Source organism: Zea mays, chromosome 8 (genome assembly GCF_902167145.1).
Source record: "Zea mays cultivar B73 chromosome 8, Zm-B73-REFERENCE-NAM-5.0, whole genome shotgun sequence".
In the NCBI taxonomy this organism is placed as follows: domain Eukaryota; kingdom Viridiplantae; phylum Streptophyta; class Magnoliopsida; order Poales; family Poaceae; genus Zea; species Zea mays.
The window spans coordinates 54,931,969-55,076,147 of record NC_050103.1 but is presented as its reverse complement, the minus strand read 5'-3'; positions in this window follow the sequence as shown (position 1 = coordinate 55,076,147).

The window sequence follows — 144,179 nt, the reverse complement described above, 5'->3', positions numbered from 1 at the left end:
GGGGCTGGCTCGACGACCCCTGGCCCAGCCTCAGATCTGGGCTAAGGCCATGGCGGGCCGCCATGTCGTCGTCCTCGTCATCATCGTCGTCATCGTCGTCGTCAGGCGTCTCCGGCGACGGCTCCCTCGGGAGCCTGCCTCTCTCCTGCCTCCGACGGCGCCTCTCCAAGGCGTCCCGAGCCCGCATCCGCTCGCGAGCCCGAGCCTTTTCCGCGTCCTTCTTCTCCTTCTTCTTCTCCGCAGTGACCCTCCGCGCGGCTCGGTCCACCGCGTCCTCCGGGACCAGTGGCAGGGCAGGCTTGTAACACCCCAACTCCTGCAGACGAACGGAAATCCCGGCTGTGAGAATCAAGGGCAACCTGACACAAGAAAGGAGAAGGAGCGGGCACTCACCGGGGACACGCACCCACGCTCAGGACGCATCAAGGGTTGGGTAAGGGCGCCGGCGTCCAGCCTCCCTACCGTGCCCGCTACCCACCTACGGAGGTCATCGGCAGAGAGGGAGACCGAGGACATCTGCAAACCCTCCAAGTCGACCCCCGACATCATCTCCGAAAGTGGCAACCGCCGCTCTGCCAAGGGAAGCACCCTCCGGTGATGGATGGCGGCAACCACCCCCGTGGTGGTGAGCCCCCGATCTCGTAACTCCTGCAAGGCCTCAAGAAGGGGCTGGAGTTTCTCCTGTTTCTCGCGCGTGGCCCCATAGCGCTAGTTGCTGCCGACGGCATTCACCACTCGTTGAGAAAATGACGGGAGCCTTCCATCGTTATTTCAGAGGTAAAACCACTGGCGCTGCCACCCGTTGTTCGAAGACACAAGGATGGCGGGGATGTACTGCTGCGCGCGCGCCTGCCTCAATTGGAGGGTGCAGCCATAGGCCTGCACCGCCATGCGGACCTTCTTTTCCCCTGTCGTCAAGGCAAAAAGCTCCACGGAGAAGAGATGGGTCCACAGATCCCAGTGGGGGTCAATCCCCAAAAAGCCTTCGCAAACCGCCGCGAAGATGGCCGCTTGCGCAATGGAGTTGCGGTTGAAGTTGTGCAGCTCCACCCCGTAGTAATGCAAGAGCGCCAGCATAAAACGGCTTGCTGGCACTCCGAACCCCCGCTCATGGAAGGAGACGAAACTCAGCACATACCCCAGCGGCGGGGTCGGGTCGGCCCCACTCGGAGGGACCATCCACTCCGGCTGCGGGTCACCGGAGAGGGGACGGAGCAAACCATCAACGACGAGGGCCTCCAGATCGTCCACTGTGACGATGGAGAATGACCACGGGTCGCGCAGCGGAACGACGGTCACCCGGTCGGCCATCGCCAAACGAAGAGGGTGGTGGCGAAGCGGACAAGGTGCGCGGTTTTCTTTCTCTGGCTATTCCCTTAGGTTGCGGAGACCAAAGCAGAAGGCGAGCAGCAGAGTAAAGAACCACCACCGGTCCCTCTTCCGGGTATATAAAGGCCCGGGCAAGACCCGTTCAACACTTCGCCCGAACCCGCCACGAAATTCAAACTCGAAGGCGAAACACCCGTTCCTCGAACGACTCGCGCACGCGCAACGGCTGCCCCGCGAACCACCCGTCCCGTCGCATTAACTTCGTGGCAGGGCAGGCGACACCTTTGGCAGGCGAAGCGGGCGACGTTTCACCTCCACCATGATGACCGTGTCAAAAAAGGTGCGCCACATCGTTTAAATTCGTATCCTTTTCTTCTTCCCCTTTCTCTCTCTTGCTACAAGGATCGGGAAAGGGGATATTTCGAAAGGGATCCTTCTCCGCGAAGGAAGCGGGCCCCGAGCCCTCCTACTGATCAGGGGTTCGAAGGCTGGCCCCTCGGAAGGGTTCGACAGCCGCCACAGAGCACTCGGGCTTCAGACTCATTACTGATCAGAGGTTCGAAGGCTGGCCCCTTGGAAGGGTTCGACAGCCGCCTCAGAGCACTCGGGCTCCACGCCCACTACTGATCAGGGGTTCGAAGCCTGGCCCCTCGAAGGGTTCGACAGCCACCCCAGAGCACGCAGAGCAAGGGATGACTCTGGGTACGTCTGATACATGGCCGACGCTCGGGCTACGCTCCCGAGGTACCCTAGGACATTTCCGAGACCAGCAGGAGCGATTTTGTAACGGAATCCCATCAGAGGGAGGCATCGAGCCCTCGGACCCTATCAAACGGGACCGGGTCCGGCAAATCACCTGCAGGTACTTTTGGAGTGCGCCTCTGGGCCACTAGCCGACCCTTATCGAACGGGGCACGGGCGTCCACTCGGATCACCCGTTAGCAACTCACTGGAGACACCATGTTCGGCGCCCTCCGAGGGCAACATGGCGCTTTCCCCCCTCCTCCTTGCGGAAAGGCGACGAAGGGGTGTATGATAAAAGCCGAGTCAGTCCTTGATCGTCCTCTCGCTCTGTGCAGAGGCTCGAGGGCTGCTCTCGCAAACCCGGCTCCGGCCAAACCGTTGATAGCATCAACAAACCAGCCTGAAAACTCGGAACCTGACCATGCACTCGGACTACGATCAGATCGCATGAGGGAGCAACCAGACCGGCCAAGGCATCACAAAAGGCATTAAGACCTCAGAGGAGTCAAACCACTCCTCCGAGGCCTCGGGGGCTACACCCGGCGGGTGCGCTCGCGCGCACCCACCGGAACAAAATATAACCGAGAAAGGCCGGTTCCCTTGCAAAAAAGTGCGACAAAGCCTCCAAGCGAGTACCAACACTCCCTTTGAGGCTCGGGGGCTACTGTCGGGTACCGTAATTAGGGGTACCCCCAACACTCCTAAACTCGGCTGGTAATCACCATCAGCGCAAACTACAGAGACTTATGGGCGCAATTCAGGTCAAGGCTTCGTCTGCTCAAGGGACGCGGTCTGGCCTCACCCGAGCCCAGCCTCGGGCGGGAACTGTAGTCCCAGGCGAATTCACGCCTCGCCCGAGGGCCTCCTCAGCAACGGGCGCACCCTCGACTCGCCCAAAGCCTAGCTCGGGCAGGCTTCGTAGTGAAGCAACCTTGGCCATATCACCTCACCAATCAACCGTATCGTAGGCGCATTCAATGCAAGGATCTCCTGGCGCCTTATCCTGACACGCGTGCCTCAGTCGGTAAGGTCGAAGTGACCGCAGTCACTTCGCCCTCCCACTGACTGACCTGACAGGAAAACAGCGCCACTCGCCCCTCTCCGACTACTGTGCCACCCGCCAGGGTGAGACTGACAGCAGCTAAGTCCAGCCTCAGGCGCCATAGGAAGCTCCGCCTCACCCGACCTTGGGCCTCGGCCTCATGAGAAGTCTCCGCCTCGCCCAACCCTAGGGCTTGGCCCCCGCCTCGGCCTCGGAAGGTGGTCTCTGCCTCGCCCGACCCTAGGGCTCGGCCTCGACCTCGACCTCGGAAGGTGGTCTCCGCCTCTCCCGAACCCAGGGCCCGGCCTCAACCTCGACCTCGGGAGGAATTGCGTCCTCGCCCGACCCTAGCCTCGGCCTCAGGAGGAGTCTCGCCTCGCCCGACCTCGGGCTCAGACTGACCGCACCGCAAGGGGTACATCATTACCCTACCCCTAGCTAGCTCAGGCTACGGGGGAACAAGACCGGCGTCCCATCCAGGCTCGCCCCGGTAACAAGTAATGATGGCTCCCCGCGTGCGTCCATAACGACGGCGGCTCTCAGCCCCTTACGGAAGCAAGGAGACGTCAGCAAGGTCCCGACAGCCCCAACAGTTGTGCTTCTACAGGGCTCAAACGCTCCTCCGACGGCCACGACACCATGTACACAGGGCCCTAGCACCTCTTCGGCAGCCACGTTGGCATGTACATAGGGCTCCGGCTCCTCTCTGCTGGACACGTTAGCATATTGCTACACACCCCATTGTACACCTGGACCCTCTCCTTGCATCTATAAAAGGAAGGGACAGGGCCCTCATACAGGGGGTGGTCGCGCGGGACTCTCTCTCTCTCCCTCGCGAACGCTTGTAACCCCTACTGCAAGCGCACCCACTCTGGCGCAGGATAACACGAGGCCGCAGTTTTCCCCCTTTGTGTTCCGTCTCGCGCCAACCCATCTGGGCTGGGGCGCGCAGCGACAATTTACTCGTCGGTCCAGGGACCCCCCGGGGTCGAAACGCCGACAACCCTTGATTCACTTGGGTAGTTATGCTATTGCATTATATGGTTTTGGGTTAATATTTCATTATATTCATGTTCCAATTATTCTGTTATGTTATTTATGTTCATGTAAAGATCATTATCTTTAATTGGAACATGGAGCTTAACTTGAAAAACACGTGCCACCACAACAGTGGAATGGGACGCCATTGGCTAACTAGTTAGGAAAGCTAGTGGAAGACTACCTTACCCGAAAGGGGCAAGGGCAGTAGTGAGTTGCATGCAAGGAAGTTCTCGGGTTGATTTTGCTGCGATGGCGGTCAGAGGGGGGATTCTTGCAAGTGCTCTTCTCATAAACTGTAGCGGGTTTTCGGAAGCTACTGGAACTTTGTAAAGGCCTCGTAGTGGATCCCTAGCCATTCACCTCGGTAGTGTCTAAGGGTCTAGCTAACCCTGGCGACATGGGATACATGACTTGTGGGTACAGGGTACAACCTCTGCATTGTGTAAAACTGGTACACTAGCCGAGCTCACGGTCATGAGCAGCTCAGGACTCTCGCATGATTAATTTATGGAACTTAAATTCAATTTGTCATTTGCATTGCATGGGATTATGTATTAATTTTGTTCTATTACTTTTATTAAGGTTTGGTATTTACTTATATTTAGTAACTACTAGTAAAATTTTGACCAACTAATTAAAAGCAATGCTCAGCTTTAACCCCTGTTGTTGATTAGCCTTACACATCACATGGACTCCCACCTTTGGTGAGTTCATGCCCACTGGTTTCCCCACAACTTGTTGAGCTATGATCATGTGTGAGCTCACCCTTGCTGTCTCACACCCCCCCCACAAGACAAGACAGGTGGTTCAGGAGGAGCCACACATCGAGGAGTTTGATCTAATCTAGGTGGCATTTCCCCAGTTGACTTTTGCGCCAAGGATGATCATTAGTTCGTTTTATATTTATCTTTTATTTTGTAATAAGACTTTCGCTATGTAATAAATACTCTGATGTTATTGTGACATTTATCTCTATACACTCTGTTATTATATATGTTGTCTTCTTGGCGCATGTATGAGATGCACCTGGCTTTGCTCCTTAAATATGGCTGTTAAAGTAAGCCCCTCCGCCCTTTCCTCCACCGCGGGTATTGTTTCAATAGGGGAAGGACTGCGGGTTTGATTTAGAGTCACCCCAGGCGGTTTCCTGCGCTGTCAATGACTCAGGTGAATAGTGCTTCAGGGGCATGATTTAAATAACTTAGATAGAAATAAGCCCAGGGACCCCAATGCAAAACCTATTTCCTTTAACCATTTCTGTTATTCTTTTTTAATGAGCAGAGAACCTAGGAAATTCATATCTTGAATATTATTCAACCAAATTTGGTCAAACCAATTTTGTTAGAACCTACATATTATAGACTATCAGACAAAAATAGTAAACCCCATGTTTCCGCAATACTTTTTAGAGTTTTGATTTAATTTAGGAAACTACCTAAAACCTAATAGTCTAGAAAAAATAGAAATACTTCTATACTAGGCTTGAGAAAACTTGTGGAGATACATACTCAACATACATACTGTTTAAAAATACTAAGCACCCCAGTATACAAGAATAACTAAAGATTTTATTTTAAAAACTATATTTGTCCAAAACTTAGAAAATTAAGAAGGGCAATGGAAAATAATAAACAGAGGATGAACATATTTTTCCTCGTATACTTAAGTGATAATGAACATAGGAAAAATACAGAGATCCCTAGTCCAGAGCTAATCCATGGTTAAATATTTATTAGGCACTAAGAAATCAAGAAAAGCCATAATTAAAATATAAGGACCATTGCAAAAATGGTAACAAAAATTCAGTAGACTCCTAAATGATAGAACATCACCACAAAAATGATAAACACCCCAACCCATCACAATAACTGAGTTGAACAATTAAAACATAAATTTGTCCCATGTTCAAATTAAATCATGAGGAAACCCAAAATTGTGCAGCAATGGGCAAACAAAGTTTTAACCTATTTCTGATGAAGTAAACCACCACCAGAGAAAAATATGACACCCAATTAAAAAGGTAAGGTAACATACTACCCCTACCCCATGACAAAGACCATATATTCCAAGAAATTCTACCACCCTCTCCCCTAAGGAAAAAGTTACCAAATTCTAGAATGATTGCTCTTACACAAAGAAAAAAATAGGAAAAATTAGAAATATGTTGTTTGACATTTTTCAAGTATAGTGGTAGTAGAAAGCACCCCTATGGCCAAGAACTTTAGAAAATCACAGAAAAATGACCAATATGTATTAGTGGCTAAAACTTGGTACAAAGTCATATTGTTACACTTAGATGTCAACAAAAATAAGCTTTAGGGATTAATCCACAGTTAGAAGAGAGTTGTAGTTCAAAGCACCCTCTCTACCCTAAAACTTAATATTTTTGTACAGCAAGAACCCTTAACATTTTAAGCCTAAATTTTTGAGACTGAGAGTTATACACCAGTGATAAGCTACTGTAATTTTTACAAAATTTTTGGGAAATTTATAAAGCCATGTTGTAGTTCAAACCCACCCTAAAAACATAAGAGAAAAAGAGAAGAAAGAAATTGTAAGGATAATAAATCTTACCCAATGAATTCAGCAAGGGTCATAATAAACTTTCACTAAGACACTAAAAGGAAAATCAGTGGGGAAATGAAATAATTTGACCATTTAACTTAACCATACTTGACCCTAATTTGGCTAAGTATACCACTTGAATTCCCGTAGTAAGAGTGAAACTTACTTCATCAATTTAATCATTTCTATTACTACCACATTGCATATCATGGCATACATATATCTCACTCATTGCATTCATTAGATTGCCAACTCGCTGACGGAGAGTACGTGCTCATTCCCGAGCAAGGAGCTGTCCACGAGGAAGACTAGGAGCCAGCTCCCGAGCCTGCCACAGAGGATCTTCCCACAGCCCCAGCATTTGAAGGCAAGCACCAGTTTTATGCATAACCAGTTTATATATGCTACTTTACTACACTTAATGTTTCTAGGCTTGAATGTGCACTTAAGTGTAGGAGTTGCTTGAAACCCATAGTTGCATGAACTCAGGATTCCTTTTTGAGATGGATACTAGTATGCTAGGTCGAGTAGCTACTTTGCTAATTAGGATCTCAGTAGAAGTCGAGTGATTTTTCTAGCACTCGCGTGAGTTCAGGAATTAATTGTATTCATCTTGGTAACAGTATCTATGATGATCTATGGACTTGGATCCAAGGTGGATGCCTTGTCCATGAGACGGAAATGGAATTAAGGATTAATGTGTGGATACCTGAGTCAAGCGTTTGAAAGTACTAAACACATGTCGGGAAATATGGTAACCGGTAAACCTAGTACCTGAGTGAAGCCGGGCGCGAACTTTCCCCCTCACTTGTCCTGAGACTGGGTCTCCCATGCTAGCTATGGTGGGTACAAGTGCGGTCACTACACGGCGGCAGCCGGGGTTAGTGGAGCATTGTATGCCAAGGCGGTGGGCCCTGGCCACGAAAGGGGAATCAATGGGGACGATTGACGTGTGTGGGGACGAAGTGCCCCTACATGTCGCGTGTCTAGGTTTACCTTGCAAGGTTTAAAAACTCGATTCGAATCGTCTGCTTCTCACAGCTAATGAGACTGCTTGACCCCTTGTACTGCATTGAGTAAAAAGTGAAAGGAGGTTTTACTTGATATAACATGTTGATTGTACTAAATGGTTGGTACCATGTATGCTTAGAAGAAGAAAACCTAGCTAAATTAATTATGCTAGAACTGGAAAAGCTAAAATTGATTTTAGACTCAGCTAGTGCTCTTGGCAAACCAAACCCCTCAGCCAAACAGCTGCATGGTCTAGAGTAGAGGAGTAGACTCCTCACACCGGGTAAGTTTAGCTGAGTATTAGTATACTCAGCCTTGCTTGTGGCACAATTTTTGCAGGTACGCTACAGGACATGGTTGATGGTGTGACTTGGCCTTCCACCCTGCCACCGGGTTGGACGATCGAGTGGGATGTTGCTCCAACAAGAGAGGAGCAGGAGGAGTAGTGGGCTAGGCCTTGCCCTATTCCTCATACTTCGATGTTATCGATTATCTGCTGTATTTTAAATTATGAACTTGCTTCCGTTTACTTAAAAACTCCGATTTATGTAATAACTCCAGTACTTAATTTGTGGTTGCAAGTTTTATTGTATCCTCTCTATGACTCACCTTCGAGTGAGCTAGTGGTATTTGATCCCGGGGAAGTGGCTTTATCAGACTAGATCTGAGGGACTGACGGATTATCCCTATTTAAGTGTGTTGCTGCCTCTAAGGCGTGACTTGGGCACTTAAGCTGGAATAATTCGGGCGGTTCGGCCACAGCTGGTATCGGAGCAAATACCACCACAGAGAAAGCAATAAATCGTGAATACCAAGTTTTCAAAAATAAAACTTGCTTAGAAACCAGTATTGGAATCGTCAGGACTAGAACGCTAGACCTTGGACAAAAGGCCTTAGGAATAGTGGGAAAAACAGGTGGCTAATTAAGTAGGCCATATGGGCCAGTTTTAGAATTGCAAGGATGCCCTAAAAGCAACCTTCTGATTGGTGAGGAGACGTTCTTTTTAGCATGCATGCATTATAAAACATGAAAGGGTTAGAAATTAAAGGAAAAATGCATCTAAGCACGAATATAGCAGATAAGGATAACAATAGGAAACATAAGGAGTAGAATCAAATCTAACCCACCTCCTTTTAACAACCCAGGCTCGCATGTTTTACCTTTCTACTACTGTAACCTTTACATCTGATCCTCTTCAACAGATGACTTCACCCACCCCCGCCAATGGAGGAGACACTTGTTTCATTTCCGATTTCCTTTCCCATGAAGGTTTCCCTTTCATCTTGTGGGAGGTGCTCAACTCCGTCGGTTACCCTACGCCCCCTTTGTACACAGTGCAGTTGTACGAGGAGCATGGGGTGCCATGTTGCCGAGTCTGGCTGACTCTGGAGGCTCACCCCCTTCAGCCAGGTTGGCGTTCCCTTGACTCCGAGACTATTGGATTCAGGTCGGACTGTGGCAGAACCACCCAAATTATTCCAGCTTAAGTGCCTAAGTCACGCCTCAGGGGCCGTAACACACTTAAATCGGAATAACCCGTCACTCCCTCAGATCTAGTCTGATAGAGCCACTTAACCAGGATCAAATTCCACAATCTCACTCGAAGGTGAGTCACAGAAGAAAATACAATAAAATAGGAAACCTCAAATTAAGTGCTGAATTATTACATAGATCGGAGTTTTTGAGTAGCAAATAAGAGTTCACAAAATAAAATGCAGCGGATAATCGATGTCGTCGGTAATGAGGAAATGGGCATGGCCTAGCCCACTACTCCTCGTGCTCCTCTCCTGCTGGAGCAACATCCCACTCGACCGTCCAACCCGGTGGCAGGGTGGTAGGCCAAGTCACACCATCAACCATATCCTGAATTGTACCTGCAAAAATTATGCCACAAGCAAGGCTGAGTATACTAATACTCAGCTAGACTTACCTGGTGTGAGGAGTCTACTCCTCTACCTCTAGACTATGCAGCTGTTTGGCTGAGGGGTTTGGTTTGCCAAAAGCACTAGCTGTTTCTAAAATTTATTTTTAGCTTTTCAAATTCTAACATCATTATCTTAGCTAGGTTTGTTCCTTCTAAGCATACATGGTGACAATCATTTAGTTCAACCAACAAATTGTCTCATGTAATCTCATTTCACTTCTTACTCGATGTAGTACAAGGGGTCAAGCAGTCTAATTAGCTACGAGAAGCAGACGATTCGAATCGAGTTTTATCCTTGCAAGGTAAACCTAAACACACGGCATGTCAGGGTACTCCAACCCCGCACATGACAACCGTCCCCATCGATTCCCCGTTCGCGTCCAAGCCTCACCGCCTTGGCATACAATGCTCCACTGACCCCGGCTGCCGCCGTGCAGTGACCGCACTTGTACCCACCATAGCTAGCATGGGAGACCCAGTCTCAGGTCGCATGAGGGATAAAGTCCGCGCCCGGCTTCACTCATGTACTAGGTTTATCGGTTACCATTTTTCCCGACATGTGCTTAGTACGTTCAAACGCTTGACTCAGGTATCCACACATTAATCCTTAATTCCTTTTTCCCGTCTCATGGTCAAGGCATCTGAAAGGATCACGATGCCCAAGAGGGGGGGTGAATTGGGCTTTTCTAAAAATCAACACTAATTAAAACCTAAGCAAGAGCTAAACAAGAGCCCAACTTCACCCCAACAACTAGCACTAAGAAAATAATACTAGAAATGTAACAAGGCTAAAACAATGCTTCAAATACTTGCTAAACAAATACACAAAGCAAATAGCTTGAATTAAGTGCGGAATGTAAAGCAAAGTTTAGAAGACTCCTCCAATTTTTCCCGAGGTATCGAAGAGTCGGCACTCTCCACTAGTCCTCGTTGGAGCACCCGCGCAAGGGTATCGCTCCCCCTTGGTCCTCGCAAGAACCAAGTGCTCACTACGAGATGATCCTTTGCCACTCCGGCGCGGTGGATCCCTCGAGACCGCTTACAAACTTGAGTCGGGTCACCAACAAGATCTTCACGGTGATCACCGAGCTCCCAACGCCACCAAGCCGTCTAGGTGATGCCGATCACCAAGAGTAACAAGCCATAGACTTTCGCTTGACCAAGAGAAGCCTAATGCAAGTGGTGTGTGCTCTAGGTGGCTCTCACTAGCGCTAATGAGGAACAAGCGCGGATTATGATTCTCTAATCTCCTCACTAGGCTTTTGGTGCTTGCAATACTCTACCAAGGTGCTGGAATAAATGTGGAGTGCAAGACATTGAATATGGTGGGTGGAAGGGGTATAAATAGCCCTCACCCACCAACTAGCCGTTACAGGAAACTTGCTGCGCGATGGCGCACCGGACAGTCCGGTGCGCCACCGGTGCGCCAACGGTCACTTCCAACGGCTAGTTCTGACACAGAGCCGTTGGACTCATGGCGCACCGGACAGTGAACAGTCCACTGTCCGGTGCACACCGGACAGTCCTGTGCGATGTCCGGTGTGCCACTAAAATTCATCTCCGAAGGCAGCGCTCTCGGGTTTCTGCGACTGGGAAGGCTCTGCTGTGAACCAGCCTGGTCCCACCTGGCAGAGGGTGCACCGGACAGTCCGGTGCACACCGGACAGTCCGGTGCCCCAAAGCCAGAAACCCTAAGTCTTGTTTTTCAGCTGATTTTCAAATCGGTTTTCGCTCTAACTTGTGTGTGAGTTCTAGAGTGACACCTAGCACTGTGTATGAGTGTGATTGTGCACCAACACTACACTAGAACTCTCTTGGTCAAACTACTCATCGACAACCCCTCTTTATAGTACGGCTAAAGAAGAATAAAAGACCTAACTAAATCGCGAGTGTCCACATCTCCTGACACTCGGACTCTTTAGACCTTCACCTTTTGTTTCGTCGTTTTAGCCGTCGCTTCGAGTTCTTATCTCCGGGATTGTTTTCACCGTTGTAGTACTTCTACCTGTCATGCGACCTAACTTACCATTTGTCTCTGCAAAACACACGTTAGTCACATATAATAATACGTTGTCATTAATCACTAAAACCAACCAGGGGCCTAGATGCTTTCAATCTCCCCCTTTTTGGTGATTGATGACAACCCTACAAGTTTTGTGAGAGTAGTTTGTTTTGAAGATTCTGTCAATAGAAAGAATGGTTAGTTATACTCAGTAATCTTTGACAGAAAGAATGTGTACCATAATAATAAGAGTGAGCGCATACACATCATAAGATTCTTGTTCATATAAAAAGAGAAAGTAAATTAATGAAACAAGAGCTGGAAGACTGGTGATATGATATAGGGTGAAAACATAGTACACACAGTCAAACATAAGCAACTAGAGTATATGACGAGTTTGTGAGCCAAAAACATAAAGCTAGTACAGAGAGTAGCAGGCACAAATATTACATCAAAAGAACACTGACTCTCTCTCTAACTCCCCCTAGCTCTCACAACTCATATCTCTCCCCCTTTGGCGTCAAACACCAAAAGGGACCTGAACCTAAACACCTGATGCAGGAGGAGGCGGCGGGGGCGCATCCGGTCGAGGTCGAGGTAGCAGAGCAAACGCCGATGGAGGGTCAGAGTCAGTCTCGGATCCAGGATCTGCGGTAGAAGCTGGAGCTGGTACTGACTCGGACGCAGGCAGCGCTGCAGGAGCTACCGGAACAGAAGCAGTCACAGATACTGCCACAGCGGTAGTGGTAACAGCAGATGCTGGTGGCACTAGCGGCTGTGGGCAGACAGAGCTGAGGACCGGAGACGTGAATGCCAAGGTGACCGGCCGGAGCGGAGAGGTAACAGTAGGGGGTGCAGACAAGATCGAAGGCACTACAGGAGCGTAAAGCGAAGAAGGCGGAGCCGACTGAACTGGAGGTGCTGAGATACCCGAATGCTGAAGCATGAGGGCCATGAATGCCCTATTCTCTGCCCTATCCTGAATAAGCTGCTGCTGAAGTGAATCCTGCCTGTCCTGCATAGTCTGAAACATTGAGAGCATCCTCTCGGACATACGGGCCTGCTCGGCTGCCAGCTGAGCCTGCTGCTGAGTGAGAGTCTGAAGAATCGAAGCTAGAGCAGGGTCCATAGCCTGAGGGGTAGCAGGGGTAGCACTAGAGCTCCCAGCCTCATGATCATGAGAGCGTGGAGGCATAGGAGGCGGAGGTGGAGGAGGAATCCCAAAATCATCATCATCATCATCATCATCATCTGCTGCACCCTGGGTGTCAAACTGTCGAAGTGCGGCATCCTCGGCCTGAGTGTCAAACATAGGAGCATAAGCTGGCACAGGAATCTCAGGAGCAGGACGGTAAGATCCAAACACAAGGCGTGAGGCCTCAAGGGTACTCTGAAAACGAGGTGGCTGGATCAGCTGCGCAAAGATGTGGCACAAGTAGTGAGCATAGGGCAGCTGTTGTCGAGCACGAATCCCATCCAGAACAGTGTCCTCAATCTCACAGATCAGAAAGTCCACAACATCAAACTCAGAGTGGGATACCAGGGCACCAAGGAGCCATAGCTGAATATGAGTAGTAGCCTCCCTGTATCCCATCCGAGGCAGGAGAGTCCGTCTGACGAGCTCATACAAGTACTTCGCTGCAGTAGTGAAGTCTGCTGGAGAACGTCGCGACCCATCTGAAAAAGGCGGTCGGAACAGAGCCGCGACGTGAGCTGTCCCTGGAGCCACACCGCCGTGAGGGCGACGTGGAGGATCTGAAGTGCCATAGCAGAGACTGTGCAGGCGAGTCGTCGACACAGGGAAGCCAAATAGCTGTCGGATCTGATCGGCAGTGATTGTGACATCCTCGCGCTCAAAGCGGAACCTCATCCAATGATGATCCGGGTCAATCCAAACAGAGGCATAGAAGACGCGGACCCACTCCTCAACATATCTGCCGCTGATAGTCAGAAAGGACAGAAGCCCTGGCAAATAGGTGAGATGTGCCTCAGACTCAGCACCGGCTGCAAGCAAGAAAGCTGGAAGATCCAATAGGCGGTGCACTCGTAGCGCAATCTGAGCTGACATCTGTGCCCTGAAGAAAGACTCCTGAATCCGAGTGCTGAAAAGAACTCCTGCTGCTGGGTCTCTCTGAGCTGGCAGCCAAGACTCCACGGGTACGTACCTGAACCGACGTACCCGGGCTGCAGTAGCACGCTGAAGATCAAATAGACGAGGATCCGAAGCCAGAGGACGGACCTCAGTCTCATCACGCTCCCGAAAGCGAGGAGGAGGGACAGGTGGAGCGGAAGTGGGAGCCTGAGCAGGGGTAGCAGTGGAAGCTGGCGTGGTGCTGGTAGTGGGTATGGCGGTGGAGGTGGATGGAGCAATAGGAGTGACTGGAGCAGGCAGAGTGGGTGGCGGAGTGGAAGCGGAGGTGTGAGTGGAGGAGCGAGACCGGGAGGCGAGACGACGAGCACGGAAAGCAATCTGATCTGATGGAACATCCGGCTGATCTCCAAGTGCTGCCTGTGCAGCGGCTGCTGCAGCTGCTGCTGCTGCACGAGCCTCTCTGTCTGAACGCCGCTTCTTGCGGCCTTCCTGCTGCTCCAGATACACAGTCTTGCCCTTCACCTGCCTGAAGGGGCGACGAGGGTCCTCATCGTCGCCACCCCCTGATGCCGACGCATTCTTTGTGCGCGGCATCCTGGACTAAAGTCTGTAAATGAGATAGAGAGACTAAGCACAGAGAAAAAAATGACCGATAGATTTAGCAAAGAGTGAGATGTCTACCTGGAAAGCTCACACTAGAGGTGACGATCCAGGCAGGACGGGAGACGGCACACGGTCACACAAGGTCACTGAAATGACAGAAGAGGTGAGCACGTATTAGTCACATAGTCATAAGCATATGAAATGTGAATAAATACATACACAAAAAGATATGGCACGAGACGGGACGATTGATAAGTCAAATGCCGTGAAAACGACGTTTGACAGACAAATAGAGACATAGGATGATTGAAATTCAAATTGAGGCACAAAACGATATGGGATTGAGCCGATACTTCACGAATAGGTTTATATAGGTCAATCTGAGTGAAGTGTGTGCTCGGTTTGAATTTAGGCGAAGAAATAGGGTTTTGGGCACTCGGCTCGGAAACGATCGTGCAAAACGAGAATTTTGGTTAAATTTAAGCCTGGGGTCTCGGATTGGCGTGAAATTTGGCAAGTAGGTTACTGGAAGTGTGGTGAAGGTGCCTGAAAAATTTGGGTTCAATTGGAGCAAGTTTGGCTGGTTTGGGCATTTCACCGAACACTTGGTGGGCGGGGATTTAGGGTTTTAGGAATATGGCCATTTGAGGTGGGAATGCCCTCCCGAAGGAGCTAAGAGTTAGCAGGGATACACAATGGAGATAATGCAATGCATTCCACCAGCAGGAGTCACAAAATTTCACAAAGATTTGAAGAGATTGCACGAATTGAAGAGGTGGGAGGCTCTGCTCACCAAAACAGAGGAGAACCGAGAAAGAAAGGAGGGAGAGCCGCTCACCGAGGAGGGGAGAGGAGGAGGACGAGGTCGCCGGAGATGGAGGCCGCCGGAGATGGAGGCCGCCGGAGTGAAGAGGTCGACGGCGGGCGCTGGGAACCGCCAGAGGGCTTGAGGACGCGGGTGCTGGCAGAGGAAAGAGACAGAGCCCCTGGCTCGGTCGGGCTGGGGGCGATTTTTTAAAACGCGAGATGGGCACACCGGACAGTCTACAGTGGCTGTCCGGTGCACACCGGACAGCGCACAGTAGCTGTCCGGTGAACCACCGGACAGCGCACAGGAAAAAGACTTTTAGCGCGCGGCTGCCGGTGCACCGGACATTGCACAGTGCAGTGTCCGGTGCACACCGGACTGTCCGGTGAGCCCAGACAGAGGGGAGTTTGGAAAATTTTGAATTTTTCTATCTAACTCCTAACCAAACCAAATCCCAACTTATAATCACACAAAAGAACACTTGTTGGGACAGGTATTGGCACCCTCATAAATTTTTTTAAAATATTTTGCCATAGGCTAGATAATTTTTAGAGAAAATAGGCAAATGGTGAAATTTGCATTTTGGTTTGCACTAGGGGTTTTTCATGAGTGATTTGAGTTTTGAATACTCCCCCTAAGTGCAGTACCTCATGCATATTTCAAGAATCAATAATTGCTTGAAAGTAAGAATTTAAGTGCTAAAAGCTTAAAACTAAGACTTGTCAAGTTTGACCCGAGTTAAGCTTTTTCACTCGCTTTATTGGCGGTTATCTCAACTAGGTTAGACAAGCCCTAGATGCAATACAAGGAATTTAAATATGCAATGCAAGTGACAACACCATTTGACATTTCACATAAAATTTCTGAGATCAAGGATATTTAGTTCATTCCTCAACATGCAAAAGCGGGTCTTATCAAGTGGCTTAGTGAAAATATCCGCTAATTGATCTTCCGACCTCACTCCTTCTAAAATAATATCTCCTTTAGCAACATGATCTCTAAGGAAGTGATGACGGATATCAATGTGCTTGGTGCGAGAGTGTTGTACAGGATTATTAGCAATTTTAACAGCACTCTCATTATCACACAACAAAGGTACTTTTTCTAGAACTACACCATAGTCTAGAAGAGTTTGTTTCATATATAAAATCTGTGTGCAACAAGCACCTGCGGCAATGTATTCCGCTTCGGCAGTTGACAAGGCAACACTATTTTGCTTTTTGGATGTCCATGAAACTAGTGATCTACCAAGCAGATGGCATCCCCCAGAAGTACTTTTCCTATCAATCTTGCAACCGGCATAATCCGAATCGGAATAGCCAATTAAATCAAAAGTAGCTCCTTTGGGATACCACAAACCAACGCTTGTGGTGTGCTTGAGATACCTAAGAATTCTCTTAACAGCGCGAAGATGAGCTTTCTTAGGATTCGATTGAAATCTAGCACACATGCAGACACTAAACATAATATCGGGCCTAGATGCGGTAAGGTATAATAAACTACCAATCATAGAACGGTAGAGAGTTTGATTAACCGGGTTACCTCCCTCATCTAAGTCGAGATGTCCATTTGTAGGCATGGGGGTCTTGATTGGTTTGCATTTCTCCATGTTGAATCTTTTCAACAAGTCTTTGGTATACTTCTCTTGAGAGAGAAAGTTACCATCTTTCATTTGCTTGACTTGAAAGCCGAGGAAGTATGTTAGCTCACCAATCATTGACATCTCGAACTCCTTCGACATCAACTCACCAAATTCCTTGCAATGACAGTCATTTGTCGAGCCAAAGATTATATCATCAACATATACTTGACAAATGAAAATATCACCGTTATGTTTCTTTGTGAAGAGAGTTGTGTCGACGGTCCCGATTTTGAAGCCCTTTTCGATGAGGAAGTCGCGAAGACGCTCATACCAAGCCCTTGGAGCTTGCTTTAGCCCATATAGCGCCTTGGACAACCTGTAAGCATGGTTAGGATATCTAGGGTCTTCAAATCCAGGCGGTTGCTCAACATATACAAGTTCATTTATGAAACCATTTAAAAATGCACTTTTTACATCCATTTGATAAAGTTTTATATCATAGCATGATGCATATGCAAGTAGGATACGGATGGCTTCCAGTCGAGCAACCGGTGCAAAGGTCTCTCCAAAATCTAAGCCTTCAACTTGAGAGAATCCCTTTGCGACAAGTCTTGCCTTGTTTCTTACGATCACACCTTGATCATCTTGTTTGTTTCTGAACACCCACTTTGTTCCAATGATTCTTGCATCTTGTGGGGGTTTCTCCAGGGTCCAAACTTCGTTACGGGTGAAGTTGTTAAGTTCTTCATGCATGGCATTCACCCAGTCCGGATCCTGTAGCGCCTCATCTATACAAGTAGGCTCAACACAAGAAACAAAAGAGTGATGTTCAATAAAATTAGCATGTCTATGTGATCGAGTAATAACCCCTTGTGAAGGACTCCCGATGATTTGGTTTTGAGGATGAGCTTGAAGTAGTGATGAGTTTCTCCTGTTAACCACTTGGGAAGAAGATCCTGGAGCATCAACATCTTCGGCTTGTACCCTTGCTTGTTCATGAGAGACAAATGTATCTTCATTTGCATGCCTCTCATCTTTTTCATCATCTTGTGGTACATTTGATGAAGAAGGCATGTCAATGATTCGCACCTCTTCTTCATCTTCTTTTGGTTTGATAGCTCCAATAGGCATGTTCTTCATTGCTTCCCTAAGTGGCTCATCACCTACATCATCAAGATTTTCAAGTGCTCCTTGGGAGCCATTAGTCTCATCAAATTCCACATCATATGTTTCTTCTACCACGCCAGTGGCATGGTTGAATACTCGATATGCTTTGGACTTTAATGAATAACCCAAAAGAAAACCAATATCACAACGTCTTTGAAACTTCCCTAAATGATGGCGTTTTTTGTAGATGTAGCATTTGCACCCAAACACCCGGAAGAAAGAGACGTCTGGCTTTTTCCCATTTAGCAGTTCATAAGGAGTCTTCGCAAGTAGCCGGTGAGGAAATAGCCTGTTTGATGCATAGCAAGCAGTGTTGACAGCTTCGGCCCAAAACCTCTCCGGTGTGTTATACTCATCAATCATTGTTCTTGCAAGAGTGATCAAGGTCCTATTTTTCCTTTCAACAACTCCATTTTGTTGAGGTGTATATGTGGCAGATACTTCATGCTTGATCCCAATTTCATCACAGTACTCATGAATGTTGGTGTTGTCAAATTCTTTGCCATTGTCACTTCTAATCTTCTTAATCTTGCAATCAAATTCATTTTGAGCTTTCTTGGCAAACTTCTTGAATATAGATGCAACTTCAGATTTGTCATGGAGAAAGAACACCCAAGTGTATCTTGAGAAGTCATCAACAATCACTAGACAGTAGAGGTTGCCACCGGCACTGACATAATTTGTAGGTCCAAATAAATCCATATGAAGTAGTTCCAGTGGCCTTGATGTTGACATGAAAGCTTTAGTGGGATGTGTATTAGCAACCTGCTTTCCAGCTTGACATGCACTGCATGGCTTGTCCTTTTCAAATACCACATCCTTTAATCCTCTAACCATATCTTTCTTTAATACCTTCTTGAGTGTGCTCATCCCAACATGTGCAAGCCTCCTATGCCAAAGCCATCCAAGAGAAGCTTTGGTGAAGAGGCAAGTTCTTAAGTCTGCATCTTCTGAAGTGAAATCCACTAAGTAGAGGTTGTTGTATCTAAAACCCTTGAATACCATTGATTCATCATCCATTTTTGTTACAATAACCTCTGATGGAGTGAATAAGCATTGAAGTCCAAGATCACAGAGTTGTCCCACTGATAATAAATTGAAGCTCAAAGGTGCAACTAAGAGAACATTTGATATTGATAAGTCATTTGAGATTGCCACCTTGCCAAGTCCTTGTACTTTTCCTTTTGAGTTGTCTCCAAATGTGATTTTATCTTGACCATCAACATTCTCATCTAATGAGGTGAACATCCGTGGGTTGCCTGTCATATGTTGTGTGCATCCACTGTCAATAACCCAATGGCTCCCACCGGTCTTGTAGTTCACCTACATTCACAGACAATTCAAGCTTGAGTTTTGAGAGCCCTATATTGCATAGGACCAGTGACTCTCTCAATTAAGGACTTTGCCACCCAGATTTGTCTAGGTCTACTCTTATTTGGTGGACCTAGGAATGTAACCTTAATCTTTCCATTTGCAACCTTTCTTAGAACATAGTGAGCATTGAAAGCAAATGGTCTTGAGTGCTTAGGCAAGGGAGTTGGTGGTTTAGCTTTGCAGTTGTGGGCAAAATGACCTTCATTTCCACACTCAAAGCATTTGATAGGCTTGTGAGTCTGCTTTGGCTTGTATTGAGTGATAGATTTCTTTTGCACAAAAGCATTGTATCCAATACCACTCTTGTTATTTTTCATAACAGTGTTCATAAGCAGCTCATTTTGGAGGTATTGACCCTTGTTGAACTTTTGCACACTTGTTGCAAGATGTTCATTTTCACTTTTTAGTTTCTTGACCTCATTCTTAAGCCTTTGATTATCCACTGCCAACTCATTGTTGAAATCATTGTTCTCAATAGCAACTTTTCCTCTAGTAGTTGCATCAGTCAAATAATTCTTCAATTTTTGGTTGTCTAAAGTCAGGACTTCAACTTTTTCAGTCAATTCAGCATGTAGACTAGTTTGCTCTTCTTGAATCAAATCATCACATGAGGTTGCTACATCAAGCTTAACAACAGGGTTAATAGCCTCATGTGTTTTGCAAGATAAAAGTTCATTTTCAACAAGAAGATTGTCATGATCAAATTTAATTTGAGTATAGTCTTCCTTGATCTTAACTAGTCTATTTTGCAACTCCCTATTAGCTTCATTTAATTTGTCATATTTTTCCTTAGCATCTTTTAGGGAGATTGTGAGCTCATTTACAGTTGATGACATAGTTTTATTTTCTTCTTTTATTTCATCACTAGCCTTTATAACTATGTCATACTTGGCATTTAAAGATTCATTTTCATTTTTCAACCTATCACATTTAGCTTTTGACTTTCTAATGATTTGAGTATATTCTTTAAGTAAGTCAGCTAACTCATCATATGAAGGTGAAGCAAATTCTTCATCACTATCACTATCACTATCATCATCAATATCATTTTGTACCTTTCGTTCACCCTTAGCCATAAGGCACAGGTGAGAAGTGGATGATGGCGATGGTGGTGGTGAAGAGAAGTCCCCGGCGATGGCCGCAACTTTTTCATCATCCTCTTCTTCACTTGAAGAAGATCCACTTGATGATTCGACGTCGGTGAGCCAGTCACCAACAATATAGGCCTTTCCATTCTTCTTCTTGTGGAACCTCTTTTGCTTCCCATCCTTCCTCTTGAAGAATTTCTTTTCCTTCTTTTCATCATCACTGTCATCTTCTTTCTTGCCCTTGAACTTGTTCTTCTTGGGCTTGTTGCATTGATGAGCAAGATGACCAAGCTCACCACAGTTGTAGCAGTCCATCTCAGAGATGGGCTTTCTTTTGTTGGAAAAGAACTTCTTCTTCCTTGAATCAAATTTGATGCCTTCTCTATTTAGCTTTTTCAACATCTTGGTGGTCTTCCTTACCATCAAGGCAATGTTTGCATCAAGGTCATCATCACTTGAGGATTCTTCCTCAACTTGTATTTTTGCTTTTCCTTTTCTTTCATGATTTGCTTTGAGGGCCAAATCCTTTCTTTTGGAAGATGATTCTTCTTTGTCGTTGATGTGCATGTACATTTCATGGGCATTGATCTTTCCCAAAATTTGTGTAGGTGTGGTAACCGAAAGATCCATTTGATGTAGCACAGTGACAATGTGTCCATATTTGTCTATTGGGAGGACACTGAGAATCTTCCTCACAACATCCGGTTGTGAGATTTGAGTAAGCCCCAATCCATTGACTTCCTCTACAAGAATATTAAGTCGTGAGTACATAGCGTTTGCATTTTCATTAGCAAGCATTTCAAAAGAATTTAACTTTCGCATAGCTATGTGATATCTTTCCTCGCGTTCACTTCTAGTTCCTTCGTGTAGAGCACAAATGTCCATCCACAAATCATGAGCATTTTTATGATTCCGAACTCTATTGAACACATCTTTGCAAAGGCCTCTAAAAAGGGTGTTTTTGGCCTTCGCATTCCATTTCTCATAATTGAACTCATCACCTACAAGATTTGTGGGATCTCTAGGTTGGGGAAACCCTTGTGTGGCGGCTTTATAGACACCAATGTCTATAGCCTCTAAGTATGCTTCCATACGAATTTTCCAATAAGGAAAATCGTCACCATCAAAAACGGGAGGAGGTCCATCCCCACCGGACATCGTAACTCTAGCGGTTAAGCTAATCTATGAGCAACAAGGCTCTGATACCAATTGAAAGGATCACGATGCCCAAGAGGGGGGGTGAATTGGGCTTTTCTAAAAATCAACACTAATTAAAACCTAAGCAAGAGCTAAACAAGAGCCCAACTTCACCCCAACAACTAGCACTAAGAAAATAATACTAGAAATGTAACAAGGCTAAAACAATGCTTCAAATACTTGCTAAACAAATACACAAAGCAAATAGCTTGAATTAAGTGCGGAATGTAAAGCAAAGTTTAGAAGACTCCTCCAATTTTTCCCGAGGTATCGAAGAGTCGGCACTCTCCACTAGTCCTCGTTGGAGCACCCGCGCAAGGGTATCGCTCCCCCTTGGTCCTCGCAAGAACCAAGTGCTCACTACGAGATGATCCTTTGCCACTCCGGCGCGGTGGATCCCTCGAGACCGCTTACAAACTTGAGTCGGGTCACCAACAAGATCTTCACGGTGATCACCGAGCTCCCAACGCCACCAAGCCGTCTAGGTGATGCCGATCACCAAGAGTAACAAGCCATAGACTTTCGCTTGACCAAGAGAAGCCTAATGCAAGTGGTGTGTGCTCTAGGTGGCTCTCACTAGCGCTAATGAGGAACAAGCGCGGATTATGATTCTCTAATCTCCTCACTAGGCTTTTGGTGCTTGCAATACTCTACCAAGGTGCTGGAATAAATGTGGAGTGCAAGACATTGAATATGGTGGGTGGAAGGGGTATAAATAGCCCTCACCCACCAACTAGCCGTTACAGGAAACTTGCTGCGCGATGGCGCACCGGACAGTCCGGTGCGCCACCGGTGCGCCAACGGTCACTTCCAACGGCTAGTTCTGACACAGAGCCGTTGGACTCATGGCGCACCGGACAGTGAACAGTCCACTGTCCGGTGCACACCGGACAGTCCTGTGCGATGTCCGGTGTGCCACTAAAATTCATCTCCGAAGGCAGCGCTCTCGGGTTTCTGCGACTGGGAAGGCTCTGCTGTGAACCAGCCTGGTCCCACCTGGCAGAGGGTGCACCGGACAGTCCGGTGCACACCGGACAGTCCGGTGCCCCAAAGCCAGAAACCCTAAGTCTTGTTTTTCAGCTGATTTTCAAATCGGTTTTCGCTCTAACTTGTGTGTGAGTTCTAGAGTGACACCTAGCACTGTGTATGAGTGTGATTGTGCACCAACACTACACTAGAACTCTCTTGGTCAAACTACTCATCGACAACCCCTCTTTATAGTACGGCTAAAGAAGAATAAAAGACCTAACTAAATCGCGAGTGTCCACATCTCCTGACACTCGGACTCTTTAGACCTTCACCTTTTGTTTCGTCGTTTTAGCCGTCGCTTCGAGTTCTTATCTCCGGGATTGTTTTCACCGTTGTAGTACTTCTACCTGTCATGCGACCTAACTTACCATTTGTCTCTGCAAAACACACGTTAGTCACATATAATAATACGTTGTCATTAATCACTAAAACCAACCAGGGGCCTAGATGCTTTCAGCATCCTCCCTGGATCCAAGTCCATAGACTAACATAGATCCCGTTATCAAGATGAATACAATCAATTCCTGACCTCGCGCGAGTGCTAGAAAAATCACTCGACTTCTACCGAGATCCTGATTAGCAAGCAGCTACTCGACCTAGCATACTAGTATTCATCTCAAAAAGGAATCCTAAGTTCATGCAACTAGAGGTTTCAAGCAACTCCTACACTTAAGTGCACATTACAATCCTACAAGCATTAAGTGTAGTAAAGTAGCATATAATAATACGGTTATGCATAAAACCTGGGCTAGCCTTCAATAGCTGGGGCTGCGGGAGATCCTCGATAGCAGCCTCGGAAGCTTGCTCCTGGTCCTCCTCTTGGACAGTTCCTTGCTCGGGGATGAGCACGTACTCTCCGTCGGCGAGATTACAATCTAATGAATGCAATGTGTAAGATATATGCATGATATGATATGTGCTTTAGTAACTTCAACTTTTGATGGTGTATGATCTACTCGAGTTAGATAGAGTTAAACCTTACTTATGTGAGACTTTTGGGTGGTATACTTGGTAAATTGGATCAAACTTAGCTAAGGTAAGTGGTAGGTTTATTTTTAGGGTTCCACTGAATTCTTTCTCAAGTCTTAGGGAGAATTGACAAGAATTCAAGTTGGACTTATTAGAGTGAGGTGTATATCTTCTTTCTTTTTCTTTATTCCCCTTAAGTTTTTGGAGTGGGTTTGAACTACAAGTTGCCGTAATAAAATTCCAAAACTTCTGCAAAAATTACAGTGGCTCATTAATGGTGTATAGTCCTCTGTCTCAAAATTTGGGGTTCAAAAAGTGAATAGTTCTCTCTGGACAAAATTACCAAATTTTAGGGCAGAAGGGGTGCTTTGAACTACAACTACCATTTAATAGTAGGTAATTCTCTAGAACTTATTTTTGTTGGCTTTTAGGTGCTATAACATGACTTGGCACAAAATTTTAGCCATTAGTTCTTAATAATTATTTTACTAGGATTTTCTAAAGTTTCTAGCCAAAGGGGTGCTTTCTACTACCACTATATTTGAAAAATATCAAACAACAGATTTCTAATTTTTCCTAGCTTTTATTTTGCGCAAGAGCAATCATTCTGAAGTTTGGCATCTTTTTGCTTAATAAAAAGGGGTGGTATGCATTAATTGGATTAAATGGCCTTTCTTGTAAAATATTAGCATTAGGTATTATTTTGCATCTTTTTAATGGGTTTGCATTTTTCTCTGGTGGCCTATCTCATCATTGACCTAGCAAAATTTTATTTGCCCATTATTGTATTATTATGGGTTATTCATGATTTATATGGAAAATGACTCATTATCATATTATATTTATTTATCCTATTTAAAATGATGGGCTGGGTGTTTATTATTTTTGCAGTGGTGTTCTTGTGGTTACAAGTTTACTGGATTTTTATTATCAATTTTAGGTCTGGTTTTGTAATTCTAATAATTGATTTTTAGTTGGAATAATGCTAAATAAAACATTTCACTTTAAAACTGATATGGACTAGAGGTCCCTTTATTTTTCCTAGGCTCTCTGTTACTTAAGCAAACTAGGAAATATAATTTCACTCACTGTTCATTAATTTCTAATGCCTTTCTGATTTTCTTAAGTTTTGGGCAGAAATGGCTTTTAATGGACATCTACACTTAATTTTTCAATACTGGGGTTCTTACTATTTTTAAACAGTGCTTAAATGAGGTTTGAACATCTACAATTTTTCTTCGGTTCAGCACAGAAGCAAAACTAATTTTCCTTAATTAAACAAGGTTCGGTCAGTTTCTTTTTTTAATTTTAAACTCTAAAAATTAGAACAGAAAGCATAGGGTTCATTATTTTTAAATGATAGCTCATATTATTCAGGATCTAGCAAAATTAGTTTGACAACTTTTGTCTAAGAATTCATCAAGTTATAAATTTTCTAAGTTCTCTGTTTATTAAAAAGATTAAACAGAATTGATTAAATGGAAAACTACTTTGCAACGGGGTCCCTGGCGGGTGTTTTAAGTTTTCCTTACAAACTAGTCCCTGGGCTACTATTCAAATGAGTCACTGACATCTCAGAAAACCCCCTGGGTTCTTCTAATCCTAACCCGAGGTCCTTCCCCCAAATTAAACAGTACCCGCGGCGAAAGAAAGGGCAGAGGGGCTTACCGGTGGCGAGATTGCTCCGGTGAGGTGGCCGAGGGTGTAGGGGAGGTCCTGACGGTCACGACAATGTGCGGGTCACCGTCGGGGATGGTCGGAGTTGGCCGGTCCGCGTGCGCAGGCGAGGGAGCTCGTCGGTGACGAGGAGTCCGGCCTATCCAGGGCGAAATTGACCAATCAAACGGGTCAGAGAGCTTCACCAGGGATCAAGGAAGGGGTGTGCGCGAGGAATTGAAGAATGGCTCACCGGAGAGCTCGGTCCACGCGCGGGGGCGGGCGACCGAAGTCCGGCGAGGGTGATCTTCGCCTTCTGGTGAAGTTCTGCCGGGTCCGAGGGCTTGGAAAGCTTCACGGGCCTATGGCGGAGCTAACCGAAGCGCTGGCGCGACTTGGGGGTGACTGGAGTGGGCTGGCCACGGTGGCCGAAGCTCTGGCGGCAATGGCGGGCGGAAAAGAGCTCGCCGGAGCTAAGGAGGGGTGTCTGGCCGGCGGTGGTGAGCGTGGGGTGAAGTGAGGCGCGCCGGGGAGGCTTTATAGGCGCGGGCGAGCACGGCCGAGGGCAAGGGCGCGCGGCGGACTTGACTGAACGCTAGGGTGAGCGTGCGCGCGGGTTGGGTGAGCGCCGGCGTGCCGACCAGGGTCGAACACGTGTGCCCGTTCGTTCTGCCCAAGTTCTGGCGCGTGTGGTCACTCATCCGAACCTGCTCTCGCCTTAGTCAGTGCACAAAACCTCTTCTCCTCCCTGCAAGCTACCGATCTTGTGTGGGGGTCATAGGATTTTGCCTACTGGTTGCAGAGATTTGGAGCCCGGAAATCCAGTCTGTCTCCTTGCTCAAACCCGAGGCAAATCCAGGGTTTTGTCGTGTCTAGGGCTCACGTCCCAATGCCATCTTCTGGCATGCGACAGAGGGGTTAGTTATGCACATTTTTGTTAATGGGGCCATTAGGATTTGAGTTAGGGATCAAGGTGAACACGCTTGATCTTTGGCTCAAGGTCTGAAATTCTGAATTCTGAAATTCAGAATTTCCTATTGAGTCCCCACATGAGAAGCTTGCTTGGGGTTTTATTTAAATTATTTTGGCCAAGCTTCCTGAATCTTTATTGTTGCTTATTAAATATACTTCAATGTTTATAATTGGCCCAAGCCATGATTCTAAATTTTTCATACTCTTTTCCCCATTTTCTTGAATTTTGTTCATAGGGCTCAATTAGGGTTTTTGTTGGGGTTTTACATTTTTCCTTTTTGAAAAACCCATTTGTTTTGATCATGATGCTTTTATGTATAAGCTTAGTGGGTTCTTTTATCCTTAAATCAACTTGATAATCATGCTCAATTTTGCTCACATAAAATGATGGTTCTTGGGTTAGTACTTGAGAGAAACCCTAGGTGACACTAGGGTGTCACAGCCTTCCCCCCTTAAAGGAATCTCGTCCCGAGATTCGGGCCAGAGTCCTCCCGGGGTGAAGCGAAGGGTGAGACTTATAGGAAGTGGGTGATTATTGTTATTATTAGAGCAAACTGCTCTTCGAATGTCATTCTCTTTGCAACTTCAGAAGGAAGTCCTTTTTAAATTTTGTTTCATGATTACTTCATTCTGATTTAAGATTATATTTCTGAATTTTAGATTCGAAGGGCAGGAGGAGGGGTTGGGTGTGATTACGTACCAGCTTCCTTAGGAAGGCAATCGAGGAAGTTGGATCTGAAGAATTCCTCGGTCTCCCAAGTAGCTTCTTCCTCTGAGTGATTACTCCACTGGACCTTGTACATCTTGATCGATTTAGCCCAAGTTGATCTTTCTTTGCAATCCAGAATCTTGGAAGGGTACTATTCGAACGATAGATCTGGTTCTATCTCCAATTCTGGCTCTGCTATGATCTCGGTCGGCAATCGAACACACTTCTTCAGCTGAGATACATGGAACACACTGTGAATGGCAGACATTTTTGAAGGTAACTTCAGCTTATATGCCACGGGTCCACATGCTTCGATGATCTCATAAGGTCCAATGTAACGAGGGGCTAGCTTGTCTTTGATCCCAAACCTCTGCACTCCCTTTGTGAGTGATACCTTGAGGTATACGAAATCTCCCACCTTGAACTGGAGAGGTTTCCTTCTTCTATCATGGTAACTCTTCTGCCTGGCCTGAGCAGCTTCTAGATTCTTCCTAATTAGTTTGACCTTCCTTTCGGCTTCAGTCACTAAGTCAGGTCCAAAAACTCCTCTTTCTCTAGGTTGAGACCAATTGAGTGGTGTCCTACACCTTCTTCCATAGAGGGCTTCGAAAGGTGCCATCCTTAGGCTGGATTGATAACTGTTGTTATAAGCAAACTCTGCCAAGGAGAGGTGCTTATCCTAGTTCTTGCCACAATCGATTGCACAAGCTCTCAGCATATCCTCCATAATTTGGTTTACCCTTTCCGTCTGACCATCAGTCTGTGGGTGGTAAGCTGAACTTCTGATTAGCTTGGTTCCCAAAGACTCCTGCAATTGTTCCCAAAATCTGGCAATAAATTGGGCTCCTCGGTCAGAAACAATGGTCCGAGGTAATCCGTGCAAACACACGATCCGGTCAATGTACAACTCTACATACTTTTGAGCCTTATCAGTGGTGTGCAGAGGGAGAAAATGTACCACTTTCGTCAGTCGGTCCACAATAACCCAAATCGAATCATGATGACGAGAGGTGTTGGGCAGACCCACGATGAAATCCATGCTGATGTCATCCCATTTCCACGAAGGTATAGATAGGGGTTGCAAAGCTCCAGCTGATTTCAAGTGGCTTGCCTTTACCCTCTGATAGGTGTCACATTCTGATACATACTGGGCTATCTCCCTCTTCATTCTGGTCCACCAATACAAAGGCTTCAGATCATGGGACATTTTGGTGCTTCCCGGATGCGTAGAGAATTTGGAGAGATTAGCCTCATCCAAGATTTTCCTCTTGAGGTCCAGGTTTTTAGGAATCACCAATCTGCTTTTGAACCAAAACACACCCTTTTCATCTTGGCGGAAACAATTATACTTTTCAACCTTCTGATGGACATTCTTCTTGATAATCCGCACTCCCTTGGCACTGAGCTGGGCCATGATGATCTGGTCTTGCAAAGCTGGCTCGATAGAAATGTGAGACAGAGCACCAGAAGGAATCACTTCTATTTGCATCTTGCTCAACTCATCACATAAGGTGTTGATGCGGGAATCCATCAGAATACAATTGCATTGCAACTTCCGACTCAAGGCATCTGCTACCACATTGGCTTTTCCTGGGTGATAATGTACCTCCAGGTCATAATCCTTGATCAGCTCTAGCCATCTTCTCTGCCTCATGTTGAGATCAGCCTGAGTAAAGATGTACTTAAGGATCTTATGATCAGTGAAGATGTTGCAGTGGGTTCCCATTAAATAGTGCCTCCACATTTTTAATGCATGAATCACTACTGCCAACTCGAGGTCATGAGTGGGATAATTCTGCTCATGAGGCCTGAGTGCTCTTGAGGCATAAGCAATGACTCGGTTATCCTGCATTAAGACACAACCTAGTCCAGTGCCAGAGGCTTCACAATATACATCAAAAGGCTTGCTGTTGTCGGGTTGCGCTAACACTGGTGTTGTGGTCAGATGCTGCCTTAATGCATGGAAGGCATCTTCGCACTTCTGACTCTAAACAAACTTGGCTTCTTTCTTCAGCAACTCAGTTATAGGCTTTGCAATTCGAGAGAAATCCGGAATAAACCTTCGGTAATAATCAGCTAATCCCAGAAAACTCTGAATCTGGTGGACAGTCGTTGGTGGCTTCAAGTTCATCACCTCTTGCACTTTATCAGGATCAACAACTATTCCTGCCTGGGAGATAGTGTGACCCAAGAATTTGATTTCCTTTAGCCAAAAATCACACTTGGACAACTTGGCATAAAGGTGGTGCTCTCGCAGACGTTGAAGCACTACATGCAAATGCCCGACATGTTCTTCTTCGTTCTTCGAGTACACCAAAATATCATCGATGAACACCACTACGAATTTATCCAATTCAGGCATGGAAACAGAATTCATCAGATACATGAAATATGCTGGTGCATTTGTCAGCCCGAATGACATCACCAAGAATTCATATAGCACATATCTGGTTGAGAATGCCGTCTTCGGAATATCGCTTGCTCGTATCTTGATCTGATGGTAGCCGGAGCGAAGGTCTATTTTGGAAAACACCTTGGCCCCGACCAACTGGTCAAAAAGAACATCAATACGAGGCAAAGGATACTTGTTCTTGATAGTTACCGCATTAAGAGGGTGGTAATCTATACACAGCCTCAAGCTTTCATCCTTCTTCTTCACAAACAGTGCTGGACATCCCCAAGGCGAAGTACTTGGGCGAATAAATCCCTTATCCAGCAACTCATGCAATTGCTTCTTCAATTCTGCCAATTCAGCTGGTGGCCTTTGGTAGGGCCTCTTGGAAATTGGTGCCGTTCCCGGTTGCAACTCGATGGCAAATTCAATATCCCGGTCAGGTGGCATTCCTGGCAATTCATCAGGAAAGACATCTGCATACTCGCAGACCACTGGGATCTTCTTCAGAGGTAACTCTGTCATAGAGAAAGCACATGACTGAGTAGAACCTTGACTGGGCAGAATTAAGGTGAAGTTCCCACAAAACGGAGAATTAATTTCCATGGTACGGCTGGCTACATCAAGCACATCTTGGTGCAAGGTCATCCAATTAGCTCCCAGAATAATGTCCACATTTTCCAAACCCAAAACAAGAAGGGTGGTTTTGACAATGTGGCTTCCCAGTTGAATAGGCACACTTTGGTTTATATGATTAGTTGAAATTTTACCCCCAGGTGTGACTATCATAAATGACCCTTTTGAGTGAGAGAATGGCAGTTCACATTTAGCACTGAACTTTTGGCTAATGAAACTATGAGATGCACCAGAATCAAACAGAATTAAAGCAGGTTGATTATAAACTGAAAAGATACCGGTCATGATAGGAGCTCCCTCAGGTACTTCCTCCATAGTAGTGAAGTTGAGCTTCCCTTGCCTGACTTGTACCTTCTGCTTTCTTCCCTTGTCTTGATTTGGTGCTGGCATCTGCTGGTTTCTGGGACAATTCTTGGCATAGTGGCCCACATTGCCACAAGTGGAACACTTGTTCCCATTGCCCTGGCGAAGCTGCTGCTGCTGCGGAGGCTGATTGTTCCTTAGAGCGGGAGCTGGAAAGCGGTTGGGTGCCGGCTGCTGCTGCTGAGGTGGCCTGATCACCCATCTGCCTACCTGCTGCTGGAAACCCCTGCTCTGATTGTGAGAAACAATCCAGAACCTCTGGGCCTGAGCGGATGGTGCTGCCATTGGTGCCTTTCTCTTCTTCTCTGCCCGGTGAGCTACAATGCAATCCTCCTGGGAGATGGCCAAGTTGACCAACTCATTGAAGCTATCAGCCCGGACAGTGTTGAGTCGTTCCCGCAGCTTGGTGTTAAGACCCCTGCGGAAGCGGTCTCTCTTCTTTTCATCAGAATCAGCATGGTACCCTGCATACTGGCATAGGTCGTTGAAGGCTTGCGCATACTGCAGTACCGTGCGGGTTCCTTGGTTGAGTGCCAGAAACTCATTCAGCTTGCGATCAAGAATGCCAGCTGGGATGTGGTGCCCTCTGAAAGCAGTCTTGAATTCCTCCCAAGACACTTCACGATCAGCGGGGAGCATGGCACGGAAGTGGTCCCACCATGTTCGAGCAGGGCCGCGAAGCTGCTGCGTGGCGAAGCGAGCCTTGGCTTCATCAGAGCAGTCTCCCGTGAGGAGGGGAAACTTGGACTCAACGACGCGGAGCCACACGTCGGCGTCCAACGGATCCTCTGCCTTGGTGAACAAGGGAGGCTGCGTACTCAGAAACTCCTGGTAGGTTGCCGCTGCCGGAGGTCGCTGATGCTGGCCTCCACCATGCTGCTGAGGGTGGGGCTGGCGCTACAAGAGCTGTCGCAGAATCTTGTTCTGCTGGGCCATCAGCTCCTGCACTGTGGGAGCTGGAGGAGGTGGCGAGGGAACCTGCTCATTATGCCCGCGACGCTGCCTAGCTGCCATCTGAAAACAGAGATTGCCGCCATTGTTATCTCAATTCACCATTCTAGACGACAAGGTATTATCTCATATGGAAGGAAAAAAGCCATAATCATAATATTAGGTTTGAAATGAAGATAACATGGTGACAAACATCCCACAGATTTCAAAAGTTCACAGGGTTACATTAGGGGAAAAGGTACCCATAAGCCTAGTCCAAAATCTGACATTAACTAAGCTCGCATAGGTTTCTATCCGCCTAAAAGTGTCGAAGTGACTGATTAACCCTGAGTGGTGGAAGCGACACTGGATACGGGTGAAGGAGGCATCGCGGAGGTAGTCCCATTGGCACCAGGGGCTGGTCCTAACTCCTTGGGAGCCTCTTCTCCCTCGCTTCCGGCTTCATTGGCCTCCATCTCCAAGTGGTGCATGTCCAGGTGGTCATTTGCTTCTTTGAGTTCCCTCTGCACATCGTGAAGATGGTTCTCCAAGACATCAATAGTGTTGTCTCGGATCTCCACCTGCTGCTCCAAGGTGGTAATGCGCTGGCTCAGCCTTTCCACCTGCAGATCCTTCTCTACAAACTCGGTGGATAAATCGACCACAAAATCTTCCCGACTGTCGAGAGTGAGCTTGGCGGTTTGAGCGATGTTAGCAAGGTGTGCCATAGCGTCGCTCTGAAGGGCCTGAAGGCGGTACAGCACACTCATGCACTGAACAGTGACCCTCCCAACCAAGTCAGGATACATTGCCCACACATCCTTCACATGGCTCACGCGGTTACACCACATGGGGTCATCCTACTTCTCAGCAGGGAAGAGTCCCAAGGGGCGCATCACCATTTCCAGGGGATGGTAGCCACAGAAGGTCGTCAGAGTCTTCATGGCTGCCGCTTCAACGGTGTCGTCCGTCCTGAGTCCAATTGTCTCAGAATCAAGAGAACGCCAACCCGGCTGAAGGGGATGATCTTCCAAAGTCAGCCAGACCCGACAATGAGGTACCCGATGCTCCTCATACAGCTGCACCATGTACAAAGGAGGCGTAGGGTAACTGGCGGAGTTAAGCACTTCCCACAAGATGGAAGGAAAGCCATCGCGAGAAAAGAAGTCAGAACTGAAACGAGTGTCTCCTCCACTGGCAGGGGTGGGTGAATTCATCTGTGGAAGGGAACCAAAGGTAAAGATTATGGTGGAAGGAAAAAGAAAAAGAGAGAGCCCGGATGGTTTTAAAGGAAGTGGGTTAGCTCAAGTTTTAATTCCTCTTTGTGTTTATAATGCATGCATGCTGAAAGTAACGTCTCCTCTCCAACCAATAGGGTGCTCTTAGGGCATCCCTAAAAAGTCTAAGTACTGGCCCATAAGGCCTAATTAATTAGCCACCTATTTCTCCCTCTACGCCTAAGGCCTTTCGTCCTAGGCCTAGCGGTCTAGTCCTGACGATCCGTAGCAGTTTCTAGGCAAGTTTTAATTTTTGAAAAGGGTATCCATGGTTTATTGTCCTTCTTTGTGGTGGAATTTGCTCCGATACCAGCTGTGGCAGAACCACTCGAATTATTGCAGCTTAAGTGCCTAAGTCATGCCTCAGGGGCCGTAACACACTTAAATCGGAATAACCCGTCAACCCCTCAGATCTAGTCTGATAGAGCCACTTAACCAGGATCAAATTCCACAATCTCACTCGAAGGTGAGTCACAGAAAAAAATACAATAAAACAGGAAACCTCAAATTAAGTGCTGAATTATTACATAGATCGGAGTTTTTGAGTAGCAAATAAGAGTTCACAAAATAAAATGCAGCGGATAATCGATGTCGTCGGTAATGAGGAAATGGGCAAGGCCTAGCCCACTACTCTTCGTGCTCCTCTCCTACCGGAGCAACATCCCACTCGACTGTCCAACCCGGTGGCAGGGTGGTAGGCCAAGTCACACCATCAACCATATCCTGAATTGTACCTGCAAAAATTATGCCACAAGCAAGGCTGAGTATACTAATATTCAGCTAGACTTACCCGGTGTGAGGAGTCTACTCCTCTACCTCTAGACTATGCAGTTGTTTGGCTGAGGAGTTTGGTTTGCCAAAAGCACTAGCTGTTTCTAAAATTTATTTTTAGCTTTTCAAATTCTAACATCATTATCTTAGCTAGGTTTCTTCCTTCTAAGCATACATGGTGACAAGCATTTAGTTCAACCAACAAATTGTCTCATGTAACCTCATTTCACTTCTTGCTCGATGTAGTACAAGGGGTCAAGCAGTCTCATTATGTCGGCGTTTCGAGACCGGGGGGTCCCTAGGCCGACGAGTGAAATGTCGCCGCGTGCCCCAGCCCAGATGGGTCGGCGCGAGGCCGAGCGCGAAGGGGGGAAGAAAGGCAGCCGGAGACAGGCGTGAGAGAGGTGGAAATCCCACGGCCTTCGTGTTCGTCCCGCGCCCAGGTCGGGTGCGCTTGCAGTAGGGGGTTACAAGCGTCCACGCGGGAGGGGGAGCGAGCGGCCTCACGCGAGCGCCTATCCCGTCCTCTTCCCCGCGTGGCCAACCCTCTGTAAGAGGGCCCTGGTCCTTCCTTTTATAGGCGTAAGGAGAGGATCCAGGTGTACAATGGGGGGTGTAGCAGAGTGCTACGTGTCTAGCGGAGGAGAGCTAGCGCCCTAAGTACATGTCGTCGTGGCAGCTGGAGAGGTTTGGCACCCGGTTCGTGTGGTGTCGTGGCCGTCGGAGGAGCGCTGGAGCCTGGCGGAAGGATAGCTGTCGGGGCTGTCGAGTCCTTGCTGACGTCCTCTTGCTTCCGTAAGGGGGCTGAGAGCTGCCATCGTCATAGAGCGTGCGGGGCGCCATCATTGCTTGTCTGGCGGAGCGAGCCAGATGGGACGCTGGTCTTGTTTCCCGTAGCCTGAGCCAGCTTGGGGTAGGGTAATGATGGCGCCTCCTGTTGACGTGGTTGGCTCGCGCCCTAGGTTGGGCGATGTGGAGGCTCCTCCGAGGCCGAGGTCGAGTCTGTCTTCCGTGGCCGAGGTTGAGTCCGAGCCCCTCGGTCGGGCGAGGCGGAGACCGTCGTCTGAAGCCATGGCTGAGTCCGAGCCCTAGGGTCGGGCGAAGCGGAGTTCGTCGTCTTCTGGGGCTGAGCCCAAGTCCCACCCCTGGGTCGGGCGGAGCGGAGTTCGTCGTCTTCTGGGGCTGAGCCCAAGTCCGAGCCCTGGGTCGGGCGGAGCGGAGTTTGCCATCTTTCGGGGCTGAGCCCAAGTCCGAGCCCTGGGTCGGGCGGAGCGGAGTTCGTCGTCTTCCGGGGCTGAGCCCAAGTCCGAGCCCTGGGTCGGGCGGAGCGGAGTTCGCCGTCTTCCGGGGCTGAGCCCGAGTCCGAGCCCTGGGTCGGGCGGAGCGGACTTCGCCGTCTTCCGGGGCTGAGCCCGAGTCCGAGCCCTAGGTCGAGCGAAGCGGAGCTTCCTATGGTGCCTGAGGCCGGGCCTGACTGCCTGTCAGCCTCACTTTGTCGAGCGGCACAGCAGTCGGAGCGGCGCAGGCGGTGCTGTCCTTCTGTCAGGCCGGTCAGTGGAGCGGCGAAGTGACTGTGGTCACTTCGGCTCTGTCGACTGGAGGACGCGCGTCAGGATAAAGGTGTCAGGCCACCTTTGCATTAAATGCTCCTGCGATCTGGTCGGTTGGCGCGGCGATTTGGTCAGGGTTGCTTCTTGGCGAAGACAGGGCCTCGGGCGAGCCGGAAGTATGTTCGTCGCTGGAGGGGGGCCTCGGGCGAGACAGAGATCCTTCGGGGTCGGCTGCCCTTGTCCGAGGCTAGGCTCGGGCGAGGCGTGATCGAGTCCCTCGAATGGATCGATCCCTGACTTAATCGCACCCATCAGGCCTTTGCAGCTTTATGCTGATGGGGGTTACCAGCTGAGAATTAGGAGACTTGAGGGTACCCCTAATTATGGTCCCCGACAGTAGCCCCCGAGCCTCGAAGGGAGTGTTAGCACTCGCTTGGAGGCTTTCGTCGCATTTTTTTTGCAAGGGGACCAGCCTTTCACGGTTGCGTTTTGTTCCGGTGGGTGCGCGCGAGCGCACCCGCCGAGTGTAGCCCCCGAGGTCTCGGAGGAGTGGTTTGACTCCTCCAAGGTCTTAATGCCTAGCGTAATGTTTCGGCTGGTCTGGTCGTTCCCTCATGCGAGCTGGCCGTAGCCCGGGTGCACGGTCGGGTTCCAAGTTCTCGGGCTGGTATGTTGACGCTGTCAACGGTTTGGCCGGAGCCGAGTTTGTGAGAGCAGCCCCCGAGCCTCTGCACAGGGCGAGAGGACGATCAGGGACAGACTCGACTTTTTTACATACGCCCCTGCATCGCCTTTCCGCAAGGAGGGGGGAAAGCGCCATGTTGCCCTCGGTGGGCGCCGAACATGGTGTCTCCGGTGAGCTGCTGGTGGGTAATCTGAGCGGACGTCCGTGCCCCATTTGTTAGGGGTCGGCTAGAGGCCCAGAGGCGCGCCCAAAAGTACTGCGGGTGATCTGCCGGACCCGGTCCCCTATCGACGGGGTCCGAGGGCTCGATGCCTCCCTCTGATGGGATTCCGTTACAAGATCATTCTCGCTGGTCTCGGAAATGTCCTAGGGTACCTCGGGAGCGCAGCCCGAGCCTTGGTTATGTATCGAACGTACCCATGGTCATCCCTCGCTCTATGTCTGAGGCGGCTGTGAACCCTTCGAGGGCCAGCCTTCGAACCCCTGATCAGTAGTGGGCGCGAAGCCCGAGTGGCCTGAGGCGGTCGTTGAACCCTTCCGAGGGGCCGGCCTTCGAACCTCTGACCAGTAGTGGGTGTGGAGCCCACGCGCTCTGAGGCGGCTATTGAACCCCTCCGAGGGGCTAGCCTTCGAACCTCTGATCAATAGGGAGGCTCGGAGCCTGGTTCCTTCACGGAGAAGGATCCTTTTCGGGGTATCCCCCTTTCTCGGTCCCTGTTGTAAGAGAGAGAAAGAGGAAAAGGAAAAGGATACGAAATCGAATGACGTGGCGTACCTTTTTTGACGCGGTCATTATGGCGAAGGCGAAGCGTCGATCGCTTCCCCTGCCAGAGGCGCCGCCTTTCCCGCCGCGGAGTTAATGCGACGGGGCGAGTGGTTCGCGGGGCGGCCGTTGCGCGTGCGCGAGCCGTTCGAGGAACGGAACACGGGCACGTCGTCTTCACGCCGTGAGAGAGGGCTCTCTCACTGCCCCAGGATGGGACGTAAGCTTGGCTGACGACGTGACCGCTGCTCCCGCCCGCCTGCCACCGCGATCACTGCCGGCCCATTTTTGGCCGCATTGACCGTCGCGCCTGGTTGGCACTGCTGGGTCGTACGCAGGGTTGCCTCGAGTCGCGGTACTGGTTCCGCAGTCGAGGAGGCGTGGCAGTGGTGCGAGTGGCGGTGCAGTTGCTTGCATGTAGCGACCAGCGCGCCGGTTGCATGACGCGTGGGCGTGGGCTTCCATGCTGGGCGCGTTGGAAGTCGGAGAGGTGCGCCCACTTGGCGCGGTTGCATGCCGCCTGCATGGCTGCCCGCCCTTTTCGCCCGCTGGTCTGGGCAAAAGTGGAGAACTGCTTGCAACCGCTGGGCGGTTGCATGCACCGCGCGCGGCGGTTTGGCTTCTTCCGCTCTGGGCCAGCTTGCGTGACGTGTGGGACCCAGCCCCCGCGCCGTAGGGGGAGGACCTTGGAGCGTGTTGGAGAAGACCCAGCCCACGACGGCTGGGGACGCAAGTAGGGAGAGTCGCCTTTTAAAAGGAGGGTGACCCCCTTGAAAGGCGACCATGTCTACGCGCTCCCGTATGCATCGTGTCTTTCCACCTTCTGAGCCCCCGGATGGGGGACGCCCGCAGTCCTTGCGCCTTGTCGTTGGAGGAACGCAACTCCGTGGGAGTTGGTACCTTTCAGCCATCGTTCGGCTTCAAGGATTTTCATCATGCAGCCCGGCTGCACCCCTCCACCGGCGGTCACCCAAGACGGTGACCACCAGCCCCTGGATGGGGAGAAGCAAGCCGGGCTATGATCTTGGTCCCGCCCTCAGCTTCAAGGATGTTCATCATTCTTGCTGGGGCGGAGAGCGAGGCGAGCCGGGGCTCTACCTCCCGCGCGGGTCGGCTGCCACCTCTTCTTCCAGCTTCTGGTGGTGGAAACCATCCTCCAGCTCTGCGGAGGAGACGTCCTCCAGCCATGCCGGGGAAGGCGAACTGTTGCTGCCCAGCTAGGATGCAACATTCCGCCCTCTTCCTCGCTTTCGTGGCGAGGGCGGGAGCGAGGACCTGCCGGTGCGCTTCGGAGCGGCCCGCTCTTTGGCTTTGATGGCTGGTTTGCATCCCTTGAGCGGGGGCGCGAATGAGAGCCTTCCGGTGGCCGCGTCCGTCCTGGGACCATGGCTGCTGCTGCTGAGGTCGCCGGCGAGTCACCCGGAACTTGTCGCCCCGCAGGCTCCCCGGTGTGGAGGTCGTTTATACCCGCGGGGATGGGACCAAAGTCTCGTTTGTGATGGCACCTTGAATGCTAGTGTTTTTATTCATTGTGGCTGTCGAGGCCTGAACATGTATGTATTTTTGGCACGGAGCCGTGTTTTTTCCTCATTTTCGAGCACTAAGACTCGCCTGTTGGTTGTCTGAACCGCTTCACCAAGCGTGAGTCGCCCCGTGCAAAGGTGACGAGTGAGGTATCCGTATCCCGGAGGCGTAGGAGTCCCTCGGCTCGGTCGGCCTTGCTGTCCGAGGCTTCTCTTGCTTAGTTAAAGGAACCCCTCGGCCGCTCTTCGATGAGCCGAAGCCAGGGGTAGCGGTGTCAGCACGGACAGAGGCAGAGTTGGCTCGAAAAGAAGACTTGGTCGGCCGGAGCCTGGCCGGGTCGTCCGTTAGCGGGGCCGACGCCGGAGTTGATCTGCCGAGGCCTCGGGCCGGGCTGATGTCTTCGGGGGACAGCTGGCTGAGGCCTCGGGGTGACCAGCCGAGCCGCCTGCTCGAGCCGGATTCTTGGAGGAGACCCAGGCGGCGATGGCCTGGGCGTGATGATGAAGTCATCCTTCAGAGTGGAGACCCTCAGACCGTGTCACCGTCAGAGGCTAGGTCGGACCTCACCGAAGGTGTAGTTGATGCCGAGGGTGCTGCTGCTCCCTTCAACCGTCAAGATCCGAGCCTGCAGGATCGGATTATCTTGTAGCGTGTGTTTTCTGCGGCCGCCGAGGCCCAAACACACCCTCGCCGTGTTGTAAAGCTGTGTTTCTTTTCCTCTTGTTTCGAGTATCTGGACTTTTTCGTCGGTAACAGAATTGTCTGTGCGAGCGAGAGTTGCTTCTCACGGAAGGTGATGAGTGAGGTATCCGTATCCCGGAGGCGTAGGAATCCCTCGGCTCGGTCGGCCTTGCTGCTTACGCACACTCTTACCCGTCCATAGGGTTCTGTCACCGACGCAGTCGAGAAGGCTCGAAGAATCGCTTCGGCAGAGGAGCTTTCGAACGTGAAGACTTGTTCGGTCCGCGGAATCACTTATCCGAACGTGAGTTACTTATCGTAGAAGGTGATGAGTGAGGTATCCGTATCCCGGAGGCGTAGGAGTCCCTCGGCTCGGTCAGCCTTGGCTGCTTACGTGTACTCCGTCGTTTTCAGGATCCACTTTCGAAGTAGTCGAAAAGCACGAAAGACATTCTGGCAGAAAGGATCTTTTTTTCGAGGAAAACTTTCGACGCAGAGGGGGTTCCCCCCTTTTAGCCCCCGAGGGAGGGTCGGGCTTTGCCGAGGCAAGGCTGACCCTTCCTTGATGACTAAACTTTGCGTGGAAGCGAGGTATATGAACAACTTGAAAACATCTTAAGGGTAGAAGCGACGTAGCTGTTGGATGTTCCAAGCGTTGCTGTAGACCTTGCCCTGACCGTTGGCCAGCTTGTTTGTTCCGGGCTTCAGAACTTTGGCGATGGCGAACAGCCCTTTCCAGGGGTGTGTGTAGCCCCCGGGTGCCTTCTGCAAGGGGCCGACGAGGTCCAGACCCCACACAGCAAAAGGCCAGGTGATGGGTATCGTCCGCAGAGCCTGAGCAGGCAGGTGGGTCTGCCTCGCATAGAACTGACACCCTTCGCAGGTGCGGACAATTCTAGTGGCGTCGGCCACCGCCGTCGGCCAATAGAAACCTTGCCGGAAAGCATTTCCGACAAGGGCTCGAGGTGCTACGTGATGGCCGCAAGCCCCCGAGTGTATCTCTCGTAGGAGTTCCTGACCTTCGGCGATGGAGATGCATCGCTAGAGGACGCCTGAGGGGCTGCGGTGGTAGAGCTCCTTCTCATCTCCCAGCAAGACGAACGACTTGGCGCGCTGCGCCAACCGCCGAGCCTCGGCTCGGTCGAGGGGTAGCTCTCCTCGGTGGAGATATTTCAGGTACGGGGTCTGCCAGTTTTGATTAGGCGTGACCCCGCTTCGCTCCTCCTCGATGTGCAGTGTCTCGCTCTCGGGGGCCGAGGGTACCTCGGGCTGAACCGAGGATGCCTCGGGCCGAGCCGAGGGTGCCTCGGACTAAGCCGAGGGTACCTCGGGCTGGGCCGAGGGTGCCTCGGGCTCGGGCGTGCCGTCGATCTTGACGGAGGGTTGATGCAGGTCTCGGGAGAAGACGTCCGGGGGAACCGTTGTTCGCCCCGAGGCTATTTTAGCCAGCTCGTCCGCAGTCTCGTTGTAGCGCCGGGCGATGTGGTTGAGCTCGAGCCCGTAGAACTTATCTTCCAGGCGCCGAACCTCATCGCAGTAGGCCTCCATCTTCGGGTCACGGCAGTGGGAGTTCTTCATGACTTGGTCGATGACGAGCTACGAGTCACCGCGAGCGTCGAGGCGTCGGACCCCTAGCTCGATGGCGATCCGCAACCCGTTGACTAGAGCCTCGTACTCAGCCACATTGTTGGACGCCGGGAAATGGAGGCGTAGCACGTAGCATAGGTGCTTTCCGAGGGGCGAGATGAAGAGTAGGCCTGCGTCGGCTCCTGTCTTCATCAGCGACCCGTCGAAGAACATGGTCCAGAGTTCCGGCTAGATCAGAACTGTTGGGAGCTGGGTGTCGACCCATTCAGCCACGAAGTCCACCAAGACATAGGACTTGATGGCCTTCCGAGGGGCGAACGAGATAGTTTCGCCCATAATTTCCACCGCCCACTTTGCAATCCTACCCGAGGCCTCTCGGCACTGGATGATCTCCCCTAGGGGGAAGGATGACACCACAGTTACCGGATGAGACTCGAAGTAGTGTCGCAACTTCCGCCGCGCCAGGATCACCGCGTACAGCAGCTTCTGAACTTGTGGGTAGCGGATCTTGGTTTCGGACAGTACCTCGCTGATGAAGTAGACTGGCCTCTGAACGGGCAATGCATGCCCCTCTTCTCGTCTCTCGAACACAATCGCGGCGCTAACCACCTGAGTGGTCGCGGCGACGTAGATCAAGAGGGCTTCTCCGGCAGCGGGGGGCACCAAGATGGGCGCGTTCGTGAGGAGCGCCTTCAGGTTCCCGAGGGCTTCCTCGGCCTCAGGGGTCCAATTGAAGCACTCGGCCCTCCTTAAGAGGCGGTACAGAGGCAGGCCTCTTTCGCCGAGGCGCGAGATGAAACGGCTCAGAGCCGCAAGACATCCCATGACCCTCTATACGCCTTTCAAGTCCTTGATGGGCCCCATGTTGGTGATGGCTGCGATCTTCTCCGGGTTGGCTTCGATGCCCCGCTCGGAGACGATGAACCCCAAGAGCATGCCTCGGGGCACCCCAAAGACACACATTTCGGGATTGAGCTTCACGCCTTTCGCCTTGAGACATCGGAATGTCACTTCAAGGTCGGAAAGGAGGTCGGAGGCTTTCCTCGTCTTGACTACGATGTCATCGACGTAGGCCTCGACCGTCCGGCCAATGTGTTCGCCGAACACATGGTTCATGCACCGCTGGTACGTCGCGCCCGCATTCCTCAAGCCGAACGGCATGGTGACATAGCAGTACATGCCGAAGGGTGTGATGAAAGAAGTCGCGAGTTGGTCGGACTCTTTCATCCTGATTTGGTGATAGCCTGAGTAGGCATCGAGGAAAGACAGGGTTTCGCACCCAGCAGTGGAATCCACGATTTGATCGATGCGAGGCAAAGGGTAGGGAACCTTCGGACATGCTTTGTTTAGACTAGTGTAGTCTACACACATCCGCCATTTCCCTCCTTTCTTTCTCACAAGCACAGGGTTGGCAAGCCATTCGGGATGGAATACCTCTTTGATGAACCCTGCCGCCATTAGCTTGTGGATCTCCTCGCCTATGGCTCTGTGCTTTTCTTCGTCGAATCGGCGCAGAGCCTGCTTGACGGGTCGGGCTCCGGCTCGGATATCCAGCGAGTGCTCGGCGACATCCCTCGGTATGCCGGGCATGTCCGAGGGACTCCACGCGAAAACGTTGGCGTTTGCGCGGAGAAAGTCGACGAGCACTGCTTCCTATTTGGGATCGAGCTCGGAGCCGATCCGGATCTGCTTGGAGGCGTCGCTGCTGGGGTCGAGGGGGACGGACTTAACCGTCTCCGCTGGCTCGAAGTTGCCGGCGTGACGCTTCACGTCCGGCACCTCCTTAGAGAGGCTCTCCAGGTCGGCGATGAGGGCCTCGGACTCGGCGAGGGCCTCGGCGTACTCCACGCACTCCACGTCGCATTCGAACGCGTGTTTGTACGTGGGGCCGACGGTGATGACCCCGTTGGGGCCCGACATCTTGAGCTTGAGGTAGGTGTAGTTGGGGACGACCATGAACTTCGCGTAGCATGGCCTCCCCAGTACCGCGTGGTAGGTTCCTTGGAACCCGACCACCTCGAACGTGAGGGTCTCCCTTCGGAAGTTGGAGGGCGTTCCGAAGCAGACGGGAAGGTCTGAGTTGTCGAGTTGTCCGCAGCGCCTGCCCGGACCGAGGACAGATCGACACGCAGGAGCCCAAGGGTCTCGGCGTAGATGATGTTGAGGTTGCTGCCTCCGTCCATGAGGACCTTGGTGAGCCTGACGTCGCTGATGACGGGGTCGACAACGAGCGGGTATTTCCCCGGGCTCGGCACGTGATCGGGGTGGTCGGCTTGGTCGAAGGTGATGGGCTTGTCGGACCAGTCTAGGTAGACTGGCGCCGCCACCTTCACCGAACAGACCTCCCGACGCTCTTGCTTGCGGTGCCGAGCCGAGGCGTTCGCCGCTTGCCCACCGTATATCATGAAGCAGTCGCGGACCTCGGGGAACTCTCCTGCCTGGTGATCTTCCTTCTTGTCGTCGTCGCGAGCCTTGCCACCCTCCGCGGGTGGCCCGGCCCTGTGGAAGTGGCGCCGAAGCATAGCGCACTCCTCAAGGGTGTGCTTGACGGGCCCCTGATGATAGGGGCACGGCTCCTTGAGCATCTTGTCGAAGAGGTTGGCACCTCCGGGGGGTATCCGAGGGTTCTTGTACTCGGCGACGGCGACAAGGTCCGCGTCGGCGGCGTCGCATTTCGCTTGCGACTTCTTCTTTCCCTTGTTCTTGGCGCCGCGCTGAGTTGACGCCTCGGGGGCATCTTCCGGTGGGCGGCCCTAGGGCTGCTTGTCCTTCCAGAAGATGGCCTCAACTGCCTCCTGGCCAGAGGCGAACTTGGTGGCGATGTCCATCAGCTCGCTCGCCCTGGTGGGGGTCTTGCGACCCAGCTTGCTCACCAGGTCGCGGCAGGTGGTGCCGGCGAGGAACGCGCCGATGACATCTGAATCGGTGATGTTGGGCAGCTCGGTGCGCTGCTTCGAGAATCGCCGGATGTAGTCCTAGAGAGACTTTCCCGGATGCTGTCGGCAGCTTCAAAGGTCCCAGGAATTTCCGGGGTGCACGTACGTGCCCTGGAAATTGCCGGCGAAGGCTTGGACCAGGTCGTCCCAGTTGGAGATCTGCCCCGGAGGCAGGTGCTCCAACCAGGCGCGAGCGGTGTCGGATCGGAACAGGGGGAGGTTGCGGATGATGAGGTTGTCATCGTCCGTTCCACCCAGTTGGCAGGCCAGCCGGTAGTCCGCGAGCCACAGTTCCGGTCTCGTCTCCCCCGAGTACTTTGTGATAGTAGTCGGGGGTCGGAACCGGGTCGGGAACGGCGCTCATCGTATGGCCCAGCTGAAGGCCTGCGGACCGGGTGGTTCGGGCGAGGGACTCCGATCCTCCCCGCTGTCGTAGCGTCCTCCACGCCTGGGGTGGTAGCCTCGGCGCACCCTCTCGTCGAGGTGGGCCCGACGGTCGCGGTGATGGTGCTCATTGCCGAGGCGACCCGGGGCCGCAGGCGTTGTGTTGCGCGTGCGCCCGGTGTGGACCGAGGCTTCCCGCATGAATCGGGAAGTCACGGCGCGATGTTCCGAGGGGTACCCCTGCCTCCGGGAGGCGGAGCTCTCGACCCGTCGTACTGCGGCGCCCTCCAGGAGATTCTTGAGTTCTCCCTGGATTCGCCGCCCCTCGGTGGTTGATGGCTCCGGCATCGCGCGGAGAAGCATTGCTGCTGCTGCCAGGTTCTGGCCGACCCCACTGGAAGAGGGTGGCGCCTCATCGTGACATCGTCGACGATGCGGTGCTGGATACCCTGGGGTAGATGGCGCACTTCTCCGACAGGAGGTTGGCCCGCCCATTCCTGCTCGATGTCCCGGCGGATCGGCTCAAGTGCTCCTGCTCCCTCGTCGAGCCTGGCCTGCACCCCGCGGATTTGCTCGAGCTGTGGGTCATGACCCCCCGCCGGAACGGGGACCACAGCTAGCTCCCGTAGGATGTCAACGCGTGGCACAGGCCTAGGGAGATCACCGTTCTCCGGCATACCGAGATGGTTGCCCTCGGAGGGACCCCCTAGATCGACGTGGAAACATTCACGACTTGGGCCGCAGTCCTCGTCGCCGAGGCCGCGGCTACCGTCGGAACAGTCGGAAAGGCAGTAGTCGCATGCGGTCATGAAGTCCCGCATGGCACTGGGGTTGCCAAGCCCAGAGAAATCCCAACAGAAGTCGGGCTCGTCATCTTCCTCGGACCCCGAGGGCCCGTAGGTCGAGACGTCCGTCAACCGGTCCCAGGATGACCGCATACGAAACCCCAGAGGGTTTGGACTCGCCTCTACGAGAGCGTCCGCCAAAGCGAAGTCGCTTGGCGGGTCGAGGCTGAATCCAATGGGCGTGAGATGGGAACCGGTGGGTACCTCTTGGTCGACGGGTGGTGACGAAGTCACTTCAGGGACTGACTGCACCATCGTCTCAGGTACGAGGGTGACGCCCAGCAAGCCTTTCGCGAGCGTGTTGGCGTCGTTCGTTTGCTCGAAATTGGCGTGTTGCGGGGATACGGCGCTCGGCTTCGTCTCAAACGCGAAGTCGATGCCCGACGCGCCCCCTGTTGGGGCGCCGGCGCCGTCGACTTGCTCGACAGCCGACGAGGGGCCGCCTCCTGCTCGGCCTTGGTTGCCCCGCCTCCTCCTCCGTCGGCGGGGGAGAGGGCGGGGTGAGCTTGAATGTTGTTCTTCCACCACGCGGGGAAGACGTCGTCGATTCTGCCGCCATTGTCGCTGTCACACGGCAGGGGAAGGAGTATCATGTCGTAGCTGCCGTCGAGGGACATGAACTCAAGACTCCCGAAACGGAGCATCGTCCCGGGCTGGAAAGGTTGCTGGAGACTACCCATCTGGAGCTTGACGGGAAGCTGTTCGTCAACACGCAGCAGGCCCCTACCTGGCACGCCAACTGTCGGCGTTTTGAGACCGGGGGGTTCCTGGGCCGACGAGTGAAATGTCGCCGCGTGCCCCAGCCCAGATGGGTCAGCGCGAGGCCGAGCGTGAAGGGGGGAAGAAAGGCAACCGGAGATGGGCGTGAGAGAGGTGGAAATCCCGCGGCCTTCGTGTTCGTCCCGCGCCCAGGTCGGGTGCGCTTGCAGTAGGGGGTTACAAGCGTCCACGCGGGAGGGGGAGCGAGCGGCCTCACGCGAGCGCCTGTCCCGTCCTCTTCCCCGCGCGGCCAACCCTCTGTAAGAGGGCCCTGGTCCTTCCTTTTATAGACGTAAGGAGAGGATCCAGGTGTACAATGGGGGGTGTAGCAGAGTGCTACGTGTCTAGCGGAGGAGAGCTAGCGCCCTAAGTACATGCCGTCGTGGCAGCCGGAGAGGTTTTGGCACCCGGTTCGTGTGGTGTCGTGGCCGTCGGAGGAGCGCTGAAGCCTGGCGGAAGGACAGCTGTCGGGGCTGTCGAGTCCTTGCTGATGTCCTCTTGCTTCCGTAAGGGGGCTGAGAGCCGCCATCGTCATAGAGCGTGCGGGGCGCCATCATTGCTTGTCTGGCAGAGCGAGCCAGATGGGACGCCGGTCTTGTTTCCCGTAGCCTGAGCCAGCTTGGGGTAGGGTAATGATGGCGCCTCCTGTTGACGTGGTCGGCCCGCGCCCTAGGTTGGGCGATGTGGAGGCTCCTCCGAGGCCGAGGTCGAGTTTGTCTTCCGTGGCCGAGGTTGAGTCCGAGCCCCTGGGTCGGGCGAGGCGGAGACCGTCGGCTGAAGCCAGGGCTGAGTCCGAGCCCTGGGGTCGGGCGAAGCGGAGTTCGTCGTCTTCTGGGGCTGAGCCCAAGTTCGAGCCCTGGGTCGGGTGGAGCGGAGTTCGTCGTCTTCTGGGGCTGAGCCCAAGTCCGAGCCCTGGGTCGGGCGGAGCAGAGTTCGCCGTCTTCCGGGGCTGAGCCCATGTCCGAGCCCTGGTGTGACACCCCAGGTGTCAATTTCACGTTATGTCGGGAGATTTATCCTAATCTCGGATGCTCAGTGAAAATTTATAAATCTTTATCACATTTATCTCCATTTATTAAGTTACTCATGAAAGTTTCATCAAGTTTGGAATTATTCGATCTAAAGAACAGCCAAATCTGGAGCCTGTTAGAACTTTTATTTCTCAGAGCAAAGGCAAATTCGAAAGTCAATCTGTTCTCGCAACTCCTGTTTAGACTCATTTATTCGGACTCTCGATAGTTGCTATGTTATCCAATCGGTGTCCGAATCCGCTTTCTCAATAGTTGGTCTACGTCCAAATACTTAATCCGAATCCGCATTCTCCCGCAGAATCTCTTTGTGTCAACCTCAAATTAAATCTTATTCAAATGGACTTGTTATATATATATATATCATTCATTTCTATCTATCAAGTGTACCTAAAGATTTCTAGACGTTTGAACCAAATACACACATGAAAAGGTAAATCCTATACATGCTTGAAACTGCTCGTATGAACAAATGCATATTTTGAAATTCAAAAAAAACCTTGTTATCTTGCTCAAACAACTCTATATCAACTCTACAACAAAATTTATTAAGGGTCCATGTGGAGAAAATGCCAAGGAAATATCGAGAAAACACCCCAATTGCCTTAAAAATATAATTTGAAGCCTTATAATGATGCTACCTTGACAAAAGTGAAACTTTAATTTATATTCAAGATATGAGGTTTGACCTTTAATAAAAGTTGTAGAACCTGTGTTATACAACAAATTTTATATTTAAACCAAGCCTTGATTCAATCTCTAAGTATCTCAAAAGTGTCATCAAGACAGAATAAAAATCTGATTTCAGGATTCGAATTCTTCTAAGTCTGAAATCAGTGTCGTTCGGGTCGACGTCTCGCGTTCTCAAATTTTTGTTGAACAACTCAAGTTTCCTCAAATATAAAAGTTGTTAATAATTAATAGGGGCATAACATATTAAAAGATGGCATTCATCCGATTCCGTTTGACATGCATTGACACTCAGTTTTCACAAGTTTCCACTGTTTTCTAAGCCACTGACAAACCAATTTTCGTGGGTTTATAACTCTTTAACCAGTGCCCAAATCACCTCAAGTTCTGTACAACAATTGTAGAGTATAGATCAAGGAAGATATTTTGTGCAGCAACCAAGATTCGGTTCCAAGCAGAAAATGCCAAAACACGCCGTCCAAGGTTGTCACTGTAGCACATGCCACTGCACTCTGCTGTCTGACATGTCCAGAGCTCCTGCTCTATAAATGGCAGCAGCTGCCCTCTCTTTTCTCCCCCACGCCACTTCTCCTCCTCTCCTCCCTTTGGCTCCCATGGCTGGTGGTGCTCGCCCCCTCCCAGCAACTCGCCCCTCCCTATGCCATCTCTTTCCATAGAAATGTAGATCGGCAGCCCCCTCTACTGTTAGGTGTTACGTTATGGTCTGGAGGTTGAAGAAGGTGTTTGTGAGGCTGACGAGTGGACCCAAGGCCATGGGTAAGAACACACAATGTTGCAGATTTTTGTTCTTCCTTCAAATATTCATATCTCAAGTTTTAGAGCTCCTAAAATCGTGAAACTTGTTTTGTTGGCTTTCTTATGAAATTCTCTAACTATTGGATCTATAGGTTGGCATGTTTTAGTGGAAAAGTTTTTCTGTAGAAATTCGTAATTAAAAACTGGTTTAGAGAATAAACGAACTTGCTTCTCTCCATAATTTTATTTATAAAACTCCAAAAATGATGAAACCTGTTTTGTTAGTTAGATGTTGTCATACTCCATCAAGGAAAAATACAAATCTTATATGTTGTTCACAGTTTTCTTGGTGTGTTAATTAAAACAAGTTAAATAGAGAAAAGAAGATTGATTTGCTTGTTATTTTTGGATCTGTAGCTCCATTGCTCCAAATGGGTTGACATTTTTACAGTAGACTCTTGGTGTGATGCTTGGTGACTGGTAAAAATTTCATGAATTGTTGTGCATGTATGATTAAGTTAGTGATTTAACTTGTTTAATGCACCTTAAGTAGTTTTAAATGATTTATAAAACATATATGGATGTAAAAATGGAAAATGATGTTCCACTGTCCTTGTATGATATTATAGTAGCCTAAGAAAACTTGATATGGTCATGCATCCACAGAAAATAATTAGTTTTAGATTTAACCTTGTCTCACATGCTTTATTGCATCAACAATTTGTTATTTTTGTAGTAAATAAAATATAAAACCTGGGCATGTGAAATTTATACATTAGTCATAATTTGTTATTAACTATGCCTCATAAAAATTCCAGCCCCAAATTAGATAGTTTCATATGGTGCTAAAATAACACCCCTTTTATAATTACAGGAGTTAGTGAAAATTAGGAGAAAACAAAATCATGCATGTTTAATGGAATGCTTGAGTTACACCTTAACACCAATTAGAGTTTAAATGGTTATGTCATGATGGTCTAAAGTTAAATATTAGTATTTCATCATAATTTTGTGTGATGTCGGACATGTGTGCCGAAGTATTTTATTTGGTGTATGTGTTTGTTAATTGTGTGGTAATAACTCTAGCGCACGAAATGACTCGGATAAAATTTGTAAGTGACTTGTTGGTCCTAATTTGTTTGTTTCAACTCTAATAAATAGTAAAGTGTTAGAGTAATTTCAGTCTCTAGAACATGACAATTCTTAAAGTAAAAAGGAGCTAAAATTTATAGTTGCTGTTTTGGACTGCACGCACTGTTTTAGTTGTGCTGTTTGTTTGATGAACTAAATCATGTTTTCTGTAGAAAAAGCATATAGAAGAGTTGTAGAAAACTCTATTATCTTGCTGGTGTTAAAATTTGACAACCATAGGTCTGACAATTTAGGAGTTATGTTGTTCACAAATTCAGTAACTGAATCTGTCCAAATTCTGTACAGATTTCAGAAACTGCATTGTTTGCTCAATTTAATGTTGCAATCTGTTCATGGTCGTTATAAGAAAGTTGTAGATGCTTTTCTGATATTGCTTGTGTTAAAATTTCATAACCACAGGCCTGATAGTTTAAGAGTTATGAATTTTACAAAATGGTTGCTGTGTTCTGTCCACTGTCAGAACAGATTTCGAAAACTGAATTGTTTGACTTGGTTAAAGATAGAATCGCTTCTTGGTAATTATAAAAGTTGTGTAGTGCTTTTGATGAGCTTTTCAAAAAGTCTTGAATCACTCTTTTTGATGATCTGAAGATTAAGTTGTAGATGTTTGAAGTGTGAAGTCTGAATCTGTCCAAATCTGGACAGCAAAGCCTTCTAGTGTCTTTTACTCTTGATACACTTTAAATCAACCTAAGATGTTTATAAATAATTTGTAGGATGTTTAATTAGCTTTCAAGAAAATCTAGGATCAATTGATTTGAATGCCTGAGTCTCTAGTTATAAATTTTTGAAGTCGCAAGTCTGAATCTGTCTAAAGCTGAACAGAGCTATCGTTTGTCACGATTTAACCTTGTTAAGTTTCTAATCAAATTGAGATAACAGTACCAAAGTTGTAGAGCATTCCTTAAACCTTCCAAAAAGTATTTGATCACTATTTTTGGATGAATGTCTTGTATGTTATAACTGAAACAATCAACTGTTGTGCTGTTGTCACAAACATATTGAATGTGATTAATTGCTCTACTCTGTTGTAGCTGTCTTGAGTTGACTGCTTGCTTGTTTTGGGTTTTAATTGAACATGAGTAATAATGATAGTGACTCATATAATTGAGGTTATATATAAGTAAGTAGTACACATCTCACTAAGTTAGTGAACCAAATTGGTTAAGGTCTAATAAGTAGCTTAGCTTAATCAACAGTTAGCAAGTGCAGTTATATATTAGGGAAACAAAATGAATAATGTCATGTCTTTGGCTTTCTGCTAATACTACTAAATAACCAACATTATTAAAGTAGTACAATTTGTAATTGTGAATAAACTATCTCCTCATGTGTGTTCTCTGGGGTGTATGCTTGCGGTAGAAGGTTGTGAATGATTGTAAAACCCGATTAAGCAACTATTCCTTTTTTTAACTAAGTCTGTCTATGTGTAAGTCATCGTAAATTTATGCGTACTTAACTAGTTTAATAATAAGTAACTAATGAATGATAAAAGTGAACGTGGCGAATGCTTGTACTTATGATGTCGTGTTTGCAATAGATAATTATAGGAAGTGTTTGTTGTTTTCTAGTGATGATTGACTACGTATGCCCGATGACGTATAGATAACTAGCGCTTGCGTACGGTTGTCGCGGTGTCTTACAATTTAATGTTTAGTTCGCTACCATCCATTTTGGGATTATCTTGTGACATAATTCATCATATTCATACATATGCATCATGCATCTCATTTAGGACCGAGAGATGACGATCGTGCAAGTGATGTGGTGCCAACAACAAGATGCAGTTGGTGGACGACCTGAAGAGTGATGGACTTAACCAGTGTATGCTCGCCAAGCGAGTACCTCCCCCAGCAAACACTATCTAAGTGTTAAATTAAAGGCTAGCCCCGGTTTTATGCATAACCGTTTATATATGCTATTTTACTACACTTAATGTTTGTAGGCTTGTACTGTGCACTTAAGTGTAGGAGTTGACTGAAACCCTAGTTGCATGAACTCAGGATTCCTTTTGAGATGGATACTAGTATGCTAGGTCGAGTAGCTGCTTTGCTAATTAGGGATCTCGGTAGAAGTCGAGTGATTTTTCTAGCACTCGCGCGAGGTCAGGAATTGGTTGTACCCACTTTCATATCATATTGATGGTTGGTCTGTGGACACGGATCCATGGGGATGCGTGGTCTACGAGATGAAATTGGAATAAGGATTAACGTGCGGATACCTGTGTCAAGCGTTTGAACGTACTAAACACATACCGAGAAATATGGTAAATCGGTAAGCCTAGTACCTGATTGAACCTACCCGCAGATATATCCCCTCACGCGACCTGAGACGTAGTCTCCCATTCCGGTTATGGTGGGTACAAGTGCGGTCACTGCACGACGGCAGTCGGGGTCAGTCAGGCATTGTACGCCAAGGCGGTGAGCCCTGATCTGTTGCCAGGGAATTGATGGGGACGGTTGATGTGTGTGGGGACGGAGTGCCTCGCCACGTCGTGAGTTTAGGTTTACCTTGCAAGGATAAAAACTCGATTCGAATCGTCTGCTTCTCGCAGCTAATGAGACTGCTTGATCCATTGTACTGCATTGAGTAACAAGTGGAAATGTGATGAGTTGACAAAAGATGTTGATTGCTAAATTTGCTTGATACCATGAATGAGTAGATAGTACACCTCTAGCCTTAAGAGAGTCACACTTAAACTTGACAAAGCTAAAACTTGATTTTTAGACTCAGCTAGTGCTTTTGGCAACCAAACCCCCCAGCTAAACAGCTGCATGTCTAGAGGTAGAGGAGTAGACTCCTCACACCGGGTAAGTCTAGCTGAGTATTAGTATACTCAGCCTTGCTTGTGGCACAATTTTTGCAGGTACTCCTTAGGATGATTGGTTGATGGTGTGACTTGGCCTCCATCCCTGCCACCGGGATAGATGGTCGAGTGGGTTACTGCTTCCGCAGGAGAGGACCAGGAGGAGTAGCGTGGCCAGGCTTCACCATGTTACTCGGTTTTCTCCGTTAGTTATTTCCGCTGCATTAAAATTTATGGTTATTATTTCTAAAACTCCGATAATGTAATCACTATTTATACTTATTAAATTTGTGGTATTATGTTTTATTGTATTTCTCTGTGCCTCACCTTCGAGTGAGCTAGTGGTATTCGATCCTGGTAAGTGGCTTTATCGGACTAGATCCGAGGGACTGACGGGTTATTCCTGTTTAAGTGCGTTGCTGCCCTTAAGGGTGCGACTTGAGCACTTAAGCTGGAATAATTCGGGCGGTTCCGCCACAGCTGGTATCGGAGCGAATGCCATTACAGAGAAGTCAATAAGTCATAAATACCAACCTTTTCTAAAGTAAAACTTGCTTAGAAACCAAAGTTGGATAGATATCAGGACGATAAGGTTAGACCTAGGACGTGAAGCCTTAGAAAATAGATGGGTATCTAGGTGGCTATTTATATAGGCCATAAAGGCTACTAATACTATTAATAAGGATGCTGCAGAAGCACTCGAAAAATTAGTTAGGTCTGAGAAGACGACTAGAATGAGCATGCATCATGATTGTCGCATCATTGTCTCTTGTGCACTAACAAGCTTCTCTCACCTTTATTCCAATAATAAGAAATTGTGAATAATGTGTTGTATTGCTATGAACTACAAAAAAAATGTCTTATCCTGTGTGTCATGATAATCTTGACTAGGTTGTGCTATGTGTTTCTCTTGTCTTGCTATCTAGGTGATATTGTGATTGTTCAACCCTTTTTGCAAAAAAAAAATTGTTGCTTGTTTTGCCCATAAAAAGAGACCCCCTTTCTCCAAACAATCTAGTGGTTCCCTAGTGAAACCTAAAAAAAATCATATGCTTATGTTAGTTTTTCTAGCCCTTGTGAGTTTATCCTTGAAATTACACATGCACAGCTTGTAGACCCCCATAGCTTGACCGCTATACAAACCCAAGTCTCCTTGTGCACTTGTTACGTTAAAAAAATGTTGTTTGGTGTCTAGTTGCGCAACCCCTATCAAGGCCATGTTTCTTTCCATAAGTCCTTGCCCCTAAAACGTCATAACATTTCTGTTGATCATCCTAGCTGATCCTGTTTGCCTACCTCTCCTTTTGCCTAGATCTGGTAACCCTTTTTCTTGTGAATCATGTTGGCTTGATCATCCGAATCTCGGGATCCCCTATAATTCTGCCCTATTATTTGGTTATCTCCTATAACTCGTTCTCAAGTATCAAATGTTGATCCACCTGATCTCTCATTTCTAGTCTTTTGATGCTCTTCCTCCAGGCATCATGCTGTAGTTTTATCCACCTTATCTCTAAGAGACATATCCATTTGGTTCAATGAATGTTGATGTTGTCTTTGGTTCTCTCATGTCTCTAAAAGCTTATCAATCTCGATCTCATGGTTGGTTCCTCCTCATATTAAATATCGTATCGATCTTTGGCTGATAATCCCCATGATGACCAAGAAATAGTTCTCTGAGTTGAAGAAAATTCTCATGTGATGCTCTTTTGCTAACAATCTCTGCTTCAACTCTGATCACATTCTTATTTTCTGAGCCATACTCTCATGGGCTCCATCTGTCTGTGCTATGTGGATTTCTTATTGGTTGCGTTTGGTAATGGTATTATGGCTAGCAACTGATGGTGCCGCGACGAAATCGAGAGCCTCCTGTGGGCGCGCACACATGGTTAAGCTGCTCGGCACGCGCTGGTATCGCGGTTAATAGTCGTGGTCCATTACGAGACTATACTGATGTGCTATCTTTTGTGGATATTCTCTTAAAGTGATCGCTGCATTTTGTCTCAACATGCCGCGATATTCTATCCAAATCTATCTTCATTATCTTATCAAATCCCATCTCATGAATTTGCATCTATCTCCAGCCTGGGAGTTACATGCTTCTCCACCAAAGATCCTCATTCGAATCTCGGGACGAGATTCTTTTAAGGGGGGAAGGCTGTGACACCCCAGGTGTCAATTTCACGTTATGTCAGGAGATTTATCCTAATCTCGGATGCTCAGTGAAAATTTATAACTCTTTATCACATTTATCTCCATTTATTAAGTTACTCATGAAAGTTTCATCAAGTTTGGCATTATTCGATCTAAAGAACAGCCAAATCTGGAGCCTGTTAGAACTTTTATTTCTCAGAGCAAAGGCAAATTCGAAAGTCAATCTGTTCTCGCAACTCCTGTTTGGACTCATTTATTCGGACTCTCGATAGTTGCTATCTTATCCAATCGGTGTCCGAATCCGCTTTCTCAATAGTTGGTCTACGTCCAAATACTTAATCCGAATCCGCATTCTCCCGCAGAATCTCTTTGTGTCAACCTCAAATTAAATCTTATTCAAATGGACTTGTTATATATATATATATATCATCATTCATCTCTATCTATCAAGTGTACCTAAAGATTTCTAGAAGTTTGAACCAAATACACACATGAAAAGGTAAATCCTATACATGCTTGAAACTGCTCGTATGAACAAATGCATATTTTGAAATTCAAAAAAACCTTGTTATCTTGCTCAAACAACTCTATATCAACTCTACAACAAAATTTATTAAGGGTTCATGTGGAGAAAATGCCAAGGAAATATCGAGAAAACACCCCAATTGCCTTAAAAATATAATTTGAAGCCTTATAATGATGCTACCTTGACAAAAGTGAAACTTTAATTTATATTCAAGATATGAGGTTTGACCTTTAATAAAAGTTGTAGAACCTGTGTTATACAACAAATTTTATATTTAAACCAAGCCTTGATTCAATCTCTAAGTATCTCAAACAGTGTCATCAAGACAGAATAAAAATCTGATTTCAGGATTCGAATTCTTCTAAGTCTGAAATCAGTGTCGTTCGGGTCGACGTCTCGCGTTCTCAAATTTTTGTGGAACAACTCAAGTTTCCTCAAATATAAAAGTTGTTAATAATTAATAGGGGCACAACATATTAAAAGATGGCATTCATCCGACTCCGTTTGACATGCATTGACACTCAGTTTTCACAAGTTTCCACTGTTTTCTAAGCCACTGACAAACCAATTTTCGTGGGTTTATAACTCTTTAACCAGTGTCCAAATCACCTCAAGTTCTGTACAACAATTGTAGAGTATAGATCAAGGAAGATATTTTGTGCAGCAACCAAGATTCGGTTCCAAGCAGAAAATGCCAAAACACGCCGTCCAAGGTTGTCACTGTAGCACCTGCTACTGCACTCTGCTGTCTGACATGTCCAGAGCTCCTGCTCTATCAATGGCAGCAGCTGCCCTCTCTTTTCTCCCCCACGCCACTTCTCCTCCTCTCCTCCCTTTGGCTCCCATGGCTGGTGGTGCTCGCCCCCTCCCAGCAACTCACACCTCCCTATGCCATCTCTTTCCATAGAAATGTAGATCGGCAGCCCCCTCTACTGTTAGTTGTTACGTGATGGTCTGGAGGTTGTAGAAGGTGTTTGTGAGGCTGACGAGTGGGCCCAAGGCCATGGGTAAGAACACACAATGTTGCAGATTTTTGTTCTTTCTTCAAATATTCATATCTCAAGTTTTAGAGCTCCTAAAATCGTGAAACTTGTTTTGTTGGCTTCCTTATAAAATTCTCTAACTATTGGATCTATAGGTTGGCATGTTTTAGTGGAAAAGTTTTTCTGTAGAAATTCGTAATTAAAAACTGGTTTAGAGAATAAACGAACTTGCTTCTCTCCATAATTTTATTTATAAAAAATCCAAAAATAATGAAACTTGTTTTGTTAGTTAGATGTTGTCATACTCCATCAAGGAAAAATACAAATCTTATATGTTGTTCACAGTTTTCTTGGTGTGTTAATTAAAACAAGTTAAATAGAGAAAAGAAGATTGATTTGCTTGTTATTTTTGGATCTGTAGCTCCATTGCTCCAAATGGGTTGATATTTTTACAGTAGACTCTTGGTGTGATGCTTGGTGACGGGTAAAAATTTCATGAATTGTTGTGAAAGTATGATTAAGTTAGTGATTTAACTTGTTTAATGCACCTTAAGTAGTTTTAAATGATTTATAAAACATATATGGATGTAAAAATGGAAAATGATGTTCCACTGTCCTTGTATGATATTATAGTAGCCTAAGAAAACTTGATATGGTCATGCATCCACAGAAAATAATTAGTTTTAGATTTAACCTTGTCTCACATGCTTTATTGCATCAACAATTTGTTATTTTTGTAGTAAATAAAATATAAAACCTGGGCATGTGAAATTTATACATTAGTCATAATTTGTTATTAACTATGCCTCATAAAAATTCTAGCCCCAAATTAGATAGTTTCATATGGTGCTAAAATAACACCCCTTTTATAATTACAGGAGTTAGTGAAAATTAGGAGAAAACAAAATCATGCATGTTTAATGGAATGCTTGAGTTACACCTTAACACCAATTAGAGTTTAAATTGTTATGTCATGATGTTCTAAAGTTAAATATTAGTATTTCATCATAATTTTGTGTGATGTCGGACATGTGTGCCGAAGTACTTTATTTGGTGTATGTGTTTGTTAATTGTGTGGTAATAACTCTAGCGCACGAAATGACTCGGATAAAATTTGTAAGTGACTTGTTGGTCCTAATTTGTTTGTTTCAACTCTAATAAATAGTAAAGTGTTAGAGTAATTTCAGTCTCTAGAACATGACAATTCTTAAAGTAAAAAGGAGCTAAAATTTATATTTGTTGTTTTGGACTGCATGCACTGTTTTAGTTGTGCTCTTTGTTTGATGAACTAAATCATATTTTCTGTAGAAAAAGCATATAGAAGAGTTGTAGAAAACTCTATTATCTTGCTGGTGTTAAAATTTGACAACCATAGGTCTGACAATTTAGGAGTTATGCTGTTCACAAATTCAGTAACTGAATCTGTCCAAATTCTGTACAGATTTCAGAAACTGCATTGTTTGCTCAATTTAATGTTGCAATCTGTTCATGGTCGTTATAAGAAAGTTGTAGATGCTTTTCTGATATTGCTTGTGTTAAAATTTCATAACCACAGGCCTGATAGTTTAAGAGTTATGAAGTTTACAAAATGGTTGCTGTGTTCTGTCCACTGTCAGAACAGATTTCGAAAACTGAATTGTTTGACTTGGTTAAATATAGAATCGCTTCTTGGTAATTATAAAAGTTGTGTACTGCTTTTGATGAGCTTTTCAAAAAGTCTTGAATCACTCTTTTTGATGATCTGAAGATTAAGTTGTAGATGTTTGAAGTGTGAAGTCTGAATCTGTCCAAATCTGAACAGCAAAGCCTTCTAGTGTCTTTTACTCTTGATACACTTTAAATCAACCTAAGATGTTTATAAATAATTTGTAGAATGTTTAATTAGCTTTCCAGAAAATCTAGGATCAATTGATTTGAATGCCTGAGTCTCTAGTTATAAATTTTTGAAGTCGCAAGTCTGAATCTGTCTAAAGCTGAACAGAGCTATCGTTTGTCACGATTTAACCTTGTTAAGTTTCTAATCAAATTGAGATAACAGTACCAAAGTTGTAGAGCATCCCTTAAACCTTCCAAAATGTATTTGATCACTATTTTTGGATGAATGTCTTGTATGTTATAACTGAAACAATCAACTGTTGTGCTGCTGTCACAAACATATTGAATGTGATTAATTGCTCTACTCTGTTGTAGCTGTCTTGAGTTGACTGCTTGCTTGTTTTGGGTTTTAATTGAACATGAGTAATAATGATAGTGACTCATATAATTGAGGTTATATATAAGTAAGTAGTACACATCTCACTAAGTTAGTGAACCAAATTGGTTAAGGTCTAATAAGTAGCTTAGCTTAATCAACAGTTAGCAAGTGCAGTTATATATTAGGGAAACAAAATGAATAATGTCATGTCTTTGGCTTTCTGCTAATACTACTAAATAACCAACATCATTAAAGTAGTACAATTTGTAATTGTGAATAAACTATCTCCTAATGTGTGTTCTCTGGGGTGTATGCTTGCGGTAGAAGGTTGTGAATGATTGTAAAACCCGATTAAGCAACTATTCCTTTTTTTTAACTAAGTCTGTCTATGTGTAAGTCATCATAAATTTATGCGTACTTAACTAGTTTAATAGTAAGTAACTAATGAATGATAAAAGTGAACGTGGCGAATGCTTGTACTTATGATGTCGTGTTTGCAATAGATAATTATAGGAAGTGTTTGTTGTTTTCCAGTGATGATTGACTACGTATGCCCGATGACATATAGATAACTAGCGCTTGCGTACGGTTGTTGCGGTGTCTTACAATTTAATGTCGAGTGATTTTTCTAGCACTCGCGCGAGGTCATGAATTGGTTGTACCCACTTTCATATCATATTGATGGTTGGTCTGTGGACACGGATCCATGGGGATGCGTGGTCTACGAGATGAAATTGGAATAAGGATTAACGTGCGGATACCTGTGTCAAGCGTTTGAACGTACTAAACACATACCGAAAAATATGGTAAATCGGTAAGCCTAGTACATGATTGAACCTGCCCGCAGACATATCCCCTCACGCGACCTGAGACGTGGTCTCCCATTCCGGTTATGGTGGGTACAAGTGCGGTCACTGCACGACGGCAGTCGGGGTCAGTGAGGCATTGTACGCCAAGGCGGTGAGCCCTGATTTGTTGCCAGGGAATTGATGGGGACGGTTGATGTGTGTGGGGACGGAGTGCCTCGCCACGTCGTGTGTTTAGGTTTACCTTGCAAGGATAAAAACTCGATTCGAATCGTCTGCTTCTCGCAGCTAATGAGACTGCTTGATCCATTGTACTGCATTGAGTAACAAGTGGAAATGTGATGAGTTGACAAAAGATGTTGATTGCTAAATTTGCTTGATACCATGAATGAGTAGATAGTACACCTCTAGTCTTATGAGAGTCACACTTAAACTTGACAAAGCTAAAACTTGATTTTTAGACTCAGCTAGTGCTTTTGGCAACCAAACCCCCCAGCCAAACAGTTGCATGTCTAGAGGTAGAGGAGTAGACTCCTCACACCGGGTAAGTCTAGCTGAGTATTAGTATACTCAGCCTTGCTTGTGGCACAATTTTTGCAGGTACTCCTTAGGATGATTGGTTGATGGTGTGACTTGGCCTCCATCCCTGCCACCGGGATAGATGGTCGAGTGGGTTACTGCTTCCGCAGGAGAGGACCAGGAGGAGTAGCGTGGCCAGGCTTCACCATGTTACTCGGTTTTCTCCGTTAGTTATTTCCGCTGCATTAAAATTTATGGTTATTATTTCTGAAACTCCGATAATGTAATCACTAATTATACTTATTAAATTTGTGGTATTATGTTTTATTGTATTTCTCTGTGCCTCACCTTCGAGTGAGCTAGTGGTATTCGATCCTGGTAAGTGGCTTTATCGGACTAGATCCGAGGGACTGACGGGTTATTCCTGTTTAAGTGCGTTGCTGCCCTTAAGGGTGCGACTTGAGCACTTAAGCTGGAATAATTCGGGCGGTTCCGCCACACCTGGGTCGGGCGGAGCGGAGTTCACCGTCTTCCGGGGCTGAGCCCAAGTCCGAGCCCTGGGTCGGGCGGAGCGGAGTTCGCCGTCTTCCGGGGCTGAGCCCAAGTCCGAGCCCTGGGTCGGGCGGAGCGGAGTTCGCCGTCTTCCGGGGCTGAGCCCGAGTCCGAGCCCTGGGTCGGGCGGAGCGGAGTTCGCCATCTTCTGGGGCTCAGCCCGAGTCTGAGCCCTGGGTCGGGCGAAGCGGAGCTTCCTATGGTGCCTAAGGCCAGGCCTGACTGCCTGTCAGCCTCACTCTATCGAGCGGCACAGCAGTCGGAGCGGCACAGGCGACGCTGTCCTTTTGTCAGGCCGGTTAGTGGAGCGGCGAAGTGACTGCGGTCACTTTGGCTCTGTCGACTGGAGGACGCGCGTCAGGATAAAGGTGTCAGGCCACCTTTGCATTAAATGCTCCTGCGATCTGGTCGGTTGGCGCGGCGATTTGGTCAGGGTTGCTTCTTGGCGAAGACAGGGCCTCGGGCGAGCCGGAAGTATGTTCGTCGCTGGAGGGGGGCCTCGGGCGAGACGGAGATCCTCCGGGGTCGGCTGCCCTTGTCCGAGGCTAGGCTCGGGCGAGGCGTGATCGAGTCCGTCGAATGGACCGATCCCTGACTTAATCGCACCCATCAGGCCTTTGCAGCTTTATGCTGATGGGGGTTACCAGCTGAGAATTAGGAGACTTGAGGGTACCCCTAATTATGGTCCCCGACACATTAGCTGCGAGAAGCAGACGATTCAAATCGAGTTTTATCCTTGCAAGGTAAACATAAACACACGGCATGTCAGGGTACTCCGACCCCGCACATGACAACCGTCCCCATCGATTCCCCGTTCGCGTCCAGGCCTCACAGCCTTGGCATACAATGCTCCACTGATCCCGGCTGCCGCTGTGCAGTGACCGCACTTGTACCCACCATAGCTAGCATGGGAGACCCAGTCTCAGGTCGCATGAGGGATAAAGTCTGCGCCCGGCTTCACTCAGGTACTAGGTTTATCGGTTACCATTTTTCCCGACATGTGCTTAGTACGTTCAAACGCTTGACTCAGGTATCCACACATTAATCCTTAATTCCTTTTTCCCGTCTCATGGTCAAGGCATCCTCCCTGGATCCAAGTCCATAGACTAACATAGATCCCGTTATCAAGATGAATACAATCAATTCCTGACCTCAAGCGAGTGCTAGAAAAATCACTCGACTTCTACCGAGATCCTGATTAGCAAGCAGCTACTCGACCTAGCATACTAGTATTCATCTCAAAAAGGAATCCTAAGTTCATGCAACTAGAGGTTTCAAGCAACTCCTACACTTAAGTGCACATTACAATCCTACAAGCATTAAGTGTAGTAAAGTAGCATATAATAATACGGTTATGCATAAAACCGGGGCTTGCCTTCAATAGCTGGGGCTGCGGGGAGATCCTCGATAGCAGCCTCGGAAGCTTGCTCCTGGTCCTCCTCTTGGACAGTTCCTTGCTCGGGGATGAACACGTACTCTCCGTCGGCAAGATTACAATCTAATGGATGCAATGCATAAGATATATGCATGATATGATATGTGCTTTGGTAACTTCAACTTTTGATGGTGTATGATCTACTCGAGTTAGATAGAGTTAAACCTTACTTATGTGAGACTTTTGGGTGGTATAATTGGTAAATTGGATCAAACTTAGCTAAGGTAAGTGGTAGGTTTATTTTTAGGGTTCCACTGAATTCTTTCTCAAGTCTTAGGGAGAATTGACAAGAATTCAAGTTGGACTTATTAGAGTGAGGTGTATATCTTCTTTCTTTTTATTTATTCCCCTTAAGTTTTTGAGTGGGTTTGAACTACAAGTTGCCGTAATAAAATTCCAAAACTTCTGCAAAAATTACAGTGGCTCATTAATGGTGTATAGTCCTCTGTCTCAAAATTTGGGGTTCCAAAAGTGAATAGTTCTCTCTGGACAAAATTACCAAATTTTAGGGCAGAAGGGGTGCTTTGAACTACAACTACCATTTAATAGTAGGTAATTCTCTAGAACTTATTTTTGCTGGCTTTTAGGTGCTATAACATGACTTGGCACAAAATTTTAGCCATTAGTTCTTATTAATTATTTTACTAGGATTTTCTAAAGTTTCTAGCCAAAGGGGTGCTTTCTACTACCACTATATTTGAAAAATATCAAACAACAAATTTCTGATTTTTCCTAGCTTTTATTTTGCGCAAGAGCAATCATTCTAAAGTTTGGCATCTTTTTGTTTAAGGGAAAGGGGTGGTATGCATTAATTGGATTAAATGGCCTTTCTTGTAAAATATTAGCATTAGGTATTATTTTGCATCTTTTTAATGGGTTTGCATTTTTCTCTGGTGGCCTATCTCATCATTGACCTAGCAAAATTTTATTTGCCCATTATTGTATTATTATGGGTTATTCATGATTTATTTGGAAAATGACTCATTATCATATTATATTTATTTACCCTACTTAAAATGATGGGCTGGGGTGTTTATTATTTTTGCAGTGGGGTTCTGGTGGTTACAAGTCCACTGGATTTTTATTTTCAATTTTGGGTCTGGTTTTGTAATTCTAACAATTGATTTCTAGTTGGAATAATGCTAAATAAAACATTTCACTTTAAAACTGATATGGACTAGAGATCTCTTTATTTTTCCTAGGTTCTCTGTTACTTAAGCAAACTAGGAAAATTAATTTCACTCATTGTTCATTAATTTCTAATGCCTTTTTGATTTTCTTAAGTTTTGGGCAAAATGGCTTTTAATGGATATCTACACTAAATTTTTCAATACTGGGGTTCTTACTATTTTTAAACAGTGCTTAAATGGGGTTTGAACATCTACAATTTTTCTTAGGTTCAGCACAGAAGCAAAACTAATTTTTCTTAATTAAACATGGTTTGGTCAGTTTCTGTTTTTAATTTTAAACTCTAAAAATTAGAACAGAAAGCATAGGATTCATTATTTTTAAATGATAGCTCATATTATTCAGGATCTAGCAAAATTAGTTTGACAACTTTTGCTTAAGAATTTATCAAGTTATGAATTTTCTAAGTTCTCTGTTTATTAAAAAGATTAAACAGAATTGATTAAATGGAAAACTACTTTGCAACGGGGTCCCTGGCGGGTGTTTTAAGTTTTCCTTACAGACTAGTCCCTGGGCTACTATTCAAATGAGTCACTGACATCTCAGAAGGTTCTTCTAATCCTAACCCGAGGTCCTTCCCCCAAATTAAACAGTACCCGCAGCGGAAGAAAGGGCGGAGGGGCTTACCAGCGGCGAGATTGCTCCGGTGAGGTGGCCGAGGGTGTAGGGGAGGTCCTGACGGTCACGACGATGTGCGGGTCGCCGTCGGGGATGGTCGGAGTTGGCCGGTCCGCGTGCGCAGGCGAGGGAGCTTGTCGGCGGCGAGGAGTCCGGCCTATCCAGGGCGAAATTGACCAATCAAACGGGTCAGAGAGCTTCACCAGGGATCAAGGAAGGGGTGTGCGCGAGGAATTGAAGAATGGCTCACAGGAGAAATCGGTCCACACGCGGGGGCGGGCGACCAAAGTCCGGCGAGGGTGATCTTCGCCTTCCGGTGAAGTTCTGCCGGGTCCGAGGGCTTGGAAAGCTTCACGGGCCTATGGCGGAGCTAACCGAAGCGCTGGCGCGACTTGGGGTGACTGGAGTGGGCTGGCCATGGTGGCCGAAGCTCTGGCGGCAATGGCGGGCGGAAAAGAGCTCGCCGGAGCTAAGGAGGGGTGTCTGGCTGGCGGTGGTGAGCGCGGGGTGAAGTGAGGCGCGTCCGGGGAGGCTTGATAGGCGCGGGCGAGCACGGCCGAGGGCAAGGGCGCGCGGCGGACTTGACTGAACGCTGGGGCGAGCGCGCGCGCGGGTTGGTCGAGCGCCGGCGTGCCGACCAGGGTCGAACACGTGTGCCCGTTCGTTCTGCCCATGTTCTAGCGCGTGTGGTCACTCATCCGAGCCTGCTCTCGCCTTGGTCAGTGCACAAAACCTCTTCTCCTCCCTACAAGCTACCGATCTTGTGTGGGGGTCATAGGATTTTGCCTACTGGTTGCAGAGATTTGGAGCCCGGAAATCCGGTCTATCTCCCTGCTCAAACCCGAGGCAAATCCAAAGTTTTGTCGTGTCTAGGGCTCGCATCCCAATGCCATCTTCTGGCATGCGACAGAGGGGTTAGTTATGCACATTTTTGTTAATGGGGCCATTAGGATTTGAGTTAGGGATCAAGGTGAACACGCTTGATCTTTGGCTCAAGGTCTGAAATTCAGAATTTTGAAATTCAGAATTTCCTATTGAGTCCCCACATGAGAAGATTGCTTGGGGTTTTATTTAAATTATTTTGGCCAAGCTTCCTCAATATTTATTGTTGCTTATTAAATATACTTCAATGTTTATAATTGGCCCAAGCCATGATTCTAAATTTTTCATACTCTTTTCCCCCATTTTCTTGAATTTTGTTCATAGGGCTCAATTAGGGTTTTTGTTGGGGTTGCACATTTTGCCTTTTTGAAAAACCCATTTGTTTTGATCATGATGCTTTTATGTATAAACTTAGTGGGTTCTTTTATCCTTAAATCAACTTGATAATATGCTCAATTTTTCTCACATAAAATGATGGTTCTTGGGTTAGTACTTGAGAGAAACCCTAGGTGACACTAGGGTGTCACACGGACGACACCAACGAGGCGGCAGCTATGAAGACTCTGACGACTTTCTGCGGCTATCATCCCTTGGAGATGGTAATGCACCCACTAGGACTCTTCCCCGCTGAGAGAAGGGATGACCCCATGTGGTGCAACCGTGTGAGCCATGTGAAGGACGTGTGGGCTATGCATCCCAACCAAGTTGGGAGGATCACTGTTCAGTGCATGAGCGCATTGTACCGCCTTTAGGCTCTACAAAGTGATGCCATGGCACACCTCACTAACCTTGCTCAGACCACTAAGCTCACCCTCGACAACCGGGAGGACTTCGTGTGTGGCGGAACCGCCCGAATTATTCCAACTTAAGTGCCTAAGTCCCGCCTTAAGGGCTAGACCACACTTAAATAGGAATAAACATTCAGTCCCTCAGATCTAGTCCGACAAGGCCACTAACAGGATCAAGTACCACATACTCACTCAAAGGTGAGGCACAGAGAAAATACAATAAAGCATAAAACCATAAATTAAAGGAGTACTTAATGTTATTACATCATCCTCGGACTTTTGCAAAAGTAGTAACCATTGTTCTCGATGCAGCGGAAATTAACTAACGATAAATAAAAGGGAGGATGGGGAAGCCTGGCCCATCACTCCTCATACTCCTCTCCTGCTGAGGTAGGGTCCCACTCGACTATCCAACCCGGTGGCAAGGTGGACGGCCAAGTCACTCCAGCCACCATATCCTCCAGAGTACCTATAAAATTGTGCCACAAGCAAGGCTGAGTATACTAATACTCAGCTAGACTTACCCGGTGTGAGGAGTCTACTCCTCTACCTCTAGACATGCAACTGTTTGGCTGAGGGGTTTGGTTTGCCAAAAGCACTAGCTGAGTCTAAAATCAAATTTTAGCTTTTCAAGTTTTAGTATGATCCTCTTTGAACTAGATGAGCACCTAGCTATTCATACATGGTATCAAACATTTTATCAATCAACATCTTTTGAATGTCACCTCTTTCTACTTCTTACTCAATGTAGCAGCATGGATCAAGCAGTCTCATTAGCTGCGAGAAGCAGACTATTCGAATCGAGTTTTAAACCTTGCAAGGTAAACCTAAACACACGATGTGGCGAGGCACTCTGTCCCCACACACATCAACCGTCCCCATCGATTCCCTGGCAACAAAAAGAGGCCCACCGCCTTGGTGTACAATGCCTCGCTGACACCGACTGCCGTCATGCAGTGACCGCACTTGTACCCACCATAACTGGAATGGGAGACCACGTCTCAGGTCGCGTGAGGAGATCAATCCGCGTGCAAGTTCACTCAGGTACTAGGCTTGCCGATTTACCATATTTCTCGGCATGTGCTTAGTACGTTCAAACGCTTGACACACAGTACCACACCTTAATCCTTATTCCAATTTCTGTCTCGTAGACAATGCATCCCCATGGATTGTTGTCCACAGACCATCATCATTCCGATATAAAAATGGATACAACCAATTCCTGACCCCGCGCGAGTGCTAGAAAAATCACTCGACTTCTACCGAGATCCCTAATTAGTAAAGCAGTTACTCGACCTAGCATACTAGTATCCATCTCAAAAGGAATCCTGAGTTCATGCAACTAGTGTTTTCAGACAACTCCTACACTTAAGTGCACAATACAAACCTACAATCATTAAGTACAGTAAATTAGCATATATAATGGTTATGCATAAAACCGGGGATTGCCTTCAATAGCTGGGGCAGGGAGATCCTCAGTAGCAGGCTCTGGTGCTGGCTCCTGGACTACCTCCTGAGCAACTCCTTGCTCCGAAATGAGGACGTACTCTCCATCAGCGAGGTTACAATCTATCAAATATAATGAATAAGATACATGTATGTTAATGATATGCAAATTTTGTAAACACGATGTATGGTGAAACAATATTACGACAGTGGGTGAACTAGGGTTTCTTTATCGTATGGTGCTCTTAGTGTTTTATACTCACCTATTTTAGGGCCTTGAGTGAAATTAAGAATTTAATTCTCTCCTTTAATATTAATTCCTTCCACAATTCCCTTTTTATTTTCTATTTATGCTTTTTAAAGTGAGCTTGAACTGCCATAGTGATTTAGAATTTTCCAAAAATGTTGCAAAAATTATAGTGGGCAAACATTGGTCTCTGTAGTCGGTTCTACAAATTTGAGGTTAAAAATAATTAGGATAAACTTTGGGAAAAAATAACAAAAGTGAGGGTAGATGGTCACATTGTACTACAACTCTGATTTAGGTGGGGGTTTCTACACTAAAATTATTTTTGCTAACATCTATGGGTAATAACATACTTCTGTGCCAAAAATCACAGAAGGTGACTTAATGGTAATTTAGTTGTGATTTTCAAAAGTTTAATGCCAAAAAGACACTTATAGCTAACTTGTTATTTGAAAAATATCAAACAATAGAACTCCTATTTTTCCTAGATTCATACTAGCATAATATTAGTCATTCCTAGGGTTAGGGTGGTTCCTCCTTAGGGTTATTTTTCCAGGATTTTTCTAAGTTCTTATTGTTTTTTATTAAATAAAATGTGGTGCATTTTCTTTGTACTAACAAAGGGCTCAACAAAATTTTCTTATGAACTATATCACCTAAGCAAGCTAGGAAACATATGGTTTCCCTCTGGTTCTCATTTTAAATTCCCCTTTTCTTTTTCTTAAGGTTTGGTCCAATACAAGTTCTAATGGTTAATCCCTCCTTAACCTATTATACTAGGGAGTTTAACATTTTTAAACCGGGTAGTTACTAGCTAAGGACATCTCCAGTTTTTTCTCAATCTTAGACCTAAAGTATTTTATTTTCCTTCTATTTATTTAGTTTTGGGCAGTATGCTTATTTAAATTAAAACTCTAAAAAGTATTGCAGGAATCAGGGTGTTTATTATTTTTGCTGAATAGTTCATAATATTTAGGACCTAGCAAAATTGGTTTGACCAAATTTGGTTGGATAAAACTCAACTCATGATTTTTCAAGTTCTCTACTTATTTAAAAAGAATAAATCTTAAAGGTTTAAGAAAAAAACTTTGCGCCGGGACCGCTGGGGTTTTCCTTAACCAAACTCTTAAATCTGTGCCCATGGGAACTATTCACCAGAGTCACTGACATTTCCAATAAGCCCCTGGCTTTTCCTTCTCTTAACCCGAGCTCCCTCCTCGCAGGAACAGTATTCGTAGAGGGGAAAAACGGTGGCGCGGCTTACCGGCGGTAGGAGAGGTCTAGTGGAGGGCTAGGTGAGGTCTGGGAGGTCCTGGCGGTCACGTCGAGGGGCGGATCGCCGGCGGTGATGGCCGGAATAGGGCTGGCCTCGTGCGTAGGCAGTCAAGCTCGTCGGCGACGCATGCTTTCGGCCTGCTCACGGCGGTAGGGTTCAATGAAATCGCACGGGGAGCTTCACTAGATGTCAGGGTTGATGTAGGCGCAAGGAATCGATGAGTGGCTTACCGTGCAGTGCGGTCTACGTGCGACGGCGGCCGGTTGAAGTCCAGCGGCGTCAATCTGGTGCCTCAGGTGAGATGATGCTTGGTCTGCGGGTTCGAGGAGCTTCATGGAGCTCCGGGAAAGCTAGCCGAGGGGTCAGATGGGGTGCAGGAGGGCTAGAGTGGCCGGTCTGCGGTGGTCGGGGCTCGGGCGGCCGCTGGCACGCCGTGCGCAGGGTGAACACCGGTGAACATGTGCTCGGGCGGGGTTGGGATTGAGCGGGGGTGTACGTTCAAGACCGGAGTTGGCTTTATAGTTGCGGGCGTGGGCGTGGGCACGGGGTTGGCGCGGCGCACGGTGGGCCGAGCGTCGGGGCGAGCTCTGGCGTTGCCAGGGCACATCGAACACATGGCCATTTCATTCTACCCAAGTTCTTGTGCCTGCTGAGCAGCCAAACGTGCGAATCTTGCCATATGATTTGTGTAAGATTTCTTCCCTGCACCTAGAGATATCTAGTTCATCTGAGTTCCAAGGGGAGATCTGTGGCAGAACCTCCCAAGTTATTGGGCCCACATGCACCTGCCCTTGTCTCAAGACCCTAGCGGCTATGCATGTGCACCAGATTACTTAACAGGATCTGTCCGAGTGCCCCAAAGACCTCGGATAAACCACTTACAACCAGAACCGCGGGATTAAGTAAACACAAATCACACACCAACAATTTTGCAGTGGAAATCTTATTACCAAATTTTAAATGTTACATCAAGTTTTACAATGTACATGATCAGAGTGATTACAAAAGTGATTCAAAGAAATAACTTTGAATTGTTAAAAATTGTTTATAAGTTTGAAATATATGCTAGCTTAAGTGACCATCCTCAATAAGAAGTATAGAAGAAGTACTTAGACTTATAGAAGGCCTTGCCCACCGGCGCTTAACACCAATCACAGTCAAGTGTCTCGTAACCTGCAGCAACAATGGGTAAAACCCTAAGTACGCAAGTACTCAGCAAGACTTACCCGACTAAAGAAAAGACTCTCAAGGGTATGGTGGTTTTAAAAGGATTCAAGGTAAGGCTTATCAAGAATCAAGGACTCTGTTTGCAGAAAAGCTTACTATGAGTGGATCCTTACTTTCAACATTTAAATGCTAGATTAAGTCTTAATAGACCTTGTTTGCATCTAGTCTAATTTCATCATCACATTAATCCATACAACACGATTTTTGCTCATTATGATTCCATCCATGACTTCGATTGCAAGTCAGTGACCAAGTCCTCATATCCGAGAAGTAACGGCGATCCTGAATCGATTAATACCCATCTGGGGATCTCCAATCACACGACATATGTAGCACTTAACCCTTGCATATGTCAACTCGCCACCGGGGTTCTTAAGACCAGATCAGGATCACGCCAACCGAGAGCACAGATACACCACCGCCCAGCCTCTTGCCACGGAGGGTACACGCTACTCTCACCATCTCTCCACTCCCATTGCGTGTTATCTTATTCTGGTATTAGTCTGCTCGAGGCAAATCTTACCCATGATGAGGCATGTGACCAGTTAAAAGGTCCTTAGTCAGCAGGCCTACATTCTCTATAATCCTTAATCAATCTGGGTAGAACATCACTTGTTCCTAGCCCAAGTCTCGATTTAAGTACTTCCATCCTCAGGATTGTTTGTGTTCCTTAGGATGAAAAGAGCATTATAGGGAACTTTGCAGTAAGATCTCACTATTGCTCCCAACGAAAATATTCTTGCAGGTAGAAGCCATCTTTCTTCAGGATAACCCCTGAGCTTGGCCTTATTGCAAAAGACAACTTCTAGCCACAAGATCTAAGCAGAGCTAAGCTTTTTTTTAAACAATATTTGATACTTCCAAAGAAGTATCTATAATAGGAATGGATATCAAGGTAGCCAATGCAATAAAGGGTTTTCAAGCAACTCCTATAAACCTAATGCACATTTCTCTAGACTTAAAGTGTGTAAAAATCATTTAAAAACACAAGGAAGGGGTTGCATGCACCGGGGCTTGCCTGGAAGAACGCTAGGTTAGTGTTGTTAGACGTCGATCACTTGACGATCAGCCTTTGTTCCGATACTTGCTCTGTCTATCCATCTTTAGGTTAATCCATCAACATCATCTTGCGGAGAAGCTCACGCTTTTCAGCATCTTGTGGTCGACTCAGTTCTGGTCCTCCGCATCCGGTGATTAATTAACATACCTAAATGATATGCATAATGCATATGAATGAGAACAAGGAAGAGTAACACAAGATATTATGATGCTCCACAGTATAAAATTAAGTACTTAATGATGAGGCATCATAACACTGCATCGGCAACACTAGTTATTGACATATGACCAAGCGCAATAATCACACTTCTTTAGATTAACCGAATCTAACGCAAACATCACGAAACAACAAACTATGCACACCAAGCATAACACTCATGTTCATCCTCTCTAATTGGATCTAATTCCGAAATCAAGTAAGAATAAATTATTTAATCTGCACTATCATCCTTAGTAAAATATTTCATCGGAAGTCTAATAAAACTTGGACTCGTCATTATTGAATACCAACAACTTAAAATAAGTATAGGAACAATCTAATTATCTCCTTAAACTATGCGTCTTAATTAACTTGAATTACACACTTAACTAAATCAAACATCACAATATTTACTCTAATAGATACAACATTAACAGATAACATAGCGTTCGGTAAAACTAATTTCTCAGCGACTTAAATAACTAGAGTACTTATGTACACTGGCTAACGATAGATGACTAAGTACAACAATCATGCTTCTCAAGATTAGTCGAATCTAATACGAATACCCTAACAAAACATGTCAGCTAGCTGATTTAATACTAAACCTATTTTTAACGTCATCGATTCACCAACATCGTATACTGGTCTACCGAAACCTCCTTCGTCTAAACCGTATTTTAAACCCGAGCTTTATACAATATGTTTAAGCCACAATTGCGATCGCAAGAATATCGCAAATATTAAATCAATTAAATTACCCTAGTCATTCGTATCCACCACCAAAGTATTCCTCGCCTAAATTACATTGCCGCCTAAACTTTACCATATACATATAAAAACGTCTAACTAATAATTATTACCAAAAATTACATAAACATTAATAACCTATTTTTAAATAAAAATAGCATATAATGACTATCATTATGACCAGCATTTAATCCAACACATCAAATCATTAAAATAAAATAATAGGATTAGCGAGAATCAGCTTACTTAATTCTGACTTGGAATTCGCAGAAATAACAACGATCATATATTCAAGAAGTTCGTCAAAAAGTTCCGAAGATCGACGTAAGCAGCCCATAATTGGAAAACAGATCATCGAAATCGTCGGGCATGTCGTGGATATAACGTGGGTCGACGAGGAGGTTGAAGCCGGACAGGGAGTCGATGGCACTATGATCTAGCAGCACGGCGAGGCTGAACACCACGGTGAGGTCGAGGAGGACGACACTAAGACGATCAGCGATGAGGGGAAACATGTACGCGCGAGGAAGTCACGGCCAAGGCAGACTTCGACTGGAGGTGACATGTGACAACCGTTGATTCTACGCGAGGGAAACTAGGAGATGCTGGCAGGATTTGAGCATGAAGCAGACGAGCGCCGCGGCTGCCAGAGACCGGAGCTAGTTTACGGCGAGGCCGGCCATGGTGAGCAGCGGACGTCGATGTCGAGCTGGGAGTGATGGGAAAAAGAGTAAAGCTTGGGAGTCGAGCGTGCGAGGCAGAGGGAAACCTCGGCGCTGCTGCCGCTTTGGCCAGGGCTCCACCAGCGAGCTGGACGACCAGGAAGCCAGGCGATCTGGTGCCCGACAGCTTGAGCAAGGGACCACAGCCAGCACGTAGAGAAAATGAGCCGTGCTCATTGCCCACGCGCGTGCAATAAGGAGAGAGGAGGTCCAGGTGACGTACAGGGGATAAGAACGACGCAGCTCTCCAAAAAAATCAAAGCCAAGCGGTGGTAGAACAAATATCAAAGAGAGAGAGAGCGGTGGGATGATAGAGAGAATGAGACGTGAGGGAGAAGGAGCAGAGATACGTGTGCCGGATGAAGTTATGTGAGGGAGATGAAGATAGGAACACCAGGATGCTGCTGGACCTGCGTTGGCGATAAAAATCAAGAGGATATTTTCTTCCTTTTTATTTTTGCAATCAGAGAGAAAACAAATATAAATACAATCTTAGATATTAGGTTTTTGGACGAGATGCATAAATAATCAGACCGAAAATTTGTCAGGCTACGGTGTTAAGATAATATTTAATTTGGTGAAGATTCCTGGAATCAGATAAATTTATACCAGTTATTTGTATTTGAAGATTTATATCAAGGCAACGAACACACGAACCGAACTAAACGAGATCGGCTTGGATATTTTAGACGGTATTTAATCTAGTCTAATTTTTACGAGTCTCACCAGCTATCGATCATTTGACTAAATTAGAACAATTCAATTAATAAGCTGACATATCGTTTTTCGTAGACAACACATAAATAGATAGATCCAAAATAATACCATCTTCAATACTTCAGATGATATTTGATGCAGCTGAAATCGGACAAATATTTATCTACCATTTGAACCTATTTGATTTCTCTGTCGAGGGTAAGTTGTTGGAAACCGACCATGATTATCAGCCTCGCGCAAGATTTCTCTCAGACAACGCGTGATCCTAATTATTTTGCACTGAATATTTTAGTCGTTGAATTATAATAAATTTATTTGGGACACGGATCACTAAGGTGGATCTGAGCTTCCAAATTCGTATTCTCGTAGTCCCATAAATTTTTAAACAGACACAAGACTCACATATCACAAAATAAATACGCGAGATCGATGCGGCATGGAAAGTGTAGTTCTTTGGGAAGACAGGTCACACATCGCTTACGTGGGCGAGAGGCTGTGTGCTGTCCAGATATGGATTTTGCACCCGCCACACGTCACAATGCCCGGCCGCAGAAGGACGCGCGCAACGCAGGCGCGAGGAAATTTAAGATGGATTTTATGGAACCAAATTCGATAGATTTTAATTAGGCACAAGACTCGCAAATTTTTGGAACAATTACGTTCCAAATTTCGCGAAGACTTAGGAAGATTCTAAATAGACAAACAGATGCGATATTAAAATCGCGATAGACGAAGATGATTAAAATTTAGCATCCGGTTTATCCACTGATATTACGTGCTTAAATCCATATTCGTTGTCGAGCGGAATGTAAACACCTGGGGTGTTACAAGATCGGGTCTGGCTTGGAAGATTTGGTGGCGCCAAGTCTTGTTTGTCTGCACTGTTCATCTCGCGACAAAACATATGCCAAACCGTGTCAAACAACCCTGGTTTGGTTTCAAACTTTTTAGGGGTGTGCCTTGAGTAGTTTGGCTTCTTTTTGTTATTTGGACCCTAAGGATTTGGCGCCAGCAACTTAATGAACATCTCCAATCTTTGAAAGTGGGCTGATTTTTAACTTAGAGAACATGTGAGTTACTCTATAGTGCTCTCCACTTGGGGGATGATTTGGGGTTTTTGTGGGATCTTTTTGTAATACTTCCCTTACTATATTTTGTAGATATATTAATGTACTTCAACTTTGGTAAATGGTTCAAGTCATGCATTGGTCATTTGCATAGTTTTCCCTTTAATTCAATGCTTGGGGGGTCTAATGGCTCAAGATGGGAAACTAGGGTTTGAGCATCTTTTTCCAAGGCGGAGACACAAGAAAAGCTAGTGTATTTCGTCTATCATGATCATTATTTGATTAAGCTAGGGTTTCTAAAGCTTTGGGTGCCCCTTCTTCCCACTTAATCACATGTGATAATAGGCCATAGGTACATATATTGAGCCAGGGCCTTGGGTAACACCTGGGGTGTTACATCCCTCCCACCTTAAAGGAATCTCGTCCCGAGATTGGGTAGGGATCCTTTAGAGGGTGCTAAGAAGGTGCGTGCCTGCGAGGTATGGTTTCTTTTGCCAAGATTTTCTAGTAACCTGCTCTTCGAATGTCATCCTCTTTGCAACTTCAGAAGGAAGTCCTTTTAGATTTAGTCTCATAGCTCACTCAGTTCTTGTTAATTCTATTTCTCTTATACTTAGATTCAAAGGGCAGGTGGGGTTTTGGATTCGGGTTACGTACCGATTCCTTTATGTAGAAAATCGGGATAGTGCGAGCGCAGAAAATCCTCAGTTTACCAAGTAGCCTCCTCTTCTGAATGGTTGCTCCACTGGATCTTATACATTTTGATTGACTTTGCTCGAGTTGTTCTTTCCTTTTGGTCCAATATTTTGACGGGGTGCTCTTGATATGACAAGTCTGGTTCTATCTCCAAATCAGGTTCGGATAGCACTTCTGTTGGTAAGCGGACACACTTCTTCCACTGAGATACATGGAACACATCATGAATTGCCGACATGTGAGGTGGTAGCCTTAACTGGTAGGCTACAGGCCCACAAGTATCTTTGATCTCATAGGGCCCAATATAGCGAGGAGCTAATTTGCCCTTGATCCCAAATCTCTGAACACCTTTGGTGGGTGACACTTTGAGATACACATGATCCCCCACTTCAAATTTTAGAGGCTTCCTTCTTTTATCATGATAGCTCTTTTGCCTGGCCTGAGCAGCTTCCAAGTTCTTCTTAATGACTCTGACTTTATCCTCGGCTTCAAGCACTAGGTCAAGTCCAAATATTTCCCTTTCTCTAGCTTGCGACCAATTTAGTGGTGTTCTACACCTTCTCCCATACAATCGAAGGGTGCCATCTTTAGGCTGGATTGGTAGCTGTTATTGTAAGAGAATTCTGCCAAAGAAAGACACTTATCCCAATTTTTGCCATAATGTAACACACACGCTCTCAACATGTCCTCAAGAATCTGATTTACTCTTTTTGTTTGGCCGTCAGTTTGAGAATGGTATGCTGAGCTTCTTATCACATTGGTTCCAAGTGACTTCTGCAGCTGTTCCCAGAAACGCGCGACGAAAGGTGCCCCCTATCTGACACGATAGTCCTTGGTATTCCATGCAAGCACACTATTTGGTCAATATAGATTTCTGCATATTTTTCTGCCCTATGGGTGGTATGCACTGGTAAGAAATGAACTGTCTTGGTTAGCCTATCCACAATGACCCATATAGAATCATGGTGCCGGGAGGTATTGGGCAATCCCACAATGAAGTCCATGCTGAGGTCCTCCCATTTCCAAGATGGTATAGGCAGTGGCTGCAAGGTACCTGCTACCTTCAAATGGCTTGCTTTAATCCTTTGGCAAGTGTCGCACTCGGATACATACTTAGCAATTTCCCTTTTCATCCTGGTCCACCAATACAAGGATCTGAGGTCATGATACATTTTGTTACTTCCTGGGTGCATGGAAAATTTGGAGAGATGCGCCTTGTCCAAAATTTTCTTCCTAAGTTCGGGATTCTTGGGAACATCCAGTCGATCTTCGAACCATAAGATACCCTTGCTGCCCTGACGAAAGCATTTATACTTATCCACCTTTTGATCGAGCATTTCCTTAATGACTTGAACACCTTTGTCACCAATATGTGCCATGATTATCTGCTATTGTAGGGTTGGCTCAATTGAGATATAATCCAAGGTACCTGGGGAAACCACTTCCATATTCAGCTTGCGTAACTCGTCGCATAGAGCGGCGATCTTAGAATCCATGGTTATACAGTTGCACTGGGCTTTTCGACTCAAGGCATCTGCCACAACATTTGCCTTGCCCGGATGGTAGTGTACTTCTAGATCATAATCCATGATCAATTCTAACCATCTCCTCTGCCTCATATTAAGATCAGCCTAAGTGAAAATATACTTGAGACTCTTGTGGTCAGTATAAATATTACAATGAGCCCCCATTAAATAATGTCTCCAGCTCTTCAGAGCATGAACTACCGCTGCTAACTCCAGATCATGTGTGGGATAATTCTGCTCATGAGGCATGACTGCTCTGGATGCGTAGGAAACAACTCAGTTGTCTTGCAGCAAAGCACAGCCTAGTCCAGTGCCCGAAGCATCGCAATATACATCAAATGATTTGGTGTTGTCAGTTTGTGCTAACACGGGTGCTGCTGTCAGATGTTGCCTCAATACGCGAAAGGCATCTTCACATTTCTGACTCCAATCAAATTTCACTCCTTTCTTCAACAATTCAGTCATTTGTTTAGCAATCCTGGAGAAATCCGAAATGAATCGCCGATACTATCCTACCAAACCCAGGAAACTACGAATCTGCCGAACGGTGGTAGGAGGTTTCCAATCCATCACTTCTTGTACTTTTTCAGGATCAATTACTATCCCATCCTGAGAAATCGTGTGTCCCAAGAACTTGATTTCTGAAAGGGAATTAGGCTTACACCTATTTCCTAATTGATTTTGGTGGTTGAAATTGCCCAACACAAATAATTGGACAGACTAGTTTGCTCTAGTCTATAAGTTATACAGGTGCCAAAGGTTCACACTTAGCCAATAAAAAGACCAAGAAATGGGTTCAGCAAAGAGAGCAAGGGATAACCGAAGGCAGCCCTGGTCTGGCGCACCGGACTGTCCGGTGTGCCACCGGACAGTGTCCGGTGCACCACCGGACACTCTACAGTACATGTCCGGTGTGCCACCGGACATCCAGGCGGGCCCAGCAATCAGAGCTCCAACGGTCGGAACCCAACGGCCTGGTGACGTGGCTGGCGCACCGGACACTGTCCGGTGTGCACCGGACTGTCCGGTGCACCATGCGATAGACAGCCTCCACCAAACGGCTAGTTTGGTGGTTGGGGTTATAAATACCCCCAACCACCCCACATTCAAGTCATCCAAGTTTTCCACCTTCCAACCACTTACAAGAGCTAGGCATTCAATACAAGACACACCCAAGTGATCAAATCCTCTCCCATTTCCACAAAAGCATTAGTGACTAGTGAGAGTGATTTGTCGTGTTCTTTTGAGCTCTTGCGCTTGGATTGCTTTCTTCTTTCTCATTCTTTCTTGAGATTCATACTCACTTGTAACCGAGGCAAGAGACACCAATTGTGTGGTGGTCCTTGCGGGGAAGTTTTGTTCCCGGTTGATTTGAGAAGAGAAAGCTCACTCGGTTCGAGGGACCGTTTGAGAGAGGGAAGGGGTTGAAAAAGACCCGGCCTTTGTGGCCTCCTCAACAGGGATTAGGTTTGCAAGAACCGAACCTCGGTAAACAAATCCGCGTGTCACACTCCTTATTCGCTTATGATTTGTTTTGCACCCTCTCTCACGGACTCGATTATATTTCTAACGCTAACCCGGCTTGTAGTTGTGATTAAGTTTGTAAATTTCAGATTCGCCCTATTCACCCCCCTCTAGGCGACTTTCAATTGGTATCAGAGCCCGGTACTTCATTAGAGCCTAACCGCTCGAAGTGATGTCGGGAGAACTCGCCAAGAAGGAGATGGAGACCGGCGAAAAGCCCACTACAAGCCACGAGAAAGCCTTATCGGGAGAGTCCCGCAATAAGGGGAAGGGGAAGGAGAAGAAAGCTTCTTCCCACAAGTCGCATCGGAGTGGTGACAAGAAGAAGAAGATGAGGAAGGTGGTCTACTACGAGACCGACACTTCATCACCTTCCACATCCGGCTCTGACGCACCCTTCGTAACTTCTAAGCGCCATGAGCGCAAGAAGTTTAGTAAGATCCCCTTACACTATCCTCACATTTCTAGACATACTCCATTACTTTCTGTTCCATTAGGCAAACCGCCAACCTTTGATGGTGAAGATTATGCTAGGTGGAGTGATTTGATGAAATTTCACCTAACCTCACTCCACAAAAGTATATGGAATGTTGTTGAGTTTGGAGCACAGGTACCATCCATAGGGGATTAGGATTATGATGAGGACGAGGTGGCCCAAATCGAGCACTTCAACTCCCAAGCCACAACCATACTCCTCGCCTCTCTAAGTAGAGAGGAGTACAACAAAGTGCAAGGACTAAAAAGCGCCAAGGAAGTTTGGGACGTGCTCAAGACCGCGCACGAGGGTGATGAACTAACCAAGATCACCAAGCGGGAAACGATCGAGGGGGAGCTCGGTCGCTTCCGGCTTCGCAAAGGGGAAGAGCCACAAGACATGTATAACCGGCTCAAAACCTTGGTCAACCAAGTGCGCAACCTCGGGAGCAAAAAGTGGGATGACCACGATATGGTTAAGGTTATTCTTAGATCACTTATTTTCCTTAACCCTACTCAAGTTCAATTAATTCGTGGTAATCCTAGATATACACTAATGACTCCCGAGGAAGTAATCGGGAATTTTGTGAGCTTTGAGTACATGATCAAGGGCTCAAAGAAAATCAATGAGCTAGATGATCCCTCCACATCCGAAGCACAACCAGTTGCATTCAAGGAAACGGAGGAGAAGAAGGAGGAGTCTACATCAAATAGACAACCAATCGACGCCTCAAAGCTCGACAATGAGGAAATGGCGCTCGTCATCAAGAGCTTCCGCCAAATCCTCAAACAAAGGAGGGGGAAGGACTACAAACCCCGCTCCAAGAAAGTGTGCTACAAATGTGGGAAGCCCGGTCATTTTATCGCAAAATGTCCATTATCTAGTGATAGTGACAGGGGCGACGACAAGAAGGAGAGAAGAAAGGAGAAGAAGAGGTGCTACAAGAAGAAGGGCGGCGATGCCCATGTTTGTCGTGAGTGGGACTCCGATGAAAGCTCTAGCGACTCATCCTCCGATGAGGACGCCGCCAACATCGCCGTCACCAAGGGACTTCTCTTCCCCAACGTCGGCCACAAGTGCCTCATGGAAAAGGATGGCAAAAAGAAGAAGGTTAAATCCAAATCCTCCACTAGATATGAGTCCTCTAGCGATGATAATGCTAGTGATGGGGAAGATAATTTGCGTACTCTTTTTGCCAACTTAAACATGCAACAAAAAGAGAAACTAAATGAATTGATTAGTGCTATTAATGAGAAGGGTGATCTCTTGGACACCCAAGAGGACTTCCTTTTTAAAGAAAACAAGAAGCATGTTAAAGTTAAAAATGCTTACGCTCTAGAAGTAGAAAAATGTGAAAAACTATCTAGTGAGCTAAGCACTTGCCATGAGACAATAGACAACCTTAGAAATGAGAATGCTAATTTGTTAGCTAAGGTTGATTCAAATGTTTGTGATATTCCCAATCTTAGAGATAATAATGATGATTTACTTGCTAAGATTGAGGAATTAAATGTTACTCTTGCTAACCTTAGGATTGAGAATGAGAAATTAATTTCTAAGGCTAAAGAATTAGATGTTTGCAATGTTACAATTTCGGATCTTAGAGATAAAAATGATATATTGCGTGCTAAGATTGTTGAACTTAATTCTTGCAAACCCTCTACATCTATCGTTGAACATACTACTATTTGCACTAGATGTAGAGATATTAACATTAATGCTATTCATAATCACATGGCTTTAATTAAACAACAAAATGATCATATAGCAAAATTAGATGCTAAAATTGCCGAGCATGACTTAGAGAACGAAAAATTTAAATTTGCTAGAAGCATGCTCTATAGAGGGAGACGCCCTGGCATTAAGGATGGCATTGGCTTCCAACAGGGAGGCAATGTCAAACTTAATGCCTCTCCTAAGAAATTATCTAACTTTGTTAAGGGCAAGGCTCCCATGCCTCAGGATAACGAGGGTTACATTTTGTGTTGGGGACTTGTTCTCAAATGCTATGAATTAAGAACAAGGCAACATAAAATGTTAAATGTTAATGTCCTTCGTCCATGAAACATTATTCCCTTGAGGATAATGAACCTTGAACGAAGGCTGATGAGAATATAATTACGAAGGTTAAGTCTTCGTAATTAAATTCTAATAGATTGTATAAGATAACATAAAATAAAGGGTATCAAAGGTAAATGAATCATAAACGAATCATATTATATTTACTTAATATATTGAATCATTGACTACAGTTATACCTCAGCCTTGGCAAAGATTGGTTCCCTAATGATATGATTGCAATTATCAGAATGCGTGAACAGTAAAGGAATACTGTTCACTATTTATAGACACAGGACACAGCCTGTGAAGAATTACAATTATGCCCCTCATAAAAGTTTACAACATTGACTCAGACCTTTATGGACTAAAAGGTCATTCTATCTTTAAGTCGGTTTGTAATACCGAAGCTTCATGAAGAGTAACCTTCGGCCATCCCATACAAACAGCTTCAGTCGAAAGCCGCTTCTTCCTACAAGACCTTCGGCGACGAAGCATAGTCCCAACAGTAGCCCCTTTCGCGGTGCTAGATCGTTTTTCGTAACGAGCTTGATCCGTGAAAAAAGTCTCTTAAGCTTCGGGGAGCCGAAGGTCCAAAAAACACCTTCCCTGAGCTCGTTGCCGAGAAACGATTCAGCTTCCCAGCGCGTAGCGGTCCCACCTTGCAGAGTTACTGTTTGTCTCTGCGGTCCACCACGCAGCGAGTGCAAGCGGGTGTCCGCCTGGTGTAAAAATTCTGGCGCTTCGCCTTCTTACCTGCAGTACTATATAAACAGACGAGTAGGTGTGAAGTTACCACAGCATTCATTGCTATTTGCACTGTTTTGCTGCCAAAATTTTTAACCATCGCCGAAGCTTGACTCTCGGAATCGAACGAAGCTCCAACTTGAAGCCTGCTTCGTCAGAAGAAAAAACTTCGGAAGAAAAAAGTATTTAATTTCCACAAATTCAGAATTAAATGGCCAGAGTGCGTTCTACCGCTAGGGTTGAGCGTGAGGGGGCGAAGCTGAAGGTTCGGAGACTGTTCCCATCTACGAAGCGATGCAAAGATCTGGGCTGGTAACTACGGAAAAGATCCCCAGTGATGATGCGGAACAAGCAGAACAAGCAATTGCCGAAGCAGAAGAAGATATTGAGGAAACTGATCCCGAAGACGATTATCGGATTGCCATGCCAAGCAAGCCCAGCCACTTGGACTTCAGAAAGTCTACTGTTTCGAAGGCTGATCTCTCCAAGATGGTAAAGTCGGGCTTTTTCAATGAAAATCAGAAGAAGCTACTACGCTTCGGGGGAGAAGAGACTACCCCAAAGCCGGAGAAGGATGAAATTGTCATTTTCAAGAGCTTTCTAAAGGCTGGATTAAGATTCCCCCTACATGGGATTATTGCAGAGGTACTGAAGAGGTTTGGTATCTACTTTCATCAGTTGACTCCTAACGCTATCGTTAGGCTTAGCGTTTATATCTGGGCCCTCCGAAGCCAAGCGGTGGAGCCGTTTGCGGACAGCTTTTGTCGAGTTCACGAACTGCACTATCAGACGAAGGCTAGAAAAGATGGATTGCATGACAATTTTGGTTGCTATAGTTTTGCTTATCGGAAAACCACAAAGTTTCCTGTAATCAGGTACCGAAGCAAATGGGCAGCAGGCTGGAAGTCGGAGTGGTTCTATGTCAAGGTTGATGACGACAAGGAGAAGCTTGTGCAAACTCCACTTGAACTAATCTTCGGAGAAACCCGACCTCGTTGCAACATGACACCAGAAGGTCCAACCCAACAAGCGCTGAATGAATTCAGAATTATTGCAGAGCATATCAGTACAAGAGACCTGGTTCAGGAGTTTTTGGCTTTCAAGGTTTTTCCTAGTTTAAAAGAATGGGAAATGCCGAAGCTAAAGGGGGAGAAGAAAGAAGGTGAACTTGTGCGATTACCTTACCATTTCAAGTTTAAGAAATACTTTAAAACACCTTGCCAAGAGTGGCTGGATACCATTGAAGTAATGTGCAATGAAATACTTGGCAATTACTCCAAAAAAGAAGATCAGTTGATGACTGCGGCCTTTGGAACCCGTTCGAAGCGAAGACTGAATCGAGTACTGGACGCCTTGGGTTTTGAATACCCTGACTATGAAAATCTGAATAAAGGTGCCGGGGGCCAGAAAAGGAAAAGGATAACTGAAGCCTTAAATGAAGATGAGAAAGAACCATCAAAGAAGAAAATTCCGAAGAAGAGGAAAGCGTCTTCTCCGAAGCAAAAAATATCCGACGAAGAAGAAACCCCCGCATCACCCTCTGCCACTGACGTGGAGGAAATTTTGAAGGTAATGACTGAATCCCTGCCTGCGAAGCTAAGTCCATTGGGGCCTCAACTGACAAAGTTTTTTCAGAAGGAAAAGGAGCCCGAAAAATCGAAGAAAACGACTAAAGCAAAGAGACAAAGAATCATCACTGTGACAGAGGTCATTGACAAGACACCACCAAGAGCTTCAGCTCAGAAGACACCAGCGACTGAGGAAAGAACAAATATTGAAATCACACCTTCGGAGGTCGCGGCTGCCGAAGCTGCCTCAATTGAAGATTTGAACCTGGAAAGCACAATCGAACACATCGATAAAATGCTGCTAGACATGGCCACAGAAGAAGCTACAACTGCCGCCGAAGAGGCTATGGCCGCAGTGCCGGGGAAAGAAAAGGAAATTGTTGACGAAGCTTCAGAGGACGAGGCCTTCATGTTTCAAAATTTAGTTGGAGAAAAATTGTCAAAACCTGAAATAGAAGAGCTTAAAGAATATGCCAAATCTTGCGGGTATAAACCAGGAGCACTCCTCTTCGGAGGTATTGATGATGAAAAATTAGATTGTATCCGAGATCAAACTGGAGCCAAAGTTATCGGTACTCTGTCAAAGAGTATCGGTTTTCCGAAGCTAGAAACGGACATTAGCCGCTACCGATGACAACATATCGTTGGTAGTTTATTTTATTCCAATTTCAAGGTGAACTACTTTTCCCTTAACTTTTATTGTTTTTAATAATGAAAACATGTCTAACGAAGGTTGTTTTCGTGCAGAGTATGCTGTTGAGCAAAGCCTTGAAAATGCAGCAAGATTTTGAAGACAAGAAACACGAAGTTATAATTGAAAATTTAGAAAGCAAAATAAAGGAGCAATCAGCTGCTATTGAGAAGAAGAACTTCGAGCTCCAAGCAACTGAAGGTTTATTGGCGGAAGCCGAAGCTAAAATAACAGAACTGAACATGAAGCTTCTCTGCCAATCTGAGCAGTTTGAACAAGAAAAGCAAGAACTTAATGCAAAACTTGAAGCCGAAGCTCGACAAAATTCAGATTTGAAAAAACTATTGGCGGGCCTTCAAGAAAAATGTTTGGAATTTAGCAACAAATGTATTCAACGACTAAGAAAAATTTTCCACTCAGTTGGAGCCAGCAGTGAGAAATTTACCCCGTCAGCTGAAGATTTACCAAAGACCTTCGAACATATTGAGGGTGAAATTGATGAGCTTGACGAAGTTATAGCCGGGCACGGTGACTTCTGTGCCTGGGTAGCTTCTCGGGGCACTGCTGCGGCTTTCCTAAAAGCTGGCTACGATCATGGAAAGATTGTCAATAGGCCCAATTTCACTTTATCACCATCAATCCTAGATGACATTCCTGATCTCGCCCGAAGTATTTCCAATAGATTTGTGAAGATGATATGGACAAAAGGCGGGCGAGAAAAGGCTGGAGACGAAGCTCGGAGTCATCTTGAACCAGTAAGAAGTCATACCTTGTGCTTACCTCTTCCTTCAAGCTCGATTTTTACTTATAACAACTTAATTCATGTAGGATGACGAAGCCGAAGCCGATGGTTAAAAAGAATGACGCCGAAGCTGAAGTCCCTTGAAGATTAAATAGGAGTAGACTGTAGACAGACTCAAGAAACTTTTGAGATAACTTTTGTAAATGTAACTAAACTTGTCTTTAATGAATTTTAGTCATACCTTGTAATATGCTCTTATCCTTCCATTAATGTATGAGAGGTGCTTTGATGTGGACGAAATTATCTTTTTGAGCCGAAGGCGAAAAAAACACCTTCCCTTCTTTTCGTACACAGCGAAGCATAGAAAACAACATTTCCCTTTCTTCCGAAGCTCCTCTTTTCGTACCCGAAGAAGCTCTTCTTCTTTTTTTTTCTTTTTTGCCGAAGCAACCACTTATGCTATGATGATGATTATCCTACATATGCCTGGATGAATGTTTATGAATGCAAATGCTATGATGTAATGTGATGTGCAAATGAATGTCCAAACACATATCCGAAGCCATAATCACAGCCATTATTTCCTTAGAAACAACCACATATCAGTGCTAACTTTTCGCTGTAAACTCTGCATTCCCTTAGGAACGACTTTGGAGCTTCTTCGCCTTTTACTTTCGGCGGAATCAGCGTTGACTTTTCGCTGTAAGCTCTGCATTCCCTTAGGAACGACTTTGGAGCTTCTTCGCCTTTTACTTTCGGCGGAATCAGCGTTGATTTTTCGTTGTAAGCTCTGCATTCCCTTAGGAACGACTTTGGAGCTTCTTCTCCTTTTACTTTCCGGCACTCGATGGTGCGTTCTCAGCTTTTACATTTACATTCCTTGGGGGATTTTGCTCTTATAAAACTAGAAAAGGAAATTACATATGATGGCCCCATTAAAAACCTTTCTCCCCCTTCGGAAAGGAAAAGGGTGCCATGAAAGAAAAAATAAAAAATGTAAAAAATTAAATCAAGTTATACATAATATCGCCGAAGCTCATCCGCATTCCAAGATCTAGGAATGTCATTGCCGTCCATATCCTTCAATCTGTATGAACCGGGTCTTGACGAAGATACTACCAAAAAAGGTCCCTCCCATTTCAACTGCAACTTGCCCACTGTGTCTGGGTTGGCCAATCTCCGAAGCACCAAATGTCCTGGCTCAATATTCTTTAGCCGAACCTTTCTATCTCGCCATTTGATTGTTTCGGCTTGATATTTATTGATATTCTCCACAGCTTGAAGCCTGATCCCTTCTAAAGCATCTTTTTCCACAGAATAAGCATCTTCAGAACCTGATTCTGACAAAGCTACTACTCTTATTGATCCAGTTTTAGCTTCCTCCGGAGTTATTGCTTCGTCACCGAATAATAACTTGAATGGAGTAAAGCCTCTGACCTTGATGTTGTTGTGTTGTGGCTCCACACCACTTTGGTTAACTGATCTAGCCACTTTCCCCTGGGTTGATTGAAGATTAACTTCATTATTCCTGTCATTATAATGCCATTGGCTCTTTCAACGAGTCCATTTGACTCCGGATGCCTGACTGATGCAAAATGGATCTTCGTACCAATTTGATCACAGAAATCTCTGAAAGCTTTAGAGTCGAACTGTGTTCCATTATCCACAGTGATGGCCTTTGGTACCCCGAAACGACAAACAATATTCTGCCAGAAAAACTTTTGAATGGTGGCCGAAGTTATTGTGGCTAAAGGCTTTGCCTCAATCCATTTGGAAAAATATTCCACAGCAACTACAACATATCTTAAGTTCCCTTGGGCCGGTGGTAATGGACCCAACAAGTCAAGGCCCCACCTTTGCAATGGCCAGATGGGTTGTATGAGCTGTGTTAAGGACGAAGGTTGTCTTTGATCTCTTGCACATTTCTGACAACCTTCGCACTTTTGAACTAATTCCGCTGCATCCGAAGCTGCCTTCGGCCAATAAAACCCTTGGCGGAAAACTTTTCCAAGTAACGGCCTAGATCCAATGTGAGATCCACACAGGCCTGCTTGTATTTCTTTCATCAACTCTATGCCTTCGGTTCTAGATAAACACTTGAGTAACGGAGCACAAACTCCATGCTTGTACAACTCCCCTTCTATCATGACATATGGACGAGCTCTTGCCTCTATCCTCCTGTTATAAGTTTCGTCATCTGAATGGAATTTACCCTGAAGGTAAGAGATGATCTCAGTTCTCCAATCTTCGCTATAAACAGGAGATATATTGAGGACTGCTCTTTCAAGAAGTTCCACCAAAGGTGCTTTTATTGTTTCGAAGAACACATCCGAAGGTAAGGGCAGCCCCTGTGCTGCTGACTTGGCTAGCAAATCAGCATGCTCATTTTGTCCTCGAGGGATATTTTTGACAGAAAATTCTTCGAAGGAAGCTTCGACTCTTCGAACCATGTCCAGATATTTTTCAAGCTTCGGATCTTTAGCCTTGCAACTCTTGTCGATATGACCCGAAACAACCTGGGAATCAGTTTTAAGAATGGCCCTTCTGATTCCCATTGCTTTTAGCTTCCGAAGACCCAAAAGCAGGGCTTCGTACTCAGTAATATTGTTTGTACAACTGAAATCGAGTCTTGCCGCATAACAAGTTTTTACTTTGGATGGCGAGACCAACACAGCAGCTGCTCCTGCCCCGAAGGTTCCCCAAGACCCATCGCAAAACACTGTCCATACCTCGGCATCTTTATTCGCTTCTTCATCCTGAGCCCCTGGCGTCCAATCGGCGATAAAATCTGCCAACGCTTGGGACTGAATCGAAGATCTATGCACATAATCAATGCAAAATTCATTGAGCTCTGCAGCCCATTTTCCAATCCGCCCAGTAGCTTCTCTATTTCTCATAATATCCTTCAACGGCTGCGAAGATGGAACAATAATATTGTATGCCTGAAAGTAATGCCGAAGCTTCCTGGATGCCATCAAAACAGCGTATAACACCTTCTCTAATTCTGTATAGTTTTTCTTTGATATACTAAGAACTTCAGATACAAAATACACTGGGACCTGCTTCTTGACTTGACCATCAAGCTTCTCCTGGACAAGTGCTGCACTTACCGCTGAGTGCGAAGCTACCACATATAATAACAACGGAGCCCCTGGCGCTGGTGGAGTTAATGTTGTTAAATCTATCAAATATTGCTTCAGGTCCTCGAAGGCTTTTTGTTGGCTTGGTCCCCATTGAAAGACTTCGGCTGATTTCAGTACTTCGAAGAATGGTAAATTTCTTTCTGCTGATCTGGATATAAATCTATTAAGAGATGCCAGCCTCCCTGTCAATCTTTGGGCACCCTTTTTTGTAGTTGGTGGCTCCATTCGAAGTATAGCTTCAATTTTACTTGGATTAGCTTCAATTCCCTTTGTTGAAACCAAGCATCCAAGAAATTTCCCCTTCTTGACTCCGAAGACACATTTTTCTGGATTCAACTTTAGGCCAGCTTGCCTAAAACTGGCGAAGGTCTCTTGCAAATCAGCAATGTGATTTTCCTGCTTCGTGCTTTTTATAATGATATCATCAACATAAGTTAGCACATTTCTGCCTATCTGAGATTGGAGAACCTTCGCAGTCATTCTGCTGAAACTTCCTCCAGCATTCTTGAGCCCCTCAGGCATCCGAAGGTAACAATATGTTCCACTAGGGGTTATGAAACTGGTCTTTGGCTCATCCTCCTTCTTCATCCAAATTTGATGATAACCTGAATAACAATCGAGAAGACTCATAAGCTCTGACGAAGCTGCTGCATCAACTAAGGAGTCTATCCTTGGCAATGGGAATTCGTCCTTCGGACAAGCCTTGTTGAGATATGTAAAATCGATACACATTCGCCATTTGCCATTGGCTTTTTTTACCATAACGGTGTTAGCTAGTCATTCTGGGTACTTTACTTCTCTGATAACTCCTGCGCTGAGGAGTCTTTTGACTTCATTACGAGCACCTTCGGCCTTATCATCAGACATTTTCCGAAGCCTCTGCTTTCTGGGTCTGAAGGATGGGTCAACATTGAGAGAGTGTTCAATAACATCCCTATTAACTCCGCAGAGATCATTGGCTGACCATGCAAAAACATCTTTGTTATTGAACAAAAACCTTATCAAGGTTTTCTCCTGTTCTTCGGATAATTGAGAGCCCAACAGCACCTTCTGCTCTGCTATGTCCTCACATAAGAGCATGGGCTTCGGCTGATCTGCTGAAGCTGCTTTCTCCCTTCTGAATTTGTACTGTTCACAAGCTTCAGCTCCATCTATGTTATGGATTGCTTTTGAGTCAGTCCAGTTTCCTTCGGCCCTTCTGGCAGCTTCCTGACTTCCATGAATAGCGATGGGTCCTTGATCCGAAGGTATTTTCATGCAAAGGTAAGCAGGATGAAGAATTGCTTCGAAAGCATTAAGGGTGCCACGACCAATAATTGCATTGTAAGGGTACTCCATGTCAACAATGTCAAACACAACTTGCTCAGTTCTAGTGTTGTTGATGAATCCGAAGGTCACTGGCATGGTGATCTTGCCCAGTGCTATAATCTGTCTTCCTCCGAAGCCACACAGAGGATGTGTAGCATCATGAATCTTATCTTCTGGCTCTTGCATTTGTCTGAAGGCCTTAGCAAATATGATATCAGCTGCACTGCCTGTATCAACCAAGACATTGTGGACCAGAAACCCTTTGATAACGCAAGAAATAACCATAGCATCGTTATGAGGAAAATCCTTGAGCTGAAGGTCCTCCTGGGAGAAGGTGATTGGGATGTGGGACCACCTTGACTTGATAAAGGGTCCTTGCACTCCAACATGTTGTACCCTTCTCTGCGCCTCTTTCTTCTGCTTTTTATTGGCTGGTTCTGAGCACGAACCACCTGTAATCGGGAGCACCAGCTTCGGGTCCGAAGCAGCTCCAGCTTGATCGTTGAACGAAGCCATCAGCTCAAAAAAGTGGAAGTGAGTTCACCGGAGGTGGGCGCCAATGTTGGGGACTTGTTCTCAAATGCTATGAATTAAGAACAAGGCAACATAAAATGTTAAATGTTAATGTCCTTCGTCCATGAAACATTATTCCCTTGAGGATAATGAACCTTGAACGAAGGCTGATGAGAATATAATTACGAAGGTTAAGTCTTCGTAATTAAATTCTAATAGATTGTATAAGATAACATAAAATAAAGGGTATCAAAGGTAAATGAATCATAAACGAATCATATTATATTTACTTAATATATTGAATCATTGACTACAGTTATACCTCAGCCTTGGCAAAGATTGGTTCCCGAATGATATGATTGCAATTATCAGAATGCGTGAACAGTAAAGGAATACTGTTCACTATTTATAGACACAGGACACAGCCTGTGAAGAATTACAATTATGCCCCTCATAAAAGTTTACAACATTGACTCAGACCTTTATGGACTAAAAGGTCATTCTATCTTTAAGTCGGTTTGTAATACCGAAGCTTCATGAAGAGTAACCTTCGGCCATCCCATACAAACAGCTTCAGTCGAAAGCCGCTTCTTCCTACAAGACCTTCGGCGACGAAGCATAGTCCTAACAGTACCCTGCTGGTTATCCCGAGGACAAAATTAGGAGAATTCATTCTAAGAAGTCTCACTCTGGCCCTAACCATGCTTTTATGTATAAGGGTGAGACATCTAGCTCTAGGCAACCAACACGTGCTAAGTTGCCTAAGAAGAAAACTCCTAGTGCATCAAATGATCATGACATTTCATTTAAAACTTTTGATGCATCTTATGTGTTAACTAACAAATTTGGCAAGGTAGTTGCCAAATATGTTGGGGGCAAGCACAAGGGGTCAAAGACTTGTGTTTGGGTACCCAAAGTTCTTGTGTCTAATGCCAAAGGACCCAAAACCATTTGGGTACCTAAAGTCAAGAACTAAACTTGTTTTGTAGGTTTATGCATCCGGGGGCTCAAGTTGGATTATCGACGGCGGGTGCACAAACCACATGACAGGGGAGAAGAAGATGTTCTCCTCCTATGAGAAAAACCAAGATCCCCAACGAGCTATCACATTCGGGGATGGAAACCAAGGTTTGGTCAAAGGATTGGGTAAAATTGCTATATCTCCTGACCATTCCATTTCAAATGTTTTTCTTGTTGATTCATTAGATTACAATTTGCTTTCCGTATCTCAATTGTGTCAAATGGGCTACAACTGTCTATTCACTGATGTAGGTGTCACTGTCTTTAGAAGAAGTGATGATTCAGTAGCATTTAAGGGAGTGTTAGAGGGTCAGCTATACTTGGTAGATTTTGATAGAGCTGAACTCGACACTTGCTTAATTGCTAAGACTAACATGGGTTGGCTCTGGTACCACCGACTAGCCCATGTTGGGATGAAGAATCTTCATAAGATTCTAAAGGGAGAACACATTTTAGGATTAACAAATGTTCATTTTGAGAAAGACAGGATTTGTAGCGCATGCCAAGCAGGAAAGCAAGTTGGCACCCATCATCCACACAAGAACATCATGATGACTGACAGACCACTGGAGCTCCTACACATGGACCTATTCGGCCCGATTGCTTACATAAGCATCAACGGGAGTAAGTACTGTCTAGTTATTGTGGATGATTATTCTTGCTTCACTTGGGTGTTCTTTTTGCAGGAAAAATCTCATACCCAAGAGACATTAAAGGGATTCTTGAGACGGGCTCAAAATGAGTTCGGCTTGAGGATCAAGAAAATTAGAAGCGACAACGGGACGGAGTTCAAGAACTCACAAATCAAAGGCTTCCTTGAGGAGGAGGGCATCAAGCATGAGTTCTCTTCTCCCTACATGCCACAACAAAATGGTGTAGTGGAGAGGAAGAATCAAACTCTATTGGACATGGCTAGAACCATGCTTGATGAATACAAGACATCGGATCGGTTTTGGGCCGAGGCGGTCAACACCGCCTGCTACGCCATCAACCGGTTATATCTACACCGAATCCTCAAGAAGACATCGTACGAACTCCTAACCGATAAAAAGCCCAACATTTCATATTTTAGAGTCTTTGGTAGCAAATGCTTTATTCTTGTCAAAAGAGGTAGAAAATCTAAATTTGCTCCTAGGACTGTAGAAAGCTTTTTACTAGGATATGATTCAAACACAAGGGCATATAGAGTCTTTAACAAGTCCTCCGGACAAGTTGAAGTTTCTTGTGACGTTGTTTGATGAGACTAACGGCTCTCAAGTAGAGCAAGTTGATCTTGATGAGATAGGTGATGAAGAGGCTCCGTGCATCGCGCTAAGGAACATGTCCATTGGGGATGTGTGTCCTAAGGAATCCGAAGAGCCTCCAAATGCACAAGATCCACCATCCTCTTCCACGCAAGCATCTCCACCAAATCAAAATGAGGATGAGGCTAAAGTTGATAAAGGACAAGATCAAGAAGATGAGCTACCTCAAGATGACGACAATGATCAAGGGGGAGATGCAAATGATCAAGACAAGGAGGATGAAGAACCAAGACCGCCACACCCAAGAGTCCACCAAGCAATCCAACGAGATCACCCAGTCGACACCATCCTCGGCGACATTCATAAGGGGGTAACCACTAGATCTCGTATTGCACATTTTTGTGAGCATTACTCTTTTGTTTCCTCTATTGTGCCACACAGGATAGAAGAAGCACTTCAAGATGCGGATTGGGTGGTGGCGATGCAAGAGGAGCTCAACAATTTCACTAGGAATAAGGTATGGCATCTAGTTCCACGTCCTAATCAAAATGTTGTAGGAACCAAGTGGGTATTCCGCAACAAGCAAGACGAGCATGGTGTGGTGACAAGGAACAAAGCTCGACTTGTGGCCAAGGGATACTCCCAAGTCGAAGGTTTGGATTTTGGTGAAACCTATGCACCCGTAGCTAGGCTTGAGTCAATTCGCATATTATTGGCCTATGCTACTTACCATGGCTTCAAGCTTTACCAAATGGACGTGAAGAGTGCTTTCCTCAATGGACCAATCAAGGAAGAGGTCTATGTTGAGCAACCTCCCGACTTTGAAGATAGTGAGTACCCTAACCATGTGTATAAGCTCTCTAAGGCGCTTTATGGGCTCAAGCAAGCCCTAAGAGCATGGTATGAATGCCTTAGAGATTTCCTTATCGCTAATGGCTTCAAAGTCGGAAAGGCCGATCCTACTTTATTCACTAAAACTCTTGAAATTGACTTGTTTGTATGCCAAATTTATGTTGATGATATTATATTTGGGTCTACTAACGAGTCTACATGTGAAGAATTTAGTAGGATCATGACACAAAAGTTCGAGATGTCAATGATGGGGGAGTTGAAGTATTTCTTAGGATTTCAAGTGAAGCAACTCCAAGAGGGCACCTTCATTAGCCAAACGAAGTATACTCAAGACATTCTAAACAAGTTTGGGATGAAGGATGCCAAACCCATCAAGACACCCATGGGAACCAATGGGCATCTCGACCTCGACACGGGAGGTAAATCCGTAGATCAAAAGGTATACCGGTCGATGATAGGATCTTTACTCTATCTTTGTGCATCTCGACCGAACATTATGCTTTCTGTATGCATGTGTGCAAGATTCCAAGCCTACTCTAAGGAAGCTCACCTTACGGCCGTAAAATGAATCTTGAGATATTTGGCTTACACTCCTAAGTTTGGGCTTTGGTACCCTCGGGGATCCACATTTGATTTACTTGGTTATTCCGATGCCGATTGGGCGGCTTGTAAAATTAATAGAAAGAGCACATCGGGGACTTGCCAGTTCTTGGGAAGATCCTTGGTGTCTTGGGCTTCAAAGAAGCAAAATTCCGTAGCTCTTTCAACCGCCAAAGCCGAGTATATTGCCGCAGGCCACTGTTGCGCGCAATTGCTTTGGATGAGGCAAACCATCAGGGACTATGGTTACAAATTAACCAAAGTTCCTCTTCTATGTGATAATGAGAGTGCAATCAAAATGGCGGATAATCCCGTCGAGCATAGCCGCACTAAACACATAGCCATTCGGTATCATTTTCTTAGAGATCACCAACAAAAGGGAGATATCGAGATTGCATACATTAATACTAAAGATCAATTAGCCGATATCTTTACCAAGCCACTAGATGAACAAACCTTTAACAAACTTAGGCATGATCTAAATATTCTTGATTCTAGGAATTTCTTTTGCTAATTTGCACACATAGCTCATAAGTATACCTTTGATCATATCTCTTTTATATGCTATGACTAATGTGTTTTTAAGTATATTTCAAACCAAGTCATAGGTGTATTGAAAGGGAAATTGGAGTCTTCGGCGAAGACAAAGGCTTCCACTCCACTCCATAACTCATCCTTCGCCGTCGCTCCGAGCACCTCTCCATCTTTGGTATAATCTTCACTGCCATTTTATTTGCCAAAGGAGAGAAAGTAGTTTCAAAGGGCTCTAATGATTCTGTTTTTGGCGATTCATGCCAAAGGGGGAGAGAATATGAGCCCAAAGCAAAAGGACCGCACCACCACCAATTTCAAAATTTTAGTTTTTCAAGAAGTATTTTTCAAATTGGTATCTTACTTGTAATATAACTTCAAATTGGTATACCCTCTTCAAAATTAATATCAAAACCCTCTTGAACACTAAGAGGAGGATTTCATTAAGGGGGAGTTTTGTTTAGTCAAAGGAAAAGCATTTGAAACAGGGGGAGAAAATTTCAAATCTAGTGAATGCTTCTCTAAATTATTATTCATTTACCTTTGACTATTTGCAAAAGACCTTGAAAAGAATTTCCAAAACATTTGCAAAAACGAAACATGTGGTGCAAGCGTGGTCCAAAATGTTAAAAATAAAGAAACAATCCATGCATATCTTATGAGTAGTTATATTGGCTCAATTCCAAGCAACCTTTGCACTTACATTATGCAAGCTAGTTCAATTATGCACTTCTATACTTGCTTTGGTTTGTGTTGGCATCAATCACCAAAAAGGAGATTGAAAGGGAATTAGGCTTACACCTATTTCCTAATTGATTTTGGTGGTTGAAATTGCCCAACACAAATAATTGGACTAACTAGTTTGCTCTAGTCTATAAGTTATACAGGTGCCAAAGGTTCACACTTAGCCAATAAAAAGACCAAGAAATGGGTTCAACAAAGAGAGCAAGGGATAACCGAAGGCAGCCCTGGTCTGGCGCACCGGACTGTCCGGTGCACCACCGGACACTCTACAGTACATGTTCGTTGTGCCACCGGACATCCAGGCGGGCCCAGCAGTCAGAGCTCCAACGGTCAGAACCCAACGGCCTGGTGACGTGGCTGGCACACCAGACACTATCCGGTGTGCACCGGACTGTCCGGTGCACCATGCGACAGACAGCCTCCACCAAACGGCTAGTTTGGTGGTTGGGGTTATAAATACCCCCAACCACCCCACATTCAAGTCATCCAAGTTTTCCACCTCCCAACCACTTACAAGAGCTAGGCATTCAATACAAGACACACCCAAGTGATCAAATCCTCTCCCATTTCCACAAAAGCATTAGTGACTAGTGAGAGTGATTTGTCGTGTTCTTTTGAGTTCTTGCGCTTGGATTGCTTTCTTCTTTCTCATTCTTTCTTGAGATTCATACTCACTTGTAACCGAGGCAAGAGACACCAATTGTGTGGTGGTCCTTGCGGGGAAGTTTTGTTCCCGGTTTATTTGAGAAGAGAAAGCTCACTCGGTCCGAGGGACCGTTTGAGAGAGGAAAGGGGTTGAAAAAGACCCGGCCTTTGTGGCCTCCTCAACGGGGAGTAGGTTTGCAAGAACCGTACCTCGGTAAACAAATCCGCGTGTCACACTCCTTATTCGCTTATGATTTGTTTTGCACCCTCTCTCGCGGACTCGATTATATTTCTAATGCTAACCCGGCTTGTAGTTGTGATTAAGTTTGTAAATTTCAGATTCACCCTATTCACCCCCCTCTAGGCGACTTTCAATTGGTATCAGAGCCTGGTACTTCATTAGAGCCTAACCGCTCGAAGTGATGTCGGGAGAACTCGCCAAGAAGGAGATGGAGACCGACGAAAAGCCCACTACAAGCCACGAGAAAGCCTTATCGGGAGAGTCCCGCAATAAGGGGAAGGGGAAGGAGAAGAAAGCTTCTTCCCACAAGTCGCATCGGAGTGGCGACAAGAAGAAGAAGATGAGGAAGGCGGTCTACTACGAGATCGACACTTCATCACCTTCCACATCCGGCTCCGACGCACCCTTCGTAACTTCTAAGCGCCATGAGCGCAAGAAGTTTAGTAAGATCCCCTTACACTATCCTCGCATTTCTAGACATACTCCATTACTTTCTGTTCCATTAGGCAAACCGCCAACCTTTGATGGTGAAGATTATGCTAGGTGGAGTGATTTGATGAAATTTCACCTAACCTCACTCCACAAAAGTATATGGAATGTTGTTGAGTTTGGAGCACAGGTACCATCCGTAGGGGATTAGGATTATGATGAGGATGAGGTGGCCCAAATCGAGCACTTCAACTCCCAAGCCACAACCATACTCCTCGCCTCTCTAAGTAGAGAGGAGTACAACAAAGTGCAAGGACTAAAAAGCGCCAAGGAAGTTTGGGACGTGCTCGAGACCGCGCATGAGGGTGATGAACTAACCAAGATCACCAAGCGGGAAACGATCGAGGGGGAGCTCGGTCGCTTCCGGCTTCGCAAAGGGGAAGAGCCACAAGACATGTATAACCGGCTCAAATCCTTGGTCAACCAAGTGCGCAACCTCGGGAGCAAAAAGTGGGATGACCACGAGATGGTTAAGGTTATTCTTAGATCACTTATTTTCCTTAACCCTACTCAAGTTCAATTAATTCGTGGTAATCCTAGATATACACTAATGACTCCCGAGGAAGTAATCGGGAATTTTGTGAGCTTTGAGTACATGATCAAGGGCTCAAAGAAAATCAATGAGCTAGATGATCCCTCCACATCCGAAGCACAACCAGTTGCATTCAAGGCAACGGAGGAGAAGGAGGAGTCTACATCAAGTAGACAACCAATCGATGCCTCAAAGCTCGACAATGAGGAAATGGCGCTCGTCATCAAGAGCTTCCGCCAAATCCTCAAACAAAGGAGGGGGAAGGACTACAAACCCCGCTCCAAGAAAGTGTGCTACAAATGTGGTAAGCCCGGTCATTTTATCACAAAATGTCCATTATCTAGTGATAGTGACAGGGGCGACGACAAGAAGGGGAGAAGAAAGGAGAAGAAGAGGTGCTACAAGAAGAAGGGCGGCGATGCCCATGTTTGTCGCGAGTGGGACTCCGACGAAAGCTCTAGCGACTCCTGCTCCGATGAGGACGCCGCCAACATCGCCGTCACCAAGGGATTTCTCTTCCCCAACATCGGCCACAAGTGCCTCATGGCAAAGGACGGCAAAAAGAAGAAGGTTAAATCCAAATCCTCCACTAGATATGAGTCCTCTAGCGATGATAATGCTAGTGATGAGGAAGATAATTTGCGTACTCTTTTTGCCAACTTAAACATGCAACAAAAAGAGAAACTAAATGAATTGATTAGTGCTATTCATGAGAAGGATGATCTCTTGGACACCCAAGAGGACTTCCTTTTTAAAGAAAACAAGAAGCATGTTAAAGTTAAAAATGCTTACGCTCTAGAAGTAGAAAAATGTGAAAAACTATCTAGTGAGCTAAGCACTTGCCATGAGACAATAGACAACCTTAGAAATGAGAATGCTAATTTGTTAGCTAAGGTTGATTCAAATGTTTGTGATATTCCCAATCTTAGAAATAATAATGATGATTTACTTGCTAAGATTGAGGAATTAAATGTTACTCTTGCTAACCTTAGGATTGAGAATGAGAAATTAATTTCTAAGGCTAAAGAATTAGATGTATGCAATGTTACAATTTCCGATCTTAGAGATAAAAATGATATATTGCGTGCTAAGATTGTTGAACTTAATTCTTGCAAACCCTCTACATCTATCGTTGAACATACTACTATTTGCACTAGATGTAGAGATATTAACATTAATGCTATTCATGATCACATGGCTTTAATTAAACAACAAAATGATCATATAGCAAAATTAGATGCTAAAATTGTCGAGCATGACTTAGAGAACGAAAAATTTAAATTTGCTAGAAGCATGCTCTATAGAGGGAGACGCCCTGGCATTAAGGATGGCATTGGCTTCCAACAGGGAGGCAATGTCAAACTTAATGCCTCTCCTAAGAAATTATCTAACTTTGTTAAGGGCAAGGCTCCCATGCCTCAGGATAACGAGGGTTACATTTTGTACCCTGCTGGTTATCCCGAGGACAAAATTAGGAGAATTCATTCTAGGAAGTCTCACTCTGGCCCTAACCATGTTTTTATGTATAAGGGTGAGACATCTAGCTCTAGACAACCAACACGTGCTAAGTTGCCTAAGAAGAAAACTCCTAGTGCATCAAATGATCATGACATTTCATTTAAAACTTTTGATGCATCTTATGTGTTAACTAACAAATTTGGCAAGGTAGTTGCCAAATATGTTGGGGGCAAGCACAAGGGGTCAAAGACTTGTGTTTGGGTACCCAAAGTTCTTGTGTCTAATGCCAAAGGACCCAAAACCATTTGGGTACCTAAAGTCAAGAACTAAACTTGTTTTGTAGGTTTATGCATCCGGGGGCTCAAGTTGGATTATCGACAGCGGGTGCACAAACCACATGACAGGGGAGAAGAAGATGTTCTCCTCCTATGAGAAAAACCAAGATCCCCAACGAGCTATCACATTCGGGGATGGAAACCAAGGTTTGGTCAAAGGATTGGGTAAAATTGCTATATCTCCTGACCATTCCATTTCAAATGTTTTTCTTGTTGATTCATTAGATTACAATTTGCTTTCCGTATCTCAATTGTGTCAAATGGGCTACAATTGTCTATTCACTAATGTAGGTGTCACTGTCTTTAGAAGAAGTGATGATTCAGTAGCATTTAAGGGAGTGTTAGAGGGTCAGCTATACTTGGTAGATTTTGATAGAGCTGAACTCGACACTTGCTTAATTGCTAAGACTAACATGGGTTGGCTCTAGCACCGCCGACTAGCCCATGTTGGGATGAAGAATCTTCATAAGATTCTAAAGGGAGAACACATTTTAGGATTAACAAATGTTCATTTTGAGAAAGACAGGATTTGTAGCGCATGCCAAGCAGGAAAGCAAGTTGGCACCCATCATCCACACAAGAACATCATGACGACTGACAGGCCACTGGAGCTCCTACACATGGACCTATTCGGCCCGATTGCTTACATAAGCATCGACGGGAGTAAGTATTGTCTAGTTATTGTGGATGATTATTCTCGCTTCACTTGGGTGTTCTTTTTGCAGGAAAAATCTCATACCCAAGAGACATTAAAGGGATTCTTGAGACGGGCTCAAAATGAGTTCGGCTTGAGGATCAAGAAAATTAGAAGCGACAACGGGACGGAGTTCAAGAACTCACAAATCGAAGGCTTCCTTGAGGAGGAGGGCATCAAGCATGAGTTCTCTTCTCCCTACACGCCACAACAAAATGGTGTAGTGGAGAGGAAGAATTGAACTCTATTGGACATGACTAGAACCATGCTTGATGAATACAAGACATCGGATCGGTTTTGGGCCGAGGCGGTCAACACCGCCTGCTACGCCATCAACTGGTTATATCTACACTGAATCCTCAAGAAGACATTGTACGAACTCCTAACCGATAAAAAGCCCAACATTTCATATTTTAGAGTCTTTGGTAGCAAATGCTTTATTCTTGTCAAAAGAGGTAGAAAATCTAAATTTGCTCCTCAGACTGTAGAAGGCTTTTTACTAGGATATGATTCAAACACAAGGGCATATAGAGTCTTTAACAAGTCCTCCGGACAAGTTGAAGTTTCTTGTGACATTGTGTTTGATGAGACTAACGGCTCTCAAGTAGAGCAAGTTGATCTTGATGAGATAGGTGATGAAGAGGCACTGTGCATCGCGCTAAGGAACATGTCCATTGGGGATGTGTGTCCTAAGGAATCCGAAGAGCCTCCAAATGCACAAGATCAACCATCCTCCTCCACGCAAGCATCTCCACCAAATCAAAATGAGGATGAGGCTCAAGTTGATAAAGGACAAGATCAAGAAGATGAGCTACCTCAAGATGACGGCAATGATCAAGGGGGAGATGCAAATGATCAAGACAAGGAGGATGAAGAACCAAGACCGCCACACCCAAGAGTCCACCAAGCAATCCAACGAGATCACCCAGTCGACACCATCCTCGGCGACATTCATAAGGGGGTAACCACTAGATCTCGTGTTGCACATTTTTGTGAGCATTACTCTTTTGTTTCCTCTATTGAGCCACACAGGATAGAAGAAGCACTTCAAGATGCGGATTGGGTGGTGGCGATGCAAGAGGAGCTCAACAATTTCACTAGGAATGAGGTATGGCATCTAGTTCCACGTCCTAATCAAAATGTTGTAGGAACCAAGTGGGTATGCCGCAACAAGCAAGACGAGCATGGTGTGGTGACAAGGAACAAAGCTCGACTTGTGGCCAAGGGATACTCCCAAGTCGAAGGTTTGGATTTTGGTGAAACCTATGCACCCGTAGCTAGGCTTGAGTCAATTCGCATATTATTGGCCTATGCTACTTACCATGGCTTCAAGCTTTACCAAATGAACGTGAAGAGTGCTTTCCTCAATGGACCAATCAAGGAAGAGGTCTATGTTGAGCAACCTCCCGACTTTGAAGATAGTGAGTACCCTAACCATGTGTATAAGCTCTCTAAGGCGCTTTATGGGCTCAAGCAAGCCCTAAGAGCATGGTATGAATGCCTTAGAGATTTCCTTATCGCTAATGGCTTCAAAGTCGGAAAGGCCGATCCTACTTTATTCACTAAAACTCTTGAAATTGACTTGTTTGTATGCCAAATTTATGTTGATGATATTATATTTGGGTCTACTAACGAGTCTACATGTGAAGAATTTAGTAGGATCATGACACAAAAGTTCGAGATGTCAATGATGGGGGAGTTGAAGTATTTCTTAGGATTTCAAGTGAAGCAACTCCAAGAGGGCACCTTCATTAGCCAAACAAAGTATACTCAAGACATTCTAAACAAGTTTGGGATGAAGGATGCCAAACCCATCAAGACACCCAAGGGAACCAATGGGCATCTCGACCTTGACACGGGAGGTAAATCCGTAGATCAAAAGGTATACCGGTCGATGATAGGATCTTTACTCTATCTTTGTGCATCTCGACCGGACATTATGCTTTCCGTATGCATGTGTGCAAGATTCCAAGCCTACCCTAAGGAAGCTCACCTTACGGCCGTAAAACGAATCTTGAAATATTTGGCTTACACTCCTAAGTTTGGGCTTTGGTACCCTCGGGGATCCACATTTGATTTACTTGGTTATTCCGATGCCGATTGGGCGGCTTGTAAAATTAATAGAAAGAGCACATCGGGGACTTGCCAGTTCTTGGGAAGATCCTTGGTGTCTTAGGCTTCAAAGAAGCAAAATTCCGTAGCTCTTTCAACCGCCGAAGCCGAGTATATTGCCGCAGGCCACTGTTGCGCGCAATTGCTTTGGATGAGGCAAACCATCAGGGACTATGGTTACAAATTAACCAAAGTTCCTCTTCTATGTGATAATGAGAGTGCAATCAAAATGGCGGATAATCCCGTCGAGCATAGCCGCACTAAACACATAGCCATTCGGTATCATTTTCTTAGGGATCACCAACAAAAGGGAGATATCGAGATTGCATACATTAATACTAAAGATCAATTAGCCGATATCTTTACCAAGCCACTAGATGAACAAACCTTTAACAAACTTAGGCATGAGCTAAATATTCTTGATTCTAGGAATTTCTTTTGCTAATTTGCACACATAGCTCATAAGTATACCTTTGATCATATCTCTTTTATATGCTATGACTAATGTGTTTTTAAGTATATTTCAAACCAAGTCATAGGTGTAGTGAAAGGGAAATTGGAGTCTTCGGCGAAGACAAAGGCTTCCACTCCACTCCATAACTCATCCTTCGCCGTCGCTCCGAGCACCTCTCCATCTTTGGTATAATCTTCACTGCCATTTTATTTGCCAAAGGACAGAAAGTAGTTTCAAAGGGCTCTAATGATTCCGTTTTTGGCGATTCATGCCAAAGGGGGAGAGAGTATGAGCCCAAAGCAAAAGGACCGCACCACCACCAATTTCAAAATTTTAGTTTTTCAAGAAGTATTTTTCAAATTGGTATCTTACTTGTAATATAACTTCAAATTGGTATATCCTCTTCAAAATTAATATCAAAACCCTCTTGAACACTATGAGGAGGATTTCATTAAGGGGGAGTTTTGTTTAGTCAAAGGAAAAGCATTTGAAACAGGGGGAGAAAATTTCAAATCTAGTGAATGCTTCTCTAAATTATTATTCATTTACCTTTGACTATTTGCAAAAGACCTTGAAAAGAATTTCCAAACATTTGCAAAAACGAAACTTGTGGTGCAAGCGTGGTCCAAAATGTTAAAAATAAAGAAACAATCCATGCATATCTTATGAGTAGTTATATTGGCTCAATTCCAAGCAACCTTTGCACTTACATTATGCAAGCTAGTTCAATTATGCACTTCTATACTTGCTTTGGTTTGTGTTGGCATCAATCACCAAAAAGGGGGAGATTGAAAGGGAATTAGGCTTACACCTATTTCCTAATTGATTTTGGTGGTTGAAATTGCCCAACACAAATAATTGGACTAACTAGTTTGCTCTAGTCTATAAGTTATACAGCTGCCAAAGGTTCACATTTAGCCAATAAAAAGACCAAGAGATGGGTTCAACAAAGAGAGCAAGGGATAACGGAAGGCAGCCTTGGTCTGGCGCACCGGACTGTCCGGTGTGCCACCGGACACTCTACAGTACATGTTCGGTGTGCCACCGGACATCCAGGCGGGCCCAGCAGTCAGAGCTCCAACGGTCAGAACCCAACGGCCTGGTGACGTGGCTGGCGCACCGGACACTGTCCGGTGTGCACTGGACTGTCCGGTGCACCATGCGACAGACAGCCTCCACCAAACGGCTAGTTTGGTGGTTGGGGTTATAAATACCCCCAACCACCCCACATTTAAGTCATCCAAGTTTTCCACCTTCCAACCACTTACAAGAGCTAGGCATTCAATACAAGACACACCCAAGTGATCAAATCCTCTCCCATTTCCACAAAAGCATTAGTGACTAGTGAGAGTGATTTGTCGTGTTCTTTTGAGCTCTTGCGCTTGGATTGCTTTCTTCTTTCTCATTCTTTCTTGAGATTCATACTCACTTGTAACCGAGGCAAGGGACACCAATTGTGTGGTGGTCCTTGCGGGGAAGTTTTGTTCCCGGTTGATTTGAGAAGAGAAAGCTCACTCGGTCCGAGGGACCGTTTGAGAGAGGGAAGGGGTTGAAATAGACCCGGCCTTTGTGGCCTCCTCAACGGGGAGTAGGTTTGCAAGAACCGAACCTCGGTAAAACAAATCCGCGTGTCACACTCCTTATTTGCTTGCGATTTGTTTTGCACCCTCTCTCGCGGACTCGATTATATTTCTAACGCTAACCCGGCTTGTAGTAGTGATTAAGTTTGTAAATTTCAGATTCGCCCTATTCACCCCCCTCTAGGCGACTTTCAATTTCCCTTAGCCAAAAATCACATTTGGAGAGTTTGGCATACAAGCGATGATCGCGTAGCCGCTGAAGTACTGTGTGCAAATGCTTTGTATGTTCGTCTTTACTTTTTGAATATACCAGGATATCATTAATGAAGACCACCATGAACTTGTCCAATTCTGGCATGAACACTGAATTCATCAAATACATGAAGTATGCTAGAGCATTTGTGAGTCCGAAAGACATTACCAAGTACTCATAAAGCCCATATCTGGTAGAGAAAGCCGTCTTCGGAATATCGCTGGCCCTGATCTTGATTTGGTGATAGCCAGAGCGAAGGTCTATCTTGGAAAACACCTTGGCTCCGACCAACTGGTCAAACAAAACATCAATGCGAGGTAAATGATACTTGTTTTTGATGGTTACTGCATTGAGAGGGCGATAATCGACACATAGTCTTAAGCTCTCATCCTTCTTCTTGACGAACAAGGCCGGACATCTCCATGGTGAAGTACTCGAGCGAATGAACCCCTTGTCTAGCAATTCTTGCAATTGTTTCTTCAGTTCTACCAATTTTGCTGGAGGCATCCTACATGGCCTTTTAGAAATAGGTGCGGTCCCTGGTTGCAATTCTATGGCAAACTCTATATCTTTGTCGGGTGGCATTCCTGGTAATTCGTCTAGGAAGACATCAGGGTACTCACAGACTACTAGAATTCTCCCCACATGTGATTCTACCTTGCTGAGTGCACAAGAATGGGTACAGCCTTGGTCTGGTAGGTACAAGGTGATTTCTCCACAAATTGGTGAGTGTAATTCAATGGCTCTGGCTGCAACATCAATTAATGTGTGATGCCGTGATAACCAGTCCGTTCCCAATATGATATCCACGCTCTCCAATCCCATGATAAGGAGGGTGGTTCCAACTATGATACTACTAAACTTTATTGGTACCTGTCGGTTGAGTTGTTAGGTGGCAACTCTGCCTCCTGGTGTTGCAATCATAATAGCCCCCTTTGTGTGGTGAAAAGGTAGCTGACACTTGGCACTAAAGTTTGCGCTGATGAAGCTATGTGATGCACTAGAATAAAAAAGAATGACTATAGGAAAATTTAAAACAAAAAAGATACCAGTCATGATGGGTGCTCCCTCTGGAATGTCAGCCAATGTGGTGAAGTTCAGGCTGCCCTGCCTCACTTGCACCCTCTGTTTCTTGCCTTGGTTCTGATTTGCACTCTGACCCTTCCTCTTCTGGTTCCTAGGGCAATTATTGGCATAATGTCCGGTGTTGCCACAAGTGAAACACCTGTTATCATTTCCTTGGCGGTATTGTTGCTGTTGCTGGATATTGCTCCTCTGAGCTGGGGGTGGAGAGCGGTTGGTGCCTGCTGCTGCTGCTGTGGCCAGATCACCCATCGCCCCTGCTGCTGCTGTGGTCCTCTAGTCTGAGTGTCGGACACAATCCTGAAGCGCTAGGGCTGTGCTGATGGTTCTGCCATAGGGGTCTTTCTCTTCTTCTCTGCCTGGCAGGCTGTGATGCAATCCTCCTGAGAGATGGCCATGTTGACCAATTCATTGTAGCTGTGGGCCCTGATTGTGTTGAGACAGTCACGAAGCTCAGTGCTGAGGCCCCTCCTGAATTTGTCTCTCTTCTTCTCATTAGTGTCAGCATGGTAGCCTGCGTACTAACACATGTCATTGAAAGCTTGGGCGTACTACAGCACGGTACGACTCCCATGAGTGAGTGCCAGAAACTCGTTGAGCTTGCGATCCATGATGCCTGCTGGTATGTGATGTCCTCGGAATGCTACTTTGAACTCTCCCCACTCAACCGCGTGGTCAGCCGGCTGCATGGCAAGGAAATGGTCAAACTATGTCCTAGCGAGCCCACGAAGATGCTGGGCGGCGAAACGGACCTTGGACGCATCTGAGCACTCTCCATTAAGTAGTGGGAACTTTGATTCCACCACCCTGAGCCAAACATTAGCATCGAGTGGATCTTCCACCCTGGTGAACAACGGCGGCTGAGTACTGAGAAACTCCTGGTAGGTGGCTGCTACCGGGGCACGCTGGTGGTGATCACCACCCCCATAGTGCTGAGGCGGTGGCTGCCGCAGAATCTCATTCTGCTATGCCATCAGCTCCTGCATGGTAGGAGGCTACGGTGGCGGTGGAGGAATGCGCTCGTTCTGCCCTCGACGCTCTCTTCCTGCCATCTGAAATTTAGGAGGTTCTATTATCATACTTGAAATCTGTGATTGCATATGATAAAAGAACTTTAAATAGCAGGGTATGCAAGGTTCCAAGTTTTGCCCCGCTTTTCACAACTGGTACCAACAGAATAAAATTTGATTCATGAATTTAAAGAAACTTGAAACCATTCATCATTCATTTCGCCAAAAGAGTTTCCACCAGTTACGACAGGCCCAAAAGACTCAAATTTCTAGCCTAGTACATCCAAAAGCTAAGCTAGTTCGAGGAAAGCTACTGCTGAACACTTCTACCCTATCCCTAAAATCTAACGAGCAAACGAGGCAACACTGGACTCGGGGGAAGGTGGTCTTCCTGAGCCAGCAGTGTCCAAGCTAGATGCAGGCTCCGGCTCCTCTCCTCCCTCGATATCTACGTCCTCATCAACCCCTTCTGCCTCCATGTCCTCAATCTCTTGATGGTGCAGATCTAAATGTTGGTTGGCTTCCTCAAGTTGTTGCTGGGTGGTCTGGAGCTGGTCTTCCAAAACCTCAATAGTATTCTCCCTGGCTTCCACCTTATCCTCGAGTTCTTGTATGTGGTTGGCCATTTGTTCCACCTGAAGATCCTTTTTCACCAGCTCAGTGGACAGATCCACTACAAGGTCTTCTCGGTTATCTAGGATGATCTTGGTGGACTCCACTAGGCCCATAAGCTGGGACATTGCCTCTCCTCGTAAGGCCTGCAGACGATACATGGCACTCATGCACCGAATTATCAGGTGAGCGGTCCAGGGTAGAGAGCCCACACATCCTTGGCATGCTCAACCCGATCCTTCCACATCGGGTCGTCCTCCTTCTTAGCGGGGAACAAGCCAATGGGGTGGGTCGACATCTCCAAGGGGTGAAATCCACAGAAGGTCGTCAGCACATGCAGAGCTGTGGACTCTATATTGTCATCGGCCCTGAAACCGAAAGACTCTGAGTCCAAAGAGCGCCAGTTGGGCTGCAGGGGATGAGGCTCCAGGGTCATCTGCACCCTACAGCGAGGCACTCGGTGCTCCTCGAAAAGCTGCACCCGGTACTGGGGAGGTGTAGTGTAACCCGCTCCCTACAGTATCTCCCACAAAATGCGGGGAAAGCCCTCTCGTGCGAGACCATCTGTGTGAGAATGCGGGTTCCCTCCGTCAGTGGGTACGTGGGAAGTCATCTGTGCAAGGGCAAGTGTAAGAGAAAAGAAAAAGAACCAAAAATAAAAGGAGCTTGTGCAAAAGACTAGAACTTTTCTACGGACTTGGCTTTTCTAAAGCTGAGTTGAGATCTTTGGTATAGATTATAAAATCTTGTCATAGGTGTCTCTTTATTTATGTATCTTATTGGCGATAATGATATTTTACTAAGATGGTAAAATAAGAAAAATGATGCATGCATGCTCGTCCTAAGCGTCCTCACATCAAACATAGGGGCGCAGAATTCCCCTACCTATATTGTAGTAGCCTGTACGACATATTTAATCAGCCACCTAGCTACCCATCTAATATCCTAAGGCTTCACGTTCTAGGTCTATCCTTATCGTCCTAACCGCTATCCAACTTGGTTTCTAGGCAAGTTTTACTTTTGGAAAGGTAGGTAATTATGATTTATCGATTTCTCTGAGGTGGTACAGCTCTGATATCAGCTGCGGCGAAATCGCCCGAATTATTCCAACTTAAGTGCCTAAGTCCCGCCTTAAGGGCTAGACCACACTTAAATAGGAATAAATCGTCAGTCTCTCGGATCTAGTCCGACAAGGCCACTGACAGGATCAAGTATCACATACTCACTCGAAGGTGAGGCACAGAGAAAATACAAAAAAGCAAAAAACCATAAATTAAAGGAGTACTTAATGTTATTACAACATCCTCGAAGTTTTGCAAAAGTAGTAACCATTGTTCTCGATGCAGCATAAATTAACTAATGGTAAATAAAAGGGAGGATGGGGAAGCCTGGCCCATCACTCCTCATACTCCTCTCCTGCTGAGGTAGGGTCCCACTCGACTGTCCAACCCGGTGGCAAGGTGGACGGCCAAGTCATTCCAGCCACCATATCCTCCAGAGTACCTATAAAATTGTGCCACAAGCAAGGCTGGGTATACTAATACTCAGCTAAACTTAGTCGGTGTGAGGAGTCTACTCCTCTACCTCTAGACATACAACTGTTTGGCTGAGGGGTTTGGTTTGCCAAAAGCACTAGCTGAGTCTAAAATCAAATTTTAGCTTTTCAAGTTTTAGTATGATCCTTTCTGAACTAGATGAGCATGTAGCTATTCATACATGGTATCAAACATTTTTTCAATCAACATTTTTCGAATGTCACCTCTTTCCACTTCTTACTCAATGTAGCAGCATGGATCAAGCAGTCTCATTAGCTGCGAGAAGCAGATGATTCGAATCGAGTTTTAAATCTCGCAAGGTAAACCTAAACACACGACGTGGCGAGGCACTCCGTCCCCATACACATCAACCGTCCCCATCGATTCCCTGGCAATAGAAAGAGGCCCACCGCCTTGGCGTACAATGCCTCACTGACCCCGACTGCCGTCGTGCAGTGACCGCACTTGTACCCACCATAACTGGAATGGGAGACCACGTCTCAGGTCGTGTGAGGAGATCAATCCGCGAGTAGGTTCACTCAGGTACTAGGCTTGCTGATTTACCATATTTATCGGCATGTGCTTAGTACGTTCAAACGCTTGACACACGGTACCACACCTTAATCCTTATTCCAATTTCCGTCTCGTAGACAACGCATCCCCATGGATCGTTGTCCACAGACCATCATCATTCCAATATAAAAATGGATAAAAATCACTCGACTTCTACTGAGATCCCTAATTAGTAAAGCAGCTACTCGACCTAGCATACTAGTATCAATCTCAAAAGGAATCCTGAGTTCATGCAATTAGGGTTTTCAGATAACTCCTACACTTAAGTGCACAGTACAAACCTACAATCATTAAGTGCAGTAAAATAGCATATATAATGGTTATGCATAAAACCGGGGCTTGCCTTCAACAGCTGGGGCAGGCAGATCCTCAGTAGCAGGCTCTGGTGCTGGCTCCTGGACTACCTCCTGAGCAACTCCTTGCTCCGGAATAAGGACGTACTCTCCATCAGCGAGGTTACAATCTATCGAATGCAATGAATAAGATACATGTATGTTAATGATATGCAAATTTTGTAAACACGATGTATGGTGAAACAATATTACGACAGTGGGTGAACTAGGGTTTCTTTATCGTATGGTGCTCTTAGTGTTTTATACTCACCTATTTTAGGGCCTTGAGTGAAATTAAGAATTTAATTCTCTCCTTTATGTTTTATTGGAAACTTAGAGAGATCTAGTTGTATAATATTAATTCCTTCCACAATTCCCTTTTTATTTTCTATTTATGCTTTTTAAAGTGAGCTTGAACTGCCATAGTGATTTAGAATTTTCCAAAAATGTTGCAAAAATTATAGTGGGTAAACATTGGTCTCTTTAGTCTGTTCTATAAATTTTAGGTTAAAAATAATTAGGATACACTTTGGGCAAAAATAACAAAAGTGAGGGTAGATGGTCACTTTGTACTACAACTCTGATTTAGGTGTGGGTTCTACACTAAAATTATTTTTGCTAACATCTATGGGTAATAACATACTTCTGTGCCAAAAATCACAGAAGGTGACTTAATGGTTATTTAGTTGTGATTTTCTAAAGTTTAATGCCAAAAAGACACTTGTAACTAACTTGTTATTTGAAAAATATCAAACAACAAAATTTGTATTTTTCCTAGATTCATACTAGCATAATATTAGTCATTCCTAGGGTTGGGGTGGTTCCTCCTTAGGGTTATTTTTCTAGGATTTTTCTAACTTCTTACTGTTTTTATTAAATAAAATGTGGTGCATTTTCTTTGCACTAACAGAGGGCTCAACAAAATTTTCTTATGAGCTATATCACCTAAGCAAGCTAGGAAAAATGTGGTTGCTCTCTGGTTCTCATTTTAAATTCCCTTTTTCATTTTCTTAATGTTTGGTCCAATACAAGTTCTAATGGTTAATCCCTCCTTAACCTAGTATACTGGGGAGTTTAACATTTTTAAACAGGGTAGTTACTAGCTAAGGACATCTCCAATTTTTTTTAGCCTTAGACCTAAAGTATTTTATTTTCCTTCTTTTTATTTAGTTTTGGGCAGTATGCTTATTTAAATTAAAACTCTAAAAAGTATTGCAGAAATTAGAGTGTTTATTATTTTTGATGAATAGTTCATAATATTAAGGACCTAGCAAAATTGGTTTGACCAAATTTGGTTGGATAATACTCAAGTCATGAATTTTTCAAATTCTCTACTTATTTAAAAAGATTAAATATTAAAAGTTTAAGAAAAACAATTTTGCACCGGGACCTCTGGGGTTTTCCTTAACCAAAATCTTAAATCCGTGCCCCTGGGAACTATTCACCAGAGTCACTGACATTTCCAATAACCCCTTGGCTTTTCCTTCTCTTAACTCGAGCTCCCTCATCGCCGGAACAGTATCCGCAGAGGGGAAACGGTGGCACGGCTTACCGGCGGTAGGAGAGGTCCGGTGGAGGGCTGGGTGAGGTCTGATTGGTCCTGGCGGTCACGTCGAGGGGCGGATCGCCGGCTGTGATGGCCAGAATAGGGCTGGCTGCGTGCGCAGGCGGTCGGGCTCGTCGGCGATGCGTGCTCCGGCCTCCTCACGGCGGTAGGGTTCAATTAAATCGCACGGGGAGCTTCACTGGATGTCAGGGATGATGTAGGCGCAAGGAATCGACGAGTGGCTTACCGTGCAGTGTGGTCTACGTGTGATGGCGGCCAGTTGAAGTCTGGCGGCGTCAATCCGGCGCCTCCGGTGAGGTGATGCTTAGTCTGCGGGTTCGGGGAGCTTCACTGAGCTCTGGGAAAGCTAGCCGATGGGTCAGACGAGGTGGAGGAGTGCTGGAGTGGCCGGTCTGCGGTGGTTGAGGCTCGGGCGGCCGCTGGCACGCCGTGCGCAGGGCGAATGCCGGTGAACTTGTGCTCGGGCGGGGCTGGGAGTGAGCGGGGGTGTACGGTCAAGACCGGAGTCGGCTTTATTGTTGCGGGCACATGTGGGGCCAAGCGTCGGGGCATGCTCTGGCGTTGCCAGGGCGCGTCGAACACGTGGCCATTTCATTCTGCCCAAGTTCTTGTGCCTGCTGAGCAACCAAACGTACGAATCTTGCCATATGACTTGTTTAAGATTTCTTCCCTGCACCTGGAGCTATCTAGTTCATGTGAGTTCTAAAGGGAGATAGGGTCTGGCTTGGAAGATATGGTGGCGCCAAGTCTTGTATGTCTCCATTGTTCATCTCGCGACAAAACAAATGCCAAACCGTGTCAAAAAACCCTGGTTTGGTTTCAAACTTTTCAGGGGTGTGCCTAAGGTAGTTTGGCTTCTTTTTGTTATTTGGACACTAAGGATTTGGCGCCAGCAACTTAATGAACATCTCCATCTTTGAAAGTGGGCTGATTTTTGACTTAAAGAACATGTGAGTTACTCTATAGTGCTCTCCACTTGGGGGATGATTTGGGGGTTTTTGTGGGATATTTTTGTAACACTTCCCTTACTATATTTTGTAGATATATTAATGTACTTCAACTTTGGTAAAGGGTTCAAGTCATGCATTGGTCATTTGCATAGTTTTCCCTTTAATCCAATGCTTGGGGGGTCTAATGGCTCAAGAGGGGAAACTAGGGTTTGAGCATCTTTTTCCAAGGTGGAGACACAAGAAAAGCTAGTGTATTTCTTCTATCATGATCATTATTTGATTAAGCCAGGGTTTCTAAAGCTTTGGGTGCCCCTTCTTCCCACTTAAACACATGTGATAATAGGCCATATGTACATATATTGAGCCAGGGCCTTGGGTAACACCTGGGGTGTTACATCGTGGTTGATTTGTCTTCAGAGTTGGTGGAGAAGGACCTACAGGTGGAACTGTTGAGCCAACGCATTGCCACCCTGGAGCAGCAAGTGGAGATCCGGGACAACACCATTGATTTCCTGGAGAACCAGCTCTGTAATGTGCAGGAGGAGCTTGAGGAAGCTAATGACCACCTGGACATGCACCACCTGGATATGGAGGCAAATGAGGCCAAAAGCGAAGGAGAGGAAGCTCCTAAGGAGTTAGGACCAGCCCCTGGTACCAACGCGACTCCCTCCGAGATGACCTCGTCGCCCGTATCTAATGTCGCTTCTACTACTCAGGGTTGATGGGTTAGCTTGACGCATTAGGAGGATAGAAACCCATGCGAGCTTAGTTTGCATCAGATTTTGGACTAGGCTTATGGGTTCTTTCCCCTAAATTGTTGTAACCCAGGAGAACTTTTGCGAGTAAGTCCGATTTGATGTGATGACATTTTCTTTCCGTATGATATAAAGAGTATTGTTTGGAATTGTGAACTAGGATAACAATGGCAACAATCTCTGTTTTTAGATGGCAGCTAGGCAGCATCGCGGGCAGAACAAGCAAGTTCCCCGCCACCTCCTCCAGCTCCCACGGTGCAGGAGCTGATGGCTCAGCAGAATGAGATTCTGCGACAGCTTTTGCAGTGCCAGCCCCACCCTTAGTAGTATGGTGGAGGCCAGCCGCAGCGACCTCTGGCCGCGACAACCTATTAGGAGTTCATGAGCACGTAGCCGCCCCTGTTCACCAAGGTAGAGGATCCACTTGATGCCGATGTGTGGCTACGAGTCGTGGAGTCCAAGTTTCCCCTCCTCACAGGAACTTGCCCTGATGACACCAAGGCTCGTTTCGCCAGGCAGCAGCTTCGCAGACCTGCTCGAACATAGTGGGATCATTTCTGCGCCATGCTACCTGCTGATCATGAAGTGACATGGGAGGAGTTCAAGACTGCTTTCAGGAGACACCACATTCCAGTAGGGATTCTGGATCGCAAGTTGAATATGTTTCTGGCATTGACTCAAGGAACCTGCAATGTGCTGCAGTATGCCCAGGCCTTCAATGACCTATGCCAGTATGTGGGTTATCATGCAGATTCTGATGAGAAGAAGAGAGACCGTTTCTACAGGGGTCTCAACACCAAGTTGTGTGAGTGTCTCAACACTGTTTGGGCTGATAGCTTCAATGAGTTGGTCAACCTAGCCATATCATAGGAAGACTGTATTGTAGCTCACCGGGCAGAGAAGAAGAGGAAGATACCAATGTCAGGACCCTATGCTCCATCAAGAGGTTCAGGATTGTCTCCAACAATCAGAGCAGAGGATTTCAACAGTAGGCAGGAAGATGGGTGATCAGGCCACCTTAGCAGCAGCAAGCACCCAATCATTTTCCAGCTCCCGCCCCAAGGAACAATCAACCCTAGCAGCAGCAGCAGTTCCGCCAGGGAAATGAGAACAAGTGCTTCACTTGTGGCAATGTGGGTCATTATGCCAAGAATTGCCCGAGAAATCAGTAGAGGCAGATGCCAGCACCAAATCAAGACAGAGGGAGGAAGCAGAAGGTGCAAGTCAGACAAGGGCAGCTCAATTTCACTGCTCTGGAGGAGCTACCTAAGGGAGCACCCGCCATGACTAGTACCTTTTCAGCTTTTAATCAACCTGCATTAATTCTGTTCGATTTTGGTGCATCGCATAGCTTCATTAGCTAGAAGTTCAGTGCTAAATGCCAACTGCTTTTCTTTCATACAAAAGGGTCTTTCATGATAGCAACACCTGGGGGCAAAATTGCAACAAACCAATTAAATCGAAGTGTGCCTATCTCCTTGGGAAGTAAAATCTTCGAAACCACACTCCTAATTTTGGGATGATAGGGTATGGACAACATTCTCGGAGCTGACTGGATGACTCAACACTGGGTGGTATTGGATGTAGCTGCCAGAGCTCTGGAGATCCATTCTCCTACCTTCGGAGACCTTACATTGTATTTACCTAGCCAAAAATCTACTCGGTCATGTGCTTTTGCTATGATAGAGTTACCCTTGAAGAAAATTCTAGTGGTCTATGAGTATGCAGATGTTTATCCTGATGAGTTGCCAGGAATGCCACCAGACCGGGATATTGAATTCGCCATCGAGTTGCAACTAGGAACGACACCTATTTCCAAGAGGCCTTACCGGATGCCACCCGCTGAATTGGCAGAATTGAAGAAGCAGCTGCAAGAATTGTTGGACAAGGGTTTCATCCGCCGAAGTACTTCACCTTAGGGATGTCCAGCCTTGTTTGTGAAGAAGAAAGATGAACGCTTGAGGCTATGTATAGATTTCCGCCCACTCAATGCGGTGACTATCAAAAACAAGTATCCTTTGCCTCGTATCGATGTTCTTTTCGATCAATTGGTTGGAGCCAAAGTGTTTTCCAAGATAGACCTTCACTCCGGCTATGATCAGATCAAGATACGAGCAAGTGATATTCTGAAGACTACCTTCTCAACCAGATATGGGATGTATGAGTATTTGGTGATGTCGTTTGGGTTAATTAATGCGCCAACATACTTCATGTATCTGATGAATTCAGTCTTCATGCCTGAAATGGACAAGTTCATGGTGGTTTTCATCGATGATATCTTGGTGTACTCAAAGAACGAAGAAGAGCATGCCATCTTTATGCCAAACTATCGAAATGTGATTTTTGGCTGAAAGAAATCAAATTCTTGGGTCACACTATCTCTCAAGCTGGCATAGTTGTTGATCCAGATAAAGTACAGGAGGTAATGAACTAGAAGCCGCCAACAACTGTCCATAAGATTCGAAGTTTTCTAGGATTGGCCGGTTATTATCGAAGATTCATTCTAGACTTCTAATCGAATTGCGAAGCCCAAGACTGAATTGTTGAAGAATGGAGCCAAATTTGATTAGGGTCAGAAATGCGAAGATGCTTTCCACACCTTGAGACAGTATCTGACCACAGCACCCGTGTTAGCGCAACCCGATAACAACAAGCCATTTAATGTGTACTGTGATGCCTCTGGCACTGGACTGGGTTGTGTTTTGATGCAAGACAACCGAGTCATTGCCTACGCATCAAGGGCACTCAGGCCTCATGAGCAAAATTATCCCACTCATGACTTGGAGTTTGCAGCCGTGGTTCATGCGTTGAAGATGTGGAGGCACTATTTGATGGGAACCCACTGCAACATCTACACAGATCATAAGAGCCTCAAGTACATCTTTACTCAGGCTGATCTCAACATGAGGCAGAGAAGATGGCTACAACTGATCAAGGACTACAACTTGGAGGTACACTACCACCCAGGGAAAGCCAATGTGGTGGCTGATACCTTGAGTCGGAAGTCACAATGCAACTGTGTGATGATGGATTCTCGCATCAACACCCTGTGTGATGAGTTGAGCAAGATGAAGATCAAAGTGATTCCTTCTGGCGCTTTGTCTCACATTTCCATTGAGCCAACCTTGCAAGACCAAATAATTATGGCTCAACTCAGTGACAAGGGAGTACAAATCATTAAAGAGAACATCCATCAGAAGACAGATAAGTATAAGTGTTTTCACCAAGATAAGAAGGGGTTATTGTGGTTTGAAAACAGAATCATTGTTCCTAAGAATAAAGATCTCAAGAACAAAATCTTGGATGAGGCTCCCCTCTCCAAATTCTCTATGCATCTGGGAAGCACCAAGATGTACCATGATCTGAAGCCCTTGTATTGGTGGACTAGAATGAAGAGGGAAATAGCTCAGTATGTATCAGAACGTGACACCTGTCAGAAGATAAAGGCAAGCCACTTAAAATCAGCTAGTGCCTTGCAGCCCCTATCAATACCTTAATGGCAATGGGATGACATCAGCATGGATTTCATCGTGGGTCTACCGAACACCTCTCGGCGTCATGATTTGATTTGGGTCATTGTGGACCGACTGACAAAAGTGGCACATTTTCTTCCAGTGCACACTACCGATAAGGCTCAGAAGTATGTAGAATTGTATATTGACCGAATCATGTGTTTGCACGGGTTACCCCGGACCATTGTTTCTGACCGAGGAGCCCAATTCGTTGCTAGATTATGGGAGCAATTGCAAGAGTCCTTGGGAACCAAGCTAATAAGGAGTTCAGCTTACCACCCCAGACTAATGGTCAGACCAAAAGGGTCAATCAAATTCTCGAAGATTTGCTAAGGGCTTGTGCGATCGATTGCGGCAAGAACTGGGATAAGTACCTCTCGTTGGCAGAGTTTGCTTATAACAACAGTTATCAACCCAGCCTAAAGATGGCACCCTTCAAAGCCCTATATGGAAGAAGGTGTTGAACACCCCTCAATTGGTCTCAGCCTGGAGAAAGAGAAATTTTTGGACCTGACTTAGTGACTGAAGCCGAAAAGAAAGTCAAACTAATCAGGAAGAATCTAGAAGCTGCTCAATCCAGGCAGAAGAGTTACCATGATAAGAGAAGAAAACCTCTCCAATTTGAAGTGGTAGATTTCGTATATCTAAAAGTATCACTCACCAAAGGAGTGCAAAAGTTTGGGATCAAAGGCAAGTTAGCCCCTCGCTACATTGGACCTTATGAGATCGTGGAAGCATGTGGACCCGTGGCATACAAATTGAAGCTACCTCTAAAAATGTCTGCCATCCACAATGTGTTCGATTGCCGACCGAGATCATAGCAGAACCAGAAGTGGAGATAGAGCCAGATCTATCATATCACGATTACCTTTCCAAGGTTCTAGATTGCAAGGAAAGATCAACTCAGGCTAAGTCAATCAAAATGTATAAGATCCAATGGAGCAATCACTCTGAGGAAGAAGCTACTTGGGAGACTATGGAATTTCTACGTTCAAACTTCCCCGATTGTCTACCTAAGGGAATCCGTACGTAACCATACCCAGCCCCTCCCCCTGCCCTTTGAATCTAAGTATAAGAAGAATGACCTTATCCTAAGATAAGTTAGTAGTAAAAACTAAATAAAAAAGGACTTCCTTCTGAAGTTGCAAAGATGATGACATTCGAAGAGCAGTTTACTAGAGAACATTAATGAACAAACCCGCAAAAGTCAAGCAAGCCATAACCTTCTTTTCACCCCGGAGGACTCCGACCCGAATCTCGGGACGAGATTCCTTTAAGGGGGGAAGGCTATAACACCCAGTGTTACCTAGGGTTCTCCTCAGTACTAACCTCAAGACCATTATCACATGTGAATCAAATTGAGCAAAAGACACCAAAATTTAGGAGCAAAGGTTTAATTAGGTATTTTTATCTCAAGGATCATACCTTAACTCATGTCATGCACCTCAAAGTGAGAAAAATGCACAAAACCTAAATAACACTAAGTAAGCCATTTAAGTGCAAGGTGAAAATTTGTAAAAAGGTTATGAAAAACATAAAATCATGATGAGAACCAAATAACAAAGTTAAAGTGCACTAAATAAACTACAAAATGTAGTAAGAAAGCTTGATCATTGGAGCTTTGCAAAATTCCCAAAAAGACCCCTCAAGCAAGAATCTCAATGAGAAATTCAGAAAATTCAGAAACTAAATTTTACCTCTTCATGAAGTTCAGCCGTGTTCTCTGTTTTCCAAAACTCAAATCCATGAAACCCAAATATAAAAGTGGCGCCAAATTACCTTGAACATACTCGGCAATGTTTGAAATCAAACAAAAACCATTTGACATAGTTTGGCTCGACCTTAGTCTCGGTTTTCAGCCGAGCGACAAACCCAACTTCGCCCCCTCGTATCTCGCAAATCTGAGATCCAATCCACTCAAGTGGTGTAAGGGAAACAAAGAGTAAACACAAAGAAGAAATCGTGTGTAGGGATTTGGGAGAGTTACGAGAAGATCGTGAGCCAATTGGCATTTGAAAACGACCAGACCGAGCGATGCCACGTGTTTGATCGCTTTCCTCACCGGCCGAGCGCAGACTGGCCGCGGCAGCGCGCGCCCCGCGCGTGGTTTCCCCGCCCCGCGCGCCTGCGCCTCGCCCTCGCCTATAAGGGCTCCCAGAGGCCTTAGCCATATGCACTTGTGCGCCCAAAGCCCCGCCCGAGCCAGGGATCACCGGAGTTCGCCGTTGAAAGCGAGCGCCACCGCCCGCCATCACTGCTCAAGCATGGCCGTCGTGGCTAGCCTTTCCCGTCGACCCCTAGCCTCGCCCTAGCCCCTGGACGGCTTCCCCGAGAGGTTGTGAAGCTTCCCCAAGCTTGAGCCGAGGCATTGCCTCACCGGAGAAGCGGTATCACCCTCGCCGGACATCAGCCACCCGCCACCGCTCGTAGACCGGGCCACCAGGTGAACCATTCTTCGATTCCTTGCACCCACTACCTCCCTGGCCTCCCATGAAGCTCCCCAACTCATTGGATCGTGCTATGTCATCGTGGTTAGGCCGAAGTCCTTGCCACTGACGAACTCCCCCGCCTGCGCACACGAACCCGCCAACTCCGGTCACCTCCGACGACGATCCGCACATCGTCGTGACCGCCGTCACCTCCCCGACCTCCCTGGACACCTCATCGGAGCTATCTCGCCGTCGGTATGCCCCTCTGCCCTTTCCTCCGCCACGGGTACTGTTTCAATAGGGGAAGGACCGCGGGTTTGATTTAGAGTCACCCTAGGGGGTTTCTTGCGCTGACAGTGACTCAGGTGAATAGTGCTTCAGGGGCGTGGTTTACATAACTTAGATAGAAATAAGCCTAGGGACCTCGATGCAAAACCTATTTCCTTTAACCATTTCTGTTATTCTTTTTTAATGAGCAGAGAACCTAGGAAATTCATAACTTGAATATTATTCAACCAAATTTGGTCAAACCAATTTTGCTAGAACCTACATATTATAGACTATCAGACAAAAATAGTAAACCCCATGGTTTCTGCAATACTTTTTAGAGTTTTGATTTAATTTAGGAAACTACCCAAAACCTAATAATCTAGAAAAAATAGAAATACTTCTATACTAGGCTTGAGAAAATTTGTGAAGATACATACCCAACATACACACTGTTTAAAAATACTAAGCACCCCAGTATACAAGAATAACTCAAGATTTTCTTTTAAAAACTATATCTGTCCAAAACTTAGAAAATTAAGAAGGGCAATAGAAAATAATAAATAGAGGATGAACATATTTTTCCTAGTATAATTAAGTGATAAAGAACATAGGAAAAATACAGAGATCCCTAGTCCAGAGCTAATCCATGGTTAAATATTTATTAGGCACTAAGAAATCAAGAAAAGCCATAATTAAAATATAAGGACCATTGCAAAAATGGTAAGAAAAACTCAGTAGACTCCTAACTGATAGAACATCACCACAAAAATGATAAACACCCCAACCCATCACAATAAGTGAGTTGAACAATTAAAACTTGAATTTGGCCCATGTTCAAATTAAATCATGAGGAAGCCCAAAATTATGTAGCAGTGGACAAACAAATTTTTACCCAATTACTGATGAAGTAAACCACGAGACAAAAATATGACACCCAATTAAAAAGGTAAGGTAACATACATTACCCCATACCCCATGACAAAGACCATATATTCCAAGAAATTCTACCACACTCTACCCTAAGAAAAAAGTTACCAAATTCTAGTTGCTCTTGCACAAAGAAGAAGATAGGAAAAATTAGAAATCTGTTGTTTGACATTTTTCAAGTATAGTGGTAGTAGAAAGCACCCCTATGGCCAAGAACTTTAGAAAATCACAGAAAAATGACCAATAGGTATTAGTGGCTAAAACTTGGTACAAAGTCATATTGTTAAACCTAGATGTCAGAAAAAATAAGTTTTAAGGGATTAATTCACTGTTAGAAGAGAGTTGTAGCTCAAAGCACCCTCTCTACCCTAATAATTAATATTTTTGTACAGAGAGAACCCTTAACATTCTAAGCCTAAATTTTTGAGACTGAGAGTTATACACCAGTCAGAAGCTACTGTAATTTTTACAGAATTTTTGGGAAATTTATAAAACCATGTTGTAGTTCAACCCCACCGTAAAAACATAAGAGAAAAAGAGAAGAAGAAAGAAATTGTAAGGATAATAAATCTTACCCAATGAATTCAGCAAGGGTCATAATAAACTTTCACCAAGACACTAAAAGGAAAATCAGTGGGGCACTAAAATAATTTGACCATTTAACTTAACAATACTTGACCCTAATTTGGATAAGTATACCACTAGAATTCCCGTAGTAAGATTAAAATTTACTTCATCAATTTAATCATTTATATTACTACCACATTGCATATCATGGCATACATATATCTCACTCATTGCATTCATTAGATTGCAACCTCGCTGATGGAGAGTACGTGCTCATTCCCGAGCAAGGAGCTATCCACGAGGAAGACCACGAGCCAGCTCCCGAGCCTGCCACAGAGGATCTCCCTGCAGCCCCAGCATTTTAAGGCAAGCCCCGGTTTTATGCATAACCAATTTATATATGCCACTTTACTACACTTAATGTTTGTAGGCTTGAATGTGCACTTAAGTGTAGGAGTTGCTTGAAACCCTTAGTTGTATGAACTCATGATTCCTTTTTGAGATGGATACTAGTATGCTAGGTCGAGTAGCTTCTTTGCTAATTAGGATCTCGGTAGAAGTCGAGTGATTTTTCTAGCACTCGCGCGAGGTCAGGAATTGATTGTATTCATCTTGATAACAGTGTCTATGATGATCTATGGACTTGGATGCAGGGTGGATGCCTTGTCCATGAGACGGAAATGGAATTAAGGATTAATGTGTGGATACCTGAGTCAAGCGTTTGAAAGAACTAAACACATGTTGGGAAATATGGTAACCGGTAAACCTAGTACCTGAGTGAAGCCGGGCACAGACTTTCCCCCTCACTTTTCCTGATACTGGGTCTCCCATGCTAGCTATGGTGGGTACAAATGCGGTCACTGCACGGTGGTAGCTGGGGTCAGTGGAGCATTGTATGCCAAGGCGGTGGGCCCTGGTCGCGAACGGGGAATCGAAGGGGATGGTTGACGTGTGTGGGGACGGAGTGCCCCTACGTGTCGTGTGTTTAGGTTTACCTTGCAAGATTTAAAAACTCGATTTGAATCGTCTGCTTCTTGCAGCTAATGAGAATGCTTGACCCCTTGTACTGCATTGAGTAAAAAGTGAAATGAGGTTTTACTTGAGATAACATGTTGATTGTACTAAATGGTTGCTACCATGTATGCTTAGAAGAAGCAAACCTAGCTAAATTAATTATGCCAGAATTGGAAAAGCTAAAATAGATTTTAGACTCAGCTAGTGCTTTTGGCAAACCAAACCCCTCAGGCAAACATCTGCATGGTCTAGAGGTAGAGGAGTAGCCTCACACCGGGTAAGTCTACCTGAGTATTAGTATACTCAGCCTTGCTTGTGGCACATTTTTTGTAGGTACGCTACAGGACATGGTTGATGGTATGACTTGGCCTTCCACCCTGCCACCGGGTTGGACGGTCGAGTGGGATGTTGCTCCAGCAAGAGAGGAGCAGGAGGAGTAGTGGGCTAGTCCTTGCCCTATTCCTCAGACTACGACGTTATCGATTATCCTCTACATTTTAAACTATGAACTTGCTTCCGTTTACTTAAAAACTCCGATTTATGTAATAACTCCAGTACTTAATTTGTGGTTGCATGCTTTATTGTATCCTCTCTGGGACTCACCTTCGAGTGAGCTAGTGGTATTTGATCCCGGGGAAGTGGCTTTATCAGACTAGATCTAAGGGACTGACGGATTATCCCAATTTAAGTGTGTTGCTGCCTCTAAGGCGTGACTTGGGCACTTAAGCTAGAATAATTCGGGCGGTTCCACCACACATATGTCTACCAATTTTGTTATATTTCATTCCAATCCCAAATTCTAAATAAATCGTAAACTAATATCATGTCTAATAATAATCCACTAATTCATTGCATATATACCAAAAATCAATAGTTCACATACGCATGAATTCCGAATCACAACATTCTCATATTATAACACAATAATTACAAATTCATAAACTAATTCAAACGCTTTGAAAAATAAATCAAATTTTTGGGTTGTCTTCAACCTTGGACGAACATACGGTGGCAAGGCACAGGGGCACGACGTGGTCGACAGCGGACTGCGAGGGCATAGCTAGGTTCGACAGGGCTCAGACGGGGCTCGGGCACGTCTCCAGAGACCGAACGACGAATGGCGAGGCATGACGGTGAGTTCCGGAGGCGAGACGGGCGCGGCTCCGGCGACGGCGCGGGCAGGGGAGAGAGACAGGGAGCGTGGGTAGGGACGGAGAGAGAGGAGAGCTAGGTCGAGTCCTTTTATAGAGAGGGAGAGGGAGAGAGAGGGCGCCAGGGGAAGAGAAAATGGCCGGCCGGCCATTAATGGAGGCGGCCATTACTTCAACGTTGATGGCAGCCATTTCTTCACTAATTAAGAGATTAAGTGTGGGAGGGAGTGGGGGAGGTGGCGGCGGCAGTTACTGGTGTAGGGAAGAGGAGGGGACGCGGGCGCTCGACGCGGGGCGCGTCGCTCGGACGGCCAGGTGGCGGTGCTGGTGGAAGAAGAGAAGGGGCCGCGGGGGCCTGACGGGTGGGGCCCGTGCGCCATAGAGAGAGCGGTGGGGGGGAATGGGAGAGAGGGACCGGCAAGGCCGGTTAGTGGGCTGGCGGCTAGGGTTTATGTTTTTTCCTTTTCTTTTCTATTTTAAAAATATAAATATATTTTTTAAATAATTAAAAAATCATAATAATTATACCAAAATTATTTATAACTAAAATATTTATTTTTGGACCATTATTTATATATTAATAAGTTGGATTTTCGTTAAGAAAGAAATTCTACTAAACATCCAAAAATCAAATATTAGCAAACAAAAATTATTCTAGATGCAAATAAAAATCTAACATTAGGAAGAAAATTTATTACCATTAACAATCGAAATGCATTATTTTAGTTGATGGTTTTTATAGTGTTACAAACCTACACCTCTTAAAAGAATCTCGTCCTTGAGATTAAGGAACTTCTGAGAATAACTGGGGAAATTCTGCCCTGAGTTCCTCTTCTCTTTCCCAAGTGGCCTCATCTTCTGAATGATGACTCCACTGAACTTTGCACATGTTAATAACTTTACTCCGTGTAATTCTGCGAGATGTTTCCAAAATTCTAACAGGGTACTCTGAATAAGTCAAATCCTCATTAACATTCAGTTCTTCCATAGGTAAATGTTCCTCTGGTACTCTTAAGCACTTCTTGAGTTGTGACACGTGAAATACATCATGCACATCCAACAAACTATCGGGTAGCTCTAACTGATATGCTACTTCTCCTTTTCTTTCCAAAATTTTGAATGGGCCAATGTAGCGAGGAGATAATTTTCCCTTAACTTTAAATCTTTTCATTCCTCTCATTGGTGAAACCTTAAGGTATACGAAGTCTCCTACTTCAAATATCAACTCTCTTCTTCTATTATCAGCATAGCTTTTCTGTCTAGACTGTGTCGTCTTCATATTCTCTCTGATAATCTGTACTTGCTTTTCTGCTTCTTGGAGTATTTCTGGACCAAATACTTGGGTTTCTCCGGTCTGGTTCCAATAAAGCGGTGTTCTACACTTTTGTCCATAAAGGGCTTCAAATGGTGCCATTATTAGACTTGCTTGATAACTATTGTTATACGAGAATTCTGCATAAGGCAAACTTTTATCCCAGTTTCTACCATGCTTTAGAGCGCAAGCTCTTAGCATATCTTCCAACACTTGGTTTGTTCTTTCCGTTTGCCCATCCGTTTGTGGATGATAAGCTGAACTAAAGTTTAGCTTGGTATCCATGGACTCATGTAGCTTTTTCCAAAAGCGCGAGGTAAATTGAGTTCCTCGGTCCGATACGATCTTCTTCGGTACTCCATGCAGACAAACAATCCTCGACTTGTATAACTTTGCTAACTGGGCTCCTGAGTAAGTTGTCTTCACAGGTATAAAGTGTGCCACTTTAGTCAACCTGTCTACTATAACCCATATTGAATCATAGCCATCCCGAGTACGGGGTAGTCCAACTATGAAATACATACCGATTTCTTCCCATTTCCATTCCGGTACCTTGAGAGGTTGTAGTAATCCTGCTGGTCTTTGGTGTTCGGCTTTAACTCACTGACACATGTCACACAGTGCAACATGAGTAGCAACATCTCTTTTCAAACCGTACCACCAATACTTTTCCTTTAGATCTTGGTACATCTTTATGCTTCCAGGGTGAATAGAGTAAGCCGAATCATGAGCTTCTCTCAAAATAGGTTGGCGTAGGTGTTCGATTTCTGGTACACAGATTCTCTTCTTAAACCATAATGTGCCTTGTTCATCTTCCGTGAAATTTGGGGCTTTACCCAAACCAATCAAAGTTTTAATTTCCTTAATTTTCTCATCAGATTCCTGTCCTTTACGGATTTCTTGTTCCAACGTAGATTCAACTTCCATAACTGTTGCTTCCATATTGTTGAGCATACCAAGGTTGAGTTGTTCCATTTCCTAGCACAATTCCTGTGACATCAAATGAGTAGTGATGTTGTTCACTTGACCCTTACGGCTCAAAGCATCAACCACTACATTTGCTTTTCCTGGGTGATATTGTATTTCCAAATCATAATCTTTGATCAACTCAACCCATCTTTTCTGCCTTAGGTTGAGTTCTTTCTGAGTGAATATGTATTTCAAGCTTTTGTGATCTGTGAAGATTTTGCACTTGTTTCCAATCATATAATGTCTCCAAATCTTCAAAGCATGCACTATGGCAGCTAGCTCCAAGTCATGCTAGGATACACTACAGGAAAGCACTTAATTCCCGTCGGCCAGGAACCGACGGGAATAAGCACTAAACTGACGGGAATAAGTAATTCCCGTCGGTTTAGGGCTTATTCTCGTCGGTTGTCAGCCGACAGGCGTCCCATGTCGGGGATACGGTTATCCCCGTCGGCGGCTGACGGGAATAATTAATTCCCATCGGCCACTAACTAGCCAACGGGAATTAAGGCTAACTAACTAGTTGACTAGCCGATGCGAGTTATTTAATTGCCGTCGGCGTTCTTCTGGCCGACGGGGATTAATTAATCCCCGTCGGCCCGCGCGTAGGCCGACGGGAATTAAGTTAGCCGACGGGGATGCTTTGGATTGCTGTAGTGATAATTCTTCTCATGCTATCTCAACTGCCTTGAGGCATAAGCTATTACTTTTCCTTCTTGCATTAGCACACATCCAAGTCCAAGGTGTGATGCATCGCAATACACATCAAATCCTTTGTGAATGTTTGGCATTACCAATATTGGTGCAGTGGTAACCTTCTCTTGAGTTCTTCAAAACATTTCTGGCATGCTTCATCCCACTTAAACTCTTTACCTTTCTCCAGTAGTGAGGTAAGAGGTTTCACTAACTTGGAAAAACCATCAATAAATCTTCTGTATTCTGTCAATCCAAGAAAACTTCTGATCTTAGACGCATCCTTTGGTTGCTTCCAATTTACTATTTCACTTATCTTTCCTAGATCTACTTTAATTCCGCCATCAGTAACAATATGTCCTAGGAAAACAACTTCCTTCAGCCAAAAATCACACTTCAAGAACTTTGCGTATAATTGGTTGTCACGAAGCTTTTGTAGGACTAGTCTTAGATGATCTTCATGTGTTTCTTCATTCGAAGAGTATACCAGTATGTCGTCAATGAATACGACCACAAACTGATCCAGATATTCCATGAATACTTTATTCATCAGGTTCATAAAGTATGCTGGTGCATTAGTCAGTCCAAACGACATGACCAAAAACTCATATAATCCATATCTCGTGGTGAAGGCTGTCTTGGGTACATCTTCTGCTCGAATCTTTAATTGATGATATCCCGACCTTAGATCTATCTTCGAGAAAATCTTAGCTCCCTTCATCTGATCAAATAAATCTTCAATTCGAGGTAATGGGTATTTATTCTTAATTGTTACCTCATTCTAACTTCTATAATCAACACAGATTCTTCTCGAACCATCTTTCTTGCTCACAAATAGAACTGGGGCTCCCCAAGGTGATGAACTTGGGCGAATGAAACCTTTTTCTAGTAATTCTTCTATTTGTTTCTTCAGTTCAACTAAATCTTTGACATCCATTCTATAAGGTCTTTTCGAGATAGGTGCAGTTCCGGATAATAATTCAATAGAAAACTCTATATCACGATTAGGTGGCATACCTGGTAATTCCTTCGGAAATACGTCTGGGTATTCACACACTACCTTGATATTTTCCAGGGCCTTTTCTTCCAAGTGATTTACCATTATCTCTCCTTTTGCATCTGTTGACATGTCTGTGCTAACTTGGATTCTTTCACCCTATGGACTTGTCAACATAATTGTTCCTTTGGCACATTGTATCACTCAATCACAACTTTTCAACCAGTCACATCCAAGAATCACATCAATACCATTGGATCCTAGGACCACTACGTTGACTAGAAAATCTATTCCTTGAATCTTGAGATTAAAATGGAGGCATGAGTGTGTGGCCTTCATATCACCTCCCGGTGAACTAATATGTAACATCTTCTTAAGGGGGTACTTTGGTATGTTATGTTTTTCCACGAATGACTCAGTTATAAATGAATGCGATGCTCCAGAGTCAAATAAAACTGAAGCAGATATGGAGTTGATAAGAAACATACCATACACCACGTCGGCATCCTTAGGAGCTGATTCCGCTGTCACGTGATTAACCCTTCCTCTATTTTGGTTCTGCGGCGTTTTGTTATGCGCTGATCCACATGCGGGTGTGTTCTGGTCAGTTCTATGACTACTGTTCTTCTAGGGTGTCTATTGGTTGCGCCTTGGGCAGTTGTTTGCATAATGGCCAAGTTCGCCGCACTTGAAACAACCATTGGTTGGACTGGTGCGTTGTTGTTGCTTTTGGCCTGTGTGTTCACGGCACACCTTGATGAGTCTGCGAATTACCACCAGACCTTTGGTTGGTCTGAGAGTTGTTCCTCTGCTAGTTCTAAGTTTGATTGCTTCTCTGACCTTGTTGTCTAAAGCGTTGCATTTGATAGTTGTTTCCACCCTGATTTCCAGAGCGAAACTAAGAACCCTGCGAGTTGTTCGGGCGTGTATTTTTGCTAGACTGACCTTGAAACTTCCTTTTATGATCAGATAGTTCTCTTCTTTTGCTCTCAAGGCCAATTGCCTTGTTCAGCAGAGTCTAGAAGTTGGGAAAGGTATGACTCTGTATTTAATAATTTAATGGTCCAATCAACCCTTCCAAGAAGCGCTCTTGGCGTTTCTCATCAGTGTCCACTTCTTCCGGTGCGTATCGAGAAAGTTGGGTGAAACGATCCTGATACTCACTAACAGTCATATTCCCTTGAGCGAGGGAAAGGAACTCCTTCTTCTTGAGTTTCATAATTCTCGAGGGAATATGATGAGCGTGGAAGTTCACTTGAAACTCCTGCTAGGTTATAGTATCTGCATTGGCGTGTGTCGCTGTGAAGGCATCCCACTAGTCAGACGCGGAGCCTTCGAGTCTTCCGGAAGCATATCGGACCTTCTCCTGATCATTACATTGTGTGATATCTAATTTCTTCCCAATGACCTTGAGCCAGTCATCGGCATCCAAAGGATCAACAGCGTGAGAGAAAGCAGGCGGGTGATGGCTCATAAAATCCCGATGCTTGTCTCTAGCCTGGGGTACATTCTGTTGTTGCTGCTGGTTCTGTTGGTTCTGCTGGTTTTGCTTAATCTATTGCACGGACGCAATTAGTCCCTGCAGAAGCTGCATTTGAGCTGTGATAAACTGCTCCATATTGGGGTTCGGTGGTGGTGGTGGCAACTGCTAACCACGCTGATTCCTGTTGTTCCTGGGACCTGAGCGAGCGTTCACCATCTGGTTGGTTAGAAAGAAAAATTCTTAGAGGAGTGAGGAGAAAGATTCTTGAGGGGAATAGCTTATTAGTAAAGTTAAGTTTGTTTTTTTATATGCTCTTATGGCCATCATTCCATAAGACCATTGCACTCAATCAAAAATCCAAATCAAACATTGCAACCAACACCATCAATCACATGGTTGTTATTATTATAAGCGTAAATTATAAAAGAGTGTTCATCGTTTGGTGCGAAAACTATCTTATTACAATATAACTTAAAAATTTAAATTAGCCTGGTGATGGATCCTGGTTCCCCATAGCGAATCCTCTTGCGGGGAGGGGACAACGCCATGGTGGGGACTTGGGCTTCAGGGGTATCCCTTCCTTGAAGTTGAGCTTCAAGGGCTACAATCCTGGCGTGGGCATCCTCTAGCTCCAAGTGCACCCTAGAGAGATCTAGGGTGGCACTGTCGAGGTCAATATTAAGACCTGCCATTACACCAGCTAGGGTGTTGAGGCAATCTTCTCTAGCTCCACCTGGAACGATGCTGGTCTGGCTTCCTCCACTAAGATGCAGAGGAAGATGCATTTACTTCGTGTCATGCAGCTGCTGCCGGTAGGTGTGGCTGAGAGACCACAGAGTCTGCCTAGCAGCATCGCTGACCAAAGCAGCATAGGTGGATAGCGGTGTCAGGGACTCATGAGCTGATAGAGTCCTGAACCCTCTATCCCATGCATCCATCACCTTAACGTGAATGCGATTGATGTAGTAGCAAGCCCGGGGAGGCTCGCACACTCGCCTTGTCTCGTACAAGGGTCGGACATAGGTTCTCAACACATCTGGCAGCAGGTTGGGGAAGTGCCCTGTCTCGAACATTGATGTATAATGTTTGGTGACAGGCCCAAACCCCATGAAGTAGTCCGGCTGAACACCGTTGGCTCCTTCGTTGACATTCTCATTATCATCCTCATCGTTGTCATCTTCATCATCGTCCTTAGAGTCGTCCAGGTCGTCGCCTCTGGGTGCCGAAGCTTGAACTTCTGGTGCAGGCGGTGTTGAGGTTGATGATCTAGCTACGAAGGCCAGTGACTCTGCCAACGGGGTGGGCGTAGGCAGAAGTTCCTCGAACTGTCCTCCAAGATGACTCCACGCTCCACTCGAATGCGAGGGAGATCCACCAGAATTTCCTCAACTACCACTGGGTAGACAGGAACTTGTCATGGCGGAGGGGTGTAGTTGGTGTTGACTCAGGTGGTTTGAAGGGTACGAACCATCTACAAGAAAAAATGTCAACTCAGTTGAATTTTAAAGAGGTAAGGCTAATAAAAATAATTTTATAAGAACGAAATTAGCAAGTTTTGAACAAATTAAGCTTTCCATTTCTAACTAGTCTAAGGACCTAGGGTCAGCATACCTCTGATACCACTTCTATCACACCCGGTTCTGGGGGCAAAACCGAATGCATAACATATGTGTGCCAAGATCCATTTTCCACACATATGTTGACATCACAAGTGTAATATATCAAAAGACAATGTAATAAAGGCGTAAAGAGAGTAGAGTAGTCTTTGTTACAACATCCAGACAATAGTATCTTAAACAGTATCATCAAAGTAAAGCGGAAATAACATGGGTAATCTCCCACAGGAAGATGACCGGCGCATCGTTAGACTCAGTATTCATCGAAATCTCCATCAAAGTCTTCTTCATCACCCTCTGATCAAAATATTAGCAAGGGTGAGCTCACTTATGGTCGGGGCTCAGTAAGTGGGGGAAAATTAATGCAAGTTTAACAAGGTCAGGCTAAGGTTAAGCGGTAAGCATTTTAGTTTGTCAATATTTTATTAGCAACACTTGTCTTACTAATGAGTGTATATCCCAAGTATCCCAATTAAACAAAGGTATAAGAGTATATTAAAAACACTTAAGTGAAACCACTTAAGTAAACCATTGGCAGATCATCAGATCTCGATTTATTGTCCATCTTTAAGTTCAATTATCATGTGAGGGTCCAGGTTGCTCTTAACCGTGAGCACGGGTGACATATCAGTTTTACACTCTGCAGAGGTGGTACAACTTTACCCACAAGACATGTATCCCATCTAGCCTAGGTTGTACGGACCCTTAAACACTGCCGAGGTGAATGGCTAGGGATCCACTATGAGGTTTTCACAAAATACACTTAATACAAAGCAACATGCTAAGGTTTACATGTTGGTGTGGAGACCCTTCGGGCGAGGTACCTTAGCCAAGAATACGTCCCCATGTTAACATGAGCTGCCACCACTGCGGCTCCCCCTCTTCCCATATTTCAGGTAAGGTTGCCAGGTACTAAGCGCATTAAGCTAATTACCAAAGCCAGAGCCATGATAGCACTCGTGGTTGTACTGTTATCCTAGGTGGTCACTCCATGTTCCAATTAATATGAAATAATCTTGTTTAACCATCGGGTTAACACCATAATACCAATTTCATTTCCGGAACATTAATATCAATAATGAGTGACATCAAAATTATCAAGTTGAGCGATAGCACAAATTTGCAAAGCATAGTATTTTCCTAGGGTAAGGAATAAAGTTGGTAAATCTAGGAAATCCTTAACTAGGTAAATCTCACCAAATTATGCAATATATCCAAAAAGTAAACATTATTATATGCATTAATTGGGTAAAATAGAATATTCAAAGGGAGAATCCACTTGCCTTGCTCGAAAGTGTCCTGTGGGTCATCCTCGAACGAGTATGGATCGTCTACCCCAAAGTCAACTTCTAGCATCGATTTGCGTATCGTACATACAAAAAGAATACATATGCCAAATAAATAACATACATCATCACATGAACAACATTAACCATTACATAAACAACCATACACCACATAACCTATACGTATAATAGTGCCGAATAAAACCAAATTTGTATTCATAGCATTAGTCTACATCTACTGACATATATGAATTTTAACTCCTACTTTGGATCACTACTGGTGAAAGTTACATGGACATGTGATTATGAAAGTATTTTATATAACTTAGATGAAATGACTTCTGAAGCTCAGCATAATAATCTTGAACAGATTTATCCCCTTGCTCTAAACGCATCAATTTTTACGCAATTCTCTATGTTAAGATGGGGGAATAAATCTATCGCGCATAGCTACCTTAAGATCTTCCCAAGTCGTAGGTGCTCTACCATCCCCAACTAGACCAGTCCACCAGACAACAGCAAAATCTTTAAATTCACTAGTGGCTTGTCTAACTTGATGTCGTTCAGGTACAAGGTGGGCAACAAATTTCTGTTCTATCGTCATCTCCCAATCAAGATATCCCTCAGCATCATAATGACCTGAAAAAGATGGTATAGAAAATTTAATCTTAGCATAACGGTCGTCAGGAGCACGATTGTTGTTACCTTGCTGGCGGTGTGGCATACATTCTGTGTTTTGATGAAGACAACGACGTAGGCTCAAATCTCTGGTGGCCGCTTCATCATAATTACCTTCTTCATCAAACACCGCATCATCGGGAAGACGTGGACGAGGAGGTGGTAGTGGCGGTGCTTGTTGTTGCGTCTCCAACACAGCAAGTCTGTCGACGATCTGGGACAATTGTCGATCCAGCCTCTCGTAAGTCTTGCCAAGGTTCATGTCAATGAAGGCATCATGCACTGACTTGTGGACCGTCTCCTCCATTTTCTCCTTCAGGAGCTTGTTGTTTGCCTCAAGATCTTGGCGGCTAACACATTCATCGAAGTCTGTAGGGATCCTTGCTTCTTCGTCGTCGCCTGCCATCGAAACACAAAAACAGGAAACAAACGGTGAAGGTTATACCTAATAATCTCACTACACGCTCCTCTCAGGTGGAACACAGGAACACGCTCTAATGTATCTTACCAAGCTCTTACAAGTGTCTGTCAAAATAAAAGAAAAGGATGGTACAATCGGAGGCTGGTTTGGGATACTTACCAAGAGGTAATGAAACCGCGATTGGTCACAGCTGTATTGATGAGAAGAAAGTATGTGGAGCTTGGGAGGCCAAAAATTAATATCAAGGATTAGCAAAAATCAAGTGCAGATTTGCGAAGTTTAATAAGTGTCCAAAGCACAAGTCACAATTGCTAGCTAAGACGTGTCCTATCGAAGCACAACAACGTAAAGGTAACAAGGAATGGTGGACAAAAACTTAAATAACCAGCAGAATGGCAGTTCTGTAAATAGCACAGATTTTTCAGCACTAGTAGAAATCAAAGGCGCGTTTCCAAAGGAGTACCAGCAAAAGAGCTCGAAATATTCTGAATTTTTTATCACTGATCCAAAATCACAAAAGATGGAAGCACACAAAATTTCACTTGAAACAGAGTTGTATTGTGGCCTAGAGAAAATCACAAAGGATCTCTGAAATTCCTAAAAACACTTAAACAATTTTTTAAATTATTTTCCTGATTTGTTTTGAATTTTTTAACCGAACCAAACAGGCCATAGGACAGTTTGGGTCACCCCAGAATGGAGTCAGGAATCTGCTGTAAAAATTTGAGCTCAAACGGAGCACCGAGCGAAAAGTTATGTCCGTTTTATGGACGGTACCTCAAGTTATGGTTTTCAAGGACACAAATTCGTAGGAATCGTAGCGGCGGCTATAGAGCAAAGGGGCACAAACCTCCCTGGTATAAGCAATAAGTAAGCGCCAGATGATCAAACAAGGAGGGGCTGCAATGCAATGCGGCTTGCAACCTAATCTAGGGCTAGCGTGGCGAGAGTTCACACAAGGCGGCTAGCGAGGGCAAATCGAGTAATGTGGTGTCTCGACTTTTAATCTGGCAAAGGTGGATGGGATAGTGGCGGAAACAAATAACAGAGATGGAGCGGTTGAACTATGATTACAACACGACCTAAACCAGCAACAAGACTCGAACACGGACACAAATTCAACAAAGCAATCCGAAACGAAATTGCAAGGCTGAACAGGGTTATAGGACAGCGGATTTTTTTTGTATGGCAATTATCTGGAGTTATAGGATGAAAAACCTAAACTAAACTAGGGTAAGCCTGACGGTAATACCTGAGTCTTTGAATACCACTTGATAGGAATGGGGGTGCCCGATCTTCCGTCAGGTGAAGATAACTATCGATTTGGTGGAGATGTCACACAGACGATCCGGCTTCCAATCAACACGACTAGAACCCCGCAATCGCAGCACCACTTCTCCTCTGGTTATCAACCATGCACTACGTGATTGACCTCGCCACGAGGGCTAATTACTGCCTGAGAATCGAAGACACAAGCAAGAACAAGAAAGAACACAATCTAGAATATTGCGGATGAATGATTAAGCTCACAAGTTGGGGTCTCACAAACCGATCTACGACGACTGTTCTTGACAGATCTAAACTTAAGCAAAACCCAACCCTAATGTGATGGCGGCTGCTGAATAAATAGAGTGTTAGGGCGTGTGTGACCCCTGGACTCGCCCGTAATGGGCTCCGACGCGATACACGGCCCAACGGCCCAACAGACGGTGTCGCAGCACCAAAACAGAATCTGAACTCTGACTTGTTTCGACGATTTCCATGGACTCTTGACGAATTTTAGGGTGGAACCAGTTGGGTTGGTTATATAATCTTCTTACCTTTCTAACCATATCAAGTCCGTCGCAATCGGAGTCCGGATGCATCTTGGGCGTCCATTTTAGTGCAGACTGGTCCTGGAACCCGAGATGGAGTCGCAGCCGAGTCGGACTTGATCTCCTTCCTGTTGTTGCGCCCTTGCTGCTCCTCCTCAACACCTAGGCCTTTCCCAAGTCCTTGCTGGTCCTCTCCAAGGTTCCTAATCATCAAAACATCCATGGTCCCAAGTGTCATTCTCGCATCATTCACCTTATAGCAAGCCGAAGGTATCAATGTAATACAAATATTATTGATGTTTGTTCATGTTTATGAAATGAGAATATAAATAACTTACTCATTCATAATCATTATTTATATTATTTTGTATTTCATGTACCCTTATTTATATTTGTTCACTGAGATGATGAAGGTATGCGCTTCATGACCTTCGTCTGAAGATCATTATATCCAAAAGAAGATAATGCTTCGAAGGACGAAGGACTCTAATTATTGACAATCGTGTTGTCTTGTTCTTGATGTATAACATTTGAGAACAAGGACCAACATTGGCACCCACCTCCGGTGCACTCAATCGACCACCTTCGACAAGCATCGACTTTCATAATGCCGCCGAAGAAGACAATAGTACTAGGGGCTGCCCTGCAGCCACTGGACACTAATCAGAAAACACTGCGAGAAGTTAGGAGCCAGAAGAGGAAGGCTACTAGCCCAACACCTTAGGAGGAGGAGCTAGATCAGGAGATCAGGGATTTGGAGGCTATCCACCAGCAGGTACAAAGAAAAAGGGAAAGATGCTTCGGCTCGCCGGCCTTCAGAGAAAGATCGACGAAGCTGCTGGAGAAATGTGTCACCTTACCCAGGATGACCAAGACCGAAGGCCCCAACACAGGGAGCTTCGTCAAGAAATCCCAATTAATGATGATGAGTGGTATGGTGACTTTCATCATGGCAATTTTGCTTTTGATCCTGCTTCTCCCTTGGCAGCAGAATTGCAGGCTACCCCATGGCCGCCGTCATACAAGCCACCTCAGCTCCCCATGTATGACGGGCACTCAGACCCGAAGCAATTTTTGATGAGCTATGAAGCAACCATATCCTCGTATGGGGACAATACTGCAGTCATGGCGAAGTCCTTCGTCATGGCAGTCAGAAGCGTGGCTCAAACATGGTACTCTTCTCTTCGGCCAGGGACAATTACGTCGTGGCAGAAGCTAAAAGATATGCTGGGTTTCCAAACGAAACCAGTTACTGCCCAAGCTCTATTCTAGTGCACACAAGACCAGGAAGAATACCTCCAAGCGTATGTCTGAAGGTTCCTGCGGTTGAGAGCTCAGGCGTCTACAGTGCCCAATGAGATTGTCATCGAGGCCATGATCAAGGGGATCAAACCAGGACCAATGGTGCAATACTTTGCAAGGAAGCCACCGCAAACCTTGGAGAAGCTTCTCCAGAAAATGGATGAGTACATTAGAGCTGACAATGACTTTCGACAAAGAAGGGAAGAAGCCTACAGATACTCTGAGATGGCCAGGGGCTTCGGAGGAAGATTCCACCCTAGGCATGTCAGGTCAATCCATAATGCCAGCTCAAGTGACGATAGGGGAAACCATACCCAAAGGCAGCATCACAGCTCTCAGTCGTCAGGAGCACAACAAAGCTCTTTCAGGCCACCGGCTCTAAGAGGCAAAGGGGGAGAAACTTCGGAGGAAGATATGGAGATCAGCGTAGCAAACTGTTTTGTTTGTTCTGCAGTGAAGATAAGGGGCATACCACAAGAACGTGCCAAGTTACAATTCAGAAGCAGAAAGAAATTGTCGAAGCTGAAGCACGGCAGAATCAGCCGAAGCAGGTTCTGCATACCGCTTCGTGCTACTCTCCCTACGTCCCGGAGTATGTAGGCAATCAACAGCCTATCGCCTCGGTCGCTTCGGCAAGCCATTCTCAAGCTTCCTGGGCCCAGTTGCCACCACCATCGCTAGCACCTTCCCTTGTCCACAGTCAACAGCCAGAAGGACACCATCACGCTCAGCAACAGAGTGACCTTCGGGTGCAGTCCGAAGCTCGCACAGTCAAAAGCATTGTGCCTGAGTTGAAGCACATCTATTAAAGGTGCCACAGTGATTTGATTAAAGAATATCCTACCCTGATGTATCTTAGTTTTTTCCGCCATTTTATTTTCTTTCATGAAAAACAATTCACGAAGGATTAATTTCAATTTGATGTAATAATATCGTGGTCGCACCATCGAGTGTGGAGCGCATCGCCTTAACAATACTTCTGAAGCTACAAAGTCATTCCTAAGGGAGCGCAGAGTAAGTTCTGAAGCTATAAAGTCGTTCCTGAGGGAGCGCAGAGTAAGTTCTGAAGCTACAAAGTCGTTCCTAAGGGAGCGCAAAGTAAGTTCCGAAGCTCAAAAGTCGTTCCTAAGGCAATGTAGAGCCAAGATGCCACCGAAATAAAAGGTGAAGAAGCTCCAAAGTCATTCCTAAGGGGATGCAGAGCTTAAATGCCACCGAAATAGAAGGTGAAGATGCTCCAAAGTCGTTCCTAAGGGGATGCAGAACATAGCTCCAATGTCATTTCTAAGGGGATGTAGAGCTGAAATATCACCTAAGTAAAAGGTGAAGAGACTCAAAAGTCGTTCCTAAGGGGATGCAGAGTTTGGGTGCATTTTTTAGTGGGTGTGTGTCTTCGTCATAAACATCATGCTGTATCATATCATCGCATTATTTCGCATAGCATTACATCATACATCATATTGCATCAGCAACAGAACTGTGGAGAAGCAAAGATGCTTCTTTCAAAATATTTGATCAATGGAACAATGTGCTGAAGCACAAGTGTACCTTCAGTAGCTATAATTTTACATACCAAGAAAATCTTCATCGACAACAATATTATATAACAGCTATGGCATAAGAAGGGGTGATTTTTTCTTTGTGAAGCATGAAAAGAAGGGAAGGTGTTTTTTCGCCGAAGGCTCAAAAACAAGTAAGTACATAGATTTCATGTATTGCGAAGATATATATTACATCAATATACATACAAATGTTCGATGTTCGACTCATACACGAATATTACATTTCTTAGTACACAAGAATTCAGTCTTCTTTCAATATCTTCTCGGCAGCTTCATTTAGGAGTCTATTGACAGCTTCGTCAACGGCTTCTTCGGCAATCTTTACTGTTTCCAATGCTTCCCTCATGGCCGGATCGGCCTCAGGATCATATGACTCAGGCAGCGGTGAAAGTTCAGCTATAGTAATGAACAAGTTGTTAATCCAAAGCCAAAATCAAACACCGAAGCAAAAATTCAGTAGTAATACCCATACGCCTTACGCGCTCAGCAGCCTCTTCAGCTCGCTTAGCTTCTTCTCGGGCCTCATGGGATTCTTTTTCAATTTTCTTTATAGCTTCGTCGGCTATCTCGCGGCCGCACTTCATCCAAACATTGGAATAGAATTTCCCGCCCATCAAAGTAGCTTCGACTGAAGGCTCCTTCGTGTTGTCTATGGAGAAGATGGCTTCTGCCTGGGCTGCAGCTTTAACATGTTCACAGCCATTTTTCTCCAAAACTGCTACAACCCCTCGGGCACCAGCGAAGGCACAAAAATCCCCACGATCGCTAAGTATTTCCTCAAAAGCTTCGACTTCTTCGCCGATCCATTCAATGATTCCTTCGGGATCGCCTCGAATAAATTTTTGCTCAGATGAGTATGCACCCACCTTTGCAAAACTGTCTTTCAGTTTCTTTGCACAGTCCGTGGATACTTCGTAGCATTTCTCCCTAGAACCCCGAAGTTCTTCAATATTCTTTTCCAGCCTGGAACTTGTCCATTCACTTATCTCTTTTTTGCCTTTGCAAGTTCAAAATTTTCGCTCATTCCGGCAAGTTTTTTCCGAAGGTCTTCGATTTCAGCTTGGTGAGCTTCGGATTGTGCATTAAGTTTTGCTTCGTTGCTCTTCAGCTTATCCACTAAGGAAAACAATATTTTATCTTTTTCAAGCACATCGTTTCTTAGTGTAGTAACTTCTGACCGAAGGTTCCCAAGGGCTATTTGGCAGCTTTCGTCATCCGCTTTCTTTTGTGCCCTTAAAGCCTTGCTCAGGATTAAGCCCTACAAAAAATGAAGGATCAACACACAATAATAAGAAAAGATACAAAAAGTAATTTGCTTATAAGATAAAACATCCTCACTTTCAGACTGTTATAGGCAAGGCTGTCTGCAAGGTCATCCTTCGACATTGCAGACATGCCAAGATCTAGCTTCGGGAAACCTATATTTTCTGTCATCTCCCGACAAACTGATATCTCCTTGATGTCCGGAAGGCAATACAAAAAATCATCCTCCTTAGTGCCATTAAACACCAAGGATCCTGGGGGATACTTCAGATCCTTAGCATATTGCCTAGCTTCGGCAACCTGCTCCTCTGATAGCTTTTTCCCTCCCGCGTGACGCACTATAAATTCCGATCTCTCAGTAGAAGCTTCAGCGGCATGGAATTCAGATTCTTTGCTGGTTCTCTCTTTTTCTAACGGTAACGGAGCTTTTGCAGCTTCTGAAGGTCTTTGTTTAGCATATTTTTCAACAAGCTTCGTAGGCCCTGTTTCTGCAGGAACTCTGGGCCCAGCTTTAGCTTCAACCCGGGCTTCGGCAGATTCCTTTGTATTCTTTTTACCCATGCTAGGTACTTCTATAGAAGTAGGAGTTAGTACCTTTGTGGATTCTATGATAGTGTCTAGTACGCTGGCCATTCTTCTCCTTTTGGAGTTACTGCAGGAATTTTTGACATCTTCGGCAGCTCCGTCTCTTGCGACGGGCTTAGAGTCTTCGGTTGCTCTGCCGATTTCCTTAACTCTGACTCTTCGACCATTTTTCCTTAGCTTCGGCAGGACGCTTCGGCACTTCGGTTGTCTCAGCTTTCTGCTGCTCCGTTATTACATTCGGTTCAGGCACTTTGACCGACATTCCCTTAGCTTCAGCGCGAGCGGGGCAGTCTAACCGAGAAGCAGAAAGCCCTTCAGCAGGTTTTGGTGCTTCGATCGCCTCAGCGCGCTTGGGGCAATGTGTTAAAATCTTAACCTTTTTTAGCTTTGGCGTGCTGGCGATCGCTGAGGAAGCAAATTTTCTCTTTCTTCCTTGCTTTTGCGAAGGATAGCAATAATCTGGGTATACGAAGCCAATAACGTCAAAACTATATTCAATCTTTTCTTGCCCCATCCTCCAAAGGCCAATGTCATGGCATTGTCTTTGGCCCTTGTGTAGGCCCCAAGCCATTCGTCACTAGTTGCCTCAATACAATCCAACCAGTCATCATTCGGCTCATCGAACTGATCTCAATATTTGAAGGTGTATTTTAGATAACTAAGCCACCTTGACTGGACCCGGCAGCAGTTTCCTTCGGCATCTCCTAGCCACTTCCAAGAGGCCACACTCTATAAGCAATATGCTCCTGGACTAAGTCCCTTGTGCCAATATAAGTGCATACGATGTTAAAGGCCATTTGGCATGCTTGAATATCATTGCCAAGGGTAGTAGTTGGCCTCCTAATGCTGAAGCGAGACCAGATAGGGCGTTAAATGTTCCACTTTATATCTTATCTTTCAACTAAGTCATTCTTCACATAAAACCACTCTTGCATCCACGCTCCTGGCCACCTCTTCCAAAATGTCGGGACTGGATAGCTCACATCAGAGCGAGGCACGAAGCCGTAACAACCAAAACTATTATGATATTGTTCTTTGCCAGTAGCCTTCATCTCATAAGACAACTCATGCATGTTACAAAAGCATTTTGCATTCGGCTCTAAACCCTGGCTTCTCAGGGCCCAAATGAAAATCCCCATTCTGATGATAGCTTTGGGGGTGATCTGATGAAGGTAAATTTCAAAAGTCGTCAAAACCTCAACTAAAAATTTGTTCAGGGGGAATCGAAGCCCTGCTTTCATAAAACCCCCATAGACAACAACTTCGTCTGCTTCGGGCACAGGGGCACTGCTATGTCCTCTAGCCCTCACGATAGAAATTTCACGGAAATATCTTCCTTTCAATGCATCAATTTGACTCTTTTTGATGGTTGATTTCAGGAAGATGGTATGACTCGGCCGCCAGGGCTGATCTTCGACACCTTCGTTTCCACTTTCTAAGTCAAAACTCTCACTATTGCCGGAATCTTCAGATAACCCAGCCAGTATCTCATTGGTAATCTTCTCTGTATTTGTCTTCTCCATAGCTTCATAAAACCTGACCAGTGCAGAGTCAGCAATCTTCTTCTCTTCAGCCATTTAAACAACGGTTGCACGATTGTCGAAGCTTAAAACTCAATCAAAACTCGAAAGAGCAAGAGAATTCAAAATGTCAAAAATAGAGCAAGCAACTGAAATGGCACAGCAAATGCTGTCAATGCGAGATCCTATTTATATGCCTAGCGCCTCACGATTTGGTGGGTCATACATGTCAGTGTCTTTCACTATTCTAGCGAAGGGAAGGTGTTTTTTCGAACCTTCGGCTAAAGGCATTTGTTCACGTCGTAGTCTAAATTTGTTATAAAGGAACAAATTAATACTGTGAGGGGCTACTGTTGGGGGCCTTCCTCTTCCGAAGGTACTCAAAAACGTGACTAACCATATGTTTTCAGTATGACATAGACTATTACAGGAAGCTTCGGCTTTGGGATGAAGGCGTGTGATATGAGGATACAGCCCAAAGGCAACATGGATGGATGTCGAAGCTATGTCTAAAGAAGCTTCGACTTGGTATGATAGCGAAGATGAAGGATGAAACCGACCTAAGGGGGAAAAGACTACTTAGTCCTTGATAACTCGCATTGTGATTTGAAGTAGACATCAGGGACATGAATGTAATTTTGTCCGGGATGCGTCCCGTGCCTATAAATAGATGAATAGTAACACCGTACTGTTCACACTATATTGCTATCACTCTCGCATCATTCTCGCATCTTCACATTCTAGCAAGCCAAAGGTATCAATGTAATACAAATATAATTGATGTTTGTTCAAGTTTATGAAATGAGAATATAAATAACCTACTGATTCATAATCATTATTTATATTCTTTTGTATTTCATGTACCCTTATTTATATTTGTTCACTCAGATGATGAAGTCATGCCCTTCATGACCTTCGTCTGAAGATCATTATATCCAAAAGGAGATAATGCTTCGAATGACGAAGGTCTCTAATTATTGACAATCGTGTTGTCTTGTTCTCGATGTATAGCGTTTGAGAACAAGGACCAACACTGTTGTTTGACATTTTTCAAAAATAGTAGTAGTGGAGAGCAACACTAAGCCCCCAAACTTTAGAAAATCACCATAAATTAACTAGTAGTGGAGTGCCCCTACATGTCATGTGTTTAGGTTTACCTTGCAAGGTTAAAACTCGATTCGAATCGTCTGCTTCTCGCAGCTAATGAGACTGCTTGACCCCTTGTAATGCATCGAGTAAAAAGTGAAATGAGGTTTTACTTGAGATAACATGTTGATTGTACTAAATGATTGTTACCATGTATCCTTATAGAGGAGAAAACCTAGCTTAATTAAATATGCTAAACTAGAAAAGCTAAAACTGTTTTTAGACTCAGCTAGTGCTTTTGGCAAACCAAACCCCTCAGCCAAACAACTTCATGGTCTAGAGGTAGAGGAGTAGACTCCTCATACCGGGTAAGTCTAGCTGAGTATTAGTATACTCAGCCTTACTTGTGGCATATTTTTTTACAGGTACGCTGTAGAATATGGTTGATGGTGTGACTTGGCCTTCCGCCCTGCCACCGGGTTGGACGGTCGAGTGGGATGCTACCTTGATAGGAGAGGACCAGGAGGAGTAGTGGGCTAGGCCTTGCCCTATTCCTCAGTATCGTCGTTATCGTTTATTCGCTGCATTTTATTAAGAACTTGTTATCTTTTGTTAAAACTCTGATTTATTTAATAACTCCAGTACTTTAATTTGTGGTTTCATGTTTATTGTATTCTCTCTTGGCCTCACCATCGTGTGAGCTAATGGTATTCGATCCTTGGTAAGTGGCTTTATCGCACTAGATCCGAGGCACTGACGGGTTATTCTGATTTAAGTGTGTTGCTGCCTCCAAGGCGTGACTCGGGCACTTAAGCTGGAATAATTCGGGTGGTTCTGCCATAGCTCAATGGCACACTCTTCGTGCAAACTTACACCTGCAAATTTATATATAATTCAAAATAACGTAGACTACTTATTGGCCAGTACTTGAAACACTAAGCATGCCCTATGCATTACTAAATTTGCGACAACCAACACAACATTCCATGACAAGGCATTTAACCACGATTTAATATAACCACGACGCATCTATGCAACACATAAAGAATCACCGTGATTACCAAAATATATATTCTATCTGTTAATCGAACACTACCCATAACAACAAATCGGCTTACCATAAACAAGCCCGATCGATGCCGCTGCACACATGGCGTGGAGATGAACGCGCAAATGTGTACCGGAGAGCGGAGCGAAGCCAAAGGACACTGCTCGTTGCTGCGATAATCTCAGACGTGTAGCTACTACGCATATCGTTGAACAGGTGGTGTGCGAGCTGCGATGAGGAGGAAACTCGGCTGCGAGCGGCGAGGCAAGCGATGGCGAGAGAGCATGCTCGGTGTGGGGAAACGATAGCCGAGGTATGCAATGGAGAGTGAGGTGATGAGCTATTGGGCAGCCATGGTCGGCAAGGAAGGTCAGCGACAAGACTTGGGCTCGCAGTCCCTGGCAACAGCAGGGAGCTGGCCATGTCCGGCGGTCATGGAATGGGGAGAGGCATGGGGCAAGGCCCATGACTAGACCTAGAGATGGTGGCTGGTGGGATCGGCTCAGCGAGCGCCCGTTGGGGCACCGTGAAGCGAGGTAGTCAGCCACCAACAAGATCTCCCCATGGCCGAGCAGGAGAGGCACCGGGCGTCAATGGAGAGTTTGGACTAGATGGTGCAGGGCAGCGTCATGAGATGGTGCCTGCGTCGACCCTCCACCATGGAGGAGGAGGGGAGCGACGACTTCGGCCATGGGGGAGCTCGGCTGGCATCCAGCTGACGTGCAGGTGGAGAAGTTGGAGGATGGAGTCGTGGGATGGTGCTCCCTGCGTTCAAGAAGAGAGAGAGGCTGGGGAGAGAGCCTGGCGGCTGGAGGTGAGAGCCATCAAGAGAAGCTCCTGCGCGCCCACCATGGGAGCCGAGGGAAGAGCTCTCGGACGATAGGGGCTAGCGGGCGTGACGTGCACATGGAAGAAGAAAGCTACTTGGGAGAAAAGTGAGTGGCGGCTAGGGGGTAGATGCATAAATCTTAGTGCAAGGGAGAAGCACCTCTATTTATAGGCAAGTGCTACAGCTAGGGTTTTAGTGGGATTGCTTAGGGTAGAAGCAAAGGGTTGCTTCTAGGCTAAGGAACCATTATTTTCTAGGAATAAAATGCTCCTCCGAAATTTGTCTATAAGGAGAATAGAGCAAACTAGAGTTCGGACGAACGGAAGATCGAGCGATTAACTCGATTGAGAGTTTGATTTGACTTCACTCGGAAATAATTCCTCGCACCCAATTAGAAATGAATTTACTTGAGGATTGTCCAGCCTTTGAATTTATGATTGAAAGAAACAAATCGCGACATTTTAAAAATCATTGCCGATGTTGACTTTTGAAATCGGATTGGACATAGAGATATTATGCTGAGTCATATAAAGAATTGATTAGAGACTGACACAACTCAGCATTCTATTTGAGAGTGCGGATCTAGATAAAATAGTCGGACATAGATCGAAGGTCGAGGAATCAGACTCGGACACAGATTGACTAGCAATTGTCGAGAGTTTGATTAAATGAGCTTTAGATAGATGTATAAATCGAGATTGATTATCGAGTTTGCATTCATTCTCAGAAATAAAAAGTTTAAACACGCTCCAAATTCGGCATTTGTCAAGATCGAATAGCTCCGAATTTGGTGAAACTTTCATGATTAACTTGATAAAAGGAGATAGACGCGATCGAGAAATAGAAATTTCCACTGACGATCCGAGGTAGGGACAAGTCTCCCGACAAAACATGAAATAGACACCCGGGGTGTCACAAGTCGTCGAAGCAGAGATTGAAAAGGGTCCTTGGCGCCCGGGTGGATGCACATAAGAAATGACGCATGATGACTATTATGAGGGCCATCCTCGATACTCCCTCGCCGGCAATACAAAAAGGAATTGCCTCTCCGCTGCTGATGAAGCTGTTGAAGCGCCTCAAGAGGCCAAAAGTAGTGGTGGTCCTCTTGGGACCACCTTATCAGAAATTGACAGAATTATCCCTCGTGTGGAGCCTGAGAGGAACAGTGATGGGGTAATTGTTGCTAAAACTTTGGCATCAAAAGAGAAGAGCACTGAAGAAGCCTCTTCGGAAAGTAAAAGCTTCGACTTACGGCACCTGGGCGGCCAGCAGCTTCTCGAAGAGGACATTTCGGAATTGAGGGAATCTGCTATATCCGGTGGCTATCAGCCTGGATTTGTCTCTTTGGCGGTGTACACGAAGAAATTTTGGGTTGTATGCTTGATCGTGCTAGAGAAACAATCGTAGATATCTTGTCCAAAAGTATCGGATTTTCGAAGCTTGAGAGAGATCTTAGTGACTACAAGAAATGGCACATCACTGGCAGTTTAGTATACTCAAATTTTAAGGTATGATTTTTATTTCTTTCCCTTTATTTTGTTAGTTCTAAAGTTTTAAGTACGAGAACCTTATGTAACTTTGGCTTTGTAACATAGTTTCTTACTAAGCAAAGCTTAAAGTTGCAACAAGAAAATGAAGACAGGAAAAACGAGTTCATCATCAATGATTTGGAGAAAAGGTTGAAACCCTTGAGAATTCGCTGAAAGAAAAAGATTCTTTGCTTAATACTACCGAAGGTTCTCTCACTGAAGCTCGCCTTCGAAGTGAGAGACAAAATATTCAGATTTTGGAACAGAACAAAAGAATTGAAGAGTTGAATAAGGAGCTTGAGAAATCAAAATCAACCCTGCAAGATAGTATGAGCCGCTTCAACCGTGAAGTCAAAGCGTTAAATCTTAAGATCAAAGTCGAAGCTGAAAAGAATTTTAAACTCTCCAAAACTCTGAAAGTTCTTCGGCTTTGCAACCCAGTGCTCTTCACGGTTGAGGAGTATTTTTAACTCTTTTGGAGCCACATCTAAAGAGGCCAAGGACTCTATTGATGATATTCCAAAGGCGCTCAACTGGATAGAAAAGGAAATTGATGACCTTGATGAAGATATAGTGGGCCATGGTGACTTCTGTGCACTAGTGGTTGGATGCAATCACTTAAAGAGTGTCAACAAACCAACCTTTGGCATTTCCCCATCAGACCTAGACAACATCCCGGCTGTAGGCAACAGGTTTATCACCCAAATCTAGACAAAGGGTGGCCGGGAGGATGCTGGGAACGAAGCTCGAGCGCTAATTGATGAAGTATGAAAATTCCTTCTTGCTTATCATCTTCCTGCTTCTTCGTGTGTATCACAATATGTTTCTTACACAATGTTGTTTCCAGGGCAATGCCAATGAAGATTGATGATCCGAAGCTATTCTGATAGTCCTAAAAGATGATCCGAAGCTATTTTGTGGTTGTTCCAATAGTCTTAAAAGATGCTCCTAGAGCTCTTCATTGTAAAGAAAAACAGTATATTCGACAGAAAATTTGTCGAAGGATGTAACATCTTCTCTATAAATGTTTATAAATACCTTGTAATATTATCTTTCTTCTGTTGTTGCTTGCTTTGCTGTGGACGAAACCCCACTTACTATTTTTGAGCCGAAGGCGAAAAACACCTTCCCTTCTTTTCGTTCACAACGAAGCATTTTAGACTTCACGTTAGTTTCTCATGCAAAGTGTCATAATGCGATGAAGCTAAAATTTCTAATGAATGTTTACATGAATGCAATGATGCATTATGGAAATGCATGCCGAAGGTAGCAAAATTCACACACTCCCACACAAACATGCACACAGACTCTACATCCCCATAGGAACGACTTTGGATTCTCTTCACCTTTACTAGGTGGTATCTTAGCTCTAACATCCCCTTATGAACAACTTTGGAGCTTAGCTCTGCATCCCCTCAGGAACGACTTTGGAGCTTCTTCACCATTACTAGGTGGTATCTTAGCTCTGCATACCCGTAGGACGACTTTGGAGCTTCTTCACCTTTACTAGGTGGCTTCTAAGCTCTGCATCCCCGTAGGAACGACTTTGGAGCTTCTTCATATTTTACACTCAATGGTGTAATCCCAACTTTTTACATTTTACATGTGGGGGAAATTTGCCCTTGTATTGAATGGGCTGTGAAAAGGAAAAATGAAAATTACAGCCTATGGCCTCATTAAAAACCTTTCTCCCCTCTTGAAAGGAAATAAGGGAACCATAGGGAAGGAAAAATTACATGGTTGTTATACATAGTATCTCCGAAGCTCATCGGCGTTCCAAGACCTTGGAATATCATTCCCTTCCATGTCTCTTAATCTGTACGATCCTAGTCTTGATGAAGATACTACTAAGAAGGGGCCCTCCCACTTGAGTTGTAGTTTGCCTACAGTTTCTGGGTTAGCTATTCTTCGAAGCACCAAATTCCCTGGCTTAATGTTCTTTAATCTAACTTTTATGTCTCTCCATTTTGCTATTTTGTCTTGGTATTTATTAATATGATCAATTGCTTGAAGCCTGACCCCTTTTATGGAGTCTTTTGACACTTTGCATGCATCTTCATCCTCTTCCGAAGCTAGAGTCCTTATTGATCATGTCTTCGCCTCTTCCGGAGTTTTTTCTTCATCGCCATACAAAAGTTTAAATGGAGTGAAACCTGTTGACCTTGAAACTACAGTTTATGATTCCACACCACTTTTATTAATTCATCCAACCACTTTCCCCTTGGCAGATTAAAGATTGACCTCATTATTCATGTGATGATGATTCCATTTGCTCGCTCAACCAAGGCGTTAGACTCTGGATGCCTTACTGATGCGAAATGTATCTTCGTTCCAATCTAATCATAGAAGGCT